This window comes from Aquila chrysaetos, chromosome 4 (assembly GCF_900496995.4).
Source record: "Aquila chrysaetos chrysaetos chromosome 4, bAquChr1.4, whole genome shotgun sequence".
NCBI classification, from domain to species: Eukaryota; Metazoa; Chordata; class Aves; order Accipitriformes; family Accipitridae; genus Aquila; species Aquila chrysaetos.
In genome coordinates this window covers 7,952,404-8,096,582 of record NC_044007.1, presented here as the reverse complement: position 1 = coordinate 8,096,582, position 144,179 = coordinate 7,952,404, and the positions used below count along the sequence as shown (strand labels likewise).

The window sequence follows — 144,179 nt, the reverse complement described above, 5'->3', positions numbered from 1 at the left end:
TTACAGAGGCAGCCTTGGCATGCAAATGGATGCAGCACTGGCACTTCACCAGCAGGGACAAGCCTGTGGTAGGGCTCGTTAGCATTCGCCCCTCATTATAGGGTTATAAAAGTCACCAATAGGGCTGGCTACTCTACACACAAATTAGAGCACCTAGTCCGTCGTGTAAGAGAGAAGTCACAGCACAGAGAAGACCAGAAAGCATGGACTGGTGACGTGCTTTGCTCCCTCCCCAGCGCCGGCACATCCAGACGGGGTGAGGCAGACCCACAGCTCCCGGTGCTGGTCGCGGGGCGCTGGCTGGTGCTTGCTGACTGCAGAGGACCACGCAAATTCACTGCCCTTGGAGCCTGAGGTTTGCAGATTGTGTCCTGCATAGGTCTATACATCCACATCCACCCACTCTGCTGGGCTGGAGCAAAGTCTTTGGGGTGCACCTCCCATATTCATGTATATGAGGAAACATCTACTGCATTTTGACTGAATTTCACTCAAAATGTGCTGTTTATCCACTGAGCTTCCTCACCTTTGTATTAGTTTGGTCCGTCTAATAAATTCCTCCAGAGAAAAACAAAAGGCAATGTTTCATTGTACATGTGTCACATGTGACTTCCATAAACAATCTTGCAGGCAGAGATTTTTAATTTCACCTGGTTAAAGAAGCCTCTAAATAGGAGTCAGCACAACCTCTGCACAGTCCTTGTATACCCAAGAGCAACTTCTATGAAAGGTAATGGAAGAAAAGGACAATCACCTTGATAATTCTCCAGTAGATTTTTACAAAAGGCCAAAATAGGTGCATATATATATGCAAAAAACGTATGCATGCAGATATATGGCAAATATTTTTTTTGGCTGACAGTAAAAATAAACAATTTCATCTTTCAAGTGACAAATGACTTCTTATTTGGCAGAGTTGATTAAATTTGTTTTGTGGCTAGAAAAAAAATGTGCTGCAGTTCACTGATACAGAAACAATTAAAATAGATTGGTTTTGCTGATGCAATTCCAGACATGAACTAATTATCCCCTTATGAAATCACATCTGTAAAAGGATAATTGATTTGAATGAGTACAATATTTCAGAGAGACATGAGTGAGTACAGCACCTATCTTACCTCCACAGTATATTCTTATATTCTTTAAAACCTTAATTCTTAATAGTGGCTGGTTTATTATATGCTTGTTTTTATTTTGTACATGCATATGTGTTAATGTATACATTTCCCTCATGGATATATATTTAGACATAAAAATGTTGGGCTTCAGAAAAACAACAAATTAGCTTGGAGCACTGCAGAGGAGCCACAGTTTCCTGAAATGACACAGTGATTTCTAAACTTTCTGTTAAATTTTGTTGCTTCCACAGGCTGTCCCAAAGAGGTCATACAACATGAAGTGACTCTTCTTTTTTTTTTTATCTTAAGTAGTAGAAATTTCTCCCGTTTCTTTTGCCTAATGGATGTTCTGCCTAGAGAGTAGGATTCTGTACAGTGGCACATTTCCTGCTGGCCCTTGCAAATGCTTTGACATGCAGAAATAGGATCTACATTGGCATCCAAAAGTCTGAGATAAAGAGGAATAATGCCAGACAAGGGCTGCAAGTCCAATAGAAAAATTTCAAGGTGTGACATGGGAAGAACAGCTAAAGAAACTTGTAGCATATGGTGTAGAGAACAACGACCTGACAGACACAGCGATAAACAATATTTAGAGAATGTGTCAAAATAATGTCAGTAAGAATGGAAATTTAAGTATGCTATTTGGAAGTGATCAGTGACATTTAGTTGTCAGGTCAATTAGCTAGTAGAATAATTTCTATAGGGCAGTAATAACTTGGAACAACTGAGGAGGAAGGCTGGTTTATACTTACCGATCACAAGCGACTGAGAGTCACCACTGCTGCATCTGTGAGAAAGGCAAAGGTGTTCCTAAGACATATGAGATGAGATTTTTCCAGTATATACAGTGAAATACAAATGTCACTGTATCTCACAGCACCTTGATGTCCATCTTCCTGGAGAAACCTCACCTGCAGTACTCTGAGCCAGTGAGGTCCCACATTCCTAGGAACACTAGGGAAAATGTGGGCCCTCTCCAAAAGGAAATAGAAGACCTGGTTACCCAGGACATGGAGAAGTCTGAGGTATTCAATGACTTTTTTGCCTCAGTCTTCACCAGCAAGTGCCCCAGCCACACCATCTAAGTCTCAGAAGGCAAAGGCAGGGACTGGGAGAATGAAGAACCAGTTGTAGAAGATCAGGTTTGAGACCATCTAAGGAATCTGAAGGTGCACAAGTCCAAGGGACCTGATGAGATGCATCCACAGGTCCTGAGGGAACTGGCGGCTGAAGTGGCTAAGCCATTATTCATCATATTTGAGAAGTCGTGGCAGTCCAGGGAAGTTTCCACTGACTGGAAAAGGGGAAAACATAACCCCCATTTTTAACAAGAAAAAAAGGAAAACTCAAGGAACTACAGGCCAATTTGTCTCACTTCTGTGCCTGGCAAGATCATAGAGCAGATCCTCCTGCAAACTATGCTAGGGCACATGGAAAACAAGGAGGTGACTGGTGACAGCCAACATGGCTTCACTAATGGCAAATCATGCCTGACAAAGCTGGTGGCCTTCTACGATGGGGTTACAATGTCAGTGGATAAGGGAAGAGCAGCAGATGTCATGTACCTGGACTTGTGCAAAGCATTTGACACTATCCCACATGACATCCATTTTCTCTAAACTGGAGAGACATGGATTTGACACATGTACCACTTAGTGGATAAAGAACTGGCTGGATAGTCGCACTCAAAGAGTTGTGGTCAAGGGCTCGATGTCCAAGTGGACACCAGTGACGAGTGGCATTCCTCAGGGGTCAGTATTGAGACCAGCGCTGTTTAACATCTTTGTCGGCGATATGGGCAGTGGGATTGAGTGCACCCTCAGCAAGATAGTGGGTGACACCAAGCTGTGTGGTGTGGTCAACACACTGGAAGGAAGGGATGCCATCCAGAGGGACCTTGACAGGCTTGGGACCTGAGAACTTCATGAAGTTCAACAAGGCCAAGTGCAAGGTGCTGCACCTGTGTCAGGGCAATCCCAAGCTGGGCAATGAGTGGATTGAGAGTAGCCCTGTGGAGAAGGACTCGGGGGTATTAGTGGATGAAAAATTGAATATGAGCCAGCAGTGTGCACTTGCAGCCCAGAAAGCCAATTGCATTCTGGGCTGCATCAAAAGAAGCGTGACCAGCAGGTCGAGGGAGGTGATTCTCCCCCTCTGCTCTGCTCTCGTGAGATGCCACCTGGAGTACTGCATTCAGCTCTGGGGCCCCCAACATAAGAAGGACATGGACCTGTTGGAGTGAGTCCAGAGGAGGGCCACAAAGATGATCAGGGGGCTGGAGCACCTCCCCAATGATGATAGGCTGAGAGAGTTGAGGTTGTTCAGCCTGGAGAAGAGAAGGCTCCGGGGAGACCTTACAGCAGCCTTCCAGTACCTAAAGGGCGCCTACAGGAAAGATGGGGGGGAACTCTTTATCAGGGAGTGCAGTGATAGGATGAGGGGTAATGGTTTTAAACTGAAAGAAGGTAGATTTAGATTAGATGTTAGGAAAAAAATCTTTACTGTGAGGGTGGTGAAGCACTGGAACACATTTCCCAGAGAAGTTGTGGATGCCCCCTCCCTGGAAGTGTTCAAGGCCAGGTTGGATGGGGCTTTGAGCAACCTGGTCTAGTGGAAGGTGTCCCTGCCCATGGCAGGGGGGTTGGAACTAGATGATATTTAAGGTCCCTTCCAATTCAAACCATTCTGTGATTCAAGAAACCAAATTGGGTATGGTGAAGAAAAGGCCAGTAATGTGGCTAGGCTGCTGTGCAAAAGGAAACTGGGTACACAGGGCTTGCTCAAGCTGTTATGACAAAAGGAGGAAAGATTTTATTAAAAACTACTTCCTTCTCTCCATTTCTTCAATTCCAGAGAGGGAGAACTAGGTTAATGCAGGACAAATAAACTGGGAATGAATACATTTAGATAGAACCCAGGAGAAAGTTTCCAAATCTCTGGGCACTGAAAGCCTGGATCACAGCCAGTAAACATCAATAAAAAGAACAAAGTTTTGAGACAGATCCTGATCAGCAGTTCACATGGATAAGAAACTGTGTTTACCTGTAATAGCAGGAGGCAGAGTCTGATGATCCTTCTAGTCTAGTACTCTAGGTAAAGTAAAATAGCATAGCCTGATTTTCCAAGTTACTAAAGAACAGTGACCCATGACTTAGGAAATTGCCCTTATTTGTGACTGACCTGAAAAATACACAGGAATTAAGCATCTCTTTAACTATTGGACTGAATTAGAGCTTTAACAAGCACTGCAGGCTAATGTATTTAATTGAAAAGAACTGATTTTCATAATGCAACATTACATTGTTAATAGAAAAAAATCATCATAAAGCAAACTGAAAGTACAGCATAAAATAAACTAAATTTAAGATTAAAATAATAGCATAAATGCTGCAGTACTGATTTTATTGTTCATAGCAGAAGGTTGGTGGTGACTTCTCCTAACTAACAGAAAAACAGGTTTTATATCATCCAAATGTAAAACTTACAGATGGGAAGAGTACATCATGTTCTGTGTGTTTATACAGGTTGAAAGTCGCATTGATTTTGTGCTATCCCCTACTTTTAAGTGTATACTATTAAAGATGCATGCCATTTCCATGCTGTCGAAATGATGTGTTATTAACACAGAGGGAGGAGGCTTTGACCAGTACCTTAGTACCAGCCTGTTAAAGGTCCATGAATATCTACCTGCTAAGGATTTTGGTGGAACTAGAATCATCAGTACCTTCTATCATAAACAGCTTACCAAAACAGAAACAAGAAGAAAGGGGAAAGTTTGGATGTAATTAAATAGGAAGGTTATTCTTTCCATTCTCATAGCACAGATTCCAGTAACCTGAAGTTATTAATGGAGCCAGCGTGCTGATGATCAAAAGAGAAGACTGAAAGAAGTAAAGATTTTCAATACCATGCTGTTTTCAAGGCCGCAGGCCTACAGCCAACACAGTTATTTCTTATGAGTAAGTGCAAAGCCAGCTTAAACCAATTAATTTTTTATGGAGAATGTGCTTTCAATTTGGGAGATATAACGAAAGCCAGTTTGCATTTGGCATTACTTAACAGGTGGGAGCAGAGAACTTCGTTTGGTTTAATTATTGGAACTACTTAGATATTATTTTATGATGAAGTCATTTAAGTCAATTCTAAACAGCTACATGTTGATAATCTTCAACACTTCATTTCCATGATTTACTTGAAAAAATTGATTTATAACTGCCCCACAGCACTGTTGTCTGTCGGATGTACTGGACTGAAAACGCAAATTCTCTTAATGCTGCCATTTTTCAGCAGAGAAGCCCTAGAAGAGATTAGATAGACATGGAAAGAATTGCCACAAACTTTGTATTTTGACAGCAAATGAAGCAAATGAAAGGAGCAAAATGAAAGAAGCAAATGAAAACGCAGTGGCGGAGGCAAGCAGCTCCAGTGCCGGCACAATGGGCAGCGCAGCATTCCAGCGCGGTGCACGGGGGGGTTTCCTGAACCGGGGAACCTGAGCGGAGCGGAGAGACCCACCAGGAACCAGCAGCTCACGCCACAGTGGCTGAGGAGACCTGGGAGGTGCTAAGAGCAACGGTGGCCAAGCCTCCACATTTATAAAAGAAACCCCTGGGGAGCACCATGAACAATGCAAGCAAACGGGGTATGGTGTGGGAGTTGGCGTGGGAGGGCGCACAGGAAGGGTGTTGTAACTCAGATGGCTCCACCAGGGAGCAATGGTATCTACCGCTGACTTAGAAGGGGTCACTGAAAGAAATTTAAACTAGATTTGAAGGGGGAAGGGGATAAACCCAGGCTCGCCAGAGATAAGCTTGGGGGCGGCATGCCAATGTTTGAGGGACGGTGTGCTAGTGAGGTCCTTCAGTCTGCTCCATGATGTGCTGAGTACACTGGAGCACATTTGAAATGTCCCTGTACTAATGCGTACAGCACCTTAGTCATCTCAGCGGAGGTAGGGGATGGAGATCCACAGGGCAGCAAAGACGTAAGGGTTGTCAATGTGTTAGAAACCACAGAAGCACCTGAGAACAGTCCCATAGGAATTAGGGCTTCTCCCTAAAAAAAGGTGGCGGGAACAACAGCCCAACTGAAGTCCACCTACACCAATGCACCCAGCATGGGCAGCAAACAGGAGGAGCTGGAAGCCACTGTGCAGCTGGAAAACTATGATATAGTTGCAATCACAGAAACATGGTAGGATGACTGCCACAACTGGAGTGCTGCAATGGATGGCAATAAACTCTTCAGAAGGAATAGGCAAGGAAGGAGAAGTGGTGGGGTAGCCCTGTATGTTAGGGAGAGTTTTGGCTGTCTAGAACTTGACAATGGCGATGAAAGCGTCTAGCGTTTATGCATAAGAATCGGGGTGAAGGCCAAAAAGGCAGCTATCATGGTGGGAGTCTGTTATAGACCACCCAACCAGGATGAAGAGACAGATGAAATAGTATATAAGCAGCTGGGAGATGTCTCACAATCGCTAGCCCTTGCTCTCATGGGGGACTTCAACTTACCTGCTGGAAATACAATACAGCGGAAACAATCCAGGAGGTTCCTGGAGTGTGCGGAAGATAACTTCCTGACACAACCAGTGAGTGAGCCAACCAGAGAAGGTGCCCCGCTGGACCTGTTGTTTGTGAACAAAAAAGGACTTGTGAATGATGTGATGGCTGGAGGCCATCTTGGGCACAGCGATCATGAAATGATAGAGTTTTCAATTCTCGTAGAAGTAAGGACAGGGGTTAGCAGAACTGCCACCGTGGACTTCCAGAGGGCAAACTTTGGCCTGTTTAAGAGGCTGGTTGACAGAGTTCCTTGGGAGGCAGTCCTGCAGGGCAAAGGAGTCCAGGAAGGCTGGACATTCTTCAAGAAGGAAATCTTAAAGGTGCAGGAGCAGGCCGTCCCTATGTGCCAAAAGATGAGCCAGCGGGGAAGAAGATCAGCCTGGCTGAACAGAGAGCTTTGGCTGGAACTCAGGGGAAAAAAAAAAAAAAAGACAGTTTATGACCTTTGGAAGGAGGGTCAGGCAACTCAGGTGGACTACAAAAATGTCGTGTGGTTATGCACAGAGAATATTAGAAGGGCCAAAGCCCAACTAGAACTTAATTTGGCTACTGCTGTAAAAGACAATAAAAAATGTTTCTATAAATACATTAGCAACAAAAGGAGGGCTAAGGAGAATCTCCATCCTTTATTGCATGTGCGGGGAAACATAGTGACAAAGGATGAGAAAAAGGCTGAGGTACTCAATGCCTTCGTTGCCTCACTCTTCAATGGTAAGATCAATTGTTCTTGGGGTACCCAGCCTCCTGAGCTGGAAGACAGAGATGGGGAGCAGAATGAAGCCCCCATAATCCGAGGGGAAATGGTTAGTGACCTGCTGCAGCACTTAAATGTACACAAGCCTACTGGGATCCACCCCAGGGTACTGAGGGAGCTGGGGGAAGTGCTCACCAAGCCACTTTCAATCATTTATCAGCAGTCCTGGCTAGCTGGAGAGGTCCCAGTTCTCTGGAGGTTAGCAAATGTGATGCCCATCTGCAAGAAGGGCTGGAAGGAGATCTGGGGAACTACAGGCCTGTCAGTCTGACCTCGGTGCTGGGGAAGGTTGTGGAGCAGATCATCTTGAGTGTCATCACATGGCCTGTATAGGACAACCAGGTGATCAGGCCCAGTCAGCATGGGTTTATGAAAGGCAGGTCCTGCCTGACTCACCTGATCTCCTTCTTTGACAAGGTGACCTGCTTAGTGGATGAGGGAAGGGCTGTGGATGTTGCCTACCTAGACTTTAGTAAAGCCTTCGACACTTGTTTCCCACAGCATTCTCCTGGAGAAACTGGCTGCTTATGGCTTGGATGGGCGTTCTCTTCGCTGGATAAAAAACTGGCTGGATGGCTGGGCCCAAAGAGTTGTGGTGAATGGAGTTACATCCAGTTGGCGGTGGGTCACAAGTGGTGTTCCCCAGGGCTCAGTATTGGGGCCAGTTCTGTTTAATATCTTTATCAGTGATCTGGACTAGGGGATCGAGTGCACGGTCAGTAAGTTTGCAGATGACACCAAGTTGGGAGGCAGGGTTGATCTGCTCGAGGGTAGGAAGGCTCTACAGAGGGATCTGGACAGGCTGGATCGATGGGCTGAAGCCAGTTGTATGAGATTTAACACAGCTAAGTGCCGGGTCCTGCACTTGGGTCACAACAACCCCATGCAGCGCTACAGGCTTGGGGAAGAGTGGCTGGAAAGCTGCCCAGCAGAAAAAGACCTGAGGATGTTGATTGACAGCTGGCTGAATATGAGCCAGCAGCGTGCCCAGGTGGCCAAGAAGGCCAACGGCATCCTGGCTTGTATCAGAAATAGTGTGGCCAGCAGGGAAGTGATCATCCCCCTGTACTCGGCGCTGGTGAGGCTGCACCTTGAGTACCGTGTTCAGTTTTGGGCCCCTCATGACAAGAAAGACATGGAGGTGCTGGAGCGTGTCCAGAGAAGGGCAACCAAGTTGGTGAGGGGCCTGGAGCACAAGTCCTATGAGAAGTGACTGAGGGAACTGGGGTTGTTTAGCCTGGACAGAAGGAGGCCGAGGGGAGACCTTATCGCTCTCTACAACTACCTGAAAGGAGGTTGTAGCAAGGTGGATGTCGGTCTCTTCTCCCAAGTAACAAGTGATAGGACAAGAGGAAATAGCCACTGAAATGGTTATCAAGCATTGGAATAGGCTGCCCGGGGAAGTGGTTGAGTCACCACCCCTGGAGGTATTTAAAAGATGTGTAGATGTGGTGCTTTGGGACTTTGTCTATTGGTAGACTACGTTTATGGTTGGACTTGATGATTTTAAGGGTCTTTTTGCAACCTAAATGATTGTATGATTCTATGGGTAGTGGGAGTTCTCTAACTTCCAATATCTGTTCTCAAAAGAACAGCTCCCGATGATATTCATTGCAATCTCAGATCCAGAATCTTCACTCACTCCATAGACACCTTTAGCATTCGGTCTTGAACAAATCTCAGGGACGCAGCCAGTAGCATCTCATAGGAGGTAAGTCTGAAGGAGAGAAGAGCAAAGGATAATTGGCAGTTCCTCAGAGAAAATATACTCACAGCAAAAGTGTGAACTATGCCTATGGAAAAGGAAGGTAGAAAGACATCTCTACACAGAACAGGAAGAGGAAACCAGGTCTACACTATTAGCAAAAGGAAAACCACAGAAATTGTCAATCACCTTCTCAGTGGAGAGTGGATACTGCTGACAAATGATGGTGAGAAACTCAAAAGGGGACTTGCCTTTTTTGCTGAACAGAGGGAGCATTTAATGCCAATGAGAAAGAGGAGAAGGCAGGTACGCACAGCTGGCCTTTGACTGCACTGCTTCGCCATAGGTAGCTAGTGTTATTTGAGATGTTCACTCTACCTCCAGCTGCTGGTACAGAAAGATGGAGTATACCCCCCACACCATGAAGATGCTCAGGCATGCTCAGGCATCCCAAATGCCACTCTATGTTTAAAAAATTCATTTGATCCTTTGATATTCTCAATACAGTTTGGCCTTACAAGGTTAATGTTGGGGTCTGTTGGTGGTCAGCTGAGAGAATTTGCAAAGGGTGGGTGGACTACCAACAGACTGTGAAGGTCAAAAGCATTCCCAGTCCTGAAAAGGGGGAATAGAGGGGATCTGGGGAAAATACAGACCTTTCAGCTTGGCTTAAATCCACAATGAAGTTTTGGATCACATCATCAGCTCAGCCATGTGTAAGAATCCGTAAGATAAGAAGGAGTTAGATAAGAAAAATACTGATGGGCCAAGAATTAAATCATGACTGAACCTATCTAATTTCCTTCCAAAACTAGATACAAGTTCACATGGCAGTGAAGAAGTTCTGGATTTCATTCAGTTTAATTGGCACAGTTTTGGACTCTATTTTCTAAAATACTATATTATAAATAAGAAAGAGCACAGTCTAAACAAAATCATATATAGTAGGTGCAGAAATATTAGGACACCACACCTGTGTTTCACACTAGTATTGTTCATAGTGTTGGTCAGGACATTTATCAGTAGTTCTTTGCCAATCTGAGAAACATACATCAGGTGGGGTGCCATCCTCCTGCTCAGTGTTTAACAATGAGTCTTTAATGAATTTTCAAACGGCGTGAAGACACTGCTGAGCCTCTTTGAGAACAAGGTCAAATTCCCAGATGATCCTGACGTCTGAAACATGCAGGGTGAAATTCAATATGAAAGCATGCAAGGCAGGAAGAATCAATATGGACTAACTCCCCAGGCAGTAGCTATTCAGAAAAGGAGATGGGGGATAAAGTGAGTCACAAGCTGGAGCTGAGTCAACAATGTCCTAGTGTGTGAAAAAGGAAAAATGATCCTGGGATGCGTGAAAAGCAGCATGCAGCTTACAGAAGATGTGAAGCTGCAGACCTTGCTGTAAACATTGATTAGTATTTGTAATCATATAAAGGTTTTGCTGACACAGTAGTGAGAGCAGGTCTCACGGAAGATGTGATCATAGATGAACTATTTGCCTAAGATAATGCTAAAGAGATCAGGAGGATGTCACAAGGTGAACAGTCCTGTAAAAATGGGGTAAGGGAGATGCTGGAGCAGGTGGGTGCCCGAAGGAGGCTGTGACCCCGTGGGAAGCCCGTGCTGGAGCAGGCTCCTGGCAGGACCTGTGGCCCCGTGGAGAGAGGAGCCCACGCTGGAGCAGGTTTTCTGGCAGGACTTGTGACCCTGGGAGGGTGCCATGCTGGAGCAGTCTGTGCCTGAAGGACTGCAGCCCATGGGAGGGACCCATGGTGGCAAAGTTCATAGAGGACTGTCTTCCATGGGAGGGACCCCACGCTGGAGCAGGGGAAGAGTGTGAGGAGGAAGGAGAGACAGAGACAATGTGTGATGAACTGACCGCAAACCCCATTCCCCATCCCCCTGCGCTGCTAGCAGGGAGGAGGTAGAGAAAATTGGGAGTGTAGTTGAGCGCAGGAAGGAGGGAGGGGTGGGGGGAACATGTTTTAAGATTTTTATTTCTCATTATCTTACTCTGATTTGACTGGTAATAAATTAAATTAATTTCCCTGAGTCAAGTCTGTTTTGTCCGTGATGGTAATTGGTGAGTGATCTCTCCCTGCCCTTTATATAAACCCACGAGCCTTTTGTTGTATTTTCTCTGTCCTGTCCAGCTGAGGAGGGGAGTGATAAAGCGGCTTTGGTGGGCACCTGACATCCAGCCAAGGTGAACCCACCACACCCACCACACCCATAAACCTGGATGAATTTTTTGCCACCAAACCAAGCCTGTGGTCATGGTGTGAAAAGCAAGACCATGGATCAATGGGGGCAGTGCAATTACAGCAGAAGATGACAGCAGACACAAGACTACATCTTTCCTCCTCATGCAGCTCTTGTAAGACCTCAGCTGGAGACTAGTTTGGGTAATTTAGGAAAAAAATAGGTCAAATTGGGGATTGACAAAGAATGCTGGACTTCTAATTTCAGCATGACCAGTTCAGGCGAGAACACTGCCTGTGAGAATTATGAAGCTCATATTGCTCAGAGATGTCTACAAGAAGGTTAGATCATCATCTGCCAGGATGGCTTGGGTAAAGTTGATCTTGTCTTTAGTGAGTCAAAATTCAATACAAAGCTTATAAGATTCCCAGTCACTGACAGACTGCAGTGAAGACAGACACCTATTCCCTGCAACAGCTTTCACAGAAAATGATGATACAAAACCAATCATGTAGAGCCAGGAGAGACTCCTCATGATGGGAAACATTCCTAATTACATCTGGTTTCAGACCTACATGAGGCAGGCTGTTTCCTTTGCCAAAAGCATTTGAGAGCTATAGTAAATTAAAGCAGATGTCTCCAAAGTTTAAACCATGCAATCTACAAAATCATATTTCATGTACATCAGGCACTTTTCAAAATCAATGACAACCGTCTAAAGCAGACAAGCGATCATCCTAAAACTCACCAACAACCGCAATGGATTTGTTTGCTCAAAAGCACACTGATATGGAAATAATGTTTGATGAATATATTCTATCAATCTCATTTCTGAAGAAATATATTATTTAAGCTCCAATTTTTAAATACAAAAGATCAAAATATGTGATAATAGATGTGTGCCAGCAAAAAATATATATAAGTAAATCTGGCTTTTTTTCGAGGACTGGAAAGGACTGTCAGAAGATGTAGTAAATGCTACGGCAGCAGATCTTAATCCCAACAAAGAATGGTCCTTTCTTTAAAGAGTATTTTATACATTTAAAAAATAGAGACCTACTCCTGTCTCTTTTCTAAGCTTGTATATCAGAAGGAGAAAATAATCAGTACCAGCCTCAAGTGAAGTTATAGATACAGGTCTAGAGACAGAAGTATTAGTAAAATAGCATTACTGGGGTAGGCAACGTGTAGACTGGTTTTTACATACTGAGTTCACAATTTCCTTACAAACTGATCAGGCTCCAAGTTGTGGAGAGGACTCTCCAGCCCTGTATAAAACTCAAAAGGTTGTAAGAGGTCAGACAGACCATTAAATGTTGCCAAGGGAATGTCTGTAAAATGGGCTGAAGCATCCTGTCTGTTATCAGATGCTGAAAAGGTCTCTGCAGCAGGGACCAGGACCCAGTAATCTACCTACTCCACAAAGCAAGGCCTCCTGCTGTTTGCTCTCCCATGTGGCTTGGTGGCTTTAGTTGTGAACCAAGTGACTTTTAGAGAACATGCCACATCCAGGTGACAGGGATACAAGTTTGAGTCCTCTCATCCTGGGGAAGGAATTGAATGGAGGTCTCCCAGACTCTGGACATGCTATGGAAAAGGTAGTCAACATATAACGTTGCTTCATCTCAACAGATGATACATCATAGGTATCATCTCCGCAAGACCAAATGCTCTGACCACACAGCAGACCAACAAGCATAACATGCAACACTACATCAAGCACTTCCTTTGTTTGCCTCCAGGCTGCTCCCAGTGTGAAAAACACCCCTCATTTTCTACCAGAATATTGTTTCACTCCCCGGAGAGGGAGCCAGCTCCCAGAGACGGTATTTTGTGGAGGCACCAGAGCAATCCCTGCTCCGCTGCCTTACAGATCGTAACAGATCTCAAACAAACTGTTCTAAAAGAGATTGGTCACTGCAGATGGGTAAAAAACTAATAGGCAGTTCGGGAGACTGGGGATGCACCAGAAACCTGGAGTCAAAAGAGAGGTATGCCAATCCAGCGGTACAGACACATCCTTAATTTCTCTATGGAAATACATGCTTTTGAATTAGGGATCCTACAGCCATGCGATCATGTGTGGATTTTACCTAAGTGATTTGCTCAAGGCAATGTAGGAAGAGCGTGGCAGAGCAAGGACCAGCATGGCAGAGCAGACACTAAATCTAAAAAATCTGGTCTACTCTAGGTCTTTCTTAATTTTGCTCACAAGTTACTTTCATGTTAATATTCTGCTGCAGCCAGGCGAAGCCAGACACAACACACAGGGTACTGAGTTGCAGGAAATAAACCTTTTTAGCAATGCCTGGCAGCAAGTCAGGATAAGTCAAAGGTTCATCCTCTGTTCTCACCTTCCCAGCAGAGAGGAACAGTGGAAATACCAAACAAGACACATAAACACTAAAAAGTGAGATTGAGTTGATTCACGTACCTTGAGGGAATCAAGTCATCTGTAAACCAAATTTTTTCCTTCCTTACAGGTCCTGTTAGATAAATGTCTCTGTAAGCAAAATATCTTCTTTAAATTAAGGGCAAGAGGTCAAATACACTGCTAGCAAAAGCAGGCAGAACTTCAGTTAAGTCCAAGTGGAAAATTTGACCTGATAAACACATTTCGTTAAGTTATGAGAAGGTAACTTGGATTCAAAAAAATAACTTTTTTCAGACTGAAAAGTTACATGATTCCATACAGAAGATACACTTGGCAGCACCCAGAAAATTATATTCACCTATTTGTATATATTAAGAATACACCTTTTTTCCAAAATAGAAGGTTATTGCTATTATTATTAGTGTTCAATTCAAACAGCTGGGTGTGCTCTGTTTTTCAGAAGGTGCCCAGCATTCCCTCTACTAAAACTACTAGTCTTCATTCATGTGTAAAATGAGAAGCTTGAATATACCAGTCACTTCATGAAAGGAAGGCTAGAAACCTGTTCAGAAACGGCAGATAAATCACCTTAGGAATAAAGTCAGAAGGAGGAGACAGCCCTGGGTGCCTCTGGTGCGTGTGCTCGCAATCAACGTCTCCTTAAGCATTCTCTTTAAAAGCTTCATGTCAAAGTTTCTCCAGTCTCTTGACAAACGGAGTTTTTGCTGCATTCAGCCCAGCAGGGGAAAGTGTGATAACTTAGAAGGATGAACTCAAAAGTATTTCTGGTTCATTTGAAATAGCAGCAGTCATGACTAGGTAATAGAAAACAAAGTTCTTTTCATTGCTGTGAATCTCAATGATGCAGTCTCACGCAGGAACGATAACATTTGATTTTTCTTCTACATTTGTCATGCAGGTACTAAGTGCCTTGGGGGAGGGAAAGAAACAACTCACAGCACTCATACATGTATATATTTGTTTATATGCTGAATGATAAGGCTAAGGAGTTGGGGATATAATACAGGTGAGGTTTCCAATCTACAGCACTCAAAGCCAAGAGCTAAGTAATTCCGTAACGTAAAGTTTTGATCTGGTTTGTGTAAAAATCTAATTTATATTTTCTGATTTAAGTGCCCACCCCAAGAGCAGACAGCAGTCTGTCCAGTCCCAAGGCTGGCCTGTTTCTGTCCTGCTACCAATGTAACACCTCAAACTGATGAAGCATACCATCATATTATAGAGACACCTCTTTGCAAGCTGCACATGAAAGTTGTGAGTAAAAGTTTTGTTATTATAGGCTTTTTTCCCCCCTTTCCTTTTTTATGTGTTATTGATGGCAGAGGTAGAGATTCAAGACTCCCTTGTGCACAGTATCTTCCTAACAAGGTAAGTTGTAAGGAAATTATTATTGGAAGACACCTCTATAAAACAAGGTAAATGAATCACTTAATCTTCCCCACAGAGAATCACTTTTACTTATTACACTCTTACAAAGCCCTCTTGTTAAATTTAGCTACGGAGAAGATGATCCCTCTTCCTAGTCACACCAATGTCCCGGCCACTGGGCCAGTGGGTGCAGGTGGGTGAGGCAGCATTTGGAAAACTACCTGTGTTTCCAAAGCCATGCTGTGTTGCTGGAATGAGCCTGGATATTTAGTTCAATTCCGTTCTTCCTAAGTATGTTTTCATTTTCATGCATTCCTGTGCAGCCGCGTCTCAGCTGGATGTAATAGTGCCAACATTTTAAAAGGAAAATTGCTTTCCATTTCTCACAGTATTTCATGCATAAAGCATCCCTTACAATCAGAAAATGCAACTGCTCAGCCTGTGCAGAGCAGGGCAGTTACTGAGGCCTCAGGAAACGGGTGGGCTGAGGTCTTCTCTGCTTTTCCAGTCTTAAAACAAGCCAGATCCATGATCCTTACTGTCATGACCCAGGACTACACTGGCATGGGGCAGGACTGAGAAAAGCATGACAGTATTTCTGGCCGCCTTCTCCAGACTGAGGAAGACTCACTTAATTTTAAAATTATTTGAAAAAAACAAATGGTATCTCAAAATTTAGTACAATGAAACTAAACTGAAAACATGAAAAAGTGTCAGTTTTTTTCCACTTGGCCACAGTGTATATTCATTTCTGCTTGTTTGTTAGTCAGAATCATGCAAAGAAAGGTTTATTATCTACCACCAAGGATAGTTTATCATGTCTGCTTAAATGGCAATGAAAGAGCTTTTGGTGGCATGTGAAGCTTTATTTATGTTATAGGCAGCATCGCAGTGGCAGAAGACATATTTCTATTCACTTCTTGTGGGAGGTGAGGATTTTATTTTTCCTTTTAAAACGTGTTTGTACATAACGCTGTCGGAAGGTGCCAGCCAATGCCATAAACACAAATCCTCTGTTCATCTGTCCACAAAACAGCCGGGGCAGTGCCCCATGCCCAAAGGACTGCTCCTCCTCAACTCCCAGTCCTGGGGACCAGTGGTGGGAGGGCTGCAGGGCATCATCTCCTCCCACACAGAGAGCCCATGCTGCCGCTAGACCGCGCGTATCTCACTTCCTTCATCTCACCCTGTGAGGTACAGCCGCTGCCAGCTGCTCTTTTGTTAACGCAGATATTTATATCACATTTAACCTCACTCATATTTATCACAGCTTTTCCTTAAACCGGTGTGAAGTTCATCCTCGCTGCTCCTAAGGGAAAGTATTCAGAGCCCAGTAAAGCAACTCCTCAGAATGACTGTCAAGTATGAACTTAATAACTAAACATCCCATCCAAGGATTCACTGTGATATCCAATAGTGCTGCCGATGCCCTTCTCTGTTTTCTCACATTTTGTTACACTGCGGATGGGCTCAGCTGCCTTTCTGCAGCTGTACAGTGGAGTAGTTAGGAGAAGATGGAATATGCGAGTTATTTTGCAAGCTGAGGATTAGAGAGGGCCAGGAACAAACAAATGTTTGACAGAAAACCAGCATGAACTGGAAGACAGACACACAGAGCATTTCCCTTGAGCCAGTAGAGCATGAAACCGTTCACACCCCAGAAGGGTCCCCACCGTGTCCTACAAGTCCTTCTGGTGACTCAGAACTTCCATTTCCCCCATGCTTTGCTGGCAGCACGGTTACAAATCATCTCCAGCGTTACAAGTGCACCTCAGACACAAAGGAGGTGAAAAAAGCAGCTAATTTTAACCCATCAAGAATGTTTTCAGGCTGTCAGACCCACGTTGTGTGTCTTTGTGAGGGTGAAATAGAGGGAAGGGACTTAAGAGCACTTGAGAAAAAATTAAAGGCTAGCACAAGCACATCAGTAATTCAAAGAAATCCTGCAGCCAGGATTTAGAAGAGCACCAGTACAAAGTAATAGGTTATAAATCCTTGATTCCCTTAAAAACACTAACGCCAATCATCTCAAGTTTGTTATTTGCTGCCTGCCTACACAGCTGCCTTTCAGTTTGAGCACTCAAGGAGAAATTTCTCTGGACAGCAGACCAGCAGCGATTAAACTTTAAAATCAAATTCATGACTTTAACCGCATAATCTCCTATACTTTGTGAAGAGGAAAATTGGTATTCCACTTAAAATTTAACAACGGAGAAGACCTGATCTTGCCAGTTTGCACAAGCTGACAAACTTTTCAGAAAAAAAACAAAAAAACCTTACATTATTGGAAGGGGCTGGCAGGGAAAGAAACTTTACCATTTGCATTCAGGGTTTTATTTAGAGGGTTTTGTAAAGGGAGAAAGAGATCCAAAATATTTACTGGGGAAAAACTGCAGAATCTGTTCAGAACCCAGGCTGTGTCACTCCAACCCCACTCGCTTATTAAATGGAAATAAAAGCAACCAACCCAGAATGCTCCATCTTCTGATTAAAAAGAGAAAAGAAGAGGGGAGGGAATTGTTATCACTGTATTTGCAGCATAGCATGGTGACTTTTCTCCTTTTCTTTTTTTTTTTTTTTTTGGTAACTTACTTTTACAAGTGCTCCATTAATAATTCATGCCGCTTCTAAACGGCAGGGCAGCCGCTGTTTCTTTGTCGCATTTCACAATGGCTGAGTGACAACGGTGGCTCTGACTCCAGGCTACTATCTTTGACTATCTGCCGGGAGAGACACATTGCTGTCCTTCGTCATTCAATCCCTGACACAGTTGTGACAAATGCTGGCATGCCCTGTCGTTCCCTTCACCCTCCGATAACAGAAATCTGCCACTTTTCAATGTGCAGTCTGCACTCTTCTCCCCCAGAGAAGAAGCTGTATGTTAATGATGCCTGGTGATGTGCAGGTCTGCTTCTGCTCATCGCTTTTCCTCCAGTTACATATTTGGATTGACCGCGCTTCAAAAAGCACAGACTTTAAATGCTGCTTTGGGACCAGCACCCAGCTAAAGCTTGTATGATAATGGTGTCTCCAGGGGTTGGGGGCGGGGGGGGGGGGGGGGGGGGGGAAGCTCTCTTTTTTAGCAAAAGTGATAGGAGACAATGCCAGATTTTAGGACAGAGAATAAAAGACCACAGATGGAAAGAACTGTATGTTTCCCATAGGTGCTAGGGAGCTTTTGGTCCTGAGGTGGGAGAGTGTGGTGTAATCCCCAGCACTGCTGGAGGCTTCCCAAAACCTGGGCAGGGTAGTGCATGCAGGACTTGCCATGTACCTTCCTTATGTGCTGAAACATCACAAACTGCTTTGCAGAGGTTCGTTAAGACAACGATCCTGCTTCTTTTCTCAGATGCTTGGAAGCGGTGGGTTCGTTTTCAACAGGCAGCGCAGTGTTCTGGGGCTCCCTCTGACTCTGATAGCAACTTGCAGCCTCCCTCCCTTCCTCCCTCCCTGCAACAGGGGGGCACATGCTTGATGCATTCAGACAAAATTGCTCTATTCACTTAATGTGCAATATCCATTACAGAGTATCTAAGCACCTGTTCGGGTTGCTGATTCCAGGAAGGGGCTGGGAGCCTTAATGAGTTTCCTGATTTCTAGCACTTTGATCTTCCCAGATAAATGGAAGCAGGCAAGTGCAAAAAAAGGATTAAGTCATCATAGCTAGAGATGCCAATGCCAGTCTATTGAATCCACCATGCCCTCGGAGCAGGCTGCAGTGCCTTAATGGGGCATATCCAGCATTCAACCATCATACCCTCGGCAAACGTTCACTACATGTTGCTATTATAAACACAGGGGACAAGATGTTACAAGGGCATTCTTTTTCCCATGGAGACATTGAATACTGCTTCCTTTATCCCTAGCTACAGCAGCACTGTTACCAATTACAATCACTAAAGGAGAACAGCTGGCACTTGTTCGAACAGTGCGCTCTCTCCAAAGCCCACTGAAGCCGATGGAAAAAGGATCTCCTTTCTTTCATTGGATTTTGGATCAGACTCAGAGAGACCTGATGGTTTAGAAAGCAGGTTGTTTTTTTTTTTTCCATTCCTTTGTTACTTCTCCATCTCATGTTTATGACTAGAAACCATTTTTCCAATCTATACAGCCAATGACAGGAGGTGGGGCCAGCATTAACCCCACCATTTTTATAAAATAAGAGATGTTAATTAAAAAGCTGCACAGCAGGGCTGGAACTATTAGAAACTAGAAAGGGAGAAAGAATGAAGCAGAACAGCAAACAGAGGAAGACTTTTGATGTCCTTTGCACATGATGTTTTTCCCCATTAGACTACTTTCATGGCTGTTCCATGCGCTTCTCAAAGCTCAATTCATCTCGCACACAGATCTTACTGAAAGGTAATAAGCAACTCCTAGCTAGAGAGTCAATTAACATGTAATCTTTGACATTTTGAATCATCCGCGGCTGCCAGATGGGTTTCTCCTTTATACAGAATGAAATCCATTGCTTGAGTGTTTGAAAATTTGATTTTATGTTACATGTTTCCATATTCTTCTAGACTGCTCTGTCTTCCAGTCCCATGGTGGGAAAGTGCACTGAGTTTTGCCTCTGAAATTATCAACAAAACTCTTCTTGAGCTCAGGGAATAACAAACTGATCCAATAGTAACTGTGTTATGAGATCAAAATTTTCTTTCCTCTCCTTTAATCTTGTCCATTTGGGGCCAAATTTTCATTTTCATACCTGTAAAGCTCTGACCGGTGAAGCGGGGGCATGCCTAGTTGACTGCAGCAGCTGCTGACACTACCCTCCATTAAGGGTTCCCGCTCTTGCTGTACGAACAGCTCAGCTGTTCCTGAAGCAAGTACTGAACCCCATGCACAACAGTAATATGATCTGCGATTACCTTCTATTATCAGAATGCAAATTAGGGGAAGTTCAGCAGCTGTTTCACAAGGCAAAAACCATGGGAAGAGTGTGAAAGGGTGGGCAGCTGAGGATTATCATCTCTACATCCTTCCCAAGTTGCCAAGACACTAGGTCTTTTATTTGCAGTGCAGTAACAGTTTGGGCAGGTTTGGCAGAATACATTACAGGTAAGGTACTCTACTGGACAATGCAAGTACCTCAGAATTCAACTTGCAGACTGGTTGGGCAGGGACTGTAATTTCCCAGGTAACTGTGACGGACCCCAGCTGAGGTTTCAACTGCTACAGCTACAGAAATATTTAATAATGGTAAGTAAATGATTATAATTCCTCAGTAATTTCATTACGTGTAATAAAATGGTGTCTGTTAGTTAATAATATGCACATATCTAAATACAGCAGTTGTAATAAGCTCCATCTTGCTCACCTTTCTGCATTACCGTTGGATCCCCACTGGTCTCAACATGGCTGAGATTCCATATCAGTTCAAACAGTTGTAATTATCTCTCCTTGAAAGATTAACAAAGCAGCAGGATTACATAAAAGCATTAAACATACACTTAAAAATAACACTAAGTAATGTAAGAAAAATTGTAGGTGAACTAACCTCTGAATTACCTGTGATGGCTGAAAAGTTGTGAAATTTCCCTGTCTTATAGAGCTGTGTATTTTCTACATCTTGTTTAGCTATGTAGAATGACTGCAAAAAACTGTCACCTGTACCCAGAAGAAAGGCTACAAGAATGTTGTAATAACTTCAGTTATTCTGGGACACTTGCTAGAAACAGTCACAGCTCTGCAAGTCATTCAGTTCACCTGAATGTCATGCAAATATATATATACATTTGATATCAAGTGATGTCTTTGCTGTTTTCTCTTAACACTTCTGATAACCAAGCAAGATAATAGCAACACTCATGAAAGAGTGATTACCATCATTGTGTTAATGATGGTCACAGAAGAAAGGCTCAGGCTCAATGAGCTCTGCATTGGAAATGAATTTTGCAAAAGAGGTAAGTAATAAATGGGAGAATCTGAAACCCAAATGCATGAGGAAGTGATTTACTGCAATTTTCTCTGGACTATATAATCCTAAAGTAGAATGGAATTCAAGCCTTTTAAGAGAGATCTCTGCCATATTAATATGTTTGCTACATTACCACCACAAAGCGGCTATACCCACTGTAATATGTTGCCCCCCAGTCAGATGAAATGGCTCGCACCTCAGGTTCACTAGATGGTCAATTAAATCAAGCTGATAAAGCAGACGAATTCAGCCAAAGGACAAATTAGGCAGCACAGAACATATCGTTGCCAAGGCAGAAATGTAACACATGGAGCAGATGCAGAGAAGCTGCTGTACTCCCAGAAAGTGCCGTGCTGGCCAAAGCAAGGAAATGCTACCAGAAATTAATGGCAATATGGTCTACATGCTGAACAAGAAAGCCATGCCATGAAATGCATGACCCAAATGTTATGGCTGATAAAAGTAAAAATGAGAGAGAGAGACATTATTCAAAGGGTAATCCTGCAGGTAAGAGTTTACCATCTTTTATGAAGAGTAGACCAAAGTAAGAAGGGTCCCAATGAGAGAAGAAATTAATTGCTGTCAGTATTGCTGGTGTATAAGCAGAAAGGTCACCAAGGGTCTGGAGCAGGAGCTGAACAGATTGAAGTTTCTATTACACAGTGTTAGATGGAAATGCAGAATAATTACTTTTGCAAGCTTGCAAAGGATTAAACTGATTTAAATGGGATGAATCTAGCTGCAGCCCACTGCATCAGCTGTGTGACAATAATTAATATGCAGATTAGAAAAAAATTAAATAGAGTTGTTTACTTTGCATTAAGGCAACATTTTACTTTCAAAATTTCAGCAACATCTCAGGCCTTAGCATAGATAGATAGTGTGGAAGATGTCTTCCAATGCTCGAAGTTCTTAATGTACAGATGAATTAATTTTCCAGGCTTCTTTTTAATGCTGAACAACTTAATTTGGGATTTAGAATTGAAGTTCTAGTTTTACACTACAAATTTAAAAAGTGTTTAGAAAAACAAATGTTCAAATTACTTGCAAATATACAGAATGAAGTTGGGATAGATGGATTTGCTTTGGCTTGCATTTGTGCTTTGCAGCTACATAAAGGCCACAGAGAGCATTAGACATGCTTATAAATGGTCAAGCTAATTATTCCCAAATATTCATACTGCAGTAGCACTCACAAGCCTGTCATGCACTAGGGTCCAACTGCTTTATTCAGTGTGTCAATCAGACCTCAAATGGCATGGGCAGAGCCGGGTGGTTGTAACAGGGTCCATCAGCAGTCACAGACAAGGGAAGGTGATGAATCAGGTCCAGGGTTCACCTTGGGAATGCAGTGAGGAACAGCAGGAGACTGGGCAGGAGGCACGGCTGCAGACAAAGCTACAGTGTAGGTCTGAGGTCCATCCAGGAGACAGGGGCAGAGGGAGGAGTGGAGGCAAGCTACCTACAACCAAGGTCGAAGGTCCTTTTAGGAAACAAGGCCAGACATGTCACCAAAATATCCACGACATTTTCAATGTTAATCCCAGCTTCCAAAATACTTCTGTTGTCTGTTGGTTTTCTGTTACGCAAACTTAATAAGCATACTGTTATACCAGTCGTGATGTAGGCAAGTACTCTTGATACTCATGTTAAGAAAGAAGAAACTAAGAGTGGAAGCCCAGGCTGTGTTACATACTGCTTGATTTTCAAAAACTTCATGATATTCAAAAACTTCAGAGGGCATGCAAAGTACTCCTCACCTCTGATGACCAGACCTGGATATCTAGCTCCGTGCAATCTTCAAGATCATCATCCTATGAATTTCTTTGTTAGGATTACTAAAAATTCGTTTTCAATCAAAAAAAGGAATTGCATCCTTATTTAAGTTGGAGCTACCTGTCATTAACTAAAGAATGATACTGCTTTAACCTCTACTATTTTTATCTTACAAATGACAAAGAAGGATGGCAAGAATAACTCAGAAGAATTGTGACACTATTTGCAGTCAGCAGACAACCTTATTATAGACAGCTTCACAAGTTTTGGGTAACTGAATGTAAGAAGGAGTTAATATAGGGAGAAATGCTTTCTTACTAGTTGTGCATTTCTGCTCGGATAATGTACGTGTTACTGGTGGAAGGTTTAAACTACCTCTTTCACTGGATTGACTTCTTAGAAGCTCACCTGCCTACAGGTGAGCCTACCACAACTAAGAAAACACAAATCATCACAGGGGCACTTGGCTTAAAACACACCGCAGCATGCTGAGATCTTTGCAGGCTGTTAACCTGTGTGGTAAACTGTTGCAACGCTGTGTTATGCAGATAAGATTTGACCTTTGGATACTGAGAAACTGGTGGTGCAGCTTTTCAGCAAGTCCTGAGCAACTCTTCCGCATCTATTTTTACAGCATCTTCATCTTGTATTCCAGATATTGCAAGAGTCCCCCAGCCACCTGTGTGTCAGGAGCGCAGCAATTACTACCCAGCTCCCACCTCAACCCACCGTGCAGTTGGATGCTTAGTGGCAATGAGCTCCCAAGCTCATCGAATTAGTTCTTTGTGTGCTGATGCTTTATAATCTCTACATATGCATAGCTAATTTTGTTTTTAACCACACTAGCTGTTCCATTCAATCTCTAAAACCTCCAGAGAAGTGATATAATCCCATTGGTTCCCATTTTCATGATACATGCTCCTAACACACGCAATTACTGCATGCATAATTGCTGGCTCACATAGGCTCAATTATTAGTTTCTTAATCAGGTATTTAACTAGTCCTTCTAAATCACTGGAAGGGTGATTTAAACACAAATTCATATACCCTTGTGGTGTCAGCCTCACTGAAATGGTTTGCGTTCGCAGTAAATCACACAGTATCCAAGTCTTAGTGCCTTCTGTTTTATAAGCAGGATCTATCGTCTCAGAACGAGTAAAATTCTTTAATCCACAGAATCCTTTTACATTTCTGAGTATGTGGATAAAGCAAACTGCCTTGAACAAAGGTTGAAAAATGGACCAACCTAAGCATTCAGCATAACAAAGGATCATCAAGAGATCTGAAAGCAAAGCAAAAGTGGCAAGGCATATTCTTCTGAATATATAGCACAAGGGAATGTCCAATTCAGATGGATCTTGGCTCAGCTGGGAAATATGCAATTAAATAACAATCTGGCTTTATGCTGAGCTGTGATGTAGGACATTCTGACATCTAGTGTAGAAACCTTATTGATCCCTCACAGCACTCAGTGCCCTGAAGTCTTTGTGAATCAACTTAAGCATAAAGTACAGATGCTAACAGCTAGTGAACAAGGCTGTGAAAAGAGAGAAGAAAGTAAAAAACAAAGTTTGTAGCTTAAGACAAAAAACTTCCATTGCTTTGAGGGGTGGCAGAATTTTGCTGCTAGACACGTTAAAATTGTTAAATCAAGACAGACATACTTCTCTCCCGCAACACTACAAAACTGGGCTTTTCAAGAATATCCCTTACACATGGTTTTGCAAGCTGTGTTTACACTTCCCTTGGTGTTACACTCCTACCTTGGCATCTACTAATGTCTACCACTAGAGGTTAGACGGTAACTATATGACAAAATATACTGATTTTATATATCTACAGACGTTCAAAGCTAGTCCCACATAGATTCCCATGCTGAGAATACTAACCAAAAATCTAACTGTTTGAAAAACAGCATAACAACTGAAATCATGCTGCCATCATTCAGCCAGTATCTGTCCTTTTGTGCTTCCACTCCCCCTGCCACGGAAATACCAGTTACCAGAATTCAAGAAGCTCCAGGCTCTCACTTGTTCACAGAGCTACAGATCCATACAACCATGTATGGTACTGACTCGCGCTGCATTGCATAAAGACACTGCACTGTACAAAGACATAGCAGAGAGGAATGTCAGTTAAGACGCCTTTTGGCTGTGAGAAAAGCTTTCTTCCAGGAGAGGTTCCACATATGTTTTCCTCCACCTGCCTGTAGGCTTTTCTGCAACTTCCTTACGTTTTGTATATGAAGAGGAAAGACAACACAGGGATACCTGGCTTCTCTCGGCTCTGCCACAGATTTACAGCTACCCCCTACTCTAATTCTCCATTCATAGACATGGAAAAACTGTATTTTAAGAACTCGTATCAATCCTACCTACTTAGAGAGCAAGCTCTTTGGGGCAAGGATTTTTGGTGTGATTTGTCAGCACCTACCACAAGATCAACCAGTGACTAAATTCTGCTCTGGTACAAAATAATAGTAAAATAAATAGGCCTATATTAACTCCAGAGTATGACATAGTAATATATTTCCTTTTTATCAATTCTTGTCAGATCTTGTGCTGCACTTTGCTTCCTGCTGTAACAGTTTTAAGGTGATGGTTAAAGAAAGACCAAACAAAAAACCAAAAAAACCCCAAACCTAGTAAACTTTGCACATAGTACATCTTGCTTAGTACAGAATACCAGGAATAGATTTCATGATGTCTCCCTGTTTTAAGTATGACTAAATAAATGTTAGGTTTACTCAAAAGTAACATCTTGCATCTTTACACAAAAGTCTAATCATTTTACCTGCTTCTCTTGTTTTCCTCATTTCACGCAAGGCTCTGGAGAGACTTTGTAAAAAAATCCATCGCATGGAAAGCCGGAAGCTCTGGTGCAGCTTCAGGTAAAGTAAAATAAAAATAGTATTAGACTAATCACTAAAAAGCATAACACAATCACTGTGGCAGTCTCTCTGTTATTTATTTTCTGCTAAAGTACATACAAATTTAAATTTTCTGTCAGCTAGTTGGTTTTGTTTTATTTTTTTCCATTCTGACCCAGGAGAATTAAAGCCCTGAGACTGGATAAAGTACACCATCTACAGCTTTGTCCATGTTTTTGGTGTTGTGGGTTTTTTTTTTTAAATCACACCTTAAGAGAGAGAAAACTGTAGCAGGTCACATTTCTAATGCAGATGCCATTACATTAGCAAAGACCTTTTGCCAAGAAAAAAATATTCTAATTCAGGTAAATGGGAAAAGAATTTATTCTAAATAAGAAACACATTCAAATAATACAAAACTAAAACATCTTATCGTGATATTCCCAGTGTTAGCTATACCAGTGTAAGGAGTTTTATCCTGTCACCATTGCACCCTTTTCCACAGCCATATCGGTTGATATCAGTGAAGTTCCCAAAACGCTCATGATCAGCCACCTCCTTGAGGCTGCCCAATAGCTCTGTGAGCAGAGGGCTCACAGAGGTGAAACTCTCTAATACGTTTCAAGGAAAGTGTATGGGATTAAGTTAATGATCCAGTTTCCTTGGAGTAGCTTAGAGAGCTCCTACATGACTTTTTCTGCTAACAAAGCTATTGAGTAAGTGCTAGCAAATGGAAGAGAGCAGCACCTGAGGACCATGCTGTCTTTGGTGAACACGTCTAGGTTCAAAAGTGGACAACTATCTAGCACTTCAGTAAATAATTTCAGTAGTTTCAAGTGTTACTGTCCCCCACTTATTTTCTGACCTCAAAAAACAGCACAGTTATGCCATAAGAACTTGCAAGTATAGTGAAAAGTTCTTGTGCTGTGGCAGTGCCCAGGAGTTCAAGTCAATACCCAAGGTACCAGAATCACCCAAACAGAAATAAAAAGCATCTCCACACTAGTGGGACTGCACTCTAAATAGACAAGGCTTCACATACAATTCATTATTTAAAGATTTAAAATGGCATCTGAATAGCTAAAACCAAACTTTAAATAGAATGTCACTGTCTAGGCTAACTTTGTGGCAAGTGAAGGATAGCTGTTTCTTCTGGATAAACTAATTGACCTTTGATCAAGGGATAAGAGGTAAGCACAAAACAACTCCAGAGTTAAAGACAGGGGATAAATCATCTAGACTTTTTTTACATCAGTTAGAGAATTATAATTTACTGGTATTCCTGAGCATCACTCATGTACCCTATTTCTGTTGAGCCATGAACAGGCACCTGCTGTAATGAGACAACACAACCCACAAGGTGAAATCAGCAATGAATTTTTTTCTTGAAATTCAGGTGTGTATTACAAGTCCTAAACTTGTTACATGATGGAAACTGATAAAATGATCATTAAAAAAAAAAAAGTTTCTTAATTTGTCTTCCATTCTTTTTCTAGTCTGAAGTTCTTACAGTTGCCCTAGGATTATTTACTTCCCACTCTGACTCTAGTCCCACTGGTGAAGAGTGCCCTCATCAGCAACATGTTCTCTTTAAATCTTTTTTTTTTTTTTTTTTTTTTAATTCCAATGCTGGCAGCTTGTACTGGTTGGTTCTGACACAAAATTTCTCTGTACTGGATGTTAGCTTTCAGACAGTATAATCTAAAAGGCCAACTACTCTATACTTCTGTCATCACCAAAACTGTAAATTTTATTCTCAGAGAAGAAAAGGCGTGTCACAGAACTTGCATCACAACAGCCACAGAAACTTTCCCACTGATCTACTAATGTGTTTTTCAGCTACTCTGAGGATGACCTATATTCACGCTCCACGTGGCTGCTTGAAGTTTTGTCAAAGCTGACATGCTACTTCATTCCCAACTACGTGCAGATTTTTTGACTTGGACCTTTTCTATCATATCTTGGATCTGAAGTCTTTAACTCATTCAATTACCACTAGATGAAAGAAATACTTGATTACTACCATTTGAATATGGATTTGAACAAGCTACCTAGCACTAAAAAAGTCTGCACTCTATTTTTAATACCCCAAGCCCATTCAGCTATCAGCTCCCACAAAGAATTTTCACTCCTAATGGAGTAGCAAAACAAATGCTATCAAGGCTAATCAAAACCAGGAACCATTTCCAAAACAAATTGTAAAAACATTGACTAGCTCTGTAATCAACTGTGATTGTCCTTTACTTCATTGCTAGCCCATAAAGAATATTGCCAATGAGGTAGCTCCCATGGTCTCATTCTCATAAATCTTATGTGTTCCTGTAAAATACACTTACACTGTATTTCATTTGGGTGCACGACACAAACTGATCCCTCATTTTCCAGAAGATAACACTCCTTGAACTGAAGAAAAACACATAACAAAGCTTGTTCTATAAATTCCCATTAATTGTTTGATTTCATTCCAGGACAATGAAGACCTTTTGATCCCTTTTAATTTACCTAGGCTGATAAAGTTATTTCCAGCTTTTCAGAAAAATTTACAGCATTTAAAAAATCAGGCAGAGCTCTGTGCAATGCATTGACTGTAATTTCCCTCTTCATCCACTTTTAGCAAACACTGTAAAAATTATTTTTATAGAGAATAAAAAGGTCATTTATAGCACTGTCAGGGACATTTATTTTGTGTTTTTGTATTTTACTGGCAACCATTACTCACTTCAAGTCTTGCACTGGACTTTTCGTGAAGAATAACTGACATAAGAAAATATGTGACAATTTTGCTCTTATTTAACATCCCATCAATGCCCATCCCATCAATTCCTTCAGAGTAAGCTCTGACAAGCATCCTTGTTAGGTGTGGCTCTGAATATGAAAAAGGTCTTGTGTCATTTTGTTCTCCTCTGCTGTTATTAAATACCCAGAAATCTGACGTGTAGGAGAAACCTTTGAGGTCAGCTGCCCTGTTCTTCCCACCAGGCTCATTCCCAATGTCTGGCTGTATTTTACTCGCTGCAATAATAGAGCGACTCAAGAAGAGCTTCTACCATTTCAGGTACTACCTTCCAGGCTAATAGTTCTCCCCAACAGGACATTAATCCTATTTGGTCTAATATTTTTTCTCCTTGATAACAATCTCATCATTCCATGTTTTGGTTATCACACTAAGCCCTGCTGTTCTCTGGCAAAATCCTTAAATATTGTTGATCAGAATACACATGGGCACTTGGTATCAATCACCTGGTCAACTGATGTAAACCTAAGTCAAGAGAGAGGGGGTAGAGGACAAAGAGTATTTTGAGTAATCCTTAGATCCAACTTCTTCCTTTCTTGGTTTCTGAGGAGTTGTAGGCTGATATGGAGTCAGTTAACTCAGAAGAAAAACTCTACTGAGTTAAAAGAAAAAAGCCAATCCAGTTTCACCAGGCTTTACTAAATATAGCCTTCCCCAATGAAACTGTGGTCCATGGAGAGCCCGGGCGGGAGCAGGTTGTCCCTGAAGGACTGCAGCCCGGGGAAGGGCCCGCGCTGGAGCAGGGAGACGTGTGAGGAGGGAGGAGCGGCCGAGAGGGGCTGGGGGGGACGGACCGCAACCCCCGTCCCCAGCCCCTGCGCCGAGCCTTGGGGGGAGAGGAGTCGGGGGTGTGGGAGCAATGTGTGCATGTCGGAGAAAGATTTTTCTTTTAAACTAGGATAACTATCACTATCCCTTTCCTTCATCCAAAGGGTTTACAAATTAATTTAAGATTTATTAGGCACTTTAAGCTTCATTTAGAGAGGAAAATAGGTAGCTGCACTAAAACAAGCAAGCAACTCTTGAACTCTTCAGTTGAAGTCCCCTCCTGCACCTAGTGCTATCAGAGCAGGAATATACTGACTAGCTGGAGTCACTTGCCAACCTATACTACTACTGCAGCTGCAGTAGTCTCTTTCTAGCATTCTTATGTTGAACTTTAGCTCCACTGTAACTGAGGGCTGAGTCATATCCTTGACAAATATCTATTGTAGTTGATGGCTTTTTATCAATGTGGCCAGTCATTCCCTCAAGCATCAACGTGTTCTGTACTCTAAAACATTCTGCTGGTTAATCTGAGAAAAGGTGATCAGGTTGGTTGCTGGCAACATTTTCTGAGAGAGAAAAAGTCATTCTGGAATGGTGAATTTGCACTTTTGACTGAAAGGTCCTGTACAAAGCAGAATTCAAATCCAAAGGTTCATATCCAAGGAATTATGTTTAGATATAAGCAGAGCATTTTTATCCATTAGTATTTAGCAAGAGAGAAAACACGGGATGGTTCCCTTTCTCTGCCTCAACCATCTTGAAGATTGACACAGGGAACACAGCAGACTTGAACAGAATTTTTTGTTAGGAACGTACAGCAAGGGCTCTGTAATTTGCACTGTCCTTTGAAATGTGTAGCACTGCTTTTAATCACTTAAAGCCCAATACAGGCAAGTTGAGAACAGGAACACATGAAAGATCACCTAGCCAATTACCTGTACCTTGTGGAATTATAGCAGAGATGAATATAATACTGCATATTTATGTCATAATATCAAGCTTGATACTCTCAGGATGTGCCAAAATACATCTCTGTGACTGAGTGAACATGAAAGTCTTCCAAGATGAAAAGTTGTCCTCATTTCAAGGAATAAAAAAATACAAATGAAGTAGTGCTGCTATTGATGGAAATGATGTCCGCTAATGATGGGAAAGCTGGAAATGCAAATTGAGAAGCTGTCAAGCCATGTGCAGTACAACTCAGTAACGTCTCTGTCATCATATTACAAAAGGGAAAAGAACATCTGCAGTTTATCACGTTATGAGCAAAGACTGTATTATTAGCATTACCTAAAGAAACCACATTTTTGCTAATGATGCAGTCTGCAAATCAGCTCATGTCTTTCCCTGTTTAAACTTTCAGATACAGCTCAAACACACCTACAAAAAGGAGAAATTGTAATCTGGTGTAAAAAACCCCAACAAAAACTACAAAACAAACTATGACAATCCATGTACTACGATTTTGTGTGCACCACCTGTTTCACTCAGCTCTGCTATGTGCACTCTGGTAACAGTTGTCATTATTATCAGATCAAAAGAATTAAAAAATAAAAATCAATATTCTTTTCAATTTAATACTAGTTGCACAGTCCTCAGTTGAACCCTTCTGTTCTTAAGAAATACAACTTCACTTTTAAGCAAGCCAAGAAAAGACAGGCTTGCAGTTTTTTAAGGCATAAGACTGGTTGATAATTCTCCTACCGCCATAAATGATTAGGTGTGACTTTGGAAAAAAGTTCTCCCAAAGTGGTCAGTCTTGGTTATTCAGTACTCTTTCACCCCAAGAGTTTGATTTTCAGAAGGGCCCAGTACTTAAAACTGCCTCACTGGATGAATTTTCACATCTCCATTGACTTTACTGAAGCTTCAACAATCTGGAGCAGCTAATGATAAGACTCTTCCACAGGCAGGCATGAAGAGTTCAAGCCAAAAATCCAAGTCCCAGTCCTGCAGTTGAACACAGCTCCAAAAGGTTCCCTCACGTGCCAAACTCTCTGCCCACTTGAGGCTTAAAACATTTATTTGAATATTTGAATACCTTGCAGTATTATGTCTGCTACTTTCTTCCTTTCTCTGCTGTGCTAACAGGACTTGCTTATTCTTGAGATGCGGGGGGGCGGGGGGGTGTTTTGGTTTGGTTTTTTAAAGTTTGTAATGCACATGTCCATGTTGTGAGCAAATTTATTGGAATGTGAAAGCATTTTTCTTTTCCTTTATTAATACCAAAGGGATTAAGTGCCATAATCTGTATGGCGGTTCTAGGATGCTGCACAGACTCAGAACTTTATAACTTCAGAAGAAACTTATTATAAATTTTTGAAAATCTTAGACTTGCAGCAATGTCACTTCTGTAACCTTGTTTGAAAACATGCCATTAAAAGCATTCATATCAAGTATATATACTCAAGGAGTGTAATTCCTTATTATAGCAGGAACAGTTGGTCTAACATTGTCATCTCTGTAGTACTCTTGTCTTTAGCTGTGATTTCATACAACTCAAAATATGACGTAAAACAGCAAAGTAGAACTATGTAGTTCCTTTCTCTTTTCATCCCATGGATTTTGCAGGTAAGTGATAAAGATCCAGTACAAAGCCTCCATCAGTGCAGCTTCATATAAGTTAGGATGCTACAACAGCTGGTTAAAATCACTAGTATCAAGAAACTGTGCTGGGATCAAGAAGAACCACAAACAGCCACAGAAACCAAACTACATCAAAAAGAAAGGCAGATCTCATCGTCTTCTCTACTCAGCAAAGATAAACTACCCTCTGTGGATTTAATAAATTGGGGATGTAAAAAATTCTGGAACCTCCATTTCCCATACCCTCTCCTGTGCCTTTTGCCTTGTGAGGTCCAAATTTTCCCCTTTGTGTACAGATGCTTATACCATTCTGTAACATGACGTCCTTCCAGAACTAGTGTTCCTAGTTAATTTCTGTAAGACCTTTTGAAGAAGTCAGCTTCAAGCATCATAATCTTACCTTCCATTAAATAAGACTCTGCTGCCACTAAGTTTATTTGCAGCTCCCTTTTTCCATTTTTTAAAATCTTTGCACGATTCCAAGCCCTATCTCCCCTCTGTGCTGAACGCATTCCCAGAAACATTTGATGTGTTCTTAGCTGTGCAGATCAGTTAGCCCATCAGTTACTCCACTTATGCATGCATAAGCTTTTAAAGAGTAATATTTGCCAAGTGTTAGCCTAAAGCCAGGACACTCCTCAGGTGTCAAAGAGGAAAAAACAGAGTATCAGATAGTGTAGTAAATGCTAATGAAAATTACTAGTGTGTGGGAAGAATGTATAATCTTCAGAAACAGGAGCTACTTGACTAACTTAAAACTGCTTGTCTTCCCTGAACTGAAAAGGTCATTTGACCCTCTGAAAAGATTAATTGGATAAAAGGAGTTGAATCTACACTAAAAACAACCTGTGCTGTTTGGGTGATAACAGAAGCAGAGCTTGCCAAGCAAAAGATTTAATTCTTACCTTTTTGGTTGTTCCAAATCCAGACAAAAGACAACTGGAACAGCCGTGGCCTCTCAAAACAAATGCCTGGTATAAACAAAACTCTCTTTTCTTTATGCTTCTGAAAACATACAAAAAAATACTTTGGACATTCACTTTGTAAAGTACAATGGCTTACATTAAAGAGAAAGTACTTATCTCCTCATAGCATTACAGACATTGCATATTCTAGAAAGAAGAAAATGTATTAATTATGGAGGCATGAAATCAATGTGCAGTACTCAACACAGCTGAAAGTCCTTCCTGACTTACACCTCGTATGTTTCCAACCATTGCATTTCCAAGCAAAGTTGGGAAAAAACCTGGAACTTAAGAAAAGACCTGAATTGAAAAGTATTTCTAAAATAAAAAAAAAAAAAAGGATACAGAAAATTCACAAAAATATTTATGCTTTAGTGTAGGAAAACAAGATATAACTCATCAGTTATAAATCAAGCCTTAAACTACAGTACATATGCATGGCCATGATATACTGGAATTAAAATAAACCAAAACCAAAACCCTTCCTCCAAATACAGACGCACCTCTCATAAACATAAGTACTGAGTCTATCTGGAAATAATTTACTTAATAATTCTTGAGTGATGCATAGCAAAATAGTTTTCGGTGGCCCTCCCCCCGTCAGATAATATACAATACATTGTTGAACTGATTCAGAACGGTTTTACATTAAGAACATAGAAGTTGCCACATATGATCATGATGCTCTTCCAAATGTGGTTTTAACAGCAAGTGGGCCTTGAATATTTCAATAAATTCTGAGAAAACTTTTTGAGACCACTTTCTTCTCTTTCAGATAATACAAAGCATTATTCTTGCAAATCAACACTGAATTTTAACCAGTAATTACAAAAAACAAAGTGTGTTATACAGATAATCAATTTGATGCATTTGGTGCACCAGTTTCTATCACACTGCAAATGTTACTAAACACTTCTTGGCTTATTCTAGTCAAGTTTACTGAACATATGAGAAATCAACACTGACATTTGTGACCAGCTCCAGCCAGTTACACCGAATGGCAAAAAGGTCTCCATCCTACAAATCTAACACCCCGGGGGCTTCTTGTGCACTTTCAAGATTAAACCAGAGGAAATATAGCTACCGCCAAAGTTGAACGATTTTCAGTTCTTTTTCATTAACAAATTTAAATTCCCTATCACCACAGTTACGGGAGAAGCTACTACTAAATGTTTGCAGTCTGATTTTGTACAGCATTAATAGAACCCAGCAGATATAGAAGAGGCAGACAACCAACTCACTACATCAACTTAGTCAAAAGCTTTTTTCCACTTTTCTACCCAGAATGCCCATAAATAAGTTCAATCACATAAAAAGGTCCGCCTAGACTTCATTATGCTACTTTCTTGATTAGACACTACTAACTGGAGGAATAATTTATCAGAGTCAATGCAAAACAGCATTTTTTACTTAGCTGTAAAACGAAGCCAACACTTAAATCAGAGCATTAGAAGAAAACATGACAATTTTGTTATTAATAACTTTTATAGCTCAAATTTAAAAATAGTAAATCAGAAACAATTCAAGATTCATGAACAAAAATCTGGAACTATATACACGCATAATTAAGAATATCTAGATTCTTGTCAATATTTACTTAAGGTTTTTGTACACGTTCTTTCACACAATCATATTTACAAGTATGTCTGTTTAAAACATATGAACATACATCTTTTATAGCATTTACAAATCATTTGAATATAATTTTTTCCTTAAAAACAAAAGAATATTTCATTGATTTGACAGATTTGGTTTCATCACATGGTACTGGACACATATTTATCCAGTGGGATTCTGGTACCCAGAATTATCATATATGGCTTTAAATACCTTCCAAACTCAAAGGATCATCTCACAAGTACGAACTACAGTCCATGTGCCGTACGCTTCTAATTAAAGTCTTGAGCCTTTGTTTGGGTTAGATCCACAACTCGGCAAACACATTCTAAGCATGTACTCAGAAATAAGAAGCCCTTCTAATTTAAAGAAAAAACAACTCTGCTTCCAGTCAATTCCAAGCACATATTAAGTAAGTATGTATGAAATGGGATGTATGGACTTTTCTAGACATTCTAGCTACCTTTATAGATGTTTTATTATTGTGGGATAACACAGTTTTGAACACACAATATTTGTGGGGATTTACAGGAATCAAGTGAGAGATCTTTTAAGAAGGGAGGAATATTTTTTCCTCAAAGTATGAACATTTTTTTAGAAAAAAGTCCGAGAGGATTTTGTACACAGTATGTCTAAGTTACTGATACAATCCAACCAGTCAGATCACTATCTAGTAACAAAGTCTTGCTTCACAAATTAACTGAAAATGTGTCAGCTTGCTTGCTTTTGGTTAGGAAAAAAACCCCAAACTTTTGGCTTTGGCAAATCAAGTAGCCATCTCCTTTGAACACTGTGCTCTAGAGCTCCTGCACGGATTGTTCCACAGTTTGTTCTTCTACAGGCTGCATAGCTTCCTGAACATAAACTATGAATTCTGAAGCCTCGCCACCCTGCGTATAGACAGTCACCGTCTCAATTCCCTCCACTTCATCTGATGAGACTACCAGGTGATGCTGTTCAGACAGCTCCACTGAAGCCTGCTGCAGTGTCTCTTGAATCATCAAAGTGTGATTGGCTGATTGCTCCTCTTCTTTTACCTAAGGAGAAATTGAAGAGGTTACAGAAATTTCACCTTTCCAGTAAGTACCCGGTAGGGTGATGATTAATGGAAATACAGCACAGAAATTAGAAATCAGATAGTTTTGAAAGAAAATGTCAGTTTTACAGAAAACTTGTTGTGAGCACTTTTGATTAATAAGTGTACAGCTAGACAGAATACTGAAAGCAGTAAAACAGCATCTCGGTTACATGCACAGAGACCTGTAAAGTACCAGGAACGCAGGTCTTTGGAGACAGCTTTAATCTCTCAGCAGTCATTCATTCAGAACCGCTCGTATTTAAATAAATCTGAAGCCAAACGATTCCTCTAGCAGCACTGAGATGAGAATCCATTGAAAACCACAGAAAAAACATCTACTGTACCCATTGCTTTCTTTTTCTTCTTTTTTTTTCGTAGCCAACCAATTGCTCATGGAAGAAAAATTTCATTGTAAAACTTAATGACTTTTATTAGAAAACTGTGAAATGTAAATATTACTGTAATAGATTCCTAAGACCTACTGTTTGTGAGGCAGCAATTTTTACATTATTGAAAGGACAGTGATAGAAACAATTGAAAATAAAAGAATTTTTACTGAACATTTTGCTTCTTGTCAAAAAGAAAAAAAAAACAACACAATTTGGTATTGAATTTCAAAGAGTTCAAACAGCTGTCCATCAAGTATTAAAATACAGTACTTACCAGAATTCAAGAACAAATCTTAATTCTTTACCAGATCCATACAAAATTCCTACGCAAAGTACTCCAGGCCAGTAAAAACACATCAGAAAACTGTAAGTCATGTGGAGGAAATGCATTCTTCTCAAGTGTTAGTGATAAAATAATGTACTTTTGAGGAAAGAATGAAATAGCAATTTTTTGGTATGCAAGATATATGCATAGGCATTTGATAGCTATTTTCAGTACAATACCACTCCCTGTGTTCATTGAAGAGAGCTGTTTTATTTGCTGGATCATAAATGCCAACCCACCTGCAAATGCAACATGCAGTTAATCAAATCCTCTCTTCCTTCTTTTTTCAGAAAATGGGTTGTTTTTGTTAAGGCTTATTTCTCCTTCATTTAGGCTTAGCAAATGTTTTATGAAGCAAGCTTCCAGAGATAAATCATGTTTATTTTTCACTCTAAGAAAGTAGCCAATTGAATTTGTAGGAGGTCACATTCTCTACAACAAATACTTTTTTCATATCATCAAGTCCATCTATAAATTGTCCACTTACACAAACAACAGGAAACGAAGACAGAATTGCTGGCTCACCTACATCTCATGATGGAAAGCAAAACTCCATGGTACTTCCAATAACCATACAAAGTGTAATAAGAAGAGAACAAAGGATTGATAGACATCAGTTTACTGGATCTCAGTGTACCCTTGTATCTCACAACAGCATATGGTGTGCTCTTCACAGCACTGAACTCGTAAGCACTCTTAAAAGGAATAGGTCAAACATGGTAGATACCACAAAGTGTGGAATCTAAATTATGCAAATTAGAAAGGGGCTATTTTTTTAATTAGAAGCTGATTCAAAAGTTATTTTCCAATTCTCATTTATATGTGTCCTGGGTGCAGCTGGGATAGAGTTAATTGTCTTCCTAGCAGCTGGTATACTGCTATGTTTTTGAGCTAGGTATGAGAAGAATGTTGATAACACACTGATGTTTTCAGTTGTTGCTAAGTAGTGTTTAGTCTAAAGTCAAGGATTTTTCAGCTTCTCAAGCCCAGCCAGCAAGAAGGCTGGAGGGGCACAAGAAGTTGGGAGTAGACACAGCCAGGGCAGCTGACCCAAACTGGCCAACAGGGTGTTCCACACCATGTGATGTCAAGTCTAGTGTATAAACTGGAGGGAGTGGGGGGGGGGGGGTCGCTGCTCGGGGACTAACTGGGCATCAATCGGTGGGTGGTGAGCAATCGCACTGTGCATCATTTGTATATTCCAATCCTTTTATTATATATATACTGCCATTTTATTAGTGTTATCATTATTAGTTTCTTCTTTTCTGTTCTATTAAACCGTTCTTATCTCAACCCACAAGTTTTACTTCTTTTCCCGATTTTCTCCCCCATCCCACCGAGTGGGGAGGGAACTGAGTGAGCGGCTGCGTGGTGCTTAGTTGCTGACTGGGCTTAAGCCATGACAATATAACATTGTTTTGTGAACAGCAGTATTGGAACAATCAACTTCAAGAAAATATGATTAAGATCAGTATTGTTGCTTAAGAGGGGAGCAGGAACAGAAGGGAAGAACTACAGCAAAGATTCCAAGCATGTGTTTGACTCCTTAGAGACCAGCAAGGAGAAAAAGAATTCCTCTATTTGTTTTCCTGATGCTCTTTTCTAATTTCTTTTTTTTTCCCCTAAGCAACCATTCTCACTGTTGTACACTGACGTTTCTTTTAACTTTTTCATTTCGTGTTTAAAATATCTGTCAGATGAAGGTTTCAGAGACGCACAAACCCCTTAGGACTTCATATCACTTTGACCTTTCACTCAATTCATCAGGCTATACAAAGCTTTTTCTTGAACAATAACAAGTATGTTCAGGTGTTAAATTATTCAGAGGTCCCAGAGTCAGTATGCCTGTAATATATTGATGAAATATATGTGGTTTTTATCTGGTGAAAGATTTAACATCTAAAGAGAATCTTGCCGTTGCCACTGACCTTAATGCAACAGCACAATCGTACCTACTGATGATGACTCTGGCTTTGTTGCACAGGATTCAGATTATAGGGATAAAACTACAGGAATGGGCTGAAGTCCTTTCCACATTCTGTTTCTTTTACTAAGCATATCTGAACATTTTAATTGAAAGTTACGTTAAACAGCTCCTGCTGAAGCTCAAGTTCAACAACCTACAAAAGTGAATGATGCTGGATGCTTGTCTTGACACAATAGAATTTGCAACCACCCTCAGAAAAACTAATTTATGTTGTCACAAAATATGGGTATCACCAAAGTACCTTTTACTAATGGAAGCTTGAGCCTCTCTTCGAAAAGCAAGGAGCTAATCATTAAAAGAAACATAGCACTGTTAACTTCCTTCTCTTGTTCTTCTCCACGCACCACTTTTTTTTTTTTTTTTTAAATTATTAAAGAAACCCTAAGTCCTACTGAAAGCAATAGGAATTTGGTGAATTCATATACAGGACTCCCTTTTTGTAACTGTCCTCTTCGCTTTCCTGAGGCTACCTGCTCCATTGTCAGCTACTGTGTGAAAGGAAAGGACATACACAAGATCTGCTAATGAAAATCATAATAGGCAGATAAAAGTCTAATCACTAGCGAATTAAGATAGGAAGCTGCAGTTAAAAATATTAGATAATTAAAATCTCCCAGCTTGTTATGAATCAGCTCACAATTACAGCCCTTGATGCTAGACATCCTCAAACAAATACACAAATAGTGGTGTTTAAAATTTGGCCCTCTAACTATGTAATATACACTAACTTCTCCTGTGGTAGCATGCTATACACAATCCTCTGACAACATGCCTCAGGCCAGAAAAATTACACTACATTTGCGAAGAGCTGCAAGAATGCACAACACAGTCTGAGAAGGATCTCATGTAGTCTCACTTTAGTCACTCTAAACCAAAACTCATAAATAATTTTAAATATAGTTTTGTGAGTGTACATAAATAACGAAGAAAGGAAAATAAATAAAGCACAGCTGACACAAAAATGAAATGAAACCAGAATCTCATTCAATTCAATAGCAGCAATCTAATACTTATTCAGTTTTATATGCTTTTGAAATGAAAATGGCCAATAACGAAAGTTAATTTAACCTCCCTACCTGACTTTATCGATGTGGTTTTATTACCCTTGTCATGCAGGGTAAAGAAGACTAATGCCCTTATTTCTGGTGTTTCTAGCTTCCAGTATCTTTTTTTGGACAGCTATCTGTAATCCTTTTAGTTTGACAAATCACCACATTATTTTGGATATTTACATTTCAAATCAGTTCAATGTTTACATGCTTCTGCTTGGTTCCTATTAGATTGTTCCACAGGGAATAATCTCAAAACGTTAATTTACATCCCTCAAATTGATGAAACAGTGGGACAGCTGCCATCAGAATGAATGAAGTCACTACACTCAATTCTTTTTATTGGCATCTGAAATCTTTTGAAGAGTAGCATCCAAGACCTCTTTTCTGTTTGAGAGCCAGCTGAAAAGCATCTGGCTGCTTATCCTTTGCTAAAGAATGACAGCAAGAAGCTGAAGCCACACACAGCTGGCATATTAAATCAATTCAGTACCTGCATAAATATTCTTCACTAGCTAAATGTGTCTCTCACAAAGGCCAATGGGACTATCACCCCCATGTCTTCATAAGAAGCTCAACATTTCTAAATTATAAATGTTCTTAATTTAAATATCCAAGGACCATCCAAATACATGTAAGTGACATTAAAAATGGGTATCTCTTAGAGGAATCTTTCTCTCAAAACAAGGAAGTCTTTTTTAATTTGAGAGAAATTAATTCAAGCCATTAAGGAAAATATACTTCTTCCTTTCCCTGAAAAGGAGTAAAAAAAATTTTGCAGTAAGATGCTACAGCCGCTTTCTTATTATAGAACTCATCCTGAGAAATAATGAATATCTTCAATTTTCTTTTAAGTCAGCAGGAGTTGCAGGTCCATAGTGTTTAAAACAGTCTTGCTGGGCTTGACCCAAAATCCTCTACAGAATCTCTCCCTTGATTTCAGATTGAATGCTGCCTTTCAGTTTACCATGAAGAACAAAAGTTAATCACGGAGATCCTGCAGGATTTCAAAATGTTTTACTAGGTTACAGATGCTCCTATTTATATCATAAGACACCACAGTAAGAAAATACACACAATACTACAGAAAGGATTAAAAGGAAAAGTAAATATAAGCATTCTAGGTCACAGAGAGCACCTGAATATGTGATGTGCCAGCTTACGTTAGTGCCTATGGGACTGTCTCTACCATTTTGTTCAGTGCCATTTGAATAATTTGAACTCTCTCTCTCTCAGTTCTAGTTTACCTATAGATATACTGCGTGAAAAACACATGCTGACACACACAAAAAACACTGTAATTTGATCATATGAACCTCTATAATGAGCTACAAAACAATCTGGTGCACAATAGTTTCAGAATAATAAGAGACTTGAATATGAAAGACTTGCTTTGCATAAAATAAAAAATGCAAGGTGGCAAACAAATCTTCATACCGGTGATGTAGATTTTTAAAAAGTTTTAGCAATTGGCTGGTTGAACATATTCTGACAGGGAGACTGTGACTAGCAACTTCACTCAGCTGGCAAAATGTTGTATCACCGGATTTCCTTCTGAGGAAGTATGGCAACGCTGTCATCATTTCAAGAGCTCTAACAGGATAGTAATCTTGATGTGAGACTTTTTCTGTATGTTACACAGATGACAAGATCTCCACAAAGGCTGAGAAAACAGGGCCATCTGCCCCAGTTATAACTTTCCTTTGCTGGTACCGTCATGTTAAGCATCAGATTGTTCCATGTCCTAAAGCAACCACAAACTTGACAATCAACCTATGTATAACTCCATGTATTGACAAATTTTCTAGATGAACACCAGCACACAGCATTATGTAGATACAAATAAGAGCCAGATTGAAATATAAGGTGTGCTCCTGAAGTACAACGTTGTTTTGGGTTTGTGTGGCAGGGTTTTGGTAGCGGGGAGGGGCTGCAGGGGTGGCTCCTGTGAGAAGCTGCTAGAAGCTTCCCTGGCTCCAAGTCGGACCCGCCTCTGGCCAAGGCCGAGCCCGTCAGTGACGGTGGTAGCACCTCTGGGAGAACAGATTTCAGAAGGGGAACCTGCAGTGAGTGAGGGGATCGGAATGGGAGAGGAACCCCTGTGCAGATCCCGAGGTCAGTGAGGAAGGCGGGGAGGAGGGGATGCCCCCGCAGCCCGTGGTGAGACCAGAGGGCAGGCTGTCCCCCCCCAGCCCAGGGAGGGCAGCGGGGGAGCAGATGCCCACCTGCAGCCCGGGGAGAGAGGAGCCCACGCCGGAGCAGGGGGATGGATGCCCCCCAAGATGGCCGCCGCTCCGTGGGGAAGCCCGCGCTGGGGCAGGCTGTGCCTGAAGGGCTGAGGCCCGGGGAAAGGACTCATGTTGGAGAAGTTCCTGAAGGACTGTCTCCCGTGGGAGGGAACCCACAGTGGAGCAGGGGACGAGTGCGGAGTCCTCCTCCCCCTGAGGAGGAAGGAGCGGCAGAGACAAGGTGTGATGAACTGACCCCAACCCCCATTCCCCGTCCCCCTGCGCCACCGGGGGGGAGGAGGGAGAGAAAATTGGGAGTGGAGTTGAGCCGGGAAGGAGGGAGGGGTGGGGGGAAGGTGTTCTAAGGTTTGGGTTTACTTCTCATTATCCTTGTTTTGATTTGATTTGTAGTAAATTAAATTGATTTTGTTTCTTCCCCAAGTTGAGCCTGTGTTTTGCCCGTGACCATAACTGGTGAGTGATCCCTCCCTGTCCTTGTCTCAAACCATGAGCTTTTCTTTTTATTTTCTGCTCATCATCCCACCAGGGGGGAGGAGTGAGCGAACAGCTTCGTGGTGCTTTGTTGCTGGCTGGGTTTAAACTACGACAAACGTGCAGTAGCCTTTGACAGGACAGCCATGCTAATATAATTAGATATTTATTTTTTGAAGATGTGTTACACTATAAAATTCTGTTCTCTGATCAGCTTCAAGCTGATGTGTAATCTTTGCTGTGCATTGCTACCGCTGTCACTTTGAAGAAAGTGACCGTTACCATGGCAGGATTTTACTGGAGCCTGAAGAGATCACAGAGTAAAAGGATGAAAGGAACTAAAATAAAGGGTGAAATGCATGGAAAGCCAGTGTTTTCTTAAGTTTGATAAAGATCTCCTTAGTTAGTGAAACAGTTGATATACCTACTCTTCAGAGCAAATTATATAGAAGTCTGGGTTGAAAAAAGGTTACTATACTTTTCAGGAATAGAGTTAACCCTACACTCCAAGCTACGGAGGTAGTAAGAACATCAGTCCTGTCTCTTATTTCTGAATGGGAGAAAAAGAGAAAGAATTCAACAGCCAGTTACTGCTCTTTATTGTTAATATTAGTGTAGTGCTTTGGCACAGGACCTGGATTGTATCAGGTATGCTACATGCAAAAAGTACTTCATGCCCCAAAGGCCTTATAATTTCAATATAAAACAAGAGACAGCAAGCAGATACAGAGAAAGGGAGGTGGGGGAGTACAACATAAATAAGACAGTGTTAGTTTTGTGCGACAGACATTAGTATCAATATACCAATAGCCTAACCACAGATAATTACTGTCATCATATTTTTGAAGAGTAATTGAGAGAAGACAATGAGGTACAAATTGCTCTTCATTAAAAATCCACATAACTAAGCACAATATGGAAGAAGGCATTAAGAAACTTGTTTAAAAAAAGTATTGAGCAATGAAATCTTTATGGAATTAGCAAAGGTAGGAGTCAAAATCTTTACAGCTAATGAGAAATGGGACACTAAGTCAGAAAGGAGTAAAAAGCCTTGGAAATGTAAACAAGGTTTTGTTTGATATGGCAAAAAAGGAACATCAAGTGAACAGAATAAGAGAGAGTGATGCAAGAGGGGCAGAGAAAAATAATCTTTGAATTTTTCTGCAAGAATACAAAAGGGGCAAAACATAATCTAGAGTTAACTAGCATAAAATAATGATGGCTTAGACAACCATTTTAGCTAAGTGGTTGAAAGTGGGGAAATGTTTCTTCACAAGAAACTCAGTATTTAAATCAAGCAAATGTTTAACTTGGAACAGACTTCTTCAGGATCAATTAATAACCTTATTTGATATATATGCTAACTGAAAGAAGTAACTATACATCAAGGTAGTTTGTAGTTAAACTCTCTCTCTCTCTGTTCGAGTCTACATACAGGCATATTGTGTGAAAAACAAGTGTTTGAACATAGACCACAGGCACTGTAAATCAAGGGTGGCTGTGATACTGGCATGACTGCTCATCCTCCAATCCTGCCTTTATATTCAGCACGTGAGCTAGGAAAATAGTACATCTATATAAATACTGGACTGAACAGCCTCTGCTAGCAAAATAAACAAAAACCCAAATTAATTAATCTCCACCCTAAGGCATAAGGGCAAAAGTATATCTGTAATAGGACACAGAGAATCAAATACGCAGAAAGTAAAGTGACTTGTTTTACATTTTCAGTCCCTCCACCTTGCTATATGCTCTGTTCCCACAAAACTGCTTTCTCCCTGATTTCTTGTCTGTGTTTACCATCCACTATGAATGATATTTCCTGCCTTTTATAAGAATTTATTAGCCTCTTTCCCAGATATTCTTCAAAGTTAGCACTCTTTGCTCTCACCTTTTCCCTACCTTGTTACTTTTTTTGGTCTTTAAGCAGTGCAGAACAACTCAAATACCATGCCATAAAGAAATACCTTCATTACCTCTGTCAGAAAGAGATCCAGACTGATCACTAGTAACTGAAAAGGACTCAAACTGACAAGGATACACTTCTCCTGCCATGCTGTGATCAAAGCTTCAGTGTGTATTTTTGCCAATCTCAGATCATACTGGTAAAACTTCATATTATTAACTCTTTTTCTTGGGCATTTTGGTGTGTACTATGTTCCTTAGCAGTTGTATGCTTTCATATCTGTCTTCAACAAGATTTCTCCCAAATTAGACACTAGAAATGTTTAACTTTGATAACAGGTTACTATGCTGACTCTCAGGCAAGACTGAGGTGAAGTTGTTTCAAGCTCCAGACACAAACTTTGAAAGGCCTCACACACATGACACTATCAGAGCCAACAACAATTCCTATTTCCCAATCATAATCCAAGCTAAATAGGGCTACCTTTGCATTTTGGGGGTTTAAAATCGTAAGCTGAATCCCGATTCAGGCTGGGATTGGTTATTGCTATGTTGTCAAAGTGTCTTCTCTTATAAAATCATTCCTATGAACAAAAAATATGAAGTTTCCAAAGTCAGAACTGAAGGTTTTTTTCTTCTCAACACCCAATTCAGGAGCTGGGGGCTTTGAACAGACAATCTGATCTTGATTTCACCTCCATTATAATGCGTACTCATGATTTAAGATACTTGCAAGAAGACTACATGCAACCCAGAAAAGTAATTTAATAGAGTAACACCTCAAACATGGTATCCTTTCTGTCTTGTGACTTAGTATAAAACAATTTTTAAAATGTACCAGTCAGATCTAATACACTGGTCATCTTGTAATATGCTGAGAAGGACTTATGGTTAAAGACAGAGTTTGTTTCTGCAGGCAAAAGTCTTGCATTATCCTGAAACACTACAAGTACTGCACACTGAAGGTATCTGAGGACACAGGTTAGGGGAAATGCTGAAGCATGAAGATGGCAGCATTACTGATAGATACATCTGGATTCACACCTAATTTTAACGCTCAAGTGCGAACGGCACTTTTATGGGTGAAAAGTAAGGAAGACGACAGCTGTGGGAGAAAGTTCCAGGGAGGAAATGGGAGACAAAGATAGTAACAATATAGTGTAACATTTACAGCAAAAAATACTTTTAAAATGTTCTAATAATTTAGGATTTAGAAGAGATTTCTTGGTGCAAATTTAGAAATATGAAGGCAACTTGCAAGGGCTAGGTAAAAATGAGATATGAAGCTAAGAACTGATGAAAAAAATGGATAATGTATGTCCTTAGAGAAGAAGAAAAAAACCAACATAACAGCATAAATATCAGAACAACTACAATAAATGTTGTTAAGGGAAAAAAATGGAACCAAGCTGCTAAGCAAGGACTCAGTGAGGCCATTAAAGAACAAGAGTGGAAATTCAGTGACAGATGATGCTGATATATTGCTGACATTCTGAATGAATTTTTTGTCTCACAATCCACAAGAGAAGCTGAAGGTCACAGAACAAAGTGTGGAATAAATTTTCCAATAGGAAAGTGAAATATGAATATGTCTTAAGATCACTTCAAGGTTAACAATTAGGAACTCGGCATAATTAAAACCTGACAAAGTCGTAGGTACAAATGAGTGATATCTCACAGAAAGCAACTCAGTATTGAAGAAAGAAGAAAAGCTCACAATTCTGAATAGAGTGGATTACAGTGACGTTAATAACATTTAAAGACTACTTTGCCTCAAATGAAAAATGGGTGTGGCTGTAATTCTGAAGCAATCTTCTGGTGGGAAGACAAGAACTGGAAAATAACTATAGCTGTATAACAGATCAGACAGACTCTGATAAAACACTGATTTATATAGAAAATTAAAAGAGAAAAAATTAAACAAGAAAAATGAAAGGAGAAAAATTTAAAAAAGAAATAAGCGTCATCATCTACAGACTGCCATAAAGCCCCCTAAAGGTAACTATGCAGTCAGTCTGCTGTCAGTAGGCGTATTGCCTTCTGATTCTCCCCTGGGAAATCACAGATCTGCACACTTCTGCACACACAAAGTGAAAAGTCACTGAGGCTACTAGAGAAAGAAATAAGTAGGCATTCCAGTACACTCAAGAAACGTGTTAATAGAGGAATGGTGCTTCGAGCATCAAAGTAAGGCATTAGTAAAATCCAGCGTAAACAGAGGTAGCACAAGATCACTCAGCTTGAGATGTACTTAAATTCTTCACTGATTTTGCTTCTGTGCAACTTCAAGTTAGGGGAAAGAAGGCATTTTATATTAACAAGACTCTAAAGCGGAGGGGAAGAAAACAAAAAAGAAAAGCAGCAAAGAGATTCTGTGCTCTGAGAATCCAATATTTGATTTGATATAAGAGTGGAGCTTGTAACAGTTTGACATCAGACCACTGAGAGTCATTGATGTATACAAGGCAAGGGAAAAAGAAGTGATCAATGCTTAGCAGCTTGTAAACTCAAGAGGCTAGAAATATGGATTAAAAAGTGAGGAAGAAAATTAATTTGGAATATAAACATTTACTTACAAAAAGCTATCAGCAAATTCAGATGGTCTAACAAGGAAGACAATAGATTTTAAGATGAATCAGACATTGATCAGATTTAATACTTGGAGAAGGAAGAATCACTGAATTTTTTTAATTATGTATTTTTAAAGTCTAACATTCAAATATCAAAACGCAGTTTCTCCTTGGCAGCTGCTAGTACAACAGTCACTTTCTCCTACTCTTTTAGTAGAAGGGCCTCAAAAGATGCATTTTAAAGGGAAGAACAGGTTTCAGTAATATTGACAGACAGCATAGACAAACACCAATGGCTAATACTGCATTCAACCCTTGAATAGGTCATACGTATAGCACAGAATGCATGTTGGCAGTGACTCTACTGTTAAGTTGTTTTGAAACTTGCACATAACAGGACTAAAATGTCTCTTCTCTTTAATGACTGAATTTAGTTTCCAAATTTGGATCTGTTATTCTTCAAAAAAACCCCAAACTCCCATGTGGTTTCTAATCAAAATACCTGTTAAGTATTGCAAAAGAACATCTCAAAATGCTTTGTCTTGAAATTCTGCCTTGTCTCCCTGACATTTGGGCAGCAAGTTTAGGAATTATCCAAATACTGCCTTCACAGACTATAGAATTCCCACTTCTATGGAGCACTCATGAATTCAACATTCACAACACTACAAAAAACCACTGAACTCAAAAGTTAGTTCTTAGCACTCAGAATAATCAGAGTTTTGGTTCATTTAAATAAAAGGAGTTACTGAAACACTTCAGGAATTTAAGAGTTCTCAGGTACTTTCCTTCCCTCACCTATCAACCACATTGAGCGCAGAGACCCCAATGAATCAATTAACAGAATGGGAAAAGGGATAGGCAGAGAGCTATCATGAAACAGGAGGAACAAGTGGACCTTGGAGAACACTGTGAGGAGAAATGTAAAATGTCAGCAACAAAGTTAGCAGACACCTGTGAGGAAGAAATACTGAGCAAAAGTCTTGATATTTGCATTCAATAGCCACCTCAAATTGAAAATTATTTCCTTTTACTTGCTGATTTTGTATATCTTCTCATTCTTAATTTCTGAAGTGCTTTAGTAATGCTGTACATTGCAAATATTTTTAGCAAAAACTGTGCAGTACCAAACTTCAAGAAAAATATACATACATTCCTACCAGAAATTACATCACTTAATTATCAGTTGAATCCACCATTTTTCTGGAAAGAGAATTCGTGCAAAAGACTGAAATTAACAATCAATCTTACACCTGGGGGTTTTTTTGTATTGATCTACATCTTCTGGTCTTGCACAATTTCCCTGGTAACAACAAAATTAACTACAGATCTTTTAAACCAACTACAACTCAATTGAATTTTTCTTTCTTTATCTCAAATGTGGGTGGCCATGCTGACTTTTGTCTCACATAAACAACTGCTGTAAGGAGCACCTGCAATATTCTTCTCAGAGCTGTTACACGCCTGCAGATCACTTGTGTTGCAACTCTCATTAAAAAGCCAGTGTGAACTCGGACTGAGGAGGTCTCATTTGTCCCCAGGGTACATGACTTTAGGACCCCACAACTCTGTCAAACTTCAGCCACAGGACAGCCCTGCAAAGACTAACAACAATGGTTCATCTTTGGGTATGGTCCTACAGCACTACGGTTGCAGAGCACGCACAGTTCTGCACAAGCAACACGCTTTCATGCTCTTCTGTATCTGGATGAATGCTGTGCCAAGGACCTCCCAAATCTTTTAGATGACAATGGAACTAAGTGCCCACACACAATGTAGGTATGTTATTTTTAAAAGCCTGAAAATAGCTGCTAGAAAAAAAGCTGTATTTTCACCCCCCCCCCCCCATATATTTGTGTATTTGTTCACTCATATTTTACACAATGCAAAAATGTATGCATTTTGTATATATAAACATATATGTGTAAATATGTATAAACATGTATGTGTGTGGGCATATAAACACACATACACACAACACAGTAAAAAATCAGTTTAGGAAAAATTCTATATGTGTCTTGCATGGTCATTCAAAATTTATCACTTGCAAAATAATACTCATTTCACAATAAATGTATGAAAATTAAATATAGCTGGTTTAGAGAAGAAAAGAGCTCTTACCTGCTTTACTACTGTCACAGTGCCAGGTGCCATGGTAACTACAGAAGCAACTGCAGTGGCATCATGGGTTTCTGAACCCAACTCAATGATTTGCTGCAGGATGTTTACAGCTGTTGGATCAAGTCTTTCACCTTATCAGAAAGACAGTAACGATAAGATCATTACAGTGAAACAGCTCTAAGGGTATGCGAATCTAAGTGCTACAGGCACTCCTTCCCCTCCTGCCTTACCCCTGACTCACAGCGCTGTTTATAAATTTCAAATAGCTCAATAACATGACACCTTAATAATAGATCTATGGCAGGAAAGTATTCACAAAACAAATTTGCCTGAGGAATGCGTGAATCCGCAAGTGAAGCCACACTGATCGTTTTTATGCCTATTTGAAAGAGATCTAAAAAAATACATTGAATAAACAAGCAGTAAGTACAACTCATAGCAGTAACTGTAAATTAGGAAGCTGCAAGTCTTGACAAATCCAAATGTGTATTTGCCAGACATTCAGCTTAAACAGAACCTGAACTCTATACCTATAACCACAACAGCTATTTGGTATATTACAAACCTGTGTTTACCATCTGTCCAGCCATCTTCAATACCCCTCAACCTAAAAGAAGTACTCTTATCACTAATGTGCTGAAGGGAAAAGTTAATTCCTTGAGAGAGCCCATGCTTACCATTTTATAAGCATGGGATCAGTACATGTTTGCCCTTTTTTTTTAAATTCTCTTGATATGTGTAGCCCTGCCAAAGGACAGGCTAGTTTACAAAAGAAAAAAAAAAAAATCCTGAAGCGTAAAAAGGAATGATCTGGATGCTGGAAAATGTTTTTTGTTATACAGGAATACAAATTCCCCTCCTGTGGCCCACCATTCCCACATGCCCAGTGTAAGCATGAGGTATGTCAGAAAGGGAAAGAAACTGTCAGTGTCATGTTAAAGCTGCCTTATATTTGCTGTAATCACTGTTGGAACTAGGAAAAAGACAGTAAATAGAATAAAGCTCATCTCTTAACCCCAAACCCTTTCAATATGAAGTTGATACTGTGATAGGGATCTAGGTCAGATAATATAATTTCAACCAGAAAGTAGTTATATTTTGTAATCTATGTGAGAAACAAGTTTATCTGGGTACTGAAAAATGTTTGCTTGTTTTAGTTTTTTTTTCTATATAATTGCCTTTAGACAAGATACTACTGTTTTTCATAACTAGATGGAATATGCTGGAAGAGTATCTGAAGTTGAATGCATTAAAAAGCAAATCAAACTACAGCCTCATGCTTAAAATCAAAACTGTTATGTACAGCATATTCCATGATCATGTTTATTTTAATTTCAATATATAAAAGCTTAAGAAAAGCTCTCAAAAGGTTTTTACTCATTCAGAATTCCCAGTCATTAAAATAAAATTATATACAGAAATTGTCAGTAACATAATTTAATTGCAACATGCTTGGAAATTCCATTAAAAGTGGGAGTTTTTGGAATGTATCTGTAGTATGAACTATAAAGACCACAATGGTAAACAATTGTAAAATGCTATATTCTGATAACCAACACATTTATTTATATATATATAAAATCAAAACATATGAACACCTACTCTAGTCTCTGATGTTTTAACACTCTCAAAAACCTGGACATTTTTTCTTTTTGTCCAGTTTTTGTTATTTCCCACTTAGCAATCATTATCTAATCCCACTCTTATTCTTCCTCAATCTGATACAGAATAGCCTACTTAGTTTTGTGTAACATCAGAATTAAGTTTGTTAGTACTGTCTTGGGAACATAGTAAATGAGCTATTCCACTGTGTCCCTTCTGCAGTCTGGCTGACTTAAGCAGAGAGAAAAATAATAGCTAGAGAATTGCCATTAGATACACACCATCTACTCTGCCAAGATAGCTGATTCCACAATATATTTAATAATACAGGCAGGAAATTCCACACACCTAATAATAAAGTGCAAAACAGAGTGTGATAAGTATTAATGACTTAAGGATATAGAAATTTATGAAGAATGGTCACTTCTCATTATTTATCCTCAAAGAAAAATATAACCGCCCAGAAGTAAGTTCTGGATGACAAATTTTATCATTTTTAATAGTTTTACAGGAGATCATATATTACCCAGTATACTCAAAAGAATTAGATATTTATGAAAAAAAGATATATTTTGTGTTCCAACCTAAAAAAGGTAACTTACCATTCTCAGAAGTATATCTAAGGTTCTGCAATGCAGCTACGGCAGCTTGAGTGCCTTGAACATCTTCTCCAGCCTCTGTGATATGGAGATATTGAGTGGATCCTTCTTCAGAAACTTCAGCAGTTAACTTGAAAACAAAATCCAGCCAAGGCATGAATAATCTCACTCTTATTTTAGCAATTTAGAGAACAATGAAAGTTCTGAGTTTAAAATAATGTGTTTTGGACAACAAATACTGTAACAAGAGTTATAGAAATACTAGGTGAAACAGAATTCAAGAAGAATATTACACGGGAGTCGGGGTATCATCCCATAGTTTTCTTCTAGATTCTACTTCAAAAGTTGTTTTAAGCATGCTAAATTATCTTGACTTCATTTTTGTTGCACAGTTATTTTAGAACTAACAACAGACTTCTATTGTATCAGGGTCTAGTATAGACCTTTTGGGCAAAATTAGCGTATAACGCATATCTTTGCAGATCTGGTAAAATGCCTCTGAAGTTAGAAAATGGCATTTTGTTTCAGAAAAATTATCCTTTCCGTAACTATGTTTTCTCAAGACAAGTTGTCAATATGTACTCCTGCTCTTTATTTATAGCCATTTCAGCAGCGGAGACATGCTTGCATCCTGGATGTACTCTTATTTTTTCAGGTTTGGGCATTTACTGGGAGAGTGTACAGAGAATCGTTTCTGAAATGCTTGTGGATACAAAACTTTGAAGGACTACATTTTAAAATGTTTGCCCTGTCTTTGAATAACTGTCCTTATAGAACCTACTCGGATATTTTTCAAGAACTTAACATTCTATCTGTGGATACTCAAAAACTGTTAAACAAGAACTGCAGGACAGTTCTTCCAAATCAGGCATTAGATTTATAACAGGGGCTAGACTGCCTGAAATTTAGCAGAACAGGTCTTAAACTGTGGAGGTCAGACAACTGCAGTTGACTTCTGGCTTCTTCCTCTCATTGGACACCAACAATACCCTACTCAAGCAGTGGAAAAGACACAGCTTGCCAACTGTGATTTTTTAAATAAAAGTGTCTAGATAGTTCTGTGGTTTTCCCATAGCTTCTGCATCTACAGTCAGCTCTGCTCTATAAGAGCAACAGTTTTCTTTTTAGAACAAATTGCTATGCATACGACAGCAGAGGAAAGCTTGAAAGGGAACACCCTTTCAAGGTAGCTGCCCTACCCCACCCCAAACCGAGAAAATTCAGGTTGTTGGTTTGTTTTTTTCTAACCTAGCTTCTTAGGTCTAACTTAAGTTTTTTAAGGTCTGATCTTAGTGGTACTCTAATTTCCTATATACTTCAGACTGAAGCTGAAAAAACAGAACAAATGATAGACGACTTACTCTGTATAACAGCACCATTCTTTTTGCTGATCAACTTACAAATTCAGTTTTCTAGATTGTAACCTTTTCTGGTCCAACACATAAGTTTCTCTCATTAATTCAATATAAGTTTGCAGCTTCACACATCTCGCAGTTAACACCAGCAAATATTTGGCATATAACAAATTGCAGTAAGTGTTTCCATTTCACATTTTTTTGCTAAAACTTTCACCTTTCTGCTGCAAATAGAGGACTAGAGCACTAAAACGCAGAAATAAGCACTTACAAGGTTGTTAATCCTGCCAGATATTAAAGCAGTCAAACTTAACAGTCATAGCAATGTATGCACTCAAAATTAAGATGAGATCACATGACCTCCTGATCTTCTATAAAGTCAAGAACACATTTCTGAATACTTCTTATCCTGACTTTTCTCCTTAGAATTTTTTTAAATCTTAGGGCCAAAGCTATGGCAACTTTGCTTTACCTCCCACTTGGTCTCCCCATCATGTTCCACTAGCTTCATTCCATGCTTGTTTTTAAGATGTCTGTTGAATTCCCATTTTGTACCATACACAAAGCTGCAAACAGGACACTTAATGCCACCTACAAGGAAACACAAATAAATGCCTTGAGTTATTTTCATATAATTACTTTTTCAAGGCAGTAAGGACCCATCTAATTTGACCCCATCTCAACCAAGCCACATAACTGTAATTTAAAAGGGTTTCCTTTAGCCATGTGTCCAACACGGAAAAAGGGAAAAAAAAATAAAGTAGTTGAACTCTCACAATGCTTAAAGGGCAATTTTGGATAACGGTAACAGGAGTCTGGAACAACTCATATATCTGGGGAGCTACAGCAATCCTGCTTCCCTGCCTGCATGCCTCCTTACAGTGGATGTGAAGTTGCAGGAATGCTGTTCCCATCTTTCCCCCGCTCTACACCTCTGTCCCTGGGGAACCCCTACCACAGACCGATTAGAAAGAAAGTGCAGGAACAGACAATTATTAGCATTAGTGTCGATACGGCATCATTTCCGCAATCAGGTCGACGTAAGAAGTATTGGTTTCATTTCTCAGGAGCTAGATGTTAAGGGAAATAGATAGCCAAACAATAACAGAGAGAACATAAATTGCAAAGTAAATAATAACTCATCTACTGGGTGAGAACATGTGCTTTCTTTGGTAACAAAAGCCATCCTAGAAGTGACATGTACATTAGAAAGTGAGAAGGTTTTTCAAGGAATGACAACATACTAAGTTTGACCAACCCCACCCCATTTTTTTGTTTGGACACAAAAAACCACTGCAAACCTAGGGGATGCTGCAGTCTGTGCAGAATCATTCCCACAGTCATGATTCTGGTTGAAATTCAAGTTTTGCAGCACCAGTGGAGACTAGTCCTAATTTCCAAGGGAAATTTCTTTCAAGTTTGAGGGTGTCTCTGACTTACGTTCTGCTTTAGGCCCACCAAAACCATAGCCTAGCACGTTTTAAATAATTCTGAACTAACACTTTTGCCCTGTAAATACTCTTTTATTTCAAAACACAGAGTTCCTTAGAGACTACTTTTGACGCCTACTCCATTACATATCATTGCAGCTTCAAATGTAAATTGTATGCATAGTCCAAAAATCTACAAGACTGGCATCGCTGACAAGCTTCAGCTTTAAATATCAGTTCCCTGTTGTCTTGCAAAGCCCTGGTGTGCCAGCCTTCACCATAGTGCAAACCATATGCACAATGCAAAACCTTAGTGCACTGTACTCTTTCAGTAAGTGCTGGCATTTTTTTTAAGTGCTTATAAAAACCACTGAGACCTTAATATTTAACATACAGAGTAGTGGCATACTTTAACAATTTTTTAAAAATGTATCTTCTCTAAGACAGCTGTTCTAGTTTTCTGAAGTTTCGAACAAACATAAAGTTTTTTGGCACATTATCAAAGCAAACTAGGAGGAATTAACAAGGTAATGTCATCTTCACCCAATTATCTTTGCTTTTGAGTTTCTACTGTTTATATTAACATACAAAACTGTAAACCTAAGTTTTCTGTCTATCTACAAAATGATGCATAGCATGAATTTAGCACAATGTTTACTGTCTGAGTATGCAGCATTACAGGTAAAAAACTGAGCATGACGAAATCATAAGCATCCAATTTTCTACACTAGATTAAACAGCTTTTACTTCTTTTTCTTATGAAAGTAATTTGGTCAAATGTCAGATCTCAGGTGCTTGTAATTATGCAAATAAGTATTTCTCTTTTTTTCCCATATTGACTAAAGCAGAGCAAAAATAATCTGCATGTGATAAATTGTTGCATTAGGTGACCAGAACTCACTCTAAAAAATTTAATGGCTAGGGAAGTGCATTATGCCACTTTAAGAACCATGCCACCAGATGGCTGACTCCACATTATTGTGGCAAATGATGACTCTTACCCATCATGTTCAAATGCTTCAAATATACTCTCATAAGCTGGTTATAAGCCAAGTCCTCGTTGCACATAGTCTTTTATGAATAAGGTGATTAGAAAAAGCATTCCATTTTACAGTAATGGAAACCTACCATATGGTATTCTACCAGGTGAAAAGAAATAAAATTTTTATTTTGATAAAACAGAATATAAGTACACCCAGTCACTAGTGTCTTTCACTGACACTTATTACTCCTATGCAATTTCCCCTCTTTGCTCTCAATCTATTGTAAGTCTTCACCAAACTTCACTATTATAGCAGATGCTCAATACTCCATCTCTAGACAAAACTGAAATAGTTTCCTTATTAAGGGAAACTCAAAAGTTCACAAAAGCAAAATACCTTTGTTCAGATTATGACAAAGATGTTACCAGTCACAGAAAACAAAATTAAATATTCATTTCACACCAATCTGTAGTATTAGGAAAAACCTGCTGTTGTGAAAGAGAGGGCACTTTTCCACATTACTTTGATATTGAAACTATTATAACAATACATCAGATAAATTAAAGCTGTAACTTTTGTCATTATGACTTTAATTAAAGAAAAAACAATGGAAGCATAGAATTAAACTGGTAATATATAACTCCCTGTCAGTGACTTGATATGAAAGCTCAGGAACATTAATTTCTAGACGATTCTTTAAAGTAATGGCTAACATACAGAGAAAGTCAACGAATTACACACCTTATCTACTTTCAATACCACATACCAAAACTGATGTTTGCAGCAAAATAATGCACACAAATATTATACAGCTCCACAACTTTTTTCCATCATAGCATTGACACGTGCTCTCCAACTTATTTATTGGCCTAAAATCTCCGTAAGACAACTATTATTGTATATTAAAAGAAAGCATGTGATGATAGCGGTGTAAGACAACATAGAGGCCACAACTGGATCATCATGTATGTACTGCACAAGTTGCTGCACAAACATAAACAGAAAATCTGTCTCCCAGAGAGTGCAGAAATATGTAAACAAAACAATGGATGGTAGGGAGTATCAGTGAAAAGAAACAATTTCAGGAAAAATTTTATGTGACTTGCCCAGCACAAAGCAAATGAAACTAAAGGAAACTATCAAATGAGCAAGTAGGCAGGGTCTTGCAAAAAACCTAGCAGGTAATGCATATATAATACTCTTGTCCCCTATGCAGAATACATCAAATTCTTATAGTATTTATCTTCCTTTATTACTTTAAAATACTAAAATAAATGTCAGATCATAGACTTCTATTTAAACAAACAAACAAACAAAAAACCCCAAATCCCCAGGCTTTTCTCTCATCTTGACTGATCCTAATTTCTAATGTAAGCCGAGAAATGAAATACTGCTGTCTATCCCTGGCAATGCAGTTGTTCAAATGAACATGTTCCCTCTTCTATTCTATGAATCATTCATTTATTATAAACTCAATCTAGGAATCTTGAGTAGATTACAGTAGTCTACATTCATATAAATATTTCCAATTAAGATTATTTGCAATGTCTGCAATGCTGTCAAAAACCAGTTGAGAGTAGAGAAGAAAAGATGAGCAAGTATGAGGCAATTCACTCTGGCCTTAGTGGGTAACTTAGAACAAGCAGAATACAATACGAATAGATATAGACAGCTTTTATTAGACATTAATCTTTGTTAGTTTCTCTTTTCACTTTTTTCCAAACCCTTTCGCTTGTTGGTTCTCCCACCTTTTCCTTTTTGTCTATAGTCCTTTAATTTCAAAGGACTTGTTTATTACCAGGTCTGAAGGGTCTTCTTCCCTTATATGAATACATGAATAATTTTCCAAAATTGCTTTTCAGATCTATGAATATGGTAAATTGAAACTTGATAGAGGCTAGTCAGACAGCAAGTTGAAACTGCTGGCCCAAGCAGCTCAGAAACACATACCTTGCCATACTGCGTAATATGTCCACAATGATCTGTTTCTGCTGTGTGACCCAGATACAGACGACCTTCTGATTCCAAAATCAGGAAAATTTTTATTGACTTCAACAGGACTCGTGTTTATCAACTCCAAATTAACTAACATCTCCCACAAGGAACATTTTTTTTTCTGCCAGTGAGATACCAAAACACTGAGAAAAACTGACGCTTTTACAGCATGATAAGAAATCTGCAGGTCTCCTGTTTTATTTTGAGCCCACGTGTAAGACTCATGTGATGTGTCATAGAGAGGAAATGGAGCTGGCAAAGGAGATTGCATGTGGGAAAATTGCACCTATTAACACAGCTTTCTTCATGGCAGAGTCCTCATAAGAGGCACTGACTCCACAGCTACTACATGGATTTGAAGCCCCTTTACTGCTCTAAAACTCCACAGAGCAGGTGAACATGTGGAAAGCAGGCATAGCACTAGTGCTAGCACAGGAAATATAAATGCTGTGTAAGGAAGGGAAGAGAAAGAAGGATGCAAAGTCAGAGATGGAAAGAACAGAACAGGATATTTCAGTTGGAAGGGACCTACAAATGTCATCTAGTCCAACTGCCTGACCAATTTGGGGTTGACCAAAAGTTAGGGCATGTTATTAAGGGCATTGTCCAAATGCCTCTTAAACACTGACAGGCTTGGGGCATCGACCACCTCTCTAGGAAGCCTGTTCCAGTGTTTGACCACCCTCTCGGTAAAGAAATGCTTCCTAATGTCCAGTCTAAACCTCCCCTGGCACAGCTTTGAACCATTCCCACGTGTCCTATCACTGGAAACCAAGGAGAAGAGGTCACCACCTCCCTCTCCCCTTCCCCTCCTCAGGAAGCTGTAGAGAGCAATGAGGTCGCCCCTCAGCCTCCTTTCTCCAAACTAGACAAACCCAGAGTCCTTAGCTGCTCCTCACAGGACATGCCTTCCAGCCCTACCACCAGCTTTGTTGCCCTCCTCTGGATGCATTCAAGGACCTTCACATCCTTCTTAAACTGTGGGGCCCAGAACTGCACACAGTGCTCCAGGTGAGGCCGTACCAATGCTGAATACAGCGGGATAATCACCTCCTTTGACCGGCTGGTTACGCTGTGTTTGATGCACCCCAGGACGGGGTTTGCCCTCTTGGCTGCCAGGACACACCGCTGACTCCTGTTGAGCCTGCTGTCAGCCAGCATCCCCAGATCCCCTTCTGCAGAGCTGCTCGCCAGCCATTCCTCTCTCAATTTAGACTTGTGCCTGACACTACTCTGTCCTAGGTGCAGAATCTGGTATTTGGACTTGTTAAATTTCATCCCATTAATCATTAATCAAGTATGTCCACTACAGAAAAAAATCAAAGGCTGTTCTCTCTCATCTCACTCTAATGTCTTCATTATAAGACTACTCCTGCATTCTCAACAACTTTACAGGTTTTTTGTTTCAGTGGAAAGGAGTTATTTTCAGAAGTGCATTACCTGGCTCCCAGAGGGGAAGGAAAACCTAACTAGCACATGATTCATTTTATTTGTTCAAAACGTTATAAATATGATCCTTAATTTCATATTAACAAGAATTCAATCGCAGGTACCTATTCTTAAGCATGGCTGTGGACAAATAATTTCTGGCAGTGCTCAGGTAATTAGAAAGTTAAACAAGGCTCCCCATAGTGCACAGTTCGTCCTTCACCAGCATGACTACAGAACAGAGGCTTTGAGTACTGACCAAGTAAATACTATGTCTTTAAAACAACTGCAGGTTCCCTGACAACTTTTACTGTCTGTGAAAATAATCGTAAAATTCTACTATATATTCCTGTCCTGAAATTCATAGACAAAGACCTACTTTTTAAATTATTTCTGTTTTTTTGACAAAAAGGAAACAAAGAAATGTCACATAAAAATAACACAGGCTCAAACTCCTTAATGTAGTTACACATTTCCCCATTATAGTGAAAGTTTAAAGGGAGAGTCTCAGACCTTAATTTGAGTGCCTTTCTCTGTGTCATGATTTCAGTATCATTTTAACATGGATTAATGCCTTCAATAGATAAATGTCCTGTGTTAGATGAATAATTTGGAGATACTATTTAGAAATAATGTAATCTTAGAAGAGTTATATTTAATTCATTATGTAATACAACAGCATTATTTTGGTCTCTATTGTTCTTCAACAAAACCAAAAGATTATTATAAAAAGGCTGGTAGTTTCTATTAAACAAATAGGGAAAACACTTTCTAAAATTATCAGAAACAAAGTAAGAAACTCAACTCTACCAAGCATTAAAATATTTTCAACACAATTTAATATTTAATTTGGCTTTCTCTTCTTCTTTCCCACTTCCCCCCACACCAGGCACTAGAACTGAAGGAGCTTTACATCCAAAAAGGTATCTGACTGCATAGTCAATTATTTGCTTTTGTTCACCTGCCCAGTGTACAATAGCAAAACTACTTATGGGAGTCAGACAACTTGTACACATCTCCTTTGCTAGCACCCAGACACTGCAAGGAATGAGTTACAATTTGTGATATCTGTATCAAGCAGAAATAAAGCAACTAGTGGCATTGACTATCTTTTCAGAAGGATCTAGGATTGCAGCTGGGATGAAATTTATAAACAAAACCAACAACAGCCAGGAATTTAGCTTTTTATGCTACTATATAAACGTGGTAAAAACTACTACAATCTGATTTTCTCTTCCCCCTGGCATTGGTGGACTCGGCAGTGTTAGGTTTACGGTGGGACCAGATGGTCTTAAAGGTCTTTGCCAACCTAAATGGTTCTATGCTTCTATTCCATAAGCTCTTATATTTAATCTTTAATTTTTGACCCTCCCCCAAATACTTGTTGCCTTTACTTAGTTTATCTGTGACAGTAATTTCTCTAATTGACCAGGTGTCTACATCTAATTAGTTTTATTTCTCTTTGTGTGGTACAACTATAGTTTTACACAAACAGCAGTAACAAGCAGTTGTTCTAGGCACAATGAGGTATTTAGGACTCTTAATATAGAGATGTAATGTAGAGAAACGCAGGCCTGGTATGACAGCCTTGACAAGTAGAGACACAGGATGCAGCACAGAGGAGGGCGGGCATGAAGTAATAAGAAGTGGGGCACAAGCTTGGTACTGAAGGACCCACAGCTATAGACAATTCAGAAATGATCAGTTAAAAATATGCAAATCTGTAGCTGGATAAAAACATTTTTTAGGGACAACAAAAAACAGTATTTAAAGTACAGGAAGGGCAGCGTATACAGTAAATTTGGATTTAATCTGCAGCTACAGACCAATGAAAAAGAAAAGCATAAATGTGTGTAAGCAAACGTGTAACAATGGCCTCAAGTGGAAGGGGAGAGGAAGATGAAAGCATCAAGATGAACATCATACTCCTCCCAGCGAAGACCTCCAGATGCTGACAACTTACTGAAACCCCCATCCCAACACCAACACCAGAGGGAAACCACCCATCTTAGAACTCAGAAAAACAGTGGAAGGGTGACCATAGCACTAGGCAAAGGAGTAAAAATTAAGAAGTGTGTGTGTGTTACCATTTTGATTCTATTAATAGTACTATTGAGAGTTCTCCTGTATATAAGTACTCTAATTATATTTTATTGTTTATTTAAAATAGTAATTAGGTCTAGATTAATGGTGATTCTTGAATTAGACTGTTAAGATTTCCATTATACTAATAATAAATTCTTGACTTTACTTATATAGGTAAGGTGTTCTTCCTTTGCCATAAACAAGATTCTGAGCATAACAATTTGTAACCTGTTTTACCTGTGCTCTCTCCCCCCCACCATTTTTCTAGTGGGGGAATAATTTCCTGCCATTTACTCTTCAGTCTCTTTCCTTACATTTGCTCAACCTTACCTTGAGTTCAACCTTGCAAAATTGCCATAGAAATTTATCAGCAGAATGATAGAAATTTATCATTTATTTCAACAGATAGTGAACCTTGCCTTACAAAAGGAGACAAAACAAGTGAAAATGATAAATGTATGCAACAATGAATAGTACAGGCAAGGTCAATCAAAACTTTGGTTCACCCACCCTTAGAAACCAAGAAGAAAGGACACTGAATGAAGGGTAAAAGGTGGTGATTTCAGAATTACTAAAAAGTAGTAATGATTTATCACATAACACCCAATAAACTGAGGAATGCATATGGCACAAAAGTTTACTTCTACACCAAGTCTGCTTCAGAAAAAAAAACCCAAACAAGTCTTATATGGTGGCGATGTACCTTGTTGGATAAGGGCTTCTGCTGCAGGCTCCCCAGAACCTACATTTACATACTCTTCATTAGGATGCTTTCTGTTGTAATGCCTCTTCAGGGAACCAGATATGTTGCAGGAATAGTGGCAATGTGCACAACGGAAAGGCTAAGAGCAAAAAGGAAAATGTTAGACCATATTACCTGACCTTTTCAGGATACAGGACTAAGCTGCAATGTTGTGATCCCGACAAACCATGTTCATTTCTGGTTTAGGCATCTTCCAAGGAGACCTTCCAAAATTCAATATAAATGGAAGTTGTAACTAAACTTCACCTAAAATTTGGTACTTTTTATTATGTGCAAGACACAAAGTATTCTCAACATTATAAGATTATTACCTACGTTTCGTAATTCAGTAAACTGTGTGTTTTCATAATTGATGATCACAGGTCTGACCACGTGGAGAATTTCGACTACAAGGAAATGACTCAGCTGCCATGACCTTTGGTCTGAAAATGGGGAGTAAGAGAGCTAAAATAACTGAAGATACAATATGATTGTACAGCCAACCTAATTTAACAGATAACCGTACCTGACAGGGTTGATCTCTTCCCTTTCCTTTCCTTCTCTCTCCAACATGCTCCCAACTGCTTCCCTTTCACTGGCACTTGCATTCATCTGACCATTTGGTGAGCTAAGTTTTGGGAACTAAATTAATTAATTTTTAAGAACATATGTCTCCCTTCAACTGACAGGGAGAGACATTTCTAAAGAAAAAAGTTTAGGAAAACAAGCGTTTGTGCCTAAAGTTAGCCTTTGAGAATAACCTTCTGACTGAGATATGTCACAGTTATAGGAAGCTTGACACAACCATTAGGGTCCTGGAAAAGAATGCAGACATTGACCGAAGTCCCTGAGGAAAAGTCCAGTACCTCAGAACAGGATACAAAATGTTTCATGCACAGCATGTTTCAGGCCCACCTGAAGCTAGTCAGCAGAAAATGGTTGGTCCAGAAATGTTTATGAAGAAGCTGAATTTAAAGCAGGGAAATGTCTGCAGTCAGGGTCCATTGGCCAGAACATTCCCCTAAGCTTGTTGCTCATGACCTTCCTTCAGGCTCCAAACAGCAAAAATAAGGAAAAAAAGTGGTGTTCAGATTCCCTTAACCTTACAATTCAGAGAGTACTGTAACATTCAGCTATTCAACTTTTCAGAGAGGGATACTCCTCTATTGCTGAAACTGTCTTTTTTTCAAGAAAATAATCCACACAGATTGCTGTGTTCTTGTAACGCTCTCTACATACTTGCATGTCCTGTATGTTATTTGCTATTGGATAGCAGGATTGCAAATTCATGGAGCTTGGAAATATGGTGGATTAAATTATCATTACGCTGTATAACTACTGACATTCCTCTGAGTTTGATACACATACAAAACAACTATCCCAGAAGGAGGCAAAACATTACTAACAGACAGTTTTCAAACTCCTTTTGACAAATACCCTGACTGACCTATCTCAGTGTTTTCCAGTTCTCTTGATGATCCATTGAACAGCCATAGTTACATGCAGGCTTACAGAGGACTGAAAAGAGGTGCTGAGTCAACAGTTCGAAAGCTGATCCCGAGGTCAGAACCAGCTATATTTCAAGAACTGCATTATAAGTACATTCATCCTGTTAGCCATTAAAAAAGGAAAATGATGTATTTTCATTTACAAAACATCCTTTTAAAAAGATAAGTCCACAGCAAAACTACATATTTAAGAAATAAAAATTATGTGTTCAAAATGTATCATCTCTTTAGATGACTTGCTTCATTTTTTTGTTTGTCTTGTCTTCCAAAATTGAAAACATAAATCAAAAGACTGTCTTCCTTTCTGCTTTATGGAGGTACGTGGCATTGGTACTTATTAAGACTGGCTGAAGCGTACTCTTTATAGAAGCAAAATGATTTGTTAGATAATGAAAGATGTTGCATATGAAAATAGTATAATGTTTTCAATAAGAAATATGCTCATTGCCAAGATGAAGTGTTACATTAAAATGAACATTTTCATACATACATAATACCGGATTTTTCTGGAAAAGAAACTAGTATCATTTCTATTTCCTGAATATAACATTTCACAATTCATTACATCAAGACCCATCATGCTGAGAACCAATGTGAAATTTAGGAATAAAACCATACTATAGTTTATTAAAATAAAACCTATCTCTAATCTAAACACTTCATAGAAACATTAACAATCTTCAAAACTCTTTCCAAGACACGTTTCACATAAATGGGGTGTTTTAAAATTAATTCTCTTCAATTTTATTCAAGTATATGAACTCATCTATAGTACATTAGACTGGCAAACTTTCAGAGAAAATTAAGGTGGGCAATGAACAGTGATGTATGGGATTTGCTTCCTAATTCCCTAGGACATTTTAAGGTACATATTAGATTAGTTCTCTCAAGGACTGACAGTCAAAAAACCCAATAATGTTTGTTTTATATTGCAACATACGTATATTTTTGGCAAGTAAAGATACTACTTACAAATTGTCCATGAACAAAATAACCCTATCTCAGAAGTCTGTATATAAAGTAAAAATTCCCAAAATATTAAAATGTTAAGATGCCATAATTGTCACCGAAGAGGAAAATGTGCCAGTTTTATAACTGTTGTCTGAAGTTCCATGTATTTCTAAATGACTTATCAATAAGCATGATTTATATGTTTTCTTACCTTGAAAGAGACATGTTGTTCCATATGACGTAGGAGCTGTGGTTTTTGTGCAGCTGTATAGTCACACACTGTACATTTAAACTGCTTTCCTGAAATGGGAATAGAAAATGGAATAACTTTTTTCTATTTAAGTTCAGAAAACTACTGACTATATTTCCTCATAAAGATGATTTCCAAAATGCTAAGAATGAACAATGAAGAGTCTGGCACTTACTCTGCAAAATTTTGCTTAAACAGAGCTAGGGGGAGAGTAAAGAAGAAAAAAGGCTCAAGTGTCCTCTTTAAATTATAAGCATTAAATAGTCTGGATGCACCTGGGATAGTCACTTGGGAAAGAAGAAAAAGAATCGTTATAGTGCAGCCTAAATGGAAGAAGGAAATCAATTATTTACAACTGCAGGCACAGTCATTTCGCTATTTGTAATGCAAATCCTTAAATCCTTAAAACAGAGATGTTTGGTCATGTTCACATGTTTTTACCTACTACTGTCCCAAGCACTGAATTGTTAGTATTCAAATACATTTACATTTTCTTGGTTTTCCACTGTAAGTTTTCTTGATGTATTTCTGGTAGGGTGTGACATGACCTGTTATTTTTACCACAAGATTTGGTTATGTGTTTATCACTACTCTTCCAATAATGACTCTAACTATCATAAAAGGGTTTTCTACACTGGCTTATCCCTGGATACAGGGAGAAATAAAACACGCTATAAAGAAAAATAAGATTAGAATGGCAAATAACACTGAGGTTTTTTGTTTCCACCTTTCACTTCTGCTTACGCAGTTTTAAAACAATGGGCACAAGTTCCTCCATCCAACGTCAGATGGAATGATGCCTGCTTGCCTTGTTCATCGTGACATTTTGTCAAGATATATTTTCTCAAGATATACAGAGTTAAAGTAACTGTTGGACTTCTACTCTTCTGCATCAATTGCTTCTAAAATCATAGAGTGGACTGGAAGAGGGTTAAAGACAATGGGTGCATATTTGCATCAACATTGTTCCTTCAGATACCAACCTAAAAAATCATTGGAAGATTTGAGACAGTCTCTGTCTCTTGAGTACTTGGCAGACTGAAAGTCTATGTTATAAGCAGGTCTTCTACAAACATAATGTGATTAAATAGAGTCAATGCAATTTATATACATTGCTTTCTGAAAAAAAAATTACTTCAGTTCCAAAGTATCATCCAAAGAAAGGTGTTACTTTAAGTTCCACAGACAAGAAATTATACTTGAAATTTCTTTACATGCCTGTGAGCTTTCTAGTCAGGCATCAATACTGAAGGTACTAACAACGCTCCAATGTAAAATAGTAACAATAAAATTGAAGAACAAGAACTGGAATTTTAACTAATGAAAGCTGAAGCTCAGAACATTCAGTCTAAAACAAAGTCAATATTTTTAACAGAGGGCATGATTAATGACTATGACAATTTATTTAGAAATCAGATGGATGCCCTGTCATATGAAGTAAGTCTTTAAATCAAGCCTGCTTAGCCCTTCCTAAAAAGATATACTACAATCCAGAGTAAATGTGATTCAAAATTACTAGATGAAGTTACGGCCTGTATTCTGCAAGAGATCAGACTTGTGATCGTAAGAGTCTGCTTTTGGCCCTGAAATCATTCGTCTGAGTCCTTAAGGCAAGATGGTCAGATTTTGTCATGATACATGTTTAGGATTCTCTAACAGGAATGAATTCTCTCTCACATTTTCAAGAAACATCTCTTGCTGTTTCTGGCTTTGCAAAGAATGAAACTCCCAAACATATTACCATTCTGTAGGTTTCGCTTACTTTCCCTTCAAAGCATTCTCTCTCCCAAATATTTTTTTCCTTATGATTTAAAATAACACAATTTCCTTCCTTTTATTCTCTCGGTTTAATACTCCATTTCTCCGTATTTTGTCTTTATGATTCCGTTAGTCCTGCTACCTCCAGCAGTGTTTTATACTGAGTGTGAAAGTTTCCATAAAACACAGCTAACAAAAACCTTAAGACAATTTCTGATATCTAATTAAAATAATGAAAACCAGATTTTCTGGTTTATTTCTAATCACAAACAGTAATAAGCCTGGATGTCCTGGTTTCAGCTGGGATAGAGTTAGTTGTCTTCCTAGTAGCTGGTATACTGCTATGTTTTTGAGCTAGGTATGAGAAGAATGTTGATAACACACTGATGTTTTCAGTTGTTGCTAAGTAGTGTTTAGACTAAAAGTCAAGGATGTTTCAGCTTCTCAAGCCCAGCCAGCGAGAAAGCTGGAGGGGCACAAGAAGTTGGGAGGGGACACAGCCAGGGCAGCTGACCCAAACTGGCCAACAGGGTATTCCAGACCATGTGACATCATGCCCAGTATATAAACTGGAGGGAGTGGGAGCAGGGAGGGATCGCCGCTTGGGGACTAACTGGGCGTCAATCGGCGGGTGGTGAGCAATTGCACTGTGCATCATTTGTACATTCCAATCCTTTTATTATTACTGTTGTCATTTTATTAGTGTTATCATTATCATTATTAGTTTCTTCTTTTCTGTTCTATTAAACTGTTCTTATCTCAACCCACGAGTTTTACTTCTTTTCCCAATTTTTTCCCCCACCCCACTGGGTGCAGGGTAGGGAGAGAGTGAGCGGCTGCGTGGTGCTTAGCTGCTGGCTGGGGTTAAACCACGACAGCCTGGACTACAGAATTGTTTCCTATCATGCCACTCTTAAGAAGTCTGTCTTCTGGAGAAGAATAAAGCAGACAGAAAACTACTTTATATTCCACTGGTTAAATTGACCTTGCAGGGCTGATATTTGAACAAAAATTGCCTGGATTCTTAAGCCAGGAAGACAAGACTCATAAACAGCAAAACATCTTTCAAATTCATTTATTTGGGAAATAACTGAAGAACACTAGATGTGTGCTAGTAAGAACTTTTGAAGTGCTGTCACTATAGAAAGGGACACTGGGCAAAGAGAAACTGTCAGCATTCAAGAGGGTGAAAGTGTCTTGACAAATCATACACTACATTCCTGGTGACAAATGTTACCTTATTTTTCACAAGTGTTTGAAATGCATGGAGAGTTTACTGGGGTGGACTTAATTAGGAAAATTACTTAGGATTCCACAGACAGTGAGATTCTGTTTCCACTGGAACCAATGGCAAAACGCATTTTCCAAATGTATGGGGAATTTCCTGGAACACTTTTGGAAGTGTAAAAAGCAAGGCAAAAGAGTGTAAGCCTCGCATTTATTTGTATCAGTCAAAAAGGGAGGTGCATCAAAAAGGAACACGCAGTCACCTCAGTTATTGCAGAAGATGATGACAGTCTGAAGCCAGATAAAAAAGGCTCCTGCTAACAACATTGCCTCTAGAGTCAAGGTTTCAGCCTGACCTAGCAATAAATGATAAGAGAATATAGTTCCTTGCATGTAATTGAATGTTTAAAACTAACTTCACACCTTTAAACCAAATCCAGACAAGGCTAGCTCCTGCACAACTATAGTGCTATTCTTGACAGTGCCAAATTTCAAAGCAGCCTCAGCTGAATTGCAACAATTACTTACACACATATATAATTTGTTCAAGCAATAGAACTAATTCACAGGTAAAAAACAAATTCAACTTTCATTGCTGAATTTCACTATTTGGTCATGCCAGACGGTGAAAACAAAACAGAAAGGTTTTGAAATGAAAACCCATGAAGGGATTTTTTTACAGCACCATAGAAAGAAACCTTTTTTTTCTTTACAGTCTGGTCGTGCTCCAAATTTCCTTTTAATTCAAATACTACCTGCCTCCTTCTCCCACCCAGGAATCAGCTGAGGATTGCATTTGATAAGTAAAATCTTGATTCTTACATATGAAGTTTAGATATATGTGCAACATCTGCTTGTTATTGACCAAGTTATTTCAAAATATTGGAAAGTACTTTTCAAATAACAAGTGATTTACTAACTCATGGTAATACTACAGTAACTTTGGTAATACTGCAGTAACTATATGCTTCCTACAATAAGTATCATATCAATGTAAACGGGATCATCTCTTTCACTTACACATACAAATGTTAGCATACATAAAAATAAAATATCCCTGACACAAAACCTTCACGTATATTCTAAACATGTAACAAAGCATTGTGCACTTTCTGTGAAAGTACAATGCTAATGAATATGCAAATTTAAAAAAAAAATAATTTCAATGAAATGGTCAATAAAGAGTGGAATGAGGTTTCACAAGGTTGCAGGAGTAACAAAGATCAAGCTACCAAGTCATAATGAAGGTCTGTACAACTTATCCTGCTAAATAATTTATTTCAATTCGATAATCACAGAGGAATAAAGTATTGTTGTGTCCCAAATTTCGATATGAAAGATGATATTTTTCTGGATTTGCACCTCACTCTTTTCTGTTATCATCACAGAAATATTAAAATTACAGAGCAAATGCATGTGCTACATGTGTGCTTATAAAGAATAATATGCTTAGTCTTGTCACTGGCTGACTAGACCTGGGGACACAGAGCTGCAGCAGCCTTGCCTCTATTGGCTTACTGGATTCGGCAACTCCTAACAATATTCTCACAGAAGAAAGTAGTAGGAAACTTAACCACGGAACTATTTCTATTTTCGAATTTCTATTGAGATCAACAATTCTCTGTAAGAATATAAAGGAATATAAAGACAACACAAAATTTCAGAAAAATAAAGTATTCCAGAGACAGCTGTCTGTCTTTCACAGAAATTAACTTCACAAAGTTTTGAATTATTTCACAGTGTCTCCTGGGAATAACCAAAATTGTAAGAAGCACTTAGTATCGAACTGAAAAATGGTTGCAAATAAGGTCCTATAGTATAGCCAGTGTTTATTGCCGTAAAATAAACTTGGATTTAATAAACATGCACTTACCATCAGCAGTATGAAGAAGTTTATGGCTCTTCAAAGTGCCTTTTGATTTGAATTTTTTCCCACACATATCACAAAGGTGCGTTTTCTCAGTGCTGTGACGATTCATATGAGCTTTCAAGTTACTCTTGCTGCGAGTGGCATACTCACAGAGAGAACATTTGAAGGGTTTGACACCTAAAAATAAAAAAATACACTTTGAAACAAACAAGCCGTACCTTTTGATGACAGGGTGGACATTTGCTTGAAAGAAATTTCAGATCATGTGAGCAACATGGAAAACAAGGTCAACATTTTAAAATTTGGATATATACATTTAAGAAATTTCATCTATAGCTTCTGTGTAAATGATACCAAGCTCTTGACAGCATCATTTAACTTACTAAAAGAAAGGAGGGCCTCTTCTAGAATTAATGTATTGGGTTTGTGTGGTAAGGTTTTGGCAGCAGGGGGGCTAGAAGGGTGGCTTCTGTGAAAGGCTGCTAGAAGCTTCCCCTACGTCCGATAGAGCCAACGCCAGCTGGCTCCAAGACTGACCCACTGCTGGCCAAGGCTGAGCCCATCAGCGACAGTGGTAGTACCTCTGGGATAACAGATTTAAGAAGGGGAGAAAAACTTGCTCAAATGCAGCTGAAGAGAGGAGTGAGAATATGTGAGAAACAGCCCTGCAGACCCCCAGGTCAGTGCAGAAGGAGGGGGAGGAGGTGCTCCAGGTGCCGGAGCAGAGATTCCCCTGCAACCCGTGGGGAAGACCATGGTGAGGCAGGCTGTCCCCCTGCAGCCCAGGGAGGACCCCACGCCGGAGCAGGTGGGTTCCCGAAGGAGGCTGTGACCCCGTGGGAAGCCTGTGCTGTAGCAGGCTCCTGGCAGGACCTGTGGCCCCATGGAGAGAGGAGCCCACGCTGGAGCAGGTTTTCTGGCAGGACTTGTGACCCTGCGGGGGACCCACACTGGAGCAGTCTGTGCCTGAAGGACTGCAGCCTGTGGGAGGGACCCACACTGGAGCAGTTTGTGAAGAACTGCAGCCCGTGGAAAGGACTCACGTTGGAGAAGTTCATGGAGGACTGTCTCCCATGGGAGGGACCTCACGCTGGAGCAGGGGAAGAGTGAGGAGTCCTTCCGCTGAGGAGGAAGGAGCGGCAGAGACAACGTGTGATGAACTGACCCCAACCCCCATTCCCCATCCCCCTGCGCTGCTGGAGAGAGGAGGTAGAGAGAACCAGGAGTGAAGTTAAGCCCAGGAAGAAGGGAGGGATGGGTGAAGGTGTTTTTAAGATTTGGTTTCATTTCTCACTATCCTACTCTGATTTGACTGGTAACAAATTAAATTAATATTTTTCCCCAAGTCATGTCTGTTTTGCCCATGACGGTAATTGGTGAGTGATCTCTCCCTGCCCTTATCTCAACCCATGAGCCTTCTGTTATATTTCATCTTCCCTGTCCAGCTGAGCAGGGGGAGTGATACAGCAGCTTTGGTGGGCACCTGGCATCCAGCCAGCATCAACCCATCACAATTGAATACCTCCCTATTGAAGCCAGGTACTGAGTTTAACCAAGCAAATACTAATATTTTGGTCTGGGTGTGTCCATCTTTCATTTAAAAGTAGAATCTAGACTGTCTAAGTTGATGCCTAGCTGATGTACATACCAAGTCTCCCTCTAAAGTCTTCAGATAACTATCATTCTCTATTTACTGCAATAAAGAATGAAGAAACCTGTTTTAAGGAGGACTGGTTCATTAGGTACTTAATATGTAAGCAGAAGTTAAATGTGCAAAGCTGTGTTTTGTTGTTAATTAGTATCAGATTTGCTAATGGCTCACGCAGTAGTACTTTTTTTATTCCCTCCCCGCCTCAGTAAGATGCAAGCACTTACAATTTCACTTCTCTCAAACAGTCCAAAGCATGTAATAGAGAGACGCACAGTATGTCATCTAGCAGAAGGTCTACAAGAACAAAGTAAATCCTTCAAAGAAAAGTTGAATAAATCTGAACTGGCAGAGTAGTTCAACAGTTTCATGAGGCTCTGACAGTTTTAGATTGATATTCATGACCTTAAAACTAGATTTACAAGCATGAAGAATTATAGCCTACTTTAAGCAGACTTGTTTGCACACTTTGAATTGGGAGTAAATTTCTATTCACCTCTTTCTCCTGCTAGTTAGATGAGATGGGTTCCAAGCCTTCTTGGCAGAATAAACAAACTGTATCTATGGAATACATAAGTAATTGCTCTAAGCCTACAATTTTGCATTACCTAAACTCCTCAGTGGAGTAAAGGCTACTGGAGAGGACCACTACTATAGTATACAGGCAGGTAAGCTTGTAGTTAAAGCATTCAAACAAATATGCAGTACTAGTATAAATGTCTGAACTATCTGCATGGGAACAAACACTTTGGAAACAAAATATTAGTTTGTGAGTACCAAATCCCATTATCTCCTTTATGCAGATGGATGGCTATAGAATCCAAAATAATGCTCAAACACCATAGGCAATCCGTTCCATAGATTATTAACTGACTAAAGAGCACACCAGTGGTCTTCCACCTGTTATAAAAATAGACAGACTGGGTACACACAAGATTTTACTGGGCACAGATTTTAAGTTCAAGGGATTTTTAACCTATGTGTTGCCATATTACTAGAATTTCACCCTAAAAAATCATAGATATGATCAGCATTATCCTATGGGTTTTTCATCACTGTTTATGTCCATGTCAGCTAACTGCCACGCTCAGCATGATTTAATTAAAATATACACAGAATTTATATGTATACATCAAAGCAACTGGATTTCAATTGTTTTACTAATAGATTTCCAGACCAAGTATTTTTGGACAAATGTGAAAGGAGCAGCAATTATTCATGAGAAGATACAGAAAAGTACTTGTTTTAAGAGACTGAGCATATATTTAATTCACTCTTCCTTACTCGCATTTATTATAGAATACTTTATAGGTGTTTATGAATGAGTTTTGGAAAAAAATGAATCAGAAACTTTTTAATTTAATAAAACATTTAAGCTGTCTATTCATGTTATGAGCATGCAGTTCCATATGTGATCCAGAATCTATTAAACTAATTATTTTACCTGTACTGTAGCTTAAAGTTTTTGATTCAGGTATAGCAAAAAACTTGAATTCCTTTTTATGTCAGCAAAGCTTGTGTGGAATATGAGACTGACTATATGCCCAAAAGCTTAAAACCAGAGTTTTACCTTCATGAGCCCAAATATGACGTTGAAGGTCTGATCCATTCTTCATAAAATAAAAATCACAGTAGGGACATTTCACAGCTCGTTTTCCAATAAGTCCTTTCAGCTGAACTCTTCTGCCAAGAATCTCAGAAATAGTAGTCATTGAAACCTCTGAGAGAAATGTAAAAGGTAATAAAAACCAGAAGGACATGAGGAAATTTGTTCCGTAAGTGATATTGAAGAGCTAGGTCCTGATTCACCTCTACTTTTTAAAAGCTCCACTTCCCCTACTGCCATTCAGATAAGACCTGAGCAAAGAACATAAGGACCTTTTTTCATTTAGGGCTTCTAGGATGTTCTGTCCTTTCTCTTCTGATCTGTGTACTCAGTGTCCCCACTGCCCAGTTAAACAAAAAAAATTTTCAATATAAAAAAATCTTGGGTGTGCCACTGGCTTGGAAATAATTTTCCAACCATCAACTTATCTCAATAAGCTAATTTGGCAGTTTTTTCTTCAAGATTTTCAAAAGACTTTATTCAAGATTTCACCCCAGATTTCCAGATGTCAAGGGTCTGAATACAATTCACTTCAGCCACAGTTGTAATGATCAGAATGCCTGATAATCAGAAACTTTAAAAGAAAAAACAAACTCATGGAATAAATGTGATTGGAAAGGACCTCTAAGGCCACCTGCTTTAATCAGGGCCAACTTTGGAGTTCCAACTCCGAAGTTACATCAAGTTGCTTGGGGTCATATCCAGTCCTGTTCTGAACATACCCAAGGATAAAGATTCTACAACCTCTCTTGGCCCAGTGTTTGACCATCTTTACAGTTAAAATTATCTTCCTAATTTCTAATCAGAATCTCCTTGCTTCAACTTATTTCCTTTCACTGTACAGTTCCAAGAAGATACTGGCTCTGTCTTCTTTTTAATTTCCTATTAGATAGCTGAAGACAGCAACTAAGTTTCCTCTCCCAGCCTTTGCTTATTTAGGCTAAACACACTCAAATCTCTTAAGTTTTTCCTTCATACGATCTAACGTTTTGGTTCTCCCAGTGAAAAAGCTCAAAATAATGAAATTAAAATTAAAACATCCCAAACACACATAATGAAAACACTGCCAAATGCTTTTAAAAAGTAAATCAAATTATTCAATGCATTTCACATGAATAAAATGCTAAATACCATGACTCAATGCAAGTACAGTACTCATGCAATCTAAACATATAGACATGAAAGCTGATGAATTATTATGCCCAAAACCTTACAGTCTAAACTTTGATTTTTACCAAATATGAACTGTCATACCTGGTCTCCTTATGATTGGTCCCAGAGTGGAATCAAAAATCCTGCCTGAACTCATATGCACAAGGAAAACAACCTCACAAGGGCAATATAAAAGCCCATGAACTGAGTGGAGATATGTTCTAAAGTACCCAAAAATGAAAAATACAGACACAAGTCTGAACCCTCATCTGCCTTCTAGGGCTTAGATCCTTCACTGATGATTGCAGGCTAGTATGTCTGCTCAGTAGGGATCTATGAAAGCTGATGCCTCTCAGGCCTCAGGACTTAACAAAAATCATATTAAATCAGACAGTGGATGAAAAGGTAGATAATTCTGAGAGCTGGGACCAGAATGCAAGATTCCGCCTTCACTGCTGAGTACCCAAATCATTTGGGAATAAAGCCAAACTCTGTTATCTCTTTGGTATGAAATACTGCTCTATCAAAGCCTAGAGAGATTTTTGCCCCATTGCCTTCATGGGACCAGAATTCAACTCCTATTCTCTGTGAACCTAGAAGAGGAAGGAGTACTGTTTTATTTCATACTTTCTACTTTATGAAATAGAAGAGACAAGAGATGGGTCATGTTGAATGATATTAAGAAACGAAGGAGAGGGGAGCTCCAGAAATAGCATTTTAATGATAAATATGAAAGGGTTTCAGTTTAAATTAATTTTTGATATGTCGTTTTAAAATTCAATTCCTGTTAACAGTATCCATTTTTCCTTTCACCTTTATTCTTTTCCATTTACATTTTTAAAAATAATTGCACTCATTCCACTACAGTACTTGATAGTTTATACCATCAGACCCCTCACAATTATTTGGCTTGTAATTAAGTGTGTTGTACGAATAAAGGATTTCCTCCTGATTACAAGGACAGCATGCACAGGAAAAAGATTTGTGCATTAATTCTCCTCCACATATTAAAAGTGTTGTTGCATAACTACTGCATAGGCATATCTTAGATGTAGTATTTCTTTACTACCATGGAGATATATCTAATAAATCTGGTATGTTCCTTCTAAGTTCTATTCGCCTGCAATATATGAATTAAAAATGAGGACACAAAACAATAGGCTGTGCAGATTTTCTTTTTTAACCTTACCTTTATTATAACCCAGAGTTTAAAAGAACCCACTTCCTTGGATCAAAAAATTTATGCTATACTTTTAGAGGGATTCAGATACCAAATGAATTGTTCAAAAGTATTTAAATGCATTAGTTTAGCACGTCAGGGCTTCAGAGTTAACTGGTATTTCTGGACCACAGACAGAGCATACACTAATAATTCAGCAGTCAATGGACCAGTGCAGACCAATGGCAACCTGTAAGGGCACAGTACGTAATGTACTGCTAGTTCACAGATCACATTATTTAGGGAGGCCTCCTATACTCCCTGGCTGAGACAGCACAAAGGCTTTATAGGCACAGCTCTTGAGATTCAATTTCTATGCTTACTGGCTGACATACCTCCTGCCTACAGTATAGTACAGAAGCCTTTCCTCATCTCATTTTGCTGCATCAGACATGTCCCCTGATGTATGACAAGCCCTCCAACCACACTGTTGTAGAGTGGTCTGCAAATAAAGAGGTTTGGTAACTCAAGAGGCTAAAGTGGGAGTTAGTCTGAAATTAAAGGAAATTGTTTAAAACACGGGTCTAGCACTATCTAGTGGCAGTAGGAAGATAAGAAACCACTGCTTTACCCATTATGTTGTATTTCTGGCAAAGGCAAGAAAAGTTACATCATTTTAATTGGATTTTTTCTTCCCCAAACTCAGTTTGAGCATGGACTGTATTTTCTTTCTTAATATCAAATTATGTCAGGTGTTAAGTAACACTGTAGGTGAGTTAATTAAAGTTATGTTGGCCAACACAGTCAACTCTCCTTCATCCACAGTAGCAGTGGGCCTTTCTATCCAACATAACACAGATACTGAGGAGAAAAGTATGGACACACCAACACGGCTCTGCCAAGTTCACATCAGTCAGATTTAAATCAGTCCCTGCACCAGTCACTTGAGCACTTAGGCATTGAATTCCCAAGATGTGAGAAAGGATTGTTTACTCAGGCACAGCACACTGACTTACTGCATTCATTTTATGTTGTGCTTGCACTGATAAATCAGGGCACTAGAATGCAAGGTATAAAGAGAGCTTGGCTAATCCAAGTGGTTAGCTTGGATCCAGCCAGGCTTGTCAGCTCCAGCTTAATACTGGCCATACTACGACACAGCTGGTTCTAGTAAGAGCCCTGTTACAGACTTCCGTCGGCCCTGGACGTAAAGCCCAGCCACACACTAACTGAGCACAGGCAGAGCCAGCTCAGGGACCTCTGCATTCACATCAATTACTTACAGACAAAATAATGTGCAAGAAATGCATTTCTGTCAGTTTACGTATGGCTAGGAATTTTATGTCTCATGGGTTGTTACGGGATGTCTCTATGCCTAATTCCAAACTTCCCAATGCTTAGTTTGAATTCACCTAAGTCCTCTTTTGGAAATGAATTCTTTGCCAGATGAAGACAGATTTCTTAGCACAATTACCTGATATACTACACAACACACAAGCTGGAACAATAACTTTTTTCACTCTAAATTCTAACATCTGCAACATCTTACGTCTTACTCTAAACAAGTTAAATTAGACATAGACTCTTTCTTTGGAATGTAATCACATTACACTGCTCACTCTAAACCTTTATCCAGTTATTGCAATAGACTGAGAAATTTTCCTTGATTTTTTCTTACCAGGGTGATTTGTCTTGATGTGAGATTTTATAAGTCGATCTTCAGAAAATGACTTCTCACACACAGGACAGGAATAACTCTTTTTATCCTTAAGCGAGAAAGAAAGAAAGAAAGAGATTGCATTATCAGTCCACTGGTGTAATCACTATAGTCATTATTCAGTAATACATGGTGCTCAACAAAGTTATAATTGAACATTCAGTTTGTAAGGAAAAAATGAAGATATTTATAGTGAAATAAGTAAAGGAGAAATATTAAAGTATTCTAAGCACATCATTAATCCTCATGAATGAAGGGCTCCAAGTTACAGCACATGAGAATATGCACAATAAATGTAAGTATTATCTTCTGACTGACTCTTTAGAGAATCAAGAGTTGAAAGATCAAGTCACATAACAGAAGAAAACGTATTTGATACAGCAGTAATATTCAGGTTTTTTTCATTTTTTTCACAAGTCCACCCTTCTGAAACCTAAGGATCAGATCTCATTATTCTGAAGATATCCACCAGTATGCGCATTTATAATACTACTTAATGGCCTGAAATTGAGCAGAAGAGTTAACAATGACAGATGCCATTACTTATTCAGTGTCTACATTTCTAAGTACTTTATAAATATTCAGCATTTTATATATTACCAATAAAGTATTATTCTACTATTTTGATTTAAAAACTTACAGACTACTCTGGCTTTTATCAGTGTCACTGATGTTATAAAAGATTTAACACCATGAAACAAGTTGAACTGGAGAGTTTTGATGCAATTTCTTCCTGTATGCAATTTTAGTGTAATTGCAATTTTAATGTTTTTCAAATGCATCTAACTCCACATAAAAATGTAGGACTTTTCTCCATTAATTAGTAAATTACCCAATTTAAAATAATCTTTGCCACTTACTATATAAATTGAAGAGGTTGTTCTTTCCAGAAGCACCTGCTGACACAACAGACTGGATGCTCAATCAAATGAGTGGGTCATCTAGTCACCTCTGCACTGACCAGATTAACATATGAATGGATTATCAAAACAACAGATGGAGTGAAGTCTAGTTAGTCCTGACAACTACGCAGATAACCAGATAACATATTAGCTGGTGGGAGATGTGTACATACCAAACTACCAAGAGATCACTGTAAAAGGTGAGCTGAAGCTACAGAACAGATATTTCACAGGGACAGAAAACTTCTTGAAAACCGTGGAAGGAAGATTACTGTATCAAAATGAGACAGACCCCTTGGTTATGAAACAGAAATTTGGAGGTAACAGGAGAATAAGGGTCCTGGACTCTACCAGTTCATATGTTCCTGTGAGAAAACCTATGCCAGGGACTGGGGATGGCAGCTTCTAAATGATTACCACCCTGACTAAAGCAAGGACAGTATCTTGCTATTATGGAGTTGGGGCAGTCACCATCTTGAGCCCTGAGAACCTCAAGTGAAGAAGGATCAGCAGAGAAAACTAGCTGGTTTTTGGAAGAAGAGACTGAAGGAGCCTACAATGCTGACAAAATCTGCCTGAGAAAGAACTGTTAATTTGCACAATTAGGGTCTCTCAAATGATATAACCTATTATCCCTAAACCTGCTACTTATGATTTTGGACTTCTATCTGAACATGTTACTCAAATGAAAATTGGTAGATTAATTCTAATAAAACTCTGTATCAATGTTTGCACCTTTTCAAAGACTGGGTTGCATGATCACATTCATAATTTGGCACATATAAGAAAAACATAAGCAGAGTATCATTTAGGGGCTGTTGAGGGACCAGCTAAAATTTGTTGACAGATCTCAGTCTGTTCCTCAAACTTGTTATATAAATGTTTTCAAAATATACAATAAATGAAGAAAAAAATAAGTATACTTTTAATGTACAGTTGGGTGTTGTTGATCTTTAATACTCATTCTATGAAGTATTTCTCAGTGTGCCCAGAACACTAAGACAAATACACCTTGCTGTTTCATAAAGTTAAATAAGAAAAAAAAACCCCAACACTCCACTCCACACACACACTACTTTACGTAAAATGCTATAATTGTGACAACTTTACATTCTTGCTAATACTCTCCAGGAAGGCAAAGCTATAAGCCTATGCCTGAGAGAAAAAATCAACATCATCAAAAATGCATCAAGAGCTATAAAGCAACATTAAAGTATGGGCACCAAGAACACATATTTCCACATGACGATGCTAACAAAATTTTTCAATAAAAAAATAATCCAAACAGCTTTCTTCAAGCAGTTAGAAAGTTAATGTCCTGGTTTCAGCTGGGATAGAGTTAGTTTTCTTTCTAGTCTTTGGTATAGTGTTATGTCTTGGATTCACTATGAGAAGAATGTTGATAACACACTGATGTTTTCAGTTGTTGCTAAGTAGCGTTTACACTAAGTCAAGGATTTTTCAGTTTCTCATGCCCGGCCAGCAAGAAGGCTGGAGGGGCACAAGAAGTTGGGAGAGGACACAGCCAGGGCAGCTGACCCAAAGTGGCCAAAGGGGTATTCCATACCATGTGATGTCATGCCCAGTATATAAACTGGAGGGAGCTGGCCTGGGGGGATGGCTGCTCAGGAACTAACTGGGCATCGGTCAGCGAGTGGTGAGCAATGGCATTGTGCATCACTTGTTTTGTATATTCCAATCCTTTTATTATTATTCTTGTAATTTTATTTTTGTTATTATTATCATTATTATTTTCTTCCTTTCTGTTCTATTAAACTGTTCTTATCTCAACCCAGGAGTTTTACCATTTTTTTTCCCAATTTTCTCCCCCATCCTACTGGGCGGGGGGGTAGTGAGTGAGCGGCTGCGTGGTGCTTAATTGCTGGCTGGGCTTAAACCACGACAGTTATCTATACCAAGTTCTGCAATAAATGACCTTCAAAAGGTGTATCTTTTGCAGTGTAACAAACAGACTGTGCTTACAAGCACCGAGTCCCTTCAAAGTGTATCTGTCAAGCTGCAGTCTCTCACAGAAAGCACCCAGCTGAAGCCAAACCTTTCACTGTTGTTTGTCCCAGTCAGTGCCATAGACTTTTGGAGCTTACGTTCTTAGTTTTAAATGTTTAAGTGTACTTCTCTTGCTGCCCTCAGAGCCTATGACAGTGCTAGTCCTTCAGTGCAATCCCATCACTCTCAAAACCAGCCTTTAAGAAATCCTCTGTTGCAAATGAAGTATTTCAGAGCACCTAGGTCACAACGCAGAGCCCCAAAGAAGGTCTCCCCCACCACAGCTCTAGCTCTTCAGAGTGCCCTTGTCATAGGTGATGACAGAGGCACTTTGAAGAACTTGGGCTGAAGTTGTAGTAATACCTTCATCACATTCGTAGCATGCAAGTTTTCCGCTGGTACGAATAAAAGTCATTTATCTAATGCCTTACCAGAGTGCCTGCCTTTTAAATTGCCTTTGAGGTTTTTTTTGAAGGACTCAAACAGAAGCAAAGTATCAAGAGAGCTGGATCTACCTTTGTTAGAGACCAGCCGCATAGTCCAATCAGCTACTTAAATTTCAAATTCACTTCCACACTTCCTGAGATTTGCTTAATCCCCCTATTAGCCAATTTGAGAAAATATAAGAAACTTAAAATAATTCCAAAATAAAGTTAGATTTCTGACGGAAAGTACTGTTCACAGTCCACAAATCAGGAATGGATTAGGTCCATAAATATTCTTAAACCTAGTGAAAAAAATTAGTCTAATACTGTCATAGAATTTTCTTGTTTATGCTATGCTGCATTGTAAAAGAAGGCCACTTACATCAGAATCACAATGCCTTTCTCTTTATATAAATGAATTAAAATTGTGCTAAGAAAGCAATCAGCTATACTGCATTACCAAATTATAGCTCTCTGAAGAGAATTTTGTTTCTCTAAGGCATGTGTTTCAAGATGATTCAAGGGGTAGGTGTACGAGTATGCAGTCATGAAAAGAAAAATGAAAAGCCTCTGTATGTGTAGCACTTAAACCAACAGACCACTATGAATTTTATTTGACTAAATATGACCTACACTGCAAAACATCAGAAACATTAGCAGCTATTCTATTGCACTCATCAGTAGAGACATCCTGATGACACAAATATCTTCTCTTATGAACACCGAATACACATGATCATATATTATATATCTATATGGCAATTCTGCCACCAATTTCAAAAGAGACTGTGTGAACTCCTGACTGCTTTGCCATTAATTCATTAATAGTGTAAAGTTAAGACCACAGCCGTAATAAAAAGCATTTAGGCTCAAATTAGACAAATATGTTATAGAAATCAACAATCCATTCCCCTCCTTTTAGTAGTATTGACATGATTTTATGAGCAGGAAATAAAACAAAGCTCTACTAAATATTGGCAGTCTGAGAGCATTTCCAGCAAAAGTTCCCACAACTCAATTAACACAACATTTGATTGTATAATTTCATAGAGGAATAGAAAGCCAAAGTCCGCTCCTGCATCTACTCATATCAACAGAAATTTAATTTCTAACACCTATGGGAACAGAATTAGGCCCCTGAGTTACACTTTCAAGGAGTGAAGACATCCAGAAATCTTCACCACAGTTGTCATGATATTCAAATCAAAATTTTCATGAAAAGACTCCCAAATTAAGCTGATGTCCTATTAAAATGCAAATTAGCTAAAAGGATCTGATGTACCCAGGAGGTGGCTATGCACACGTGTGAAGGAGGCTACAGAAAAATTTGCAAATGGTTAGACAGACTTTTATGAAGTCTGGCAACCAGTAGAAATCACAGCTCACAAAATGACAAGCACCTGCACACAGTACTGCTTAAGCATTTTTTTTGTGAAATAACCACCAGTAAAAATGAATGGCTAGCTGACATTTATTATGGAAGCAAGGACCAAGAACAAAAGCCATTTTCCAACTGAGTGCCCAATCATTAGATGATAGATTTTTTTTGTTAATTCTGTCCGTTTCCAGCACCTTGCATTCTTGACTACATAGTGGCACTGCTCCAGAGGCAAAGGTATCACAGCCAGACCAGTGATGGTCTGAAAATGAACACTCCTCAGGAAGGGGAAATAAGCAATCAGAGCTCAAGTATCTCACTTCCTACCGACAGGTCTAACTACACTATTACATGAAAGGTCAGCAGCATAATGAAATTTCTAAGCATCCTTCCAAAGACAAGAATAATTTACATCCCAAAATGTACATGAAAGCAGATGTAGGCCCGTAAGAGCAAATGGTGGTTCTGGGTCTGAACTCCAGTTTTATAAAGGTGCTTATCTTGCAGTATGAATTACATACATAGATTCAAAACAATTTCAGAGACAAACCTCTCCATGATGTTCATCTGCTCAGCATACTGAGTATTGTAAAACCCACTGGAGGTTGTAAATGAACTTTAGTACCTACATGAGCACTGTTTAGTTCCACAACTGGTCCCTAATGCTACCACTAGCTCATTCATAACTGTAAATTATTTTAAAATCATTATAAACTGCCCATCCCTTTCTTAGGTACTATGACATTGAAGTGATTCACATGTGTCATGGTTTGAACTTCTGAAGAGCTCCATAAATGCCAAGAATTGTCAAAAACTACTACACAAGCCTTAGAGGTAAAAGACGGGTACTGAAAATCAGAGAATATATGCAAAATTTTTCGTTTGAATCAAGCTGAGCCTCAATTCCCAGACTACAAAAGTAAAAATCTTCCCTGTAACAACAATTTGTAGCAAATACAGAGGCAAGAGGCAACACATACACATTCTCCATCATCATCCTCCAGGGAATAAACAATCCCAAATTCAGTGCAAGACTTGGACGGTGCATAGAGAATAAGATGGGTGGCTATACACTGAGTGCCAAGGATGAACAGTAAGCTGCTTTTTAATACACCATCATTTATCCTGTTCACCAAATACAGGGATCCAGTTGAAAAGCAGCCAGCAACAAGGTAACGTAAGATATGCATTCATACAAGGAACCAAACTGAGATTTTGGTATCTTCTATCTCCAGGGAAGCTTTAATTTTAATATTTATTAAGAATTGATTTTGCAAACTAAAATTAAAATTAAAGTAGCTTTCCACATTTAACAGCACATAGTTTGTTGAAGTACTATATTTTGGAATGCGTGGTCCTGTTCAGTGAGGTATGCATTAAGTAACTATACCAAGCAGTGGGCACAAAGGCCAATATGAGAGCTGCCAAGTTAAGTTACTGAGTAAATTCTAATACATGAATTTTTCAACCCATTTAAATACTCAAATATATTTGACAGTAAGCATACTCCTGAAAGATCTCACTGTCACACTGTTTTTAATTATGAAATGCATTTTCTCGGTTCTATTTAGTATCATGAAAATGATCCTCCTGGTGGGAGCTGTCGGACACTCATCACACTTGAAAAACAGGTACTTACGTAAGGATACAGGATATCTAATTTTAGGCTCTTTTTTCTTAAGTAGTCTCAGACATCATTTACACAGATTTTTGCTATCAGATGGACATCATAAACATAAATTCAAAAGCAGCCTAAAATAATGTCTATTATGTGAGCTTTCTGCACATTTCATAACAAATTCAGATTCTGTTTAAAGTATCTACAGAACTAGAGGACAAAAGGGGGAAAAAATGTTCCCTTTTGTGTCACCTGCTTTTTTTGGTTTTTAAAGCTGTCCTGCAGTGACAAAAGACTAGTACTTAACAAGAACAGGAGGTGAAGTGTTCTGTTCTGTTACAAACACCTTTAAAGTAACTTCAGCTGTTGGAAATATTGACCAAAAGCCTACCTGCTGACTGCAGAAGACAACCTGAAACCACTAGGCGCTGTATGTTAACAGCTTTTTTAAGTAGCTACACAGAAATTGTCCACATCTGGGGAAAAATTAACATGAATCCTTAATTCAAGCATCACATTTCACTAGTAAAAGGAAGTGTAACAATATTTATCACAGTACTTTAAGTGAGTTGTGATGTTGCTTTCTCATGTGATTAGGAGGAATTTGTCATGTGGTGCATTCTATCAAGGGTGCATAATATTTATTTACATGACAATGCCAGCGAAAACCATAATCTTATGTAAAGAATGAAGAAAGGCCCATCTGTGTGAATATTTCCTCCTTCTTAAAAGACAGAAGAGTGAGTGTTGCCATTAAGCAACTGGTATTTTCTCCTCTGCTGGAATTAGAATAAAAATAAATTCAGGAGAAGGGTAACTCGCCTTTTGGAAGTATTTTACTGCATAAAGTATTAAAAACCCAAATTGCAAGGATGTAGTTCATGCCAATTTTCTGGCATTATCAGTCAAGAAAGTTTAATTACAAATAGCATGCTTGTCAAACATTTTATGAAATCCTAAACTGTACTTTATTCAATACCAGTACCTTCACATAAAATCGTATAAGGTAGTATCTTCCACCTAAGCACTCCAGGTGGCCTTCAAGAAAGCCTCTAGTCAAAGTGGACTAAATTCATTATGCTGGGAAAACAGGCACTTGCCAAACACCCTTTTCTAGAGGTCAATTTGGAATGGGAAGGAACTTACCTGTGTTCATACACTGTGTGAGTATTTGCACGTTGTAACCTCTCTGGGTATATACAAGTCTAGAATGTCCCAGAACAATTATACCTTGCAGGCAGAAAGGATCCTGCCATGTGGTAGGAAAAGAAATCCATGGTACACAGACCTTTCCTGACAATAGCTTAACCTATTTGGGCCATTCATGCAAAACAATAACACAACAGCAAGAAAAAGCTAGGCAACACTGATGTAAAGAAAATAATTGTTTTTTCTTAATCTTCCAAGAAAAACACGTAAATAATTTCACTTTTAAAAAATCATCTTAATCAACAATGAAGAATAAAAATCTCATTCCTTAGTTTTAAAATATTTGTTATTCTGAATACCATATTTTTAAAAACATACTTTTGAAACAAATATAAGCAGGGTTGATGTAGAAAGCATTTTTCCTCAAAAGATTATTCATGTCATAATGTTGGATCAGAGCAAGATCACAAAGCAGTGTCTTGCACAAAGAGGGCTTCCAGTCAGGCATGCAGTGCCTTGTGTAGTCTCAAAGAAAACACGTAACAGGGCACGTTGAAGAAGTAGACCAGACCTGTTTTTAACACAATGGGATTCAGAGCTGGAAGGCTTACTAAGATAGGAGCTTTTAAAACGTGATCTCTTCATTTTTGTAACCACAACAGAAAATGATAGATGTTCAAAGAGATTGGCTGCAACTAGTTGGATCTATTGGGAAAAAAAAAACGTTATTTCCAATGACTTAAACTTCTTCTGTCTACAGTAATTAAGAGAGGAACATATTTTCATTTTACCACAGTCATCTATTTATGAAGGAAGGGAATTAAGGTCCATGGAATGAAGTAAAGTAACAACAATACCAGACCTCATTTTACTCTCTCAAAACCCAAAGAATCTGAGAATACTGGGAAAACCAAAGGGAAAAAATGGATACAGACATACTCTATTGGAAACTACTACAGGAGGGACCAAATATCTAGTTGCTGTAACTCATGTATTCCCTGCACCGAAGTATGCAGACAGCGCTCAGGTAAGAACTCTTACCTATGTCTTCAAATATTGCCACACGATTCCAAATGCTATGATGATGACACTGAATTTAGACAAACATACCGTTTTGTTACTTACCAGTTCTGTGTGAACTTTAAGATGTGCCTGGAGCTTGTATTTATCTGGAGTAGAGTAGTCGCAATGTTCTGTAGGACATTTCAGCAAAATATTACTGTGTTTCTGAATGACGTGACGCTTAAGGCAGTTTTTGGTGATGGAAGAATAATTGCACTGGGAGCAGTAATATAAATGTTCTCGAGTATGTGTACGAACATGCATGTCATAATGCACTTGGTACCAAAACAACTTGCCTGAAAATAAAATTAGACATGAAGAAAGTAATTTCTAAACAATTGTTAGTGAAAATTCCAATACATACCCAATTTTCTTTCAGGGCAAAACACACTGTTTGAACCCCGTCCCATTTGTCTTTAATGAAGACTTGTCCTAAAGACCCTTCACGTCTGAAAGTATGTTTATAAAAAACACTTTTGTCTAAAAAGATTATGTCATATGTCCTGAAACGGCCTAACAAGGGCAACTTTAATACATATCAGTGACTTTTTTCCTAATGAGAAAGTCCTTTAAATCTGTTCTCCTATACAAAGAACCTGAATACAACTGTATAGTAAAAGAGATTGTAAAAATCTTTTTTGTTACTTCCTTTTGTGTTACTCCTTCCTAAAAGCCTTTCTGACATAATGGCACCAAAAAGTGCATAGCAATTCACCTAATGTACAATGTTATGGTGTTTCAAAATTTTTTTTTTCAAATCTTGATTCCTTTCCCTTCTGAAGAATGAAGACTACAAGATAAATCCCAAATTGTTTCCTTTCCAGTTACGTAAACCAAAAATTTTTCAGTTAGAATTAATGGGAATGGTGTATTATTCCCACTTTCATAAATTCAAAAAACCAATTACAATCAGAATAGCCTTGATCCGATACTATGTCATGAAAATTTTCATCTCAAAAAAACTTGTTCAAAACAAGTCACAAAAATATCCCAGTATATATGTATCTATTGTACAGAATGTATATTATCATACATCCTCCCATACTATATGAAAAAGATTCTGAATTTTATACTAAGCTGATAATGAAGCTTAAGCATTAAAGCATGGACTGATCAATGCTGATCACACGCCTAAATCTGCTGTGCTTGGCCCCAGTGAAAGTTATAAGGTGGGGAGAGGCATGTGGACAGAAATAATCTAATTCTATCCAATTTCACATCAACAGAAAATTGAGCCTAGCAAAGCATTGCTTTGCTATATTCCACTGGGGTTTTTTTAGGGAGCTTTGAGTCATTTCACACTACTTATACAGCAAAAAGTAAATCTCGCTGGACCCCAGAATCCATACTGAACTACAAAATTAATACTGCTACAAAGACACACAAATATATCAAACACTATAAACCAGAGGAGCAGGAAAAAGATGGCCCATTACATAACATTTAAAAAAAACAACCAAACATAATTCTACTGCTCCTTACCACAATATTCACATTCTAAATCTCCATAAACCTTCCTTATCCTCTCACACAACTCTGTGTTCATTTGTCTCTTCTGCAAGCTATCCAAGATCTGCATAAAGGCAACAGCTCCACTCCCACTGTCTGATGTAACTGCATTAGAAGAGGCTGCCTGTGGACTGATGGCTGCTGTAGCTTCTGGTGCTGGCAAAGGGTTTGTGGTTTCTGCTGAATTTTGAATTGGCAGATTGCTTGTTTCTGATTCACTAGAAGGAACAGCTTGATTTCTCTCTTCAGAGACTGAAAGGTTCTCAGTCATTGCATTGTTCTGACTCAGATTTAAACTTTTGTCTTCAGACAGCAAAAGCTGAATTTCTTCACCCTGCTCATTTACAGAACTGCAGTGATTAACTTCCTCTTCATTTGCAGGAGAAACTTTTAGTCCATCAGGACCAGAAGTACCATTTTTCAGCAGAAAGCAATCTGATGCTACACAGGATTGAATATTTGGGACTGCTATGTCTGTTGCCTGACACAGCGTCTCTGCTACATTCTCCACCAGAGGATTTTCAAATTCTAAGGAAGGGACTGTATCAATTTTTAAGTCACCATTATGTTGACCATTATGGTTTACGTCTGCAGCTGTTGATTCACCTTTACAAGCAGATGGTTGTGGTGTGTTAATATCATCAGTACTCATCATAGTCAATTCATCTGCACTTTGTGCTAGCTGTTCACCAAGGGCTTCTGGCTGGATATCACCTCCTGGTTCCAGCAGGCAGAAACTTTGATTGATAGAACTGTTAAAAACAGAAGTCTCCTGCAAATCTGCGTGCACATCTTTGATGTGAGCACGGAGTCTTACAGAACTGACAAATTTCTTCAGGCAAACAGAACACACATATACAAATGGGTGTTTTCGAACATGAAGCTCAAGGGCCTGGTATTTAGTGGCTCCATGACCACAGAGCTCACAAGCAAAGGGTCTTTCATCACCATGAACAAGCATGTGACGGTCTCGATCAAGTTCATTTTTGAATTTCCGTTCACAAATATGGCAGTCATAAAGAAGTTGTCTTTTGCCCTCTCGTGTCATCAACCGAAGCTCATCAAAAACATCCTTCACCTTTTTATCTTGAAGGTCATGTGTCTCCTTGATATGCTTGATCAAATTTTTAACATCTGAGTATTTCTTTTTGCAGAAGCGACAATGCTGCTTAATTTTCTTATGAACTCTTTCAATATGGACTTTGAGATGGCCTTTGCTGAGACAAGTGAACGTACAATAATCACAGCTAAACTTCTCCCCTGTATGTTTCCGCATGTGAACATTAAGGTTGGCTTTGATTGCACTGGCATAACTGCAGTATGAACACTTGTAAGGTTTTTCATTTGTATGAATCCTCAAATGTGCTTGGAGGGAGTGTTTAAATTTGAACACCTTGTTACAGTATTCACATGTAAAAATCTTCAGTTGAGTTGGACCCAACCTAAAAAAAAGACCCAAACCAGTTATATTTACAATATTGAAACTTGGTGAAATAATATGTCAAAATTTCCCTAGATATTCATAATGGACAGAAGTGTTTAATTTATTTTAAAAAGGTATTCTCCACAAGCTTTTAAAATTCTTCAACTTCTGCACAGATTATTTTCAGCTGTTCCTTTACTTAAAAGGTTCAGAAAATACTTCAGTTCCATGAAAACAGATAGGGAAGCGTTTCATATTTTGCATGAACACAAATATAAGTACTTCAAAATTACCTGCTAGATTTCATTGCCTGTTCATATGGGGTTTGCTGAATGGCATATTCTTGATATCCTCTTCGTTGTGATGGGTCTTGAACTGTTGCCTCTGGAGTTGCTGGTTCACTTTCTTGGGGAGCAGCCTCAACAGGAACAATTTTTGTGGCTCCTAAAAGCAAGAAAAAAAATGCTCATTAAAAATGTCATATTAAAATGTGTGTTGTCTATAATATACAAGTGTAAACGAAACATTAAAATCTGTAATCATTAGTTCAACTATTTTAGTTTCTGTTGTTAAATTCATGCACATAAAATGATGGATACACTTCTAGAAGACATCAGTACTTACACCACAGATCTGCTTAAATAACATGCCAGGACTGCTGGTTCTGAGGGTTATTCATGGTGCTTGATGCCTGCTATTATGACATCCTACATCCAAATACTTCCACCTTTAAAAAACTAACTTTTCAAAATCAAATTTTTATTTTTCTGTTTCTGCCTCATATTACATCCTTTGAAAACTTCAGCCAAGCTGTTTAATTAGTTCCACAAATAAGGCCAGAGAAAAGACACTGTTTAGTCTATAGTTAAAAGTCTGCACATCTTTCCTTAAACAGATCTTTTACTGCTTATATTTTGGGCCATACTGCCATCCCCTCAGAATAAAAGAATATGTTCCATGTGCACTTCTCAGTCTCCATTATAAGCAGGAGTAAAGGGGCTCTACCAAACACAGTAAGATCAGATTCTGTCCCTCAGTTAGTTGAAACAAAAATAAGCATATTTTGAGAAGTGATTGAGTTGAGATTCTTCAGCTGGGTGTTCTTTATTTTCTGAACAGTGGCAGAAAAATATGTCAGCCATCCATAGTTAGCATTGAAAGTAGTGAAAATCCATATAAATATTAACTTACACTGACCCCCTCCCAAAACCAAAACCTGAAGTATATCAAACCAAGCACACATTATTGATTGATCCCCTCCTTTTTAACTACATTTGTCTGTAACTCATCTACCCACGTGTTCAATGGGAATGCTATTATCTCCAAAAGTTGAAACTATATATATTTGTATATTTATGTATTTATTCACATATTACAATCATATATATATTTGTGAATTCTTCATATGCTACTAACAAGTACTATCGAAAAATCTTTGAAAAAAATAAATTTTGCTTTCGGTCTGATAATGAAAAATGAATAGTAAATGAAGGACCATATACCAAATAACAAAAAGAAAACAAGACACTGAAGATGTAGTAATAGATGGGCACCCATCCATCCTAGGAAAAAAAATATTATAGGACTTTTAATTAAAGATTTTTCTATCATATACTGGGGACAAGGAAGCAAGAGAGGTTGCACATGAAAATATCTTTGAATTAAATAGTGAAGTTAACAACTTCAGGTAAAACTGAAATTTTTTAAGTTTCCCTTTATTTTGTTTTTCTTGGATATTACATTATTATCTGATCTCATTTCAATTCACCTTATTAGAAGCTGAGGGGAAAAAGAAGTACAATACACCTTTGTGACAGAGGAAAGAATTTACAACAAGAATCGATGAAATTTGAGACATGAGAGCCTAGAAAGCAAACGACAGAGTCAACATACTCAACCTATTTTTAACAGATTCTCAGTGTTATTCACATATATCCATATAAAATGAAACACCTGAATAGAAAGAAGAAAGTTCAAAGAGTGATGCATGAGCTGGTCCATTAACTATGATGAAATTAATTCTTATTCCACTCAAAAAGCATGTTCCTGAAGATATTATTTACAAAATATATGCAGTATTAACATAAAGTCTCTGAAACAATAATTATAAGAACAACAAAACTAAAACACCAACAAGGAGTACACAGTCCAAAGAGAACTAGCTGGTTGGCAAATTATTAAATTTAGTTTCCCTAAAAAAACTTTCAGTCTGCAGACTAGCAAAAGCATCAGGAAAAAAGAGGTAGAGTATACGGGGAAAAATCAGTAATAACTGGGGGTTACCCAACAACATGTGTGAAAGACTTAGGAACATTAAGTTGAGGAAAGCAGTGCTATAGGCAAGACAAGGGAGAAAGATGGAGATCCTGTGGGTCCTTCAGAGTGATTTAAAGTGGGAAATGGAGATATTTTGAGAAGAGGCCATTTGGGAGTGTGTAAGGCTATTGAAGTTTTTTGTATCAGATGGGACATCAGCCAACTCTAACTAAACAGACTGTAATAGCTCTGTCGCTCACTGAACTGGCTGGATCTCAAAATGGGGTTTTTTTGACTACTGTTTTTTAATAACGCTTTCAGTTCTAAAAATTCTGCCAGTTGAACAGAACTGATCTTCGAAGTTTGCAACCTTAATGTTACCAGACCATTATAACTTCTATTCTTCCTGTCACTCTCTCTCCCACAAATGCCAGGTTGTCCAGCAGGACTGCATCTCCCAAATTGCACTGTAGTAGCCCAGTGAGACGGGAGCTTGTCATTACAGTACAGGAGACACGGTTCAATCAGTGGGTTCAGTATAAAGATGATAAAACAGACATTAGACACCAGACCAGTGTTCCCATGGTTCGGTATTTTAAAAATAGAAGCAAGTTCCCCTTTATTTAGAATGACCCAGTTAAAATAGATCTTGAACTGCTTTACATGCATGGCTACCTCTTTCAGGCCTCCCATTTCCTGAGACAAAGATCCTCATTAAATGCTCTGCACTGAACTTCCTCTGTGCCCTTCTGCCTTTCAGGATGTTTAAGCATTTCCTGAAAAGACTGTTGAACTGTTTAATAGACTTCTGTGTTATCAGTATAAAATTTTAATCACCTAAATTAGGTGGACTAGATAAGTACTAACTCACCAGTATTTTCCGTACTTGGGAGTGGACAGAATTCCATACTTGGAATGGACAGGTCATCCTAGCAGTACAGCCTGCATTCCTCATGCAGTTAATAGAGAGGCAAATGCCTCTAAAAACCTAAAGAAGGACATCCAATTCTTTGAACATACTGATAGAGTACTTGCTCACAGTAGGCAATAACATCCCCTCATGTTAGGTAGTTATTTCCTACTCTTAAAAGACACAGAAGCATCAAGAAACATTAGATGCCTCCATCCACTTGGGATGCTGCCTAAGTATGGCTACTAATGGACCAGTAGCCACAGCAATCACTGCTATATCATAAACTAATGATGAAAGCATATGCCCAGAAAGTGAGAAACTTGGTTTCTAGGCTCTACCCAGCATAGTAGGTAGTGAACCCACATGTCCCACAACCCAAGAGAATGCCCTCAATATTCATGTCTGTAAAAGCAGCCACAGGCTAGAGAAAAGTGTAAGAACAAGGCAAACAGATACAAGGTCTGGTTTTCCATTTAAAATATCATATGCCAATAAGGAAGATAAAAGTTTTCCTAACTGTTTCCCTGGACAATCATTTCAAGAAGTCAGAGTATACAAATACCAGGGGGAAAAAAAGAGGTTAACTGTACTGATAATTTCTTTCAAAATAACCCTTCCTCCAGCACTATTATATCTCTATTTTAAACACAGAATTGACTTTACTTTACTAAACTTTACTTATGTCTTTTACTTTCCTCTTTTCAGTCAATATCATCTGTTCTAAGTAAATCTCCTTAAAGACTAGTAAGATTTGAGTTCCTCATGACATTCTGACAGCAACTTCTACAGATAAGCATTACCCAGTGTGCCTTATCTCTGGCTCAAACTCAGTGATGGCTTCTAATCTCTTACAGTCTGCCCCTTAGAAAAGTATCTTGCCCTTCACTATAGAACTCTCTGTTACTTATCAACAGTCTAAAAGGTAATCACAATGGAAGGAATTACTAGGAATGGATCAGAAATAAAACAGGAGACATCATCAACCAAATTCCTACTAAAATCCAACTTTCTGTGAACCACCTACAACTTCAAGTATGGACAACAAAAAGGATATAGAAGAACTAGAGAACAGTAACAAAGACAAAACCAGAAGTATTTTGTTTGGAAAAGGATACGTATCTCAGAGACCTTCAGCTTGGAAGAGAGATAAATGAAAGAGGAATATCAGAAAGACCTCTAAAATTAGCAATACTGTGAAAAAAGTGTGAATAATTATTTTCTTTCTCATAAACCATGAACAAAGAGCAGTTCAAAGAAATAAGCGGTCAGCAGGCTTAAAACAAAACAAAACAATGTACACTTTCACCCTGTAATTAAATTATGGAACAATTACTCCACAATGTTAGAGAGACTGAAAATATAAATGTATTCCAGGTGGGATTTAGACAAATTAACATATAGGTATTAAATATGATGATCCATGTGCAACCACCACTCAATGGCTGTCAAAATCTGGGAGGCTTTACATAATAAGTTTCTTATTGCCTTCCTATAGAGATGCTGCAAGCTGCCTTAGAGACAACTGATCCAACTAGATGAATCTTTAAGCTACGGATTATTTTTTTCATTTTAAGTTTAAAAAAGCCTTCATAACGGAGGTACCTTGGTCTGTACAGGTAAAATAATTTGCTAAGGGTATGAAGTAAATATTTGTTTCTTACAATCTCTTTCTGAAGTAATGTATTTTTTCAGCTTCTACAACATCCTATAGAACAGGCTACAAATGCGTATGACCCCTGGTAAGACAGTTCTGAAAATGAAACCAACAGAAACTAACCCTACCCAAAACTCCAAATGTTCTCCATGCAAACCTAACCTTCACTCCTGAAATAAAGCTTAAAAAAAGCAAAAGAACCTTTTAATATTTTTACAGGTTAGCCTACCATGAGATTAAACACATTTTAACTCAGACAAAGAAATAGAAACACAGACCTGTGTATAGTAGGATGAAGGTTACTATCCCGTTCAATAGAGCTGGACATTAGAATGGCTGAGCTAAATCAATCTGTAACCCCATGGTAATACAGATGCCTGCTCACATTCAGAAGGGAAAGCTTTAATTTTCCTAACCTTGCTTAACTTCACATTTACATTAAATCAACATTCGGTTAGCTTCTTTTCTCTTGCCCTCCACTCAACTACATGTTTGTGACAACTTAAAGTGCCAGCACAGGAATTTACACAACGATGAAGAGGCTCAGAGAAGGGATCTGGCTAAAATTTACACCATGTCTCTCCTCTGCAAATACATAATTAGTTTTCTGGTGTGTTTTACCACACAACTGCATAAACAGGCACAATGATCCAAAGGACAGGAATGTGTGGCCAGGGCTGGGGCAGGAGGACAGCACTGCCCCTGTGACAGCAGTCTATACTTACTGACCCAGCTACTTTAAAAAGGGGTAGTCGCAATCCTCCTCCTTTCCTCTGAGAGACTCATTTTGTCACCACTTTCCTTCTTCCCACTTTTGAAACTTGTGTGGCCCCAACATGAGAGATCTCAGTAAGCAAAACTGGTAGAAAAAAAATTCTCTGACAGAGAAAATATGTGTGTATGTGTGCATGTGTATGTGCATGTGCATGTGCACATATATGTGTATTTATTTTACCAGTTTTCTGAATCAGTTTACCACAGGCTGACACAAGCACTAGTGCTGGTGCAAGAAAGGGGAAGTGATCTGGGAAATAAGAGACAAGCAGGAAAGCTCCCTTGGCAACAGTCTGATATTAAGTCCATTCAGACGTGTCATAAACCCACAACCATCGTTCCATGAGCCACAAAAAAGAAGTCATCTTAAACAGAAAAGACTGTTATCAGTTTAACGGAAAAGACTGTCATCAGTTAAACTAAGTCAGTTGCAAAATAGTAAGCAAAATTACATTATTCCTCTTCTTCCCCCCTTCCCAAAAACCTCTATGGGAGAAGAAACCTAGTGTTCATAAATTACAGCACAGGGAATAGTAGCAGGAGAACACAGCTGGCCTTTTATGGATAGAGGTTCCTCAGTGGAAATTGGGGAGAGAAAAGCCTGCACAGTGTTATATTAAGAATTTGTAGGAGAAAAAAGTCCAAGCCCTTTAGAAATAAAAAAAAAATAGCATCAACAATTTAAATACTTTATGCTATTTTTGTATATCTTGAGCTCTAGCAAAAAAAACGAAGAATTCTACCATTGACCATCTTCACAGGAACATAAAACCACTCTCCTGGTAACAAGATGAGTCTTTAAAATATTACAGGACTCATGTAAAACAACAATTTAAATGTTCAAAGTATAATCTCTCCTGAATCAAACTAATTGAGCATGAATAATAAATCGGTTTTAGAAGCCTCAATAATATTACAGAATTTAAACACAGGAAATAAAATAGCTTAAAAAACCAGAAGATTGAATATTTGGCAGAGTTTACTCACCTGTTTGTAAAAATAGACTATGAACAAAAGTATCTGCTGTTCAAAACAAAGTATTTTTAGATGTGCATATAACTGTAATTATTCACTCTCATTCCTAATTGCAATGCTTATGAAAAACTGTATGTTTAATCTGATACCAGGTACGCATGATCATGATCACAGCACTCTCTCTCTTCAAGGTCCCTCCAGCCATAGAATCATAGAATGGTTTGGGTTGGAAGGGACCTTAAAGATCACCTAGTTCCAACCCCCCTGCCACGGGCAGGGACACCTTCCACTAGACCAGGTTGCTCAAAGCCCCATCCAGCCTGGCCTTGAACACTTCCAGGGAGGGGGCATCCACAACTTCTCTGGGAAACCTGTTCCAGTGCCTCACCACCCCCACAGTAAAGAACTTCTTTCTTACATCTAGTCTAAATCTGCCCGCTTTCAGTTTAAAGCCATTACCCCTTGTTCTATCACTACACGCCCTTGTAAAAAGTCCCTCTCCAGCTTTTTTGTAGGCCCCCTTTAGGTACTGGAAGGCTGCTAGAAGGTCTCCCCGGAGCCTTCTCTTCTCCAGGCCGAACAACCTCAACTCTCTCAGCCTGTCTTCACAGGAGAGGTGCTCCAGCTCTCTGATCATCATCGTGGCCCTCCTCTGGACTCACTCCAACAGGTCCATGTCCTTCTTATGTTGGGAGCCCTAGAGCTGAACGCAGTACTCCAGGTGGAGTCTCATGACGCAGGAGTAAAGGGGGAGAATCACCTCCCTCGACCCGTTGGCCACACTGTTTTTGATGCAGCCCAGGATGCAATCAGCTTTCTGGACTGTGAGCACATATTGCCAGCTCATATTCAGTTTTTCATCCACCAGTAACCCCCAAGTCCTTCTCCACAGGGCTGCTCTCAATCCACTCATGGCCCAGCCTGTGTCTGTGTTTGGGATTGCCCTGACCCACGTGCAGGACCTTGCACTTGGCCTTGTTGAACTGCAGGAGGTTTGCATGGGCCCATCTCTCAAGCCTGTCAAGGTACTTCAACACCCACACAGAAAAAAATCTACCACTTTTATTCAAACTGTATTTACTCTATGGGTTAACACAAGCTTTCAAATTTCTAAAGCTGTAATTCTATTATCTTTCATATGCCTCCCAAGTAAACATTACAGAAAAGGAACATGGGGAAAAATCAATGTCACCCAACTGTCATTTCTGCAAAGTTAAGAACTAACTGATCTGTTTGTTTGAAGGGATTTTGAAGAGATCAATTTAGTCATAATCTACTGAACACATGATGTAAAAGCAGTGTCCCAAACCTAAATAGTGTATAGCAAAATTACAGCAAACTGTTAATGTAATACTCCTAAAAGCATCTTTCATTTAAGGAGACGTACAGTCTGAATATTTTCTCTATACTGTGGATAAAATACAACTAATTCTTAAAGCCTTCTCTATTTTTCTAATTGACGGAATGCTTACCTGACATCTTCAACAGGATTTTACTGCACTGGACACAAAAAGGGATATTTGCACGTATCTTTAAAGCTAGATAACACGTGGCTACAGAGACTAAGTTTTGATAGTGCTTAAGCACTTTTAAACTTTATTTTCAACTTAACTTTACAGATGATCTAGCACACAGAAAGCAGGGGAGAAGGAAGAAATGTTTTATCTATTTATATTCTTCAACAGCAGTCTACAGCAATAACTCACCTCTTCAGCACATGATAAATCTCCAGAAAAATGGAATAAAAGACTATGAAAGATCTTTATAAAAACTCCAGACATTAAAGTAATAATGACAAAGGGAAACAGCCTAAGTATTGCTAGTGACATTAAAATATAGATACATCATGGAAATTAATGAAAAAATGGAAGGAAAAGCAGTGAAAAATAAATTAAAACATAATTGTATTAAATGAAATATTTTCTTTTGAATCTCCAAAGAGTTAACCACCTATATAGTATCTTCCAGAATTTCCAAATTCTGAAAAGTAGGATCATAATTCATAACTGTCTTAACAGCAATGACTTTTTTATTACACATATACTACCTGGGAACTTGAACATAGTAAGGTTACTAATTGTCAACCAAATAAATGAGAGGACCTTCAAAAATAGCTGCAGGTTCACATCTGACCGTAAATTCCTTCAGTTTATTAAAGCCTTTTGAATGTAACATGTACTATGCACAAATAGCTCCAAAGTTTAAGTTGTTTTAATACTTTGAGTCACTCAAAAAACATAGTCTAAAGAAAACCCAAACTTTTTGTTGTCTGAAGAAAAATTGTACTAGGTAGTAATTAAGGCACCAACCTCCTCTAGATTTTCCTGCCTCACATGCTTACTACATTTTCTTCACTATCTGTATTTACTATTATTTCATTCACCTCTTTAGGCTAGTTTCCTAAGAAAATGGGTCTTTGATTGCACTGTCTACCATGTCTTTCCTTCCCCTCTTGAAAATTCTTCTAGTCCTTGCTGGAAATGTAAAGATCTCAAAGAAAAATTCTTACAAGGTTCATAAAATTTAGCACGTGGAGAGAGGAGACCCCAGTTGCAGCTCTTCCCAAAACCCTGAGGAAGGGAGCATGTGTGTATAAATCCATAAACTAACACCTATATGAACCCATTTACTAACATCTCCATGAGCCCCTTAACCATGTTCCCCTTTACCCAGATGAAGGAGTAGAGGACATGAGGGAAAATTCACGGGCAGCAGTGAGGGCAATGGGCACCAGCATGGGGGAAAAGCTACATGCCGTGGAAAGAGGCAAAAGAGGTGGGAGACACAGTGAGAAAATGAGTGTTTAGCAACAGGTAGGAAAGTGCCCAGGGTTACATCACACAAGAGAAAGGGGCCTGCGGTTAGTGAAATGAAGCAGCGCGGACTTCAAACCACCCTGAACCAGGTTTCCATACTTCCAGTGCTCACCAGTCCTCTTCCACCTTCCTCTGTATTTACAATATTGCAAGACCAAATTTTTAACAGCTCAGTATACGTCCAAAACCCTGTGTGATGTTTCTCAAACAATGAATGTGAAGGTGTTTTTTACTTCCCTGCTAAGCACACAGGATATTCGTAGGTGAGTTCATCCAGCTTCCTCTACCATTGCAATTAGAAATGTATTTTAGCAAACAAAGTCCAAGCATATTACAGATCTTAATATCAAAAGATATTAAAGAACAACACAGAAAATCCAGCTAGCTTCCAACCCACAACAATAAAATAAATAAATACATTCTAGTTGTTCTGAGAGCTATAAGCAAAACAAATATTCAGAAATGTTAGCAATAATGAAAAGGAGAACAATAAAGCTACAAAGCTGAAAATAATGAACAAAACTATTAAAAAGGGATTCTGTCAATCAGGTGAGTGAATGGTTTATATAAACAGGCAAATGCAAGTCTAGTTTTAAAATAAATAGTTTGATATTATTCCAAAATGCTTTGATGAAAAGGCACCATAGCAATTTATGTATGAAGAAACCTTTAATCATTATATAGGAACTTGATTTTCAAATATATATACATATTTTCTGTCAAACTATTTGTATCCAGAAATATTAAGTTATATATATATTAAGCTGTTTGTTTTCATAAACAAATTTACATTTATCATAAATATACACACAAATCAAGAGCTGTAGTAAAGATATTACAGGGGAAAAATACTTTCCTGTTCTTTGGTCACTCTTTTTTTCACTTTCTTCTTTAAAACTATTCACAGACTAAACATAACTGATGTTAATGCAGATAACTACACCCAGGTCCAGCATTTGTCATACCTATGAAGAAATGGGATGGTAGTTCTAAAATCATGTAGCTGCCAGATGCAGAGATTCTATATCAAGATAACCAAATAGTATTAAATATTTTTCAGATAATAAATATCCTAAGCAGTTCAGTCTTAGACCAATAACTATTTTATACAGTGTTACCATGGACAAAAATGAATTTTATTACATAATCGGTGATCCTGATTACCTGGAATAGCTTCATGGGCTGTCAAAACCACACTTATAATAGGATTTTTAGCTCCTGAAACCTGTTCAGCCTCCTTAGTTGATGGAGTTTTCTCTGTTTTCTGAACTCTGGGCCTCTTTGGAGTTTTTTCTCGCTCATCTTCCTTCCTGTCAAGGTCAACGTCAGAATCATTACCTAAAGAGCAAACATCAAAAAGAATGTAACTATGTACAAAAGAAATGCAGGTAACACAGTCACTAACACTACAAGAAAGAATTAGGAGAAAATTAATGCTACTGTAGAAAGAAATACATGTTATCAAAACAAGACGTGCTGCATGAGTCCCTAAAGGGGAACTGTTTTCTTCCCTATTTAATAAAACTAGTGTGATACTTACAAATAGAGAAAACAGATGTCCTGGTTTCGGCTGGGATAGAGTTAATTGTCTTCCTAGTAGCTGATACAGTGTTTTGTCTTGGATTCACTATGAGAAGAATGTTGATACACTGATGTTTTCAGTTGTTGCTAAGTAGCGTTTAGACTAAAAGTCAAGGATTTTTCAGCTTCTCATGCCCAGCCAGCAAGAAGGCTGGAGGGGCACAAGAAGCTGGGAGGGGACACAGCCAGGACAGCTGACCCAAACTGGCCAGAAGGAGTATTCCATACCATGTGATGTCATGCCCAGTATATAAACTGGGGGGAGTTGGCCTAGGGGGATGGCTGCTCGGGAACTAACTGGGCATTGGTCAGTGAGTGGTGAGCAATTGCATTGTGCATCACTTGTTTTGTATATTCCAATTCTTTTATTATTATTCTTGTCATTTTATTATTGTTATTATTATCATTATTATTTTCTTCCTTTCTGTTCTATTAAACCGTTCTTATCTCAACCCATGAGTTTTACTTCTTTTCCCGATTTTCTCCCCCATCCCACTGGGTGGGTGGGAAGTGAGTGAGCGGCTGCGTGGTGCTTAGTCACTGACTGGGGTTAAACCACGACAGTCCATTTTGGTGCCCAACATGGGGCATGAAGGGTTGAGATAACAACAGATCTGACCAGAGCGTGTTAAAATGAATTTGTTACAAGCATTTATTATATTAGTTTAATAGTCACTGGTCACGATGTCGATTTATGAGCTCTTAAGTGTTGTAGCACTCATTTTTAGAGTTCTGTTATGTATCACCTCATTTGCTGTATATAGTGCCTGTGCTGCTGCTTATCATCCGTGCGAGGTAGATTAAGGTTTTCGCTTTGATGTATTGCATAATACTGGCTTATGGTATGATAAAATTATCAGTCGTGGCGCTAATCCAGTATTTGCACTCAGCATTGTTGTCACCTCTACACTTCGGGAGCCATCTGTGGGAAACTACTAATAATTACACCCTTTATCTTTCCTCCTCGGAGAGCCAATCTATGGGCGAGACACCTTTCTTCCCCTTTCCCTTCTCCTCCAGTCTAATTATAATAGCATCTGAGAATTCTGAAAAATCTGAATACCCTTGGGATGTTGAAACCAGTATGGTCCTATTGCTAGGAACTAGCATGTTGCTGAACGTGGTTCAGGTCTTGTTTAGGGTTAAACAACTATTTAAGAAAATCACCCAGAGATCTGCCCCAAGGCTGGCTAATTATGAGTAGCAGGGTGTGTGGGGGAGTATGGGCAAATGCCTAGGATGGTGGGCACCTCCAGTGTTTTGGAACTTCACCGTTGAACACGTGCAGAATCCTGAAAAGTAGAACATTTGGAAAAAGTATGCTGTGACCCCAACAATTCCAGGGAGACACAAATTACTGCAATGTGTTGGGGCCTGGCCCATGCCTATGGAGCCCTGTTCAACACTGTTCAGTAACCTCAAGGGGAAGGGGACGCCTCTGCGTCTAACAACAAGGCAACAGGCACTGCGGTTACTCCAGCCCACGTGGCAGGCACTGCAGCTGAACCAGAGAACCAACCTGTACCAGTACCAGTTGCCCCCATACAGAAGAAGAAATATACAAAAAAATCAGTTCGCTTAGCGAAGGATGAAGATGAACCAGGGCCATCACAAGAACAGGAGGAAGAGGCAGAACCAGAGGTAATTACCCGATCTCTATCCTTGAGTGAGCCTTGGGATATTCAAAAAGATTTCAGCCGTTGTCCAGGTGAGCACATTATCACCTGGCTGCTCTGATGCTGGGACAATGGGGCTAGTAGCCTGGAATTAGCAGGTAGGGAAGCCAAGCAGCTGGGATCACTTTCAGGGAAGGTGGCATTGACAAGGCAATTGGAAAAGCAACACAAGCCCTCAGCCTGTGGAGGCGACTCCTGTCAAGCGTGAAGGAAAGGTCCTCCTTCAAGGAAGATACTATATGTCACCCAGGCAAGTAGACCACCATGGAGAGGTATCCAATATCTGGGGTAATGAGCCATGCTAGAGATGATTTATTATGAGCCAGACAACGCACAATTACCCAAAGATCCAGATAAAGTCCAATGCACACGACCAATGTGGCAGAGGTTTGTACGGAACACACCATTGCCATATGCCAACGCACTGGCAATACTGACCTGGAAAGACAAAGAGGCACCTACGGTGGATGAAGTGGCTGGCCAACTCCAGCAATACAAGGAAAATCTCTCTTCCTCCATACAAGCCTGCATTTCAGCTGTGGAGAAGCTGTCCCAGGATATCCAGCAATTCAAAGAGGATATGTCCTACTCCTCACCTGTACAGACCAATGTCTCAGCTATTAGGAGTGAGCGTTCCTCTGCCCAAGAGCGAGAATATAAAAGGTACACACCATGACGTGCCCTGTGATTTTACCTATGTGACCACAGAGAGCGCATGAGGAAATGGGATGGAAAACCTACCTTGGTCCTAGATGCACAGGTACATGAGTTGCCAGGAAAAACAACCACAAAAAAGGATTCTTCCAGGAAAAATGCTGCTCCAGTTTCCAAACAAAGTAGAAGGGCTGATCTTACTTCTGATCCTCTTGAAGGGACTTCTAAGTCAGTTTTACAAGAAGTCGGTAATGGACACTCTGACCAGAATTAGAAGGGCCCTGCCTCCAGCCAGGTGAAGGAAAGGGATAACCGAGTTTATTGGACTGTGTGGATTCGATGTCCTGGCGCATCACACCCACAGGAGTATAAGGCTCTAGTGGACACCAGTGCACACTGTACCCTAACGCCATCAAGATATAAAGGGGCAGAACCCACCTGTATTTCTGGTGTGACAGGGGGATCCCAACAGTTAACTATTGGAGGCCAAAGTAAGCCTAACTGGGAGTGAGTGGCAAAAGCACCCCGTTGTGACTGGCCCAGAGGCTCCGTGCATCTTTGGCATAGACTGTCTCAGGAGAAGGTATTTCAAGGACCGAAAAGGGTACTGGTGGGCTTTTGGTATAGCTGCCTTGGAGGCAGAGGAAATTAAACAGCTGTCTACCTTGCCTGGTCTTTTGGAGGAGCATTCTGCTGTGGGGTTGTTGAGGGTCAAAGAACAAGGGGTGCCAATCGCTACCATAACGGTGCACCAACGGCAATATCGCACCAACTGAGACTGCCTGATGCCCATCCATAAGCTGATTTGTCAACTGGAGAGCCAAGGAGTGATCAGCAAAACTCGTTCACTTTTTAACAGTCCCATATGGCCAGTGTGAAGGTCTAAGGGAGAGTGGAGACTAACAGTTGACTATCACAGCCCACATGAAGTCACACCGCCACTGAGTGCTGCCGTGCTAGACATGCTAGAACTTCAACACGAACTAGAGTCAAAGGCAGCCAAGTGGTACGCCACAACCGATATCACTAATGTGTTTTTCTCAACCCCTTTGGCTGCAGAGTGCTGGCCACAGTTTGCTTTCACTTGGAGGGCCATCCAGTACACCTGGAATTGACTGCCCCAGGGGTGGAAACACAGCCCCACCATTTGCCATGGACTAATCCAGACTGCAATGGAGAAGGATGAAGCTCCGGAACAACTGCAATGCATTGATGACATCATCATATGGGGCAACACAGCAGAAAAAGTTTTTGAGAAAGGGCAGAAAATAATCCAAATCCTTCTGAAAGCTGGGCTTGCCATAAAAGAAAGTTAAGGTCAAGGGACCTGCACAGGAGATCCATTTTTTTGGAATAAAATAGCAAGATCGACATTGTCAGATCCCAATGGATGTGATCAACAAAATAGCAGCTGTGTCTTCACCTACTAATAAAAAGGAAACACTACATGTTCTAGGTTTTTGGAGAATGCATATTCCAATTTACAGTCTGATTGTAAGCCCTCTCTGTCAAGTGACCCAGAAGAAGAACAATTTCTAATGGGGCCCTGAGCAGCAAGCATTTGAACAAATGAAATGGGAAATTGTTCATGCAGTAGCCCTTGGGCCAGTCCAGGCAGGACAAGACGTTAAAAATGTGCTCTACACTGCAGCTAGGGAGAATGGCCCTACCTGGAGTCCCTGGCAAAAAGCACTGGGGGACACCCGAGGCCGACCCCTGGGGTTTTGGAGTCAAGGATACAGAGGATCTGAGGCCCGCTATACTCCAACAGAAAAAGACATATTGGCAGCATATGAAGGGCTTTGAGCTGCCTCAGAAGTGGCTGGTACTGAAACACAGCTCCTCTTACACCCCAACTGCCAGTGCTGGGATGGATGTACAAAGGGAGGGCCTCCTCTACACATCATGCAACTGATGCCACGTGGAGTAAGCGGGTCGCACTGATCACACAACGGGCTCACAGAAAACCCCAGTCATCCAGGAATTTTGGAAGTGATCACAGACTGGCCAGAAGGCAACAATTTCGGAATACTGCCAGAGGAGGAGATGACTTATGCTGAAGAGGCCCCAGTGTATAATAAACTGTCAGAAAATGAGAGGCAATATGCCCTGTTTACTGACGGGTCTTGTCGCATTGTGGGGAAACATCGGAGGTGGAAGGTTGCTGTATGGAGTCTGTCGTGGTTTAAGCCCAGCTGGCAACAAAGCACCACGAAGCCACTCACTCACTCCTCCCTGTCACGGTGGGATGAGGAGGAGAAAATATAAAGAAAAGCTCGTGGGTCGAGACAAGGACAGGGAGGGATCACCCACCACTTATGGTCATGGGCAAAACACAGGCTCAACTTGGGGAAGAAACAAAATCAATTTAATTTACACTACAAATTAAATCCAAACAAGGATAATGAAAAGTAAAACCAAACCCTAGAACACCTTCCCCCACCCCTCCCTCCTTCCCGGCTCAACTCCACTCCCGGTTCTCTCTCCCTCCTCTCCCCCACGGCGCAGGGGAACAGGGAATGGGGTTTGGGGTCAGTTCATCACACGCTGTCTCTGCCGCTCCTTCCTCCTCAGGGGGAGGACTCCTCACTCTTCCCCTGCTCCAGCGTGGGGTCCCTCCCATGGGAGACAGTCCTTCATGAACTTCTCCAACATGGGTCCTTCCCACAGGCTGCAGTCCTTCATGAACTGCTCCAATGTGAGTCCTTCCCACAGGCTGCAGTCCTTCAGGCACAGGCTGCTCCAGTGCAGGCTTTCCCATCGCGTCACAGCCATCTTGGGGGGCATCCCCCTGCTCCAGTGTGGGCTCCTTCATGGGCTGCAGGTGGGCATCTGCTCCCCCGCTGCCCTCCATGGGCTGGGGGGGGACAGCCTGCCATCTCACCACGGGCTGCAGGGGCATCCCCTCCTCTGGCGCACCTCCTCCCCTGACCTCGGGATCTGCAGAGGGGTTCCTCTCACATTCCAATCCCCCTACTCACTGCAGGTTCCCCTTCTTAAATCTGTTCTCCCAAAGGCGCTACCACTGTCACTGATGGGCTCGGCCTTGGCCAGAGGTGGGTCCAACTTGGAGCCAAGGAAGCTTCTAGTAGCTTCTCCCAGGAGCCACCCCTGTGGCCTCTCCCCTGCTACCAAAAACCCTGCCACAGAAACCCAAAACAGAGTCCTATACGACAAATCACAAAAACTGCTGAAGGAGAAGGTGAATCCAGTCAGTTTGCAGAGGTGATAGCCATCCAGCTAGCATTAGATATTGCTGACTGAGAAAAGCGACCAGTGCTCTATCTCTATATTGACTCACGGATGGTGGCAAATGCCCTGTGCGGGTGCTTACAGCAATGGAAGCAGAGCAACTGGCAACGCAGATGTAAACCCATCTGGGCTGCCACACTGTGGCTAGATATTGCTGTCTGGGTAGACAACCTGGTTGTAAAAGTACATCATGTAGATGCTCACGCACCCAAGAGCTGGGCCACTGGAGAACATTAAAACAACCAGCAGGTGGATCGGGCCGCCAAGATTGAAGTGGCTCAGGTGGATCTGGACTGGCAACATAAGGGTGAATTATTTATAGCTCGGTGGGCCCAAGACAGACACCTCAGGCTATCAGGATAGAGATGCAACATATAGATGGGCTTGCGATCGAAGGGTGGACTTCACCACGGACGCTATTGCACAATTTATCCATGAATGTGAAACGTGGTGCAATCAAGCAAGCCAAGTGGTTAAAGCCTCTGTGGTATGGAGAGCGATAGCTGAAATATAAATATGGCGAGGCCTGGCAGATTGACTATATCTCACTCCCACAAACCTGCCAAGGCAAGCGCCATGTGCTTACAATGGTGGAAGCAACCACCGGATGGCTGGAAACATATCCTGTGCCCCATGCCACTGCCCGGAACACTGTCCTGGGCCTTGAAAAGCAAGTTTTATGGCGACAGAGCACCCCAGAAAGAATTCAGTCAGACAACGGGACTCATTTCTGAAACAACCTCATAGACACCTGGGCCAAAGAGCATGGCATTGAGTGGGTATATCGCATCCCCTATCACGCACCAGCCTCTGGGAAAACTGAACGATACAGTGGGCTGTTAAAGACTCCATTGAGAACAATGGGAGGTGGAACCTTCAAACATTGGGACACACATTTAGCAAAAGCCACCTCGTTAGTCAACACCAAAGGATCTGCCAATCAAGCTGGCCCTGCCCAATGAGAACTTTTACATACTGTAGAAGGGGATAAAGTCCCTGTAGTGCACATGAAAAATATATTAGGGAAAACAGTCTGGGTTACTCCTGCCTCAGGCAAAGGCAAACCCATTCATGGGATTGCTTCTGCTCAAGGACCTGGGTGCATTTGGTGGGTGATGTGAAAGGATGGGGAAGTCGGATGCATGCCTTAAGGGGATTTGATTTTAGGTGAGAATAGCCAATGAATTAAATTGTATAATGTCAGTTGCTATATAACCCTGCCACTGTATGTTATCATCACTATAGTTGTTACAGGCTATATGAATGGTATTACAGTAAGAATCACTTGGATCAAGCAAGAATGAACTTTGATAAAACTGAGCAAAGTGCAGTAGTGATGGAACCAGAACTGACTTCAGCATGCAACAATCCAACACTACACACCTTCCTCCTGTTGTGCCCAATGTCACCTTCCCACCGCACTGCACTGAAGCCCAATCCTGCTCTGCCGACTGAGAAGACTTCACACCATCCCTCCTGCCCAGAAAGATTGGTATGACAGATAGAGCCCAAAGTCATGAACCAAATGAACTCAACGACCATTTCATAGATATGGCCCCCAGACTAAGGGAATGATATCTGCGTGTATACATCTATCTATATCTATCTCAAAGGATGGAAAAGGTGCTGGTGATTGATTAGGAGGTACTGGAAAATATGGGACCTGAGCATGAAATAAATGGTACAGAATAAGGAGTGGACTTCTGATTTTGGCTGGGATAGAGTTAATTTTCTTTCTAGTAGCTGGTATAGTGTTATGTTTTGGGTTCAGTATGAGAAGAATGTTGATAACACACTGATGTTTTCAGTTGTTGCTAAGTAGCGTTTACACTAAGTCAAGGATTTTTCAGCTTCTTATGCCCAGCCAGCAAGAAGGCTGGAGGGGCACAAGAAGTTGGGAGGGGACACAGCCAGGGCAGCTGACCCAAACTGGCCAAAAAAATATTCCATACCATATGACATCGTGCCTAGCATATAAACTGGGGGAAGTTGGCCCAGAGGGGCAGATCACTGCTCAGGAACTAACTGGGGATCAGTTGGCAAGTGGTGAGCAATTGCATTGTGCATCACTTGGTTTGTATATTCCAATTCTTTTATTATTATTCTTGTCATTTTATTATTGTTATTATTATCATTACCATTATTATTTTCTTCCTTTCTGTTCTATTAAACTGTTCTTATCTTAACCCACAAGTTTTACCTTTTTCCTTCCAATTTTCTCCCCCATCCCACTGGGTGGGTGGGAAGTGAGTGAGTGGCTGCCTGGTGCTTAGTTGCTGGCTGGGGTTAAACCACAACATAAAGAAAAAAATCAAAATTTAAAAAATGTACTCTCAGAAACATTTGTGTCTCTAAGTTCTCTTGATGTTATTGTGGATTTTTGTGAAAATTCTACAAACTTTGTAGAATTTATGATTCCATCATTAATGAATAAATTATTTTTCTCCTTTCCATATGTAATTGTTCGGATGATTTTAGGATTATTTCTCCTAGTACTGGATTCATTATCGGTTTTATTTAATGGAAAGTCTTCCAACAGTCTCTCTGGATTAGGCTTTTTTTCCCCTACTGTTATTGTGAATCAACAGCCAGAAACATACTTTTTCAGTGTCGATTCAAAAAGAATTAAGGTTCAAAACAGTTCTTTGGTTCAACCTATCTCCTGACATTTTGAAGGCCTGCACTTCTTCACTTTGAAGGCATGCACTTCTAAATCATTCCCTGTTGCTGTTCAGAATGTCTTCAGCCTCTTAAGTTGGATAACCTTCAGACCCATTAACTAGAAAGCAACTCAATAGTTGTATTCAAAACACTCATCTGAAATAAGAATGAATAATCAGTAATCAGCTAAGTTGTTCCTTGAAGCTATTTCTTCCTTAAAGCAAATGAGGAATTCCTCACTAAAATTCTAAAAACACATAATAAAAATGCTTATATATGAGGAATTAGCAGCATACAAAATAAAAACAGAGGGCTGCAAGTTTATACCAACAAAATTTCTTTATATTAGATGAAGTGGTAGAACATGCAGGGTAGAGAAAACAAACTTGGCAAATTAAGGCATTATGCAAACATTCCAGAGGTAATGAGTAACGAAAGCAAAAATTGATGGAAGAAAATTATAAATGAAGCTAGTAAATTTCTTTTTTCTCCTTTTTTCCCCTGAATCTAAAGCAGCTGACTCAATCTCCAGAATAAGTCATTCAATGTATATTCATAACATGCTGTAGCTGCTCTATTGAGATAGGGAAACAATCTATACATAAAAATCAGTAACAGGAAAGCTGTAGTGTGTCTACAGTTGTTTATGACATACAAATAGCAAAAGCAGTGGAAAGATATGCTACATGGAAATGGCTCTGTTTTAATTTCAGTAACATTTTGTTAATATTCAGCTGAGATTCAAATAAGTCTGTCTCCCATGATCTCACCTTAATGGAACAAAGGGTTAAAGAGTGCTGACTGTTCCTTGAAAAAATGCAGGACACAAGCACAAACTAAAGTAGCATAGCTAGGACTGAGCATTTAACTACCACCTGGATAAACTGCAAGCTCTTTACTACATACACCACCAGAAGGAAACAAGGTATATAGGAGTTAGTTTAGATTTCTCAGACATACTGAGGCAGAAATGTGTATGCTGACAACTGTTAATGACTTGATGCTAATCTGTAAATCTGAAATTCATTTTTACAATACCTAGAATGAGCAACAACCACATAGCAAACTGAATTCACACATAGTTAAGCAAGTCATCTTTCTGTGGAGTCATGTTAGCAATGTTTTTGCCCCAGCTTCCAGTTTCTAGATTATAGAAAATTATGCTCTGTCTTGAGAGCCCCCTGCTTTTCAGAGCCTGCTAATGATTTCTCCAATTTCATCAGATAAATTCCTTGACATATGCCTCTTCTCAACTACCTTTTTCTCTGTAGATTTCTATGATTTTGGAAAATATTGCTGCTTTATAGGTATAAAGGGTCTCATTATGTCCCGATTTAACTCCTCAGTATAGTTGTGAATTAGTGATGTTGAAATCATGTAATTCTAACACCATTTCTCTGCAATACTTCAAAGGGATACTTGAATATAAAGAAATATCCCCTTCAACCAGAAACTGTTTGTGCAGTGTTTTCTTTTGGTGTGATGAACAGGGGTGGGAGGAAACAAACACATTTTTCCACATTTCCTTCATGAAACAGCCTCTGTTAGTTTATTATCAACAATAAAATGAGTAGTCACAAATTTCACAGCAGGACCAGGCCACCAACAGAAGAAAGTCTTCTCAAAAAGAATCAGAATACACAAAAAATGTAAGCTGCTTATTAAATTGTGTTCCCCTGAGGCACTTCACATACTGTTAAACAACAAATACAAAAATTAATTGGGTTAATTACTCTGCTTTTGTTCAGTGGACACTAAGAGTTAGTGATGGCGGTGGGGCGTGGGGGGGGAAGATTTGATATACCTGTGGACAAAACTCTCATTTTTTGCATGTTTTAGCTAAAAGAAATCCAGAACCATAGATTGAAAGGAAAGCTGTGAGGAGGACAACAGCATTTTCTCCATTTTGCTTGGGATCACATAATTAATTCCTAGTAGGCATATGAATAGAATCCAAGAACCCTATTCTTAAATCCTCCTTTCTAACCATTACAAAGTAAGAGTTAGTCAGTTTAATCAGGAAATAAAGTGGTTGAAACTAAACCACAAAAACATTTTACTGCCTTTTCATGTTAACCTGTAACTCTATTAACTTTTGAATATTGGAATTGTACTAAAAAATAGAAAAGGAAAAAAAGAATGAACCACAGACTGAAGTTTGTTAGTGACCCACACTAATGAATAACTATTACCACAGTAACAAGCTAACATATGTTTCATGCTGGTTTTCTTTCCTAATGTGCCTCTATCAGGCAGATCAGTTTGCTAGTTCCTTCAGTTTGACTAAGGGTAAAAGCTGTGGAAAAGAACAGACGTGTTACAATAAATATAGCTGACTGTGACTCCCTGCTTTCAAAACAGAACTCCAAAAATGCTATTAAAAAAGATTTAAAAAAAACATACAGAACTGCAACATAAAAATATTTCATTAAAATGTTGCTATTTCATATTCATAGAAACCTTGTACACAGATGCCAAGCACTAAATATGAAGATTATGACCATGTGAAAATATTTTCTTAAGAAACCCAAAGCTGGTAATTCCTTCAAATGAAGGACTGAATCTCAACTTCCATCTTCCCAATATGAGCTGAGAACATCCAGCAGCTAACAGGAGGACTACATACAGTACCTGCAAAGATGTGAGGAAGGTACTGAGTGTCATGCAAATTCCGTTAACACACAAAAAGCCCACACATATATTGGCCAAAAACAGGCAAGCAAGAAAATTCAACTGATATGCTGATCGTGTATCTTCAACTGGTGCTGAATATTTGTATGAACATTCTCAAAACTCACATAATACACGGGAAAAAAAAAGTCTCCTCTCTACAGAGTGGTCAAGTCAAGTTCTGATATTTAAACATTAGAATTTATTCACTAATCTGATGCATGTTGATGGCAGTAACCCCATTCTTCCCCTTTCTCAGAGGAACAAGCATCTTGCAGAAACGATCTGTTGATAAGGAGCTGGGGCTTCACACATTGCCAATACTTTTTGCTACAAACATAACTATATCATAGTCTGTGTGTAACCTGAAAAAGACTTTTAAAAAAACCCCAAACCAACGCTCCCCATCAAATCACCAAACCAAAAAAAAATTTAACTCTCAATGACAGCTGCCTTCTTCCTGAACTCTCTCTACACAAAAAAAAAAAAACCCTGAACTAGAAGGTGTGCTTTAGGAAGGGATTAAGAGGGAGACAAAAGCATGTTTTAATGAAAAAGAAGAGCTTCAACTTTGACCACAGGGCTCAAACAGCCTCTCCATAATATGGGAACATCTCATCAGTAATTTAGTTGTCTTACTTAACTTTGTGAGTGTCAAAATAAGTGTTTTGTCTCTCACAACTAGGACAATTCCCCTGTATAATACAATTCTTGTATTATAAAGGAACACTCATAAGTGATTTTAAGATGATTTATGAGAAAATGGAGTATATGCAACTCAGAATAGCTATGCAAAGTTTCTCCAAGCGGTAAGGGTCTTTGCTTGCTCCTAAACAGATTTATTTAGACAAAATGCCTCACTTTGCATCCCCCTTGCTAAGCAGTCAGCTTAGCACTTTGTCAGCTGGCACTTCAACTCACCAGACAAATAAACTGACCTCCCCTATCTAGCAACAGGCATTTTAAATGCCTGCCTCTGTTTGTGCAAGAAATACAACGCTGTGCCTGCGCCTTCTAACACGTTTAAGAAATGGTGGTGTCTGTGTTGACAAGTAAAGCTACTGTCCACTCTGAATGAATCACTGCTTTCAGAGTCCCATCGAGCTAGATTGTTCATCTGTCCCATGATTCTATTTGAGTCATTAATTGAAGGTACTGCTCTCTGCATTCGTAATTGGATGTATGACATTTTGCAGGTTCAGCTACACATCCTTAATTGGCATGTTTTTAAACTATTCTTCATTCAAATTACTATTTTTTATCCCCTAAAAGATGCTGGTATTTCATAGTGGCAAGAGAGCAGCTTGAAAAAAAGAAGTAAACTGGCCATGCAAAATGAACACGTGCAATCGCTTCTCCTGCAGAGACTGACATACTACTCATAGAAAGAATTCATTTAAATTAGAATCCAGCTGATGGCAAAAACCATTTTAAACTAAGGCCAAAAGTGCCAGATCCAAATCATTAGCTGAAACTGTCAATTTGGTTTAACCAAATAAAAACAGAAATAGGTGTATTCACAGCTCTGCTTAAATCACAGCAACTTTCTTAGGCAAGTAAGCTCTCTATTAAAAAAAACCCATGTACCTGGGGGATTTCTAAGCACAATGGACATTTTTTTAATTCTGTGCAAAACATTAACACTTTTTTCTTACTGTTTTAGTGAATGGACCCACAAGGTGAAGGCAATCATTACCCATCAAAGGATTAAATTAGATGCACAGAAGATGTCAGTGACCAGAAAGGCTTGGTGATTCCTGAAAGAGTGGGAGAACTATCAGTGAGACACTGATCTCTGAGAGGTCAATGTGGATCACTAACCACAGAAGCAAAGAACAGCAGAGGCCTATTACATCCACCAGTTATTCCTCTGACCAATACATACTGCAGTTTCATAGAGATTTATTCATTGTAATTTCAAATGTCATGTAATTTCAAACGCTTCCCTTGTGGATCTATAAAAGACAGCAAAACACTTTATTACTTCAAAACCTTTCCTAATATTTCAACTTCAGCTCAAAACGTATATTGTGTTTCTCTCAATAAAGAATATCACACAGAATATCAGTATGCATATTCTTAACATTTATATATTTAGCATATTTTAGCAATAGCTAAAACATTAGTGTGTTATTAATATTATTTTGGTCACAGATCTAAAACACCACATCATACGAGCTGCTACAAAGAAAATCAACGCCATCCTGGCCAGACCCTGCACAAAGTGAAAACATACTTGATTATTAATCAGATGTCCATACAGTGCCAAACTTTGCAAGAAATGAAAAACATGAGAAAGTAGTAAAAAAACACTACAGAAAAATCCCAGAAGCATTAGAAAAACACATTAAAGTAATTTCAAGTTGGAAAGACATGGATAAAAAGGGGGAAAAAAATAACCCATATGTATTAGGTACGAGGTCAAAGACTAAGGGAGAAGAACTTGCAGTCCAAGCTCCTTATGATTTTTAGCCATCTACTCCAAACTAGCGTGTCTGAAGTGCTAGAGAAGATATTGTAACTCTGGAAGGTTCAAAGACCCTCAATAAAATTCTCCATCTAGATCCAAGTACTTCAGCAACGGAGAAATCTCATCAAATTAGAAGTTTAAGTACTCCTTTTCTCGTATACACCAAATTAAGAGTGATTTCAAGAAGTTTTTGTCTCAGGGCTAGTTTACACTAGAAAACGTTGGTATCAACCATATTCTGCTCAAGTAACTGAACTATTTGTTGGACATTATATACACACAAAAACACACACACAAAATAAATACCTGGTGTAATACTTGCAGTATTATCTGCTGAGACAGCTACACCACTATCTGTGTATGTGTCATGGTTTAACCCCAGCCAGCAACTATGCACCATGCAGCCGCTCTATCACTCCCTGCCTCAGCTAGACAGGGGAGAGAAAATATAACAAAAGGCTCATGGATCGAGATAAACACAGGGAGAGATCACTCACCGATTACCGTCACGGTCAAAATAGACTTGACTTGGGAAAAATTAACTTAATTTATTGCCAATCGAACCACAGTAGGGTAATGAGAAATAAAACCAAATCTTAAAACATCTTCCTACCACCCCTCCCCCCTTCCCGGGTTTAACTCCACTCCCGGTTCTCTCTACCTCCTCCCCCCGGTGGCACAGGGGGACAGGGAATGGGGGTTGGGGTCAGTTCATCACACGTTGTCTCTGCCGCTCCTTCCTCCTCAGGGGGAGGACTCTGCACTCTTCCCCTGCTCCACCAAGGGGTCCCTCCCATGGGAGACAGTCCTTCACGAACTGCTCCAGTGTGGGTCCCTTCCACAGGCTGCAGTTCTTCAGGAGCACACCGCTCCAGCGTGGGTCCCTTCCATGGGCTGCAGTCCTTCAGGCACAGACTGCTCCAGTGTGGGTCCCCCGCGGGGTCACAAGTCCTGCCAGAAAACCTGCTCCAGCGTGGGCTCCTCTCTCCACGGGGCCACAGGTCCTGCCAGGAGCCTGCTCCAGCACGGGCTTCCCATGGGGTCACAGCCTCCTTCGGGTATCCACCTGCTCCGGCGTGGGGTCCTCCCCGGGCTGCAGGTGGAGATCTGCTCCACCGTGGACCTCCCTGGGCTGCAGGGGGACAGCCTGCCTCACCAGGGTCTTCCCCACGGGCTGCAGGGGAATCTCTGCTCCGGCACCTGGAGCATCTCCTCCCCCTCCTTCTTCACTGACCTGGGGGTCTGCAGGGCTGTTTCTCTCACATATTCTCACTCCTCTCTCCAGCTGCAATTGCTGTTGCACAGTACCTTTTTCCCTTCTTATACATATTATCCCAGAGGCACTACCACTGTCGCTGATGGGCTCGGTCTTGGCCAGTGGCAGGTCCGTCTTGGAGCCGGCTGGCATTGGCTCTGTTGGACATAGGGGAAGCTTCCAGAAGCTTCTCACAGAAGCCACCCCTGTAGTCCCCCCACTACCAAAACCTTGCCACGCAGACCCAATACAAACAGGGGGAAAAAAAAAATCATGGTATGAACCAGGGATGCTCTTGTGTTTTGAACACCACTTGTAGTTCAGGTCCTCCATCTCAAAACAGTTACAGCAGAATTGCTGAGAAGAATAAGACTGACCAGATGCATAAGCAATTTCCATATAGTCTAGTTAGTCTGTTACTTAAGACTCAGGATAAGAATAATCTAAATGCAAATACATAGATTTCTAAATTATGAACCTTATGCAAGAGGTTATACAGAATTATTGTTGCCCACTTCCCAGAGTTATAAAGTAAGATGGCACTCAATGAAATGAGCAGCATCAAGTTTAAGAAACAAGCAGAAGTACCACTATTTCACAGACTATGTAGTCACACTCTTAAAATCATTAACACAGAACATACTGAAAACTAGAAAAGCAGACAGCTTTGTAACCCACTTAGATAAATTAATGAGTTTAACAGCTTTCAGTTGCCAATGATATGGGTGAAACCTCTAGTTCAGGGACTCTGTCAACAACTTTGACAACTAAGAATCTTGGTGCATTTTGGTAAGTATTCTTTTTTAATTTTTAAACTATGAAAAGGTCCTCATTAAATTACATGAGCAGATAAAAAAATATTTATAATTTCCTTCTTTGCTTGCCTTCTCAATGTTAGTCTTTCTTCGTTCACATTTAGAAGGTTCACCCATCATCCTCAAAACCTTCTTCATAATGAAAATTGAGTCCGATAACAATTCAAATCCAAGAGCTCAAATTTTAAGGACCGTGTTTTCCGAGCTGGTAAAGCAATGCAAGTATGACAAACAATCCTAGGCATAGACCATACTGTTCTTGTCCACTCCTCAGAAGGTTTTGAGCTACTCAATGTAATCACATTTTCTGAAAGGATAATAATAATACACATGCTACTTTCACCTACGTATTGAAAAATTGAAAAGTTGTCACAAAGCAGTTCACGTGGTAAAGCCAGAAGTGAAAGTTTTCCTGGGATGGGACAGTAGTCAGTAGATGGCTGAAGACTGAATTTCCCAGATGTATTCCAAGGAAGAATTACACCTTCAGAATAAAAACAGCTCCCAAATACCTTCACAGTTGGCAGTCAAGGTAGGAATTTCTGGGCTGGAGATGTTCTAGCTGCACTAGTCACCAACAACTGGAAGCCCTTGTTATTTGCTCCTCAAGAATGACTTACTTCTTTGCTTGATTGGTTTGCTTTTGCCAGAGAATTAAAAAAAAAAAAAAAAAAAGTTTCATCTGCCCAAAACTCACATAAAGTTAGATAACTTGGACAAATGGATTACTTTGTATGCACATGACTATCACCTTTGAGCAAAGTTAAATAGCCAGTAGGACTAGATGATCGTTTTAGGTCCCTTCGACCATTCCATTCCACTCCACTCAACTCCATAATGAATATTCACTGTTGTCTTTTTAAACAGGCTTCCTAGAGGGGTGGTCAATGCCCCAAGCCTGTCAGTGTTTAAGAGGCATTTGGACAATGCCCTTAACAACATGCTTTAACTTTTGTTCGGCCCTGAAGTGGTTGGGCAGTTGGACTAGATGATCATTGTAGGTCCCTTCCAACTGAAAATACTCTATTCTGTTCTGTTCTATTCTAAAACTTTGAGAGGCTGAATATATTCAAATCAGTCTTAAAGCTAAATTTAAACAATGAACTTTCATACTCCAAAGACAGTCATTCACATAAAGTTTTGTAAAATAGAAGTAGTGAGTTTGGCATTATTTTTTAAAGAGTAGAACAAGCCATCCTGTGTGATGGTGGTGCATTTCCTTCCCCCTCTCCAGGCTGATTTACAAACTCAGGAAGGCTCGCTAGGCCTTAGCATAAGTGTAATGAGTCAGGCAGTTAAGCGAGCCTTGACTGTGCCAGGAACTCTTACACAGCTAAGACAGGGAGATATGCTGTGCGTCTCAAGGACTCCTGCTGCCCGGCGGAGGCGGGGGATGGGAATAGAGATAGCCTGTTCTCATAACAACCTGCAGCCAGTTCTTTCTCCTAACAACCTTGAGACATTACAATCCTCCCCTGACAACCTTGGAGCATCCCGTATCTATGTTTTGAGTTATTCTCCAACAGTCTCGGAATTTTCCAGTGCAGCTGGGATTCTAGCAATTTGTTAGTGACGAAAGTCAATCATTGCCCAAACCTATAAACAGCGCTACTGAGTGAGGCCCTTTGAGCTCTCTTGGACCGCAGCGGGCTGTGACCAGCATCTCCCTCTGAGCAGGACGCCTCTCAGAGCTCACAAACCTTCCAGTTTGCGAAAATCAGAGGTCTGTCGCTGAAAGCCGACACGACCTGGGCTGATTCTCTTCGCTTCTTGAGGCTCGACCCTTCGCCCGTTGAGACAAATGCCGAAGCATTCGGTGGGAATATTTTCACTGACCTCGAGGGGAATTTTTGGCAGGTATACCTCTTTTTCTCTCTCTTTTACTCTCTTTTGTTCTCTTACATGTATTTCTCTTAGTGTCTTTAAGCATGCGTGTGTACTAACCTGAATAGTCTATAGTAAGTAAGTTACAGCAAGTATATTATAAGCTATTAAGTATGTTATAGCAAGTATAAGATATAAGATAATGCTTTCAAATTTATACTTAAATTACTGGCATTATGTTTATGCAACTGTGAATGAATTTTAGGCTTCTATTATACTTATGATCCCTTTAGATATAAACCGTTGTCCAAGTCTGGGACTAGGAGTTGATCCAGCCGCACCTAGACTCCAACAGGAGTTTAGAAAGCAAGGGGGTCTTCTCTGAACCTCGTGACTCAACGGGAGGGTTTCCCTTACCCTTTTACTCCATTAGACATAAACCGTTGTCCAAGTCTGGGACTAGGAGTCGATCCAGCCGCACCTAGACTCCAACAGGAGTTTAGAAAGCAAGGGGGTCTTCTCTGAACCTCATGACTCAACAGGAGGGTCTCCCTTACCCTTTCCCACATTTCCTTTTACACTATTATGTTTTCAGTTCCTATATACATAAGTTTAGTTTGATTCTGATTTAATTTTCCTGTGTGCATTTCATCCATGTACTAAGTAATAGAGTGAACCTTGTCAACAAATTCTGTGAAGTCGCACTTTTATACAAATTTCTATTAAATCATTTTTCTATTGCTAATACAATTGGAGGTGATTCTTTAAGCGATCCGAACCTCTCTTTCTCATTTTTAAAATCCCCCCCGTGACATCCTGAAAAGCAGTCTTCAAATCTATCAAAAGAACAGGACAGAATCCATGTTTCCCAAGTCACAGGACAGAAACACCTATACAGGATCATCCATCCTACCCTATGTGTGATACTTACCTATGTGGCTCATACCACTTTTCACTGGAAAACTGTAATCCTCTTTGTGAAAAACAAAACAGTTGCTTATGCAAAAGAAGCATTTCAGGGAGTTTAAGATAATTATTAGTGCAATAAACATTTTGACCTTTTTAAAAAAAATTAAAATATCTGGTCTTTCTTCTCAGTTTTGCTTCAACATGCTTTTTGTGTTAAAAGAAACGGATAATTCCATTCCATTTAAAATTAACACTGGGGATTACAAGTTGTTACCAATCAGGTCACAGGATGGAAACACACTGTTTCACAACATGCTTCAGAAATTTTTGTTGGATGTTTTCTTACCTCCATCTCCTTCTTCCTCTCCTTCATTTAAAACAATAATGCAGATATGTTTCCTCAGCTGACGTGTGTTGGAGAACTTCCGATTGCATTTCCTACATTCCAAGCTGCCTGGTGAGACTTCAGACAGTTCCAGTCCTTCTTCTGTCCCAGGCAGAGTTTCTTCACTTGGAACAGGGTTATTTTCTGCCACATCTTCATCCACACAAAACTTCTTAGTAGACCCTTTTGGTCTGCCCCTTTTCCTCTTCACTACAAGAAGCTCTAGAAAAGAAAGTTAAAGTTAAAAGAAGTTATAATTAAATTCCACAGCTAATTAGCTAATATCCATCTAATCTTTGAAAAATAGGAATATTAAATGAAGTTTGAGAGCCTCTATCCCTAAAGCTTAAAAAAAAGGTTAGCTTCACACAAACTTATTTTTAAGCAGTGGTATTTGTTGGCATTTCTGCTAGCTGCAAAGCAATAACATTTGTGTTACTGAGATTGGCAGATGTCAAAGTGCCACAGTTTTACAGAAATTAGACTGGAAGCACTCCTTTAGAGTGTTCTATAACTGTATCAGCATGCATATTCTACAAAGTTGCTCTGCTGTGTTCTGACACTCTACAAAAAACCTTTTTAATTTAAATCACTCTCGAAGAAATTGCTTAAGTATTGAGATGTATTCAGAGAAAAACAGTTTCTCTTTTAAATCCAAAAGCTCATTGAACTTTTAATAAATTGAACAATTACTCTCTACTATTTCCTCTGGTTCTTCATTGTTAGCACTTTTTAGCCAAAAGTTGGTATAAAAAAAAAAAAGTCAGCATCAAAAAAATTCCAAAAGTCATGCAAAAAATGTTTCCTTAATGAGTATTTCAAATAATTAAATTCAGAACTCATCCACAATTCTTAAATAAATACATAACTTTACATTTCCATATTTCTGTAGAGGAAACATTGATAAAATCAATGAGATGTAGTGAACATAGAAATGCATGACAACATAAAAAACTTCACGCTCGTATTTCCTGCTTAAGATTTCTCTCATCACTGCTGTAGTTAATTCAACAGCCAACTTGCTATCACCCGCTCACAGATGTAACTGTTGACTTCACTGACCAAACCAATTAGATCCCAAGAAAACTTTAAGTCAACAAAAGCAGATACTCAGAGGGAAGGGTGGAAACTTCTGCATAGTAATTAAGTTATTTTAGAAGTAACTTATAGCTAGGATGAAATCTATCTAATAGTTTAATACAATGAAAAGAATCGGTCTCTATCAGTCTCTATCTTTCTTGTCAATCTCGGGGGTTGCTTGCTTGGTTTTTTACTTCTTTATACTGTGTGCTTGAGGAACTATCCAATTGTTATTGTACAGATTTTAGTTAGTTACTTTGAACTTGCTCTGCTGCAAGAAACTGTCACTACACAAGCAGCAAACCATGGTAGCACTGAAATTATTTTTTTGAGTCTGAGCAGACATCTGGTGAAGAATCATATCTACTCTGCACAGAAGGAAAAACTAGCATGCATTGAAAAGAGCTTGCCTGATGGTGCATGGAGAAACAGGACAGAGTTAGGCTTCTTCCAGGCTTTTAGGATTCATTTTATCTAACGTTAGACACGTGAGCTCTCAAATTAGTTAATATTTGTCTTCTATATTGAAGGAACAGAGAAACTGCTCTTCAGAGTGCAGTTCAGATCACACAAGGCCTGAATCATCTCTGGATCCCAGGGTGACTAAGATCCCAGTTTAAGAACCTTCAGTTACATGCAGTGAAATCCAGCTTAGAGAATTAAAAGGTAAAAGAGCTTGACATGGTCATCGTAATTGCAAAAAATCCCTGGAGTTTAATGTGCATTAAAATGCGGCAAGTGAAATAGAGCAGGTATGAAGCACCTGTCAGCCATCATCTTTGTAACATCAGAGACAGACAAAGGACTGGCACATACAAAAATTTTGCCAAGTACTCTGTTTTTAATGCTCAGAAAAAAACAAGCAAACTTAAATCTTGTGCATATTTCAGCTTATGGCAGCCACAGCAAAGGAGCCCCTTAAAGTTTTTTTACACCAAAATATTTCCAAATCTTGAGAATTATGCAAAAATGAAAAACAAAATTATTCTCCTCAAAATTTCATACTTTTAGTGTTGGTTTGCGGAGAGAGGGAGAGGGGGGTATGTTTGTTTGGTTTTGCACAGCACAGATGGGGGAAGTATGAAATATGTCTTCTGGGTTATAAGAGAGAACAAAATGTGACCTATGCATAATTTGTATAACAGCAACATCTGCCTGGTACCCTTAGTTCCACTTAATAAAAAAATTCTAACAACATCCTACCAAAATGGTTAGGACAAATCAACTCTAAATAGATCATGACCTAACTATGGGAAAGTGGCGTGACTAAATAAAATTCAGCAGAAAGCACTGCCAATAAAATAACATTAGAATAATAAACATATACTACTTGCCTAGCATTTTACTTGTTCACAGTACTTACAAAATCATTAATTTATTACTCAGGCAGAACAAAGAGCTCCATTAACAACTCAGCGTTCACTCATCTATACCAATTCTGGAACCGCTACAGCGTTTACCAATACTTGGAAGAGAAACTATGCTTTCAAAGGACAAAAAGATGTTCATCTATCACTCAATGAGTACTAAAAGGAAGTTGTAATTTCTAAGACTGTCATTCATCAGTGACTTCTCCTTTTAGTGAATTACTACAAAGAAGGGTCCACTGAGAAAAAAATTGTATATTATAAACTCTTTAAAGTTTTGTCTGCTGCAAATTCCATAACAGGAGGGAAAAAAATGATGCCTTGAAAGAAAACTCTCCAGATTCCTCTATTCAACTGTGAACACAGTTTAAACAGAACACAGAAAATAACTGAATAGGACTTCAGAACAGACTACCCTCTTTTCCGATCAATCTGTGTGATGGGAAAGAAGAAATACTAAAGTATGTCTAGAATATAAGTTGAAATCTAGGTGAAAGTAATTTACCTTGACATTCTTACTGACAGCAGATGGCAAAGAGTTGGGCTACATAATCTGAAAAAGGTGGCACCATATGATCATATCAGATGATGAAAAGTACTCACCAAGAATAATGAAAAAGGTAACTTGTGAATATGTAACTTAACATATGAAAGTTATATTTTACATAATTAGATTTGCAAAGTTGTTTTCTTAAAAGCTGCATATGTCTAATTTCTGTTGCTTCAGATCATAACAGTAATTACGTACTATCCTCATAAATGTACAATGCATGCTTAACAACATACAATACAGAAAGTGCAGACAATCCCTGACACAAAGGCAAAAAGAAGTTTACAGAAGAGCCTTTTTACTAAAAGGAATACAAATATGTTACAAAGTACTAGTCTCACTGTGCTCAGAAATACAATTTAGTAAAGGGATAGCAGGAAACAAAGATTTAAGAAAGGCAGATGCATGCTGCATAACAGGAAGCAAAGATTTAAGAAAGGAAGATGCATTCTGCATGCCTGAGAAATTCATTTTGTACAATGAAAATAAAATTAGAATGGCATTTTGAAACTTGATGTAGATCTGATATTTATTCATCTTCTTCTGATGCACTGTTAATTTTAGGCATTGTGTGAAATAATAATCTGGTGCAATTTTTCCTCACCAACTATCTGAGGAGATAGCAGTTACACTTGAATACTATATGACCATTATTAGAAATACCTTCTTATGGTGATGAAGTTAATATAGCTACTGAATTACTGCTGGTAAATAAATGAAGAAATATCACATGCATATGTTAATGATAAAAAAAAATCCTGTAAGTATGACATTAGAGTGTTTTTTATTCATAAGCACATAGTTTTTAAAATCCAGAAATCATAATGATTGGAAAATCCTAGTAGTTGTCTTAAGTAAGAGGTTTGCCAACCATATAAAACCATTGCTCAGTAAGGGTCTAAAAGAAGATATAATTATGAAGTCTGAATTATTTTCAACCCATTGCTAATATTACCAGGGATTCCAATTATAATCAGTTAAAAATGGAATGAATGTAACTTCTTCCACTGCAGAGTAAAATTTTTCTGTATAACTAATTCAACCTTTGACTACCAGACTGTTTTATTTACCAGTGCCAACATCAAAGCACAGTTACAAATTATTTCCTTTTTGGAACAGAACTATTAGTATTATCTGAATCACAACAAAGAGGTTAGACAACTCAAAAAGCACACCACCATTCCTAAGCCTCAAGACACACCCCCATCCGTGGTATCCTGGTTGCTTTCCACTGCTATTACACAATCTTCCCACTGCTATTACATAGCTCAAATTAAAGCTGTAGGAAGCAGACCTTTCTATACTTGACATTTAAAATTAATGGACCAATGTCATCATCCTCTATCACATGCTGAGTTTATCCACATCTGTATTCTGGTCTATTCTGCACTGAATCAAATTCAGAGTGGCAGTTGTACAGTGACCATTATGAAAACAAGCTATGTAAATCGTTCTATACACAATGCAGAATCATCACACCACAGGTTTTATTAAAAAACTAAATTACTTTGAAAATTACATTCCTCTCAATTTATGAATGTACCTTCTCCATCTTTGTTTATGTTTGTGGGTACTGTTAGAGGTTGGAGCGGAATAATGATGTCATCCACGTTGGTCCCTTCTTCTGTATGCTTCTCAGAGACATGAGACAATAGTTCAGATTGATTTGGTGAAAATAAGTTACAAAGCTTACACATGAAGATGGAATTGATCCCTGAAAAATAAGTTTAAAAACAAGGAATTAGTATTTCCAAAATTGTTTATTTTTATTACCACTAATTATTGAGATTTTGGTTCAGCTAACGCAGTAACTATCAGTTAACTTAAGACACTTAATAGACAGTAATGAGTTGAAACAAAGAATGTTACACTGTTAAATTAAGACATTCATAATAAATCCCAAAATGAATTAATTTAAGAAATGGTTAAACTCCTACCCAGATCCTCACAGGGCAAAAAATTTCTTCTGGCTCAAATCTTAGAAATTTTCTAACAAGACCCAAAAGGAAGCAGGATAAAGACTTTTTTTTTCCCTTCCAGCCTCAGACAACATTACAATTTCATATTTTTTCAGACATACAGTAGAATTATATAAGACATTAAGTCATTGTCCAGGTTTGTTGTGTATCACATTGGTATAAATGCAAAACATTTTATCCTTTAGAAAGCAGCTCTGAAATACAGCTGGGCTCCAAATCCTAATTTATGTTCACAGACCTCACTGTTCTTTCCTACATGTGCTTAACCTTTCTACTTACCCCACCTAAACAAGCCTAATTCTCTAATTACCTGTGTAAGTGCTGGAAACAAAAGAAGGAAGGAAGAATTAAATACCATAAAAGATAAAAGGAAACTTTTCCTTCACCACAGTAACATTTGTTAGAAAATAAATATATTTTATAAAATTGTATGCTTTGATGTGTCACTTTTGCCTTAGCATGTTACCATGAGCATACACTGTGAGTTAAAAATGTTAAGAGCATCATTTCAGGGGTCATCATCCTTAGATGTGGCTCTGCCACTAATGAAAGAGTGGGGAGGAAGGTCAAAACATCTGCAGCACAGTAGACCACAAAATGTTGCATCATATGACAGTCACAGCTATGCAATCACATCATCTTCCTTTCTCCTTCTGGCCATTCACTTCAGAGCTGTACAAACACACAGTTTTCTCTTCTTTTATCCCAATATATGAAAAAAATATCAGGCCTCATCTTGACCCATCTACATAGAGAAAAATGGGCAGGAATAGGAGGAAAATTTAAGCAGGGGAAAAAAAGTTTTTCTCTCAAAACAAAACATGTCATGTCAGCCTCAGAGGCAACATTCAACATTAATGAAAACATTTAGTATTTCATACCCTTTGACATACAAGTTGTACGAAAAATTCCTGTTGATTCAAAAAAAAACCCCAACAAACTAAAAACCTTCAAAGCAGCAGCAAATGAAGAATTTCATTAAAAACTTTCCTTGGTCAATGCTTTAAACAGAAATTTTATAGAACTTTTTAGACAAAACTTTGTGGTTTTTTTAATTCACAGGTATTAGAGGTGTGATGTGAAAGCAAAGCCACAAGAGAGTAAATAAAAATAAAGAAGGGTTAATACAAAGTTAACAACTCAGAAAAACCCAGCTAAAAACACCTCACAGACTTTTGGCAGAGAGTTAATTCAGAGGACTTTGTTTGCTTTCTAAAATTGCTGTCACTTGTTTTAATGGTTTGATTTTTCAACAGACCCTGCTCCCTTCAGTGTCCAATGAAACCTAACAACAACCAGGAACCAATTGTAACAGCACGCTTGTTCTTCACCTACATATATAAACTCCTGGCCCAGAGATTTGTTTCAACTGCTCCTCTCCCTCCACCTCCCTAAGGAAAATTAGGGACATACGCTCACTGAAATCAAACTGGAACAACATTTGAGGTACAAACCAAACCACAGATTAGCCGGATAAGTACAGAAATAAAGTGGTATTTTGTGAACTTTGGGATGAATCTGGGGGGAAGCGAACAAGGAAACTGTATTTTGGGACCTGTTTTCAAAACAATCCCAAGCAAAGATCACTAACCCTATTCAACATTATTCACCTCCTTTCACGACACACTAATTATACGGTTCACCCCACTCAAGAAAAATCCATCTTTAAGGTGTTCTGTATGTTAAGAACAGCAGAGCTGGCTCTCTTTTACAGTTATTTGCACCTGAAACTATAACAAAAGCATCCTCATCTTCAGAAATAACACAACCACCTCAAAACCAAAAGGCAGAGTACGCCTTCATCTCTTTTAAAACACCTCTGAAAAACAATTCAAATACTGTTCCTGTTTTGAAATATGCTCTATATTACACACACAAGCAGCTATGTAAAATGTATAGTACACTCAACGTGTTCTTAGGAGCTTGGTAGGGTTCCTTCTCAGACATTTTGCTGTCTTGAGCACAAACACATTTCTATTTTGACTGCAGTATGTTTATAATGGAAATGTTCCTTTGAACCAGTTCCTTTGAACTATTTCTGCTGTAGTTAGCATTATTCTTTTTTTAAAAAAAGTGAATGAAGCCTGTTATTGCCCAGTGGATGACAACTGTTCTCTTTAAATGTAAATGCACATTTAAGATTCACACTACAAAACCTATGAGCATTTACCTAAAGGTTTAACTAACACTGAACATTGAAATTCCATGATTTAGCTGACACTTCTATTTTGAGGTTTTATTTGCCACTGTTTCTACTTCCTAACCTGCTAGTCGTTTTCCCTAAAAGTTCAGGCTTACTGCTTTGTGTCTCCTGTCTCCTCCTGCAACGGCTGTAATCAGTACTCACACACCACTTTATCTCTTGCTCCTCCCAGTGAGGACTTGGAGATGGGCAGAAGAGCAAGAAGAATCCCCAAAAGTCTCTGTGGTTGTTACAAGTGCCTGACTACACAAACCATCACACAGAAGTAAAGCTGGAACAGAACCAGAAGTGAACAGACCAGGTGGCAGGGAACAGTGTATTAGTGAAGGTTCAGAAAGCATCAGGAGAATATGCAGAAGATACATGTGCTTTGCTCAGAGGTGAGATGGAAACAAAACTGACTAAAGAAATTATTTTAGGAAGCATGACTGGAAAAGGAGGTCAGATAGCAGAGGATAAACCATGCTGATCAGGGGCCTAAACAACTAGATTAGGAGTAAGCAAACAATAATTGATTAACCAGTTGCTAATTAGGTGGTGTAGCAACAGAGGAATGAATTATAGTCAATGAAGTGTAAAAATCAAATAAGCAATAAATTAATTAACTATGCAGGGAATCAATGATTAATTAGTGAATAATTAATTATGTAGGAAATCAACAGAGCAATTAATTAGACAGCAATTAAATATGCAGAGAAAGAAAGGAACAGTAATCAAGTATGCAGGTAAACAAACAACAGGAATTTCAGCCAAAACCAATTTGGAACATTTCGTTGGCTAAACATGCTTTGTGTTAATTCATTATCTTCAGTTCGCTCATATAAACTGTGCTAAGTGTACACTGAAATAAATAATACCAGTAATTTTCTTCTTAAATGGAAAAGTAAGCTGTAATGTAAGTGAAGCCATTTTTTTTTTAATTCTTCTAAAGACCTCAGCATATTTCTTAATTTGTCAATTTTTTTCTGTATATTAAGCATGTATACAGCAAAGGGAGATTAACAAATAGATTACTAAAAACAAATAGCAAGTTGCAAACTTGGTAGCAGGTTCCCTTATTCCCAATCCCCTTCACAAAGCATAAAACAGTACCTGTGCTTTTTTGCTTTAAAGTTGGAGTGGGGAGGAGAGAAGGGGGGGCGGGGGGGGAGAAGCAGATACCTTAGAAAAATCACTGAAATCAACAATATTTAAGAGAATCAGGTAATATATTATTCTTATACATACTTTTGATCATTGTATGACAAAACCTAGTCCAGAGTTAATTTTAACTAATCAAAAACTTTCATTTTGTATAAAAGGTAGGCTAGGGGTTGGGTACTGTTTTGTTTTATTTTTAAATAACTATTTTCACAAGAAACACAGAGCAAGGAAACAAATCTGTATTTACATGCCATAAATCATTCTAACGTATCCAAAACTTTTCACCACTCTTTTCAATGCAGGCAACTGTTAAAGACTTCTGTAATAGCCTTTGAAGTTCTGCAACTGTTAGAAGGAACTAGAACTCTGTAGTTAAATACAAAAATAAAAATTCACCAGATATCTATTGGCCTGTGGAATAACAAAGTTGATAGTACGCATGCTTCTGCACCTGGTCAACCTTCCTAAAATACACAGCAATAAAGTTCAGAATATGAATAACTACTTATTTCCTTCTAAACTTAAAACAAAGCTGAAACAAACCTTGCTGCCTCGTCACCATCAAATTCTTAACAACAAGAACTTTGTGCAATTTAAAATCTTATACGTCATTCTTAGACTAGGACTTTGTCTTATTGGGTTTTTTTCTTTGGTTTTGTGTTTGTTTTTTTTAAATGACAATTAGGCATTTGTGATTGTATTACAGACAATTAGTAATGCTAATGGTGAAAGTGAAAAAAAGAATAAAGTATATTAAATCTAAAACATTTCCTCCCATCTTCAGCATATGTAATATAATCTTTATTCTCAGTTTAGTAACTCCTTTATCTCTCAAGTTATACTAGTGTTTGTTTCCAATTCTTTTTTCTTTCCCTCTTCCTATCACGCATTTTTAACCTTTCCCTTTCTGTCTCCTGCATTTCTTACACCATGCTCTCTACCAGACTCTCTCATCTCTCTACCCCTGTTCCTTACTATGCACTTCCAAGCTTTCAACATAACTACTCATGTTGACTTGTACTCCTGTTTCCAACCTCCTTTTTTCTTGCAGCTACAAGAACTTTGCCCCTCTCTGTTCAGGCCTGGTTGGAATCCAACAGTACTCATTCTTAGCTTAAAATCTTAAAGGTAAACATAGCTTCCAGGTTTCACAAGATTTAGACAGGCCTGATCTAAAGCTACCGCAGTCTTCATTGGGTATATTATACCATACGGCTAGCAGACACTGTCTTACTGAATCCTGCTAGAAGATTCAGGTATTCTTGACTCAGATTAAGTAAGAAGCAATATCTTTATTTCCAGGGATAACACCCAGTTACAGCACAGAGAAAACCACCATGTCTCTTCTCCAGCAGTACTTCTTCCTCTAAAGACACAATTTAAGCCATTGATTTGCCATTTTCTCCTCCAGCAAAACAGCTAGAGGATCTGCATGTACTTAGCCACGGACGTGGTTCCTCACATGCTTGGTCCTAAACTCCCTTTGCTTCTATCTTCCCATCTACAAGCACATCAAGGTTTGCAAAGAAAAGCCTCGTGGTGGTGTTAGTTCCTTTAGGGAACCTGATAGAATTATTAGAAACACAAACACATGTCTTCAGCTCAGAATCATGTCCTTGGGTCTACTCTCCTCCTTCTAGTTCTACAACACCGGCTCCTTCTCCAGTGGCTGGCTGCACTTCCAACTTGTTGTGGGTCACTTAACTCCCTGCTCCAGTTCACCAGCAGCTCAGCAAGAGCTAACAGGGAGCAGCGCAGCGGGAACACACACCAGCCCTGACGCTCCATCGCTTCACTTGATGTTTAGGTCCACAGGACCTAAACCACTCAGGCTCACTCTTCACCACTCAGGTCTTCCAACTCTGCAGTTAGTGATGTCATAGCATGCAGCACTTCTTGCAAATTCAATTATTAGGTGAGAAGTTTGGGCATTTAACATCCTCTGTATGAAAGGTCTTAAAAATGACTGTATGAAAGTTCTTGTTCTGTTGTGCATCCAAGGGTACAGCCATGAAACAGAACGTAGTGAGCCAAGAATGAGATGAGAAATAGCAACTTCTTAAATAAGATTTTAGTCTTTTTTATCATTTACAAGGGTAAGTGGAAGATGAGAGTCTGCTTCATTAAGGCTATCTGATCAAGAATATTTTCAATGCAAAGGAGGTCAGTAAGTTAATAGGATAAATGATGAACAAGAATACAGAGACACAAACCTGGCAGACAAGAGATAAGTGTGACAATGCCTAGGACCAAAAGTCTCCAGTTACTAATTGATGGGACACCAAGAAACTGCATGCACAGCTTTGGAGAAGTCCACCTCGACTTTCTAACTGGCAAGAAAAGGGAAAAGCAGAGGAACAGGAAGATTTGGAATACTTGCGGAGCCACCTGTGGGACTATGTGTATTTGGTTTACATGGCAAGGTTTTGGTAGCAGAGGGGAGGCTGCAAGGGTGGCTTCTATGAGAAGACACCAGGAGCTGCCCCCATGTCAGACAGAGCCAGTTCCAGCTGGCTCCAAGACAGACCCACCCCTGCCCAGAGCTGAGTCCATCAGTAACGTTGGTAGTGTCTTTGTGGTAACATATTTAAGAAAGGATAAAAAACGTTACACAGCAGCTGGGAGAGAGGAGTGAGAACATGTAAGAGAAACAGTCCTGCAGACCCCCAGGTCAGCAAAGAAGGAGGGGGAGGAGGTGCTCCAGGCACCAGAGCAGAGATTCCCCTGCAGCCCAGGGGAAGACCAAGGTGAGGCAGGCTGTCCCCCTGCAGCCCAGGGAGGTCCACGGTGGAGCGGGTATCTACCTGCAGCCCATGGAGGACCCCACACTAGAGCAAGTGGATGTGCCCTGAAGGAAGCCACAACACATGGAAAGGGGCCCACACAGGAGCAGGCTCCTTGCAGGAGCCACAGCCCATGGAGGGGAGCCCAGAGAAGAGCAGGTTTTCTGGCAGGACTTGGTGGGGACCCACGCTGGAGCAGTCCATTCCTGAAGGACTGTACCCTGTGGAAAGGACCCATGCTGGAGCGATTCATGAAGAACTGCAGCCCATGGGAAGGGCCTGTGCTGGAGCAGTTCATGAAGGACTGTCTCCTGTGGGAGGGACACCACACTGGAGCAGCGGAAGAGTGTGTGGAGGAAGGAGCAGCAGAGACCAAGTGTTAGAAGCTGACCACAACCCCCATTCACCATCCCCACCTCCAGCCACTGAGATGGGACCACTGTGTGTCCCAGGTGCAGCTACTGGGGGGACTGGGCTGAGTGAAGTAAGGGGCTCAGCACCAGCAGCTGGAGTGGGATCATGGGTCATAGCCTGTGTGCCTGGTGCCAGCTGCTGGGCAGGGGTGGGATAAGCATCTGCATCTTCCCCAAACCTGCCGCGTGGCTGTGGGTGTCATATCGAATGGACAGAGGGGTCATGCTGGTACCTGGGAGATCTGCGAATGCGCAGGTGCTTTGTGAACCTAGAGAGTGCTGTGTGTGTGCTTTCACTAGTGAACTTCAATCTCTACCAGCCAAACAGGAAGACTTGGCTGTCTCTACTTACATGTTACACAAATCCTATACATAGGTGCTGTTGAAGGCAGTGCCTCCCATGTTGGTGTCTCGTGTGTGGTGTGTGCAGAACGTGTCTCTGGGATACATACTCAGCTTTGCAGCTGGTTGAATCTGCAAGTGGGAAAGCAGCAGCCATGTCCATCAGCCTGCGACAGGGACTCCCCCAGGATATCCCCCACAATGTTGTTTCTGATCTTTCTCCAACAAGTTTTACTTCCTTAAGGTGTGCTACTCTCAAATCTCCAAGCCCATACCTATAAAAACAGCTCTGCTTGTGGACCAAGTAAAAGCAAATCCTACAGTCCCACCTAAATCTCTCCTACATCTCAGCACTGGGCTATATTCAGAGATAACTGCCTAAAATCCAGCAATAATTTTAAAATATTCCTAAAACAATTACTTATTCTTATAGAAACTCCCAATATCTAACACCTTAACAATGCCTACAAATAGCTAACACAAATGTTATAATGCAATTAGAAACAGGCTGTATTTTCATCTACCAGTAAAGCACAGCACTGCATTGCTGTCCAACAAGCTTATAAAAAAAGAGGTATTTGTTACTTCAGTACCTGACTTCCTCTTTCCATTGCTCTCCTCCTGCACTGTTATCTTGAAATCTGCAATTATTAGATCACAATTCTATTAACTACAAGTCATCTTTATTCAATGGAGTTAAATTTTCCATTACAATACCAAACATGATAATAATATGCTAACGTGATAATTACTGAGAAAATACAAGGGTTTCTGTTCAAATCTCAAGTGCAATGAAAAGCGGGCACAATTCTTCCAATAAAACTAATGTTTTTATTAAAGAACTCTTCATAGACAAATGCTAAGCACGTAAAATATCGAAGTGTCTAAGAACAATAAACAAGACTTTTCCTTGATAGCTTCTTTAGGTAGAAGTATTAAGATTGTGAGATAACGGTTAATATGAAAGCAATAAGTAAAAAAGCCAATTATTTGTGTTTAATACAAGCAACATTATCTCTCAGTAAAAAAATGGTTTGAACTGAACATAAAAGAATTGGCACATACAGTACAATGAACTATGATATCCTATACTAATGTCAAATGCATTAAAAATTTTTCTTAGACATCAGAGCTTATTCCTCTGTGCATGTTAGAGATATTTTTCATTTTCAATGCTATTTCAAATATATGAAATTTTCAAAAACACATTATAATGTATCTCTGATTTTTATTGCTTCAACTGGAGGGACTTTTTTGTTGTTGTTGTGTTTTTTACTTAAAATCTACTTTAATCTGTTTAAAAAAAGAAATCCAAATTTTTTTTAAAACGCTGTGAAATTTATGATTATTTGTTTTTCATACCTTCGAGTAATGAGTACCATTCCATAATTTCACTAAAATGTAAGTAACTGTCAGATGCATTTTTCTATCTTACAAAAAAGGATCTTTAAATGAATGTAAGTTTTGATTATGTATACTTTAACCTCAGAAGGCTATATTTAGCCACAGATTTATTCCTTAAACCTCCCCCTTGACCTTATAATGTTTTAGTTATCATTTTAATAAAGATGCTGGCATAAACTAATTTTATTTCTCTTCATCTGATAGAGTAAAAAAATTAAATAAATCAATACTTGTTTCCTGCTATTTTCTCTATTTTGATTCATCAAGAAATTAGTATGCAGGATTATGGCATATCTCCAAATCAAAAGCATTATCCTCAGTAAGCATTAAGGAAAAAAGTATATAAAACCTGCCACTATTTGCTACCATTAGAACAGCAGCATCACAAGAATCCCACGTTCAAAACTAACAAATTAACTGTACTAAAAGCAGCAGGCGAGACAGAACAGAAAGCTGTTCCTTCATCTGAAGTTGAACCATTCTGAACAGTAAGCAACTATTTTTTAATTCACCACTATAGGATGACTACTGAGACAAAACCCACAATACAGAATACATTCAGTCAAAGAAAAGGAGCACCCGACCAAGTCTGTTCTCACTTTTAGCTGCTAACTAAAATCAGGACAGTTTAATTATCATTAGTTAAATACCACAAACATTTTTTATTTTAACATTAAGGAAGAAAATTATGGCAACGTTGGTATAGGATGCATTCCTGCAAAAACTAAAAGATGATACTAAAATCAATACCGCTTAATATGGTTTTATGGAAAACCTAATCATATACATTAAACATTCTTTCTAACAAGGCCACAAGTTTAGTTTACAAGGTAAACTACATCTATAGAGGCTCTCAGACATTACAGAGAGGTACACAGTATGTAAGACTAAATTATGCTGAAGTTTGTAAATGTTTCTGATTAAGAAACTGCATTTAAAAATCTATACAATACAAATATACTAGGACAGACAAAACAAAAGCAGAAAAAAAAAAGCACTAGTTAAGATGCTTGGGACATGAATGCATGACAGTGCTGTTGTGAGCAGAACTAAGCTGATAGTTTTGCATATACCTAAGGGAACATTAAAAGTTGAGAAAAAATACAGAGAAGCATCGGGCTTCATCCAACCCAAAATTTAAGATATTATGAAAATGTTTTTAAATTCAAGACTAAAGGGTAGGTGACAAGTCCAAAAGACCACAGAGAATCATGAAGACTATTTTAAAATGAAGGATGACACAGAGGTTAGTAAAATTTTAACAGGAAACAAAGAACAGTTGAAACAAATTGTTGGGTTTGTTTTCCATTTCTTTATAGTTGCTTTTAAAAAGATAAATCTACAATAATGCAAGAAGCCTAATAAGGTGTCAAAATCAAAATGCCTAACTGTAGACACGGATTATTGGCAGACACGCATTCAAACAGGTTTCTGAAAAATATTGTTTTAATGCCAGTGGCACACTACCACATCAAAAAATTGAGGACAGAAAGTAGGATGGATTGTTTGTGAAGCAATGCCATCTGTTAAAGCAGCTTAGGTTCAAATCTGATTAACAGGCTATTTTAACGAGTAACAGTATCCCTGAGTAATGAAATATTTGCATTATACAGAAAAGCACAGTGTTAGGACTACACGAGCAACAAATGACTGTGACACACTGAAGGGGATGAACAGGTTACAAAGACACAAACAACAATATATTGTAGGCTTCAGTTATCCTTATGCAGATTGGTTAAGTGTCAGGTCAGGACAGGATGCCACGATTAAATGTTCAGACACCATTAATGACTGCTTCACCCAGAAAGCAGTCAGGGAAACCAGATGAGGAGAACCAGTTCTTGACTTTATCAGAAATAAAACACAGGGCCCCATTTAAAACAACACTACTCGAGAGTTACTCCGTAATGGTGATGAAAGAAGTACTCAAAAATTCTTTAAAAGAGTGATAAAAACTGAAATGTTTGTGTTTAACTTCAACAATGTGAACTATATAAAGATAAAAAGCATCTTTAAGAAAACAAAAACAAACCACAAGAAGGACTAAAAAGGTTCCAATTACAGTTAAATTCTTGAAAGCAGCATGAAAGCTATTTAAAAGCATCATATTTGCTGTTAATCATCAAAGAAGATTTCAGAAAGGGGAAGAAAAAAAATCTAGCACAGCTAAATAGCAGTGAAAGGAAGCTTTAGTAGAAGAATACACCATTATAAAAGTTAAAGTTTTGTCAGACAAGGAAAACAAAAAAAAGATTTCTGAGGAGTGGAGAAAAGGCAAAGTGTAAAATGAAGAACTATGAAATCACGTGTCATGGAGGAGATGACCAGCAAATGATCCCTCTGAAACTGCTGTCTGCTCTTTTAGCTGATCTCTCCCTGCTGCTGCACTGGGAGAAGCAGAGAAAATGAAAGCAAGCATGGTTCTTCATATAACTCTAAGGTGGGTACACATCTGCTTGGTGTTAAAAATTCTTGGAAGGAAAGTTCATCAAGAACTAGTAAGTGGAAAGACACTAGTTGGGGCTCAGCAAGCCCATAAGAAGGCCTAAGAGAGTATTCTTGACAAATATCACTGTGTGCCTGCCCTGTTCTTAAACTTCTCTATTTAGACATCCATCATGAGTCACTGTTAGAGACACGATGTGTCAGGCATGCCACAAAATTAAAATCCGATCATTGATATTTTCTTGGCTTTTTTTAAGTCACAGTAAGAGCACTACACAATGTGGACTTTAATGCAGCTCAGTTACTCTAGCATTCAAATACTGTAATACTTCACCAACACAACAGTACCTCTGAAAATCTCCAAATACTTGACATAAAGACATCATTAGCTCCAATACAAAGGCAGAGAAACAGACTAGTAACAGGCTACAGTTCTGCCTTTTGCTAAATCAATTTTAGATGGTTAACTTGAGTTACTGGAAGACTAAGTATCCAGGTTACATCGACTGGCTTCAGACTTGTCTCAGATATTGCCAGAAACCAGAACCCGCTTCATGCCACATGATGAAACAGCCACCCCAACAGGAAAAGGGCACAAGGCACTTATCTCTCCTCTTTGAAGCGTGTTCTCACACTCTCACCATAACCATACATATTGTATTTATCTAGTCTGTTACTAGATTTGTCAAAAGAAACTTGAATTTAGAACTACTGAAGTTTAACTAATGAAGGCAAATGAAAGCATATGTTTGTTTGGGGGGTTGGGAGGGGGGGTGTTTTGGTTTTTTTGTTGTTGTGGTGGATTTTTTTGGTTTTTTTTTTTTTTTTTTTTTTTTTTTTTTTTTTTTTTTTTTTTTTTTTACACACACCAGCTTTACAAATGCTCCTGGAAAAAGTTACATGAAGTTCTTCAAAAGAAGACAACTGCCTACACACATTTATGTTGGCTAAAATACACAAAATTGAGAACTGGATTTAAAAGGATGTTCTAGTAACTAGGAAATGAAATTATTTGCAGCAGCTTAGAATATTCGCTTTATCAAACATATAAACAAGGTAGCTTTTTCATCATTAAATAAAAAGCCGTAACAGATGTGCTTATAGCAAGACACTTTTTTAACGTTTTAAGATCGCCCTCATGTGGCTAAATGCAACACTGCTGAAGTTACCACTAAAACGCACTCTCGTACAATATCGTACCGTAAGTCATACTACCAGAGAGACCGAAAACACTTGGAACCTCTTAAAGAGTAAGCACGAAATACATGATCAGCCACCGACTTCAGGATGCCCTGGTTGAAATGCTCCAAACCTGATTTTTGGAAGCACACCTAACAGGAATTCATGGGAAGTCAGATACAGTTCAGCAGTTGCAGTATCAAATATACCACACGCTTGTGACAGTTCTGAGTTCAACTACCCTCAGAACATTTTTTTATTAAAAGAAATGTCCTTGAATAAATCCAAATTTATTAGTAGCAATAGTAGTACTACTAGTAGTAAGAGAATTAACTTCTCATCTAAAATTGGATCAGACAATATAAAGCAGTCTTGGAATGCTTTTACAATAGTACTCAAATTTAACACAACACCTGTTAATTATTTCGCTATTTAAATATAAGTTGTTCTCCTGATAGTGCTACTCTCTTTGGCATAAAATCCTGTTTGAGTTGTAAACTAATTGTCTGTAAATACTTCATAGGACAGCCAGAAATAACTTAGGATTCTAAAAATTAAAACGCCATCTCAGGGAATGACAACCAAAAGCCGAATTTGAGTATACGGGGTAATTAACCAGCGTTAAATTACTGCAACATCGCTTCACAAACTTGTACTGCAACAAACACATAGGGATTGTGAAACACAAAAAGCGTGTACACAATATTACTACAGCTATCACGCCTGCATAATTTTACTTACACGTGTCATGAAAGTCAGGCCAATATAAGGCACATAAAGGACTGAGATGACAATGCAGTGGAAGCATCTAACTTTAGCTTGTTACCTCCCTTCTGCAGCTGAACTCTTAGGCTCGAGCTAAAGCTATTTACAGAAGCCGTCAAAAGGAAAGCAGGAGCGTTTTAAATCCAGACGTGCACTAGTTCAACACAAATGGTAGGCAGCCCGGCAGCTGCTCTTTTCCAGGTGTCCCCCGACAGGCTCCTGAACAGGAGCGGCGGCAGAGGCAGCAGGCCGCGGCCTCCTCCCCTGCAGGGAGACCGCGCGGAGGCAGCCCCGCCGCCTCCCCACACGCACTCGGCGGCCCACGGCCCTCCCTCACCCCGCCGGCCGGGCACCCCCCGGCCTAGGCCCTGACCCCCCGGCCTAGGCCCCGGCCCCCCGGGCGAGGCAGCTCCACAACCCCCGATGGCGCCCGGCAGCCGCTGTGTGTCCCCCGTCCCCCCCTCTACCGCCAGCGGAGGGGCGACGACGGTTGGGGTGAGGGAACTACTTCTCGTGCGGATGGAGCGCGACCACACAGCTGCCGCCGGGACTACTTTCCCCCCCCCCCCGTCAGAGCCGGCCCTGCTCTAAGCGGATCCGTGCGCGCTCCCCCGCCCTCCCCGGCCCGCCGCTTGCGGCCGGCCCCGCGCCGCCCCGCTCACCTGCAGCCGCAGCCTCCATAACCGCGGCGGGGAAGGGGCGGGAGGGCAGCGGGGGAGCTGACCGAAAGCCAAGCGGCGCGGCCTGGTTTAAAAAGAAAAAAGGGGAGGGGAGGAGGAGGAGGGGGGGGGAGGAGGAAGGGAAAACCGAAAATCACTCCCGCGCCAGCGGGCCGGGCTCCCGCGGGCCGCGCCAAGCTCCCCCTTTAGGTAAATAAAATATTATTTTAATCGGTGGGGGCGGTGGGGGTGAGACTAGCCGGGCGGCGGGTTATGGCGAATCTGCCGCGTCCGACACGGCGGCTTCTTCCTCAGCGACGTCGCGCAGGAGAGCGCGAGGGCAGGGAGAGGGCGGGGCGCGAGGGCAGGGAAGGGAGCGCACGCGCCGCCCAACGGCCGCAGCCGCCGCCGTTGCGCCGGCGCCTGCGCAGTTGCGGCGTCGCCCGCCGCCGGCCCGGGGCAGGCTCAGGCTGCCGGGTCTCCTCAGGCGCTGCCGGCGGGTTCCCGCCGCCCGCTGAGGGCTGGGGTCCCGGCGGGACGGGGCTCAGCTGGGCGGAGATGTGTGTGTGTGGGGGGGGGGGTGATCCTCCGGCCACCGCCCGAGCCGCGGTTGGGCCGAGGCTCCGTGTGCTGGGGTGAATTCTCTGTGCCCCTCTCCACGGCGGGGGCCCGGAGCAGCCTTCTCCCTGCCCCGGGACCCTGAGGAGGATGGGACTTGCACAGTTTATACTGACGCAGCCCTTCGGTCTCGAAGCCCCTTTTAATTTACCACCGGTGATTACGCAGCTGTGTCGTAATGAACCTGCTACATCTGCATATTTACAAGCTTGGCGGGAGATACGATTTCCACTATAGTCCATAAACAAACATTGATGACTTGCTGTTCAGATGGATATTTAGCCTCATGCCTAAGACCCTGACTGTTCCATAAGTTATTTTCCAGAAGTTTCACATTTGACTTGGGGACAGTGTATCAACATGTATCAACAGTCTGGTGAATCACATCATTTTTTGATCCAGCTCCCACATCATGAATTTGGGTATTAAATTATTTATTCAGTTACTGGTTTGTTTTTTTCTTTTTCTTAATAGGAGCTTGAAGACAGGTAGCTTCCATGACATAGCACAACTAGTGCTGCTGGAATACTCATAAACACCCACTTCTGCCTCATTTTCTGTTTTGTTTTCTGTTTCGTTTCCACCCAAACAACCACTGAAAATCAGTTTTATCACCGTCACTTTTAAATCATGACAAGTGTTGTATGTATTCAATATTAATGAATTTAGTGTCAAATTCCGTAATGTCTGTTACTGTAGTTAATTTCAGTACAAATGACTGGGTAGGAATCTCATTATCCTTCCTAAACGTTAACAGTATGATATTATTTTTTTGTCATACTGCAGATGTACTCAATTAAGTGTAAAGAGTAAAAATTGTGAAAACAATAATTCATTTCAGCATTAATTACAGTAATAAACCTAAATAATTTCCTGTTGTAAGAGAAATAATGCATACATATTAACAGAGAAATAGCTTATAAAAAATATTTTTTAAACATCACTCCATATATCTCATTGTGACAAGTAAAATTCAGCCACAGGCAGAAGGCCACAAACCTATGTATTTCCTAGTCCGACAAAACAGTTTTTAACATAGAAAATATCTATATGATGATTCACGTCATAAATATTGACTCCAGAGCCCCAAACCCCATTCACCACAGCTCTGGGACTGGGCCACTTCTGCCATCACTTGGGCATTTTCTGAGCATTTCTGCTGTATTCCACTGTAATGCTACCAGTGCAATCTTGCTGATCTTCCTGCCATGGTGGAAGCAGCCTCTCTACCACCGTCCCATCTCAAAAAATGGTGGGGGTGAACATCAGCAATTATTTTCCTCTTTCTCTCCCACCTTCTCTGCCGGATGCTGAAATAATTAGGATCTTTATCCTAACAGTCAGCCTCACAGTTTTACCCCATACATTATTCTTGTAAGAGTCTTTTGGCCTAGACAGAAAAGTCCATCACGTTTAAGGCCTCATTGAAGCAAATGCCTTTAGATCAGATACAAGAGAAGACGGAGAAGAAGCTCCAGCCCTGTAGCCAAAAGGAAGGCAGGTCTCTCTTACTTAACTCACTGGGACACATGGAAAGCAGCAGTCAAGGATGTAGCAGGGGTGGGAGCGCAGAGATTCGAACAGAAACGTTAAGATGAGTACAAATGGAAGCAGAAGCAGCTGAAGAAGAGCGTACGCTCAGCAGGTCATTGATACCATGGCACATCTATGCGTAGCTCCCCAAGACACCCAGATCAGGAGAGCAGAGGGCAGACAGCACCCAAAGAGGACCAGAGACAGTAAATCAGCAGTGTTGCCTAATGACTCATGGGGTGGGGCAAGATGAACGCGCAAAGATGAAAATTACTCTCAGCTCCTAAATAGCACAAAAGACACATCCAAACACCAAGCTTGCCAATCGAGGAACAACCAGGAGATATGATGATGGGGACTCAGTGGCCTGTGTCCCTTGTCCTCCATGTTACCACAAGTAATTCTGGTCGACTACCTGAACAAACATCCATGGTGCTTATGCATGTGACAGCGCGAGTGTGAGGAAGTAAAAATCATTTGCGTGTAAAAGACAGTCACCTTTCCTAGCTGGTGCCACGTTCTGTTCTGTCACACTACTTGCAGCATTAACCAGTTCTATGTTGACTTTTGCTACATTAGTTGCTACAGATGCAGGAGGAGGGCTTGGCCAGAGCCACACTGAGTCTTGGGCCCAGCAAGAAAGACTTTGACTGAGCAGCTGTACTCCACCAGCGTTCGCCCCATCAATACTTACGTTAGATAGCTCGTACAGAAATGTGTTCTTTAGAACGTATGTCAGGGACCCAAATACAAGTAGTTTGGGTTTGTGTGGCGGGGTTTTTGGTAGCGGGGAGGGGCTGCAGGGGTGGCTCCTGTAAGAAGCTGCTGGAAACTTCTCCAGCTCCAAGTTGGACCCACCTCTGGCCAAGGCCGAGCCCATCAGTGATGGTGGTAACACCTCTGGGAGAACAGATTTAAGAAGGGGAACCTGCAGTGAGTGAGGGGATTGGAATGTGAGAGGAACCCCTCTGCAGATCCCGAGGTCAGTGAAGGAGGAGGTGTGCCGGAGGAGGTTGATGCCCCCGCAGCCCGTGGTGAGGCGGCAGGCTGTCCCCCCCCAGCCCATGGAGGGCAGCGGGTGAGCAAAGGCCCCCCAAGATGGCCGTGACTCCATGGGAAAGCCCGCGCTGGAGCAGTCTGTGACTGAAGATCAGCCCGTGGAAAGGACCCACGCCAGGGAAGTTCAGGAAGAACTGCAGCCCGCGGAAAGGACTCATGCTGGAGAAGTTCGTGGAGAACTGTCTCCCATGGGAGGGACCCCACAGTGGAGCAGGGGAGGAGTGAGGAGTCCTCCCGCTGAGGAGGAAGGAGCGGCAGAGACAACATGTGAAGAACTGACCCCAAACCCCATTCCCCATCCCCCTGCACCGCTGGCGGGAGGAGGGAGAGAGAACCGGGAGTGGAGTTGAGCCCGGGAAGGAGGGAGGGCTGGGGGGAAGGTGTTCTAAGGTTCGGTTTTACTTCCCATTATCCTTGTTTTGATTTGATTGGCAGTAAATTAAATTGATTTTGTTTCTTCCCCAAGTTGAGCCTGTCTTTTGCCCATGACCGTAAATGGGGAGTGATCCTTCCCAGTCCTTGTCTCAATCCATAAGCCTTTCTTTATATTTTCTCCTCATCCCACCATGGCCGGTGGGGGGAGGAGTGAGCGAGCGGCTTCATGGTGCTTTGTTACCGGCTGGGCTTAAACCACAACAACAAGGCAGAAGGGAAGAAAGACTAGACCTTTCCAGAGGCTATGGTCACACTCCTCTGCTAATTTACTTAATTTGTCTCATTTGATCTGAATGACAGAGCAACATTATAGCAGAGTCATGCACCGATATTCTTACCTGATGAGAAGCAACATTTAGGAGTCTGCCTTTGTCTTCAGCTTGCTGCTTTGACTCACCCTCTTCGCCTTGTGGACTCCTAGTGCTCCTTTTTCCCCTCTTCCTATCCCTGCTCACTACTGCACCTACCATCTGCTGGAGAACGTTTTCTACTAGGAGCAATAAAGATGAAAGCATATTCATGCTCAGGCACTTACCACCGGTGAAAGGAAGGGATTGTGCTCTTTTTAGGACATGAGTAATATTCATCCTTACCTTGGCATTGAAAGAACATTCTCCGGTCCTTGAGTCACCGAGCCTCACTACAGCAAGTAGGGTGGACTCTCCTGCCAAGAAAAGTGCTTGTCTCAAATCTTTCACATAGTTGGAACCACTGGCTGAGCATCAATATGACACATGACTTGTTACTTTTTATGTACAGTTATTGCATACAGTTCTTCTTTGCACAATCACAAGCCTGTGTAAACAGTCACATTAATAAAGTCTTGTTCTTTACCAAAGACAAAAAATCAGAGCTGGACTCTGAGCTTTGGTGTCTGGCGCAGTCAAAATGTTCTGGGAGCTCTGTCTGTTGGAGGTCAGAAGAGAAGGAGAAAAGCGATCACTGCTGGGGTGCCTGGCCAGGTCACAGAGCCACATTAAAGCAGTCTTTGCAACTCTGAATCACGATTTCCACAGCTTAAACAAAAATACCTTCAAGTTCTTCCAGAAATTACACCGCTTGCCGTCATATTGAAACCCACATAACTCATCACCAGCATGAGTTGAGATGCATCTCACACAACAGCTGATCCAGCTAACAGGATAACTAGCATCAATTGTAAGTGCCCTCTCAAAGTAGACAACAGCCCTCACCTCAAGAGGGAACCTGATCCTGGTCTGCTTATTCATCTCTCTGTCCTAGTTTCCTTATTGACTAAATTCAAGGTCCACTCTACCCATGCATTCCCTGTCTCTCCAGCGTATCTCCTTGTCTGACCTCTTTTGCTACCTTTCAGCTCCCACTCCCAGTTTTCATTTGCAGGAATATATTTCCTATTTTCCTCAAAGGCTCTTTCCAGGTACTTTCTGCACTTACTCTCCAACCCCAGCTTTGGTCTAGCCACTCGCAGATAAGCTTCTGCACGCACAAATGTTCATTAAATACAGCTACCCGCTCCCTCTCTTCAGTCCACTGAGCAGTTCCTTCTTCTAGTTTCCACATCTAGCCAGTATCAGTTGACTTCTTAACCAACTCTTGTATAATAATAATGAAAAACCCTAGAGAGTGCTAGAGAATGCAAAGTTCACATGTAGAGTGAGTTAAGTATTGCATAGGCCTTCAGCCTGCTTCTGGAGCTGGAATCCATGACGAGAGTGCAGATGCCCTTATTGAGGGCACAGCAGATACCGACTCCTCCTTTTCCCAGTTATATGGTTTGGCTTTATTCACAAGCAATGGGAAAAGCACTTTACTGAAAATTGGTTTCACACTTGTGAATACGCAAGTGCACCTTGCTTAGCTCTTCAATAAGAGTGGTCCCACAGAATTAAAGTAGTAAAATCAATAAAAAGAATTAGTACTGCCTTGTACAGCTTTCATTTCCATTTGGTTTTGCATAAGCCATTTCTGAGAATCTTTAACATCACAGTCATACACTGCATTTGTGCATGATCTCTGACTCATTTAGTGTTGTTGATGGACCTGACCTAGATATGAATTAGGGCTACATAGCAGAGGGGGTTGTCTGTAAGACTCTGCCTCATTTGTTACAGAAGCTGGAAAATACTGAGAAGTAAACATGAGGTTTTACGAAGGGAAATTAGTAATAGATTTTTCAGGAGGATAATACTTTTCTCAAAGAGTTCTTTTATGATATAGAAACAGTGTTCATTAATCATGTCTTCCTCCTGTTCTGGTTGCTCACCATGGCATCTTGCAATGTGCTTTGAAAACTATCACGTATTTCTATAGCTGAAAATTTTAGCATCTGTGCTTAAATGTGATAATTGCTTTTAAAAACCCTCATGCTAAATGTCTTAAATTGAACATATAAAGTTAGCGAAACTTTTCACCCTAAACTTCAGTGCTTCACTTACCCTTTTTTCCCACAAGCATTTTGTGAAAATAGAGCCATTCCTGTTGAAGCAGCAAATCAATATAAATGCCCCATAAGCATCCACAACAAAATTAATATAAGCCACAGGGAGGATGCAAAGCTTTATATAGGACACAGACCAAGTGCTATTTAATTGCCTAAATGAAGCAGTCATCCTGTGAGAGAAAACAGTAAATTATGTGATCACAGACCTAAGGATCTGCAACAAAAAAATATCAGCAAGAGGATAAAAACAGAAGTATGCTGACAGTCTTGACTTCAACACTTAATGAGCTTCCAGTGCTTGACTTGCCAACCTTACTGATTTTTAACTATATTAGTATTTTTTAATTAAAAAAAAACTTTAGTATCTTATGAAGTGGAATGCATAAAGCATTCTAACAGAAGTGCAGAACTCAGAGATATGACAAACTAAATATTGTAAGAAATCTTCAAATCAACTTTGTGCACGCTTGCTGTAGAATTGAAGAAACCAACACAAAATGTCTGTTGGGGTTCGTTACTAATATAAGGAATGCTATAGAACATATGCACTTTACTGCATGTGAGTTTACTGTACTTGCTTGCAAACCATTTTTTGGGAAGTACACAATTCTCACTGGAATCATAGTGTTCTCTGATTTCATATTTTTTAGAAGAGCAGTTTGACCAAAACCAGTTTTAGATAAACATGGTAGGTATATTCTTAATACAGTGAGATCACTTCACAAACTCATGTGAAGATTTCTCCCACTTTTTTCATGACAAAGGGCATTGCAGCGTGGGACAGTTGTGGTCTAAATCAGATAATTCAGAAAGTCTTATGAATGGCACTACTTTTATACAATTCTTGTCCTTTTGATTAGCACATCAGGAACTACGATTCTTTTCTCTAGGGATAAGAAGTATTTTATTGGATGTTATTTAAAGAATAAAACATTGATATACTAAGTTGTTATCCTTTCATGTAGTTAAAATATTTTAATTTAACATAACCAATCTTTGATAGAATTAGTCTTTCAAGCTGATGTGTTAACACTAATTAAAGTATTTACTGCTTGAAGCCCCCTTTGCATGTTCCCACTTTGAGATGCATCTTTATTGCTGTTGAACTTTAAAAAAAAAAAACTTCCAGAATTTAATTTTATTTTTTTTTAAATTGCTAGAGCAAAAGTTTCCTCCTCCCCAACACTGAATGCTTGGAACAAAAATTACAAATATTTACAAAGATATTTCTCCGTTTGCCATTAGTACCATACCATGTATTTTAATATTTTGCATTTGTCACATGTCCCAGCAATTCATATTTCTAGACTGCCCTTGGGGTCGTTTTGAGGACATAACACTCATTACAGACATTGCAGAAATTTAGCCAGAGCTTGGCCCATGTGGTTGGTTACACCATGATACCCGTTTCAGTAGCTACGCAGTGAAAGTGGGCTGGGAATATCATTAGCCTGCAAATAGCCTAACAACCAGTGGCACTGCCATTAAAACAAGTTTTCAAACTACGCTCTCAAAACATACTCTAATGCCCGCTTTACAATCCTGAAATTGGACAACCCATTCCTCAGTCACAAGTCTAGCCGTGCAAGATATGGACACTTAATTCCAGGCTTAACTTCTTCAGTGCAGGTTGTTACAGTTTCCTGGTGACAAAATAGCCTGATGCTCTTCCCACTCTTTCCCCCCCCCCGAGCTGTTCAGTCCTCCTTGCCAGGAAGTTTATTGCTATATAACTATACCTGTTAAACTCTCTCTATATAGACAAGTGCTCTATTTCAATTTGCACAACAATCTAGATACAAAACTTGTTTAAAAAGTTATTTGTAACCTCAATTATTTCTCTCAACCAGCCCAGAGACAACTGCACTGAAACAACTGAGCAGACAGGGGAGAGTGGGAATGGGGGTTGTATCACCTATTCGTTGATCCGTAACATTTCGTCTTTAATTTTAGTCAATTAAACAGGTTTTAAACCAATCAGTACAACTATCACCTTTCATTTTACGCTGTAGAGGCAGTCTGAATCCATCACTTTCACCTCCACCTCAGAGACCTGAGCCAACATGTATTACCACATAGGGAACATTTCATTATTTTTAAAATGAAAGCACCATTGTTTAATAAGAGCAAAGACTAAAGTTTGTTAAGTAATTAAGTAGTTCTTCCTGGGTTTTGTAAACTGTTTTTCCACTAAGAGAAAACTCTAGCCATATTTAGAGCTATGGAGGCTTTCAACAGTGTCCGCTTAAGATAGATTCTGGGAAAGGACGTGAAGGAGAGCATTCTCAAAATATTTTAAATATATAATTTCAGGTATATAAGGTATGTAATTTGAGTTAAATAAAACCATGGGATTCTTCCAAAGAGAAGCTCAAAGCACTATAATAAACAAAAATATTAGGTACTTAAAGTGAATTTATCTTTACCTTCTTGTGCATAATACTGACCTTTATCCCTATTCCATCAGTTTGATCATCTGTGTGGCAAAAGTCAGTCCACCACTACACAGGTTTAAGAGTAATTTTCAAAGCTATTCAGCACATATTTTTTCACCTCACTTTTATTTTCCCATTGATTTCCAAGGGAAAAAAACTCTAGCTGATGCTGTGCATTTTTGGAAGTCCTACTTGAAAATGCAAAGAAGTTGAATGCCCAGAAATTATAGGAGGCTGTTTTGCAACTAGTTTTATGCTTAAGAAAGAAAAGTTGTTATTGCTTTACTGTAAATGCTCCATTTTTTCCCCCAGTATCTGTCTGAAGTAACTGTATATGCTTGTTATTTTTATCCGCTATGTTTAATGTGGAGTTCTGTGTTTAGGACTGCATAATTGCTGTTTTCTTGTTACAGAACATTAACTTTATGCTTCCAGTAACAACTTTATAATGAAAATGCTAATAAAAATGGGGCAATGCAAACTGCACATTTACAAATCTCTCCAGAGCTTAGTATGAGACTTATCATAATTCTTGCCATCTCAGGATTGTATAGTCTACTGATACTGATTACACTGCACAGTTAATTTAAAAATTATCTCCTGCAGGCCTGAAAGGCAACAATTATAAATAACTTCTGAAAAAAACATATACATACTGAAAATGCTTCTAATAAACAGATTCTACTTTTCTCAGTGTAGCAATATAATCACTGCAGGACTTAGAAATACCCTGTATTA

The 144,179-nt window shown here is 39.6% G+C and overlaps 1 protein-coding gene across 5 annotated transcripts; it reads right to left on the bottom strand.

Moving 5' to 3' along the window:
* Nucleotides 1-33,139: 33,139 nt before the first annotated feature.
* ZFAT (zinc finger and AT-hook domain containing) lies at nucleotides 33,140-135,277 on the bottom strand. 5 transcript variants are annotated; one of them, XR_003923007.2, is made up of 17 exons: nucleotides 134,257-134,628; nucleotides 121,168-121,338; nucleotides 116,589-116,849; nucleotides 97,640-97,813; nucleotides 87,381-87,531; nucleotides 85,638-87,106; nucleotides 84,219-84,451; nucleotides 75,576-75,663; nucleotides 71,551-71,700; nucleotides 68,336-68,509; nucleotides 63,439-63,527; nucleotides 60,730-60,868; nucleotides 52,578-52,696; nucleotides 50,754-50,880; nucleotides 48,550-48,680; nucleotides 36,437-36,586; nucleotides 35,332-35,442 (listed from the first exon to the last, which is right to left on the bottom strand). XR_003923007.2 is itself a non-coding variant. In XM_030011716.1 (16 exons), the coding sequence occupies exons 1-16, from the start codon at nucleotides 134,959-134,961 to the stop codon at nucleotides 35,203-35,205; spliced, it is 3,735 nt and encodes a 1,244-aa protein (XP_029867576.1). In that variant the 5' UTR covers nucleotides 134,962-135,277; the 3' UTR covers nucleotides 33,140-35,202. The 5 variants fall into 5 exon arrangements, 4 of the variants coding, with proteins under 4 accessions (XP_029867576.1, XP_029867575.1, XP_040978876.1 ...); XM_030011716.1 differs by lacking the exons at nucleotides 36,437-36,586; nucleotides 134,257-134,628 and adding an exon at nucleotides 134,943-135,277 and having other exon boundaries at nucleotides 33,140-35,442; XM_030011715.2 differs by lacking the exon at nucleotides 36,437-36,586 and having other exon boundaries at nucleotides 33,140-35,442.
* Between the last annotated feature and the right edge of the window lie 8,902 nt (nucleotides 135,278-144,179).

Bases quoted from the DNA above. Each gene is read 5' to 3' on its own strand.
- ZFAT (XM_030011715.2), bottom strand. From the start codon at position 134,323: ATGCTTCCACTGCATTGTCATCTCAGTCCTTTATGTGCCTTATATTGG. The intron at 75,664-84,218 runs GTAAGTAACAAA...TTCTCGCTTAAG, and splicing joins TTAAAGTTCACACAGAACTG to GATAAAAAGAGTTATTCCTG. The intron at 68,510-71,550 runs GTAAAACTCTGG...TTTTATTTTTAG, and splicing joins TCATATTTGGGCTCATGAAG to GTGTCAAACCCTTCAAATGT.